This window comes from Lepidochelys kempii, chromosome 14 (assembly GCF_965140285.1).
Source record: "Lepidochelys kempii isolate rLepKem1 chromosome 14, rLepKem1.hap1, whole genome shotgun sequence".
Lineage (NCBI taxonomy): Eukaryota > Metazoa > Chordata > Testudines > Cheloniidae > Lepidochelys > Lepidochelys kempii.
Window position 1 is genome coordinate 39234947 of NC_136393.1, and position 140809 is coordinate 39375755.

At 49.8% G+C, this 140809-nt stretch overlaps 3 protein-coding genes, 3 long non-coding RNA genes and 1 other non-coding gene across 8 annotated transcripts in view; 2 read left to right on the forward strand and 5 right to left on the reverse strand.

The window, feature by feature from the left end:
• Positions 1 to 16191: 16191 nt before the first annotated feature.
• On the reverse strand, positions 16192 to 23699 carry LOC144929458 (maestro heat-like repeat-containing protein family member 7). Its single transcript, XM_078848890.1, has 11 exons — positions 23472 to 23699; positions 22945 to 23042; positions 22467 to 22589; positions 22042 to 22121; positions 21498 to 21603; positions 20880 to 20975; positions 20029 to 20133; positions 19478 to 19613; positions 19151 to 19245; positions 18023 to 18175; positions 16192 to 16702 (listed from the first exon to the last, which is right to left on the reverse strand). Exons 5-11 carry the CDS (start codon positions 21597 to 21599, stop codon positions 16607 to 16609), a joined length of 783 nt encoding a protein of 260 aa, XP_078705016.1. The 5' UTR covers positions 21600 to 21603; positions 22042 to 22121; positions 22467 to 22589; positions 22945 to 23042; positions 23472 to 23699; the 3' UTR covers positions 16192 to 16606.
• Positions 23700 to 30987: 7288 nt separating this feature from the next.
• Positions 30988 to 34776, forward strand: LOC140897998 (uncharacterized). Its single transcript, XR_013634704.1, has 3 exons — positions 30988 to 31077; positions 33387 to 33574; positions 34314 to 34776. It is a non-coding gene; the product is annotated as an uncharacterized LOC140897998 (transcript).
• A 26285-nt stretch (positions 34777 to 61061) lies between these two features.
• On the reverse strand, positions 61062 to 65672 carry LOC144929463 (uncharacterized). The gene is made up of 7 exons (XM_078848895.1): positions 65535 to 65672; positions 64669 to 64821; positions 63632 to 63778; positions 63111 to 63242; positions 62303 to 62967; positions 61520 to 61708; positions 61062 to 61415 (listed from the first exon to the last, which is right to left on the reverse strand). The coding sequence occupies exons 1-3, from the start codon at positions 65670 to 65672 to the stop codon at positions 63683 to 63685; spliced, it is 387 nt and encodes a 128-aa protein (XP_078705021.1). The 3' UTR covers positions 61062 to 61415; positions 61520 to 61708; positions 62303 to 62967; positions 63111 to 63242; positions 63632 to 63682.
• A 127-nt stretch (positions 65673 to 65799) lies between these two features.
• LOC144929459 (maestro heat-like repeat-containing protein family member 7) lies at positions 65800 to 70069 on the reverse strand. The gene is made up of 8 exons (XM_078848892.1): positions 69841 to 70069; positions 69317 to 69414; positions 68839 to 68961; positions 68414 to 68493; positions 67870 to 67975; positions 67228 to 67323; positions 66376 to 66480; positions 65800 to 65997 (listed from the first exon to the last, which is right to left on the reverse strand). Exons 3-8 carry the CDS (start codon positions 68881 to 68883, stop codon positions 65803 to 65805), a joined length of 627 nt encoding a protein of 208 aa, XP_078705018.1. The 5' UTR covers positions 68884 to 68961; positions 69317 to 69414; positions 69841 to 70069; the 3' UTR covers positions 65800 to 65802.
• A 231-nt stretch (positions 70070 to 70300) lies between these two features.
• Positions 70301 to 100849, reverse strand: LOC144929467 (uncharacterized). Of its 2 annotated transcripts, XR_013634690.1 has the most exons (4): positions 100237 to 100849; positions 86436 to 86648; positions 71051 to 71216; positions 70301 to 70349 (listed from the first exon to the last, which is right to left on the reverse strand). It is a non-coding gene; the product is annotated as an uncharacterized LOC144929467 (long non-coding RNA). The 2 variants fall into 2 exon arrangements; XR_013634691.1 differs by lacking the exons at positions 70301 to 70349; positions 71051 to 71216 and adding an exon at positions 84076 to 84580 and having other exon boundaries at positions 100237 to 100568.
• A 9722-nt stretch (positions 100850 to 110571) lies between these two features.
• Positions 110572 to 111677, reverse strand: LOC144929477 (uncharacterized). Its single transcript, XR_013634709.1, has 2 exons — positions 111630 to 111677; positions 110572 to 111114 (listed from the first exon to the last, which is right to left on the reverse strand). It is a non-coding gene; the product is annotated as an uncharacterized LOC144929477 (long non-coding RNA).
• Positions 111678 to 137411: 25734 nt separating this feature from the next.
• The window catches only part of LOC144929474 (uncharacterized), an 8060-nt gene continuing 4662 nt past the window's right edge, over positions 137412 to 140809 (forward strand). Inside the window, exon 1 of the long non-coding RNA XR_013634702.1 lies at positions 137412 to 137593. This is a non-coding gene — a long non-coding RNA (uncharacterized LOC144929474). The remainder of the gene's footprint in view (positions 137594 to 140809) is intronic.

Genomic DNA, 140809 nt, shown 5'->3' on the forward strand with positions numbered 1-140809 from the left:
GAGACCTGATCTCCTACAGGCCCCGCCCACCAGTGACAGGCACCCAGCTGGGGGGTGGGGGAGAAGACCCTCCTCACACACACAATCCTCCTAGAAGTAAGTGTGAGTAGGGATATCATAAGGGGACGGGGCTGGGGCTCGAAACAGCCCTGTCCCTGGCCCAGCCCCCTCCTGGCAGGACGGGACTTGAACCAGTGTCCTGCGCTCCTCTGCCCGACCCTTCCTTTCCCTTCCCGGGGGGGCTCTCGAACCCCCCCCGTCCTTCGGCCCGGGGCCCGCCCTCCGAATCGCCCCCTTTTGGCCCAGAATCCACCTCCCTTCGGCCAAGAACTGACCCTGCCACAGCGCTGCCCTCCCCATGCGGTCCCCAGCCACCGCCCGAGCCCCCCATTTGGAGCCCCACCCCCATGCGGTTCCTAGACACCCGCCCGAGCTCCGCCCCCATTCCAGCCCCACTCTCCCTATTTGGACCCCCGACCCCCATTCAGTCCCCAGCCCCGAGCCCTTCCCCTCCCGGCCACCGCCCCATTCGGGCCCACTGTGCCCCCTCGCCCCGGCCCGGCTGTGACTGTAACCAGCCCGCAAACCCCGCCACGCAGAGAGCGAGCCACCGCGGAGCAGCCAGCAGCACCCACCCTCCCTCCCAAGCCCTGGGTGGCTCTTTCAGGGACCCCTGGGACCGGGAGCGTCTCACCCACAGGAATAGCGCCCAGCGGCGCAGCCGTGGGGAAGGAGGTGAGGTCCCGCGCACCAGCCAGGCCGACTTGCAGCCGCATCCCGCCGTGTGAGTTCACAGCCACAGCACGACCTCAGCCACAGCTGAAACGCCAGTGCCCGATTTCCTCACAACAGCGGCCGATGCACATGCCCCCTGCCCTCAGCCCCGCCTCCATTTAACCCGGCTCCCCCTTCTCTATTGCATCAAACAAGGTGCACAAGTACTCCTTTTCTTTTTGCAAATACAGACTAACACGGCTGCTACTCTGAAACCTGTCATGGTGCAAGGCACTGAATTTAGCCGTATGGAGTGGAAATCTATCAACTTCATGAAAAAACTCATACAGATACAGACAGACATCATCTTCCTTTCCAAATGCAAACAGATGGACATCATACCAAAAGGACTGAAGGTAAAAACTCCATTACAATCTACATACCACACAGACTATGCTGACAGCCTGTGCCACACGCTCTCAAAGAAACTGCGGAACCACCTGATCAACATCCTCTACAGCAAACAGGGAAAGATTAAGAATGAGCTCTCAAAGCTGGATACTCTCATAAAAAACCAACCTTCCACACAAACTTCCTCATGGCTGGACTTTACAAAAACTAGACAAGCCATTTACAACACACACTTTGCTTCTCTACAAAAGAAAAAGGACACTAAACTCTCTAAACTACTACATGCCACAAGGGGCCACAACAGTGGTTCCCTTAATCCACCCAGCAATATTGTTAATCTATCCAACTATAGTCTTAGCCCAGCAGAAGAATCTGTCCTATCTCGGGGCCTCTCCTTCTGCCCCTCCACCCCCACGAACATGATACAATTCTGTGGTGACCTAGAATCCTATTTTCAACGTCTCCCACTCAAGGAATATTTCCAAAACACCTCTGAACAACATACTAACCCACAGAGACCTTGCTACCAACACTACAAAAAGAAGGATTCTAGGTGAACTCCTCCTGAAGGTTGAAACAACAGACTGGACTTCTACAGACGTGCATGGGCTGAAATAGTGGAAAAGCAGCATCCCTTGCCCCATAACCTCAGCCGTGCAGAACACAACGCCATCCACAGCCTCAGAAACAGCTCAGACATCATAATCAAAAAGGCTGACAAAGGAGGTGCTGTTGTCATCATGAATAGGTCGGAATATGAACAAGAGGCTGCTTGGCAGCTCTCCAACACCACTTTCTACAAGCCATTACCCTCTGATCCCACTGAGGGTTACCAAAAGAAACTACAGCATTTGCTCAAGAAGCTCCCTGAAAAAGCACAAGAACAAATCAGCACAGACACACCCCTGGAACCCCGACCTGGGGTATTCTATCTGCTACCCAAGATCCTTAAACCTGGAAATCCTGGGCGCCCCATCATCTCAAGCATTGGCACCCTGACAGCGAGATTGTCTGGCTATGTAGACTCCCTCCTCAGGCCCTATGCTACCAGCACTCCCAGCTATCTTCCAGACACCACTGACTTCCTGAGGAAACTACAATCCATCGGTGATCTTCCTGAAAACACCATCCTGGCCACTATGGATGTAGAAGCTCTCAACACCAACATTCCACACAAAGATGGACTACAAGCCATCAGGAACAGTATCCCCGATAATATCACGGCAAACCTGGTGGCTGAACTTTGTGACTTTGTCCTCACCCATAACTCTTTCACATTTGGGACAATGTATACCTTCAAATCAGCAGCACTGCTATGGGTACCCGCATGGCCCCACAGTATGCCAACATTTTTATGGCTGACTTAGAACAACGCTTCCTCAGCTCTCGTCCCCTAATGCCCCTACTCTACTTACGCTATATTGTTGACATCTTCATCATCTGGACCCATGGAAAAGAAGCTCCCTGGGGGCAGACAGCTGGGTGCGTTTCCCTTCCGTGTTGCTGACCTGCCCAGCTGAGCGGGGCTGCAGCCGCGGGACCCTCTCCCCGAGCCTGGCGGCTCCCAGCGGGGCAGCCCGTCCCCTCGCTGCTCCCTCTGCCTGCCCACCGGGGTCACTCTGAGCCCGCTCCCCGGGCGGGGGGGGGGGGGGGGGGGGGCTCTGGCTCCAGGGGACATGAGCCTGGGCGAGCTGCGAGCCGGGCTCCAGGCGCCGGCTGCCCACGGAGCGATTGGGGGCTGGGGGTCTCCTCCAGCAGGTGAGGAGGGGCTGGTGTTGTGCACGGATCGGGGAGAGGGCGAGCAGGGAGGTGCCGGGTTGGGGGGGGAGAAGAGTTGGGTGGGTGCATCGATCACACTGGGGAACGCGGGGTCTATTGGGGAGGGGGCTGTGTGCTGACCAGATGGGGGAGGAGGTTCGGGTGGGGTTATTGGGGAGTGGGCTGTGCACTGACCAGATGGGAGCGGGGGCAGGTGGGGTCTATTGGGGAGGGCGCTGTGCGCTGATCAGGTGGGGGTATTGGGGAGGGGATGGGGCGGGGTCTATTGGGGTGGGGGCTGTCTGCTGACCAGATGGGGGAGGGAGTCGCGCGGGGTCTATTGGGGAGGGGGCTGTGCGCGGACCAGATGGAAGGAGGGTTAAGGGGGGCAAAATAGGCGGGTAACCTGCAGGAGCTGAAGTTGCCTCCCGAGACAAGAGCTCTGCTGCTGGGCAGCAAATCACGAGCGCGGATCGTTTTGGGGTGGAAGGGGAAGTGATTTTTCTCTGCAGTGAGAGAAGACGTCTCCGTTGGTCCCCAGGGCAGACTTCGTTTCTTTGTCTTTTAACTGATGGGCCAAAGTGTCCTAACGCCCCCTCTGAACTGCCGTCCCAGCAGCGCCGCGTGTCTCAGCCCGCCGTGTGGGGGGAGTCTGGGGCTGACCCTCACTTGGGGTCCCAAGCAAGCACTGAGGACGAGGCGCTGAAGGACGGGATCTTACTGGAGGGCAGCTGAAGAGATTTTGTTCTAGCAAAGCGCCAGCTCTCTGCCTAAAGCACCGATCTCCTGCCTGCTCTGAAATCCACCCGCTGACTTGGAGCCTTGACAGTTTGTGTGCCTCGCGGGGGGGGCACAGGGCCATTTGGACAAGGGATTTCTGAGATCCCCTCCTCCCCCTAACAAAACCCCCAACCAGCTAAAGTTGATCTGCTTTCCATACAGCCAAGGCTGCTCAGATCACTGCAGCAGGGTTTTAAATGCATCCGATGAAGTGAGCTGTAGCTCAGGAAAGCTTATGCTCAGATAAATTTATTAGTCTCTGAGGTGCCACAAGTCCTCCTGTTCTTTTTTTAGATGGCTGAGAGTTCTCCAGCAGAGTGCAGGGCGACCCCCAGCCCTTTGGGGGAGATCAAATGACCACGTTATGAACCACTTTGATTCTAGGTTTGCCTGCTGCTCAGCCGGTGTGAGACTCAGACGCCAAGCAGATCACACTGTGCCCGTGCAGGGAGAGAGGGGAAGGAGCTTGAAAGCTAGTTATGGGTGCCTGTCACGGGTAGGCAGGGCATGTAGCAGATCAGGTCTCTGAGGCCCTGTTTGTCAACCATTCAGTTTTCTTCAAGTTGCAAGGAGAGAGGCTTGTAGACGGCCTGGAGAAGAAATCGCTTTGCATGAGGATTCTGTCGATGTTGAAGCCGAGGGGTGTTTTCTGCAAAGGGAGGAGGTGGGAAGGAACCTGCTTTACGGCTCAGGCTCTGTCTGCACTTAAAACACGATAGAATCATAGAATCATAGAATATCAGGGTTGGAAGGGACCCCGAAGGTCATCTAGTCCAACCCCCTGCTCAAAGCAGGACCAATTCCCAGTTAAATCATCCCAGCCAGGGCTTTGTCAAGCCTGACCTTAAAAACCTCTAAGGAAGGAGATTCTACCACCTCCCTAGGTAACGCATTCCAGTGTTTCACCACCCTCTTAGTGAAAAAGTTTTTCCTAATATCCAATCTAAACCTCCCCCACTGCAACTTGAGACCATTACTCCTCGTTCTGTCATCTGCTACCATTGAGAACAGTCTAGAGCCATCCTCTTTGGAACCCCCTTTCAGGTAGTTGAAAGCAGCTATCAAATCCCCCCTCATTCTTCTCTTCTGCAGGCTAAACAATCCCAGCTCCCTCAGCCTCTCCTCATAACTCATGTGTTCCAGTCCCCTAATCATTTTTGTTGCCCTTCACTGGACTCTCTCCAATTTATCCATATCCTTCTTGAAGTGTGGGGCCCAAAACTGGACACAGTACTCCAGATGAGGCCTCACCAATGTCGAATAGAGGGGAACGATCACGTCCCTCGATCTGCTGGCTATGCCCCTACTGATACATCCCAAAATGCCATTGGCCTTCTTGGCAACAAGGGCACACTGCTGACTCATATCCAGCTTCTCGTCCACTGTCACCCCTAGGTCCTTTTCTGCAGAACTGCTGCCTAGCCATTCGGTCCCTAGTCTGTAGCTGTGCATTGGGTTCTTCCGTCCTAAGTGCAGGACCCTGCACTTATCCTTATTGAACCTCATCAGATTTCTTTTGGCCCAATCCTCCAATTTGTCTAGATAGCTGCTGCAGCCCTTTAGTACAGACACTTCCCACAGCAACGGGACTCCGAGTCCAGCGCTCTAGGCCTCGCTGCCTCCATTAGTACAGAAAAGGGTGAGAAAAATGATGAGGGACGTGGAGCAGCTTCTGTGTGAGGAGAGATTAATAAGACTGGGACTTTTCACCTTGGAAAAGAGATGACTAATGGGGGATAAGATAGAGGTGTAAAAAATCATGACTGATGTGGAGAAAGTAAATCAGGAAGTGTTGTTTACTCTTTCTCATAACACAAGAACCAGGGGTCACCCAATGAAATTAATAGGCAGCAGGTTTAAAAGAAACAAAAGGAAGTATTTCTACACACAATGGAGAGTCAACCTGTGGAACTCCTTGCCAGAGGATGTTGTGAAGGCCAAGACTATAACAGGGTTCAAAAAAGAACTAGATAATTTCATGGAGGACAGGTCCCTCAACTGCTATTAGCTAGCATGGGCAGGGATGGTTTCCCTAGTCTATATTTTCAAGAAGCTGGGAATGGGTGACAGGGGATGGATCACTTGATTACCAGAGCTCCTGTGATTCTGGGTTGTTTTTTTTTTAAATCTCTCCACAATTTTGGTTGCAATTGAAACTTCTAGTTAAAGCGATCAGTGTGGGGGGAGGGCGGGGGCTGGACTCTCTGTTGCCTTGCACTTTGTTTGTGTCACCTTTACACTGATGCAAAGTGAGCATGAAATACCAAAAGAACTGCAGACACTAGTGTAAATGACACACACCAGGATCAGGGTATGGCTGGATTGGGGCCCAGAACTCTTCCCTCACCCACCCATCACGGCACAAGGAGTTTGATCCTGGGCCTCATGCCAACTGCCCATAAGGGGCAGCTTAGAAATTCTTTGGTTGCACAAAGCTGGTGTGTCTCCCTATGTCACCTGCCTCCTCCCAATCTTTAGTCTGGGGACTTGGTGTGGTAGCAAAGAGAGTGTGGTGCATAATGCTGGCTCAGAACTGCTGCCACGACAGCCAGTGTAACTTAGAGCAGCCTCAACGGTGCTCTACGTTTTATGTCAGGTGCTATTTCAGACACCAGCCAGCCAAATCTTGGGGGAACAAAAGGGTGACTTCAAGCCCCCTTTTCTCATCCCTCTCTGCTGAGCCAAGTGAAAACTTGGCACTGCTGAGAATTCAGACCCAGGCATAAGGCAATGGAGAACGCCAATCTTTCTTCTGCTGTGAAGAGTTGGTAAAACTCAAAGCCCAGATGGCACCATTATTAAGCCCATTATTTTTTTCTCTTTGCTATTTAAAAATAATGAGATGCAAAACCAATATGAGTGCAGCAGTAATGTTGTGCGGTTCGGACACACAAGTTAAGTTTCCTATGACAACACGAACTTGATCAACTTGCATGTCTGGAGCATATTTTTCCTCTTCCTGTTGTTCTTGTTGTATTTCAAAATTTACCACCCAGGGTTCTTTGTGGCATGTAATGCGGCTTGTATTAAAAACGCCACAAACGCAAACTTACAGGAATGGGCCAGAACTTGACAGCTTACAGGAGTGGCCGCTACAGGGATCTGGGCTGAGTTTAGAGGGCACAATTTTCAAAAGCACCAAAGTGACTTAAGTGGACTTGGGAATTTTACCTCTAGTCTTCCTTATGAATTAATTTTTTATTTTTATTTTTTTTTAAAGGGAGCTGTAGCCTGTTTTCCACAGGGTCAGTCTGAGTTCAAGCCAATGCCGTAGGGCATTTCAGGCTGCTGTCCTGTCTGGTCCAGCCCAGGAGACAATATCTGATGCTTCCAGGAAAAGCAAGAACCGCTGTAACATACATGGCTAGTTTTACCATGCTGTAAATGCAGGTGGGGAATTCATTACTGACCTCCGTGGCATTCAGACTATGTCCTGAAGCATGGGATTGGGCCAGAGGGACAGCTAGCTCTGGACACAGTGTCTAGGGTCTCAGAGTGGGAAGTTCCTTGGAGAATTCCACTGGGTGGGAGACTCAGCTGTGAAGGGAGGGGGCGAGCAGGAGCATCTCATAAACCCAAGATTGGAATAACTGAAGTAATGTTCCTTTTACATGGAGCCTCAGCTCTCTGGAACCTCTGCAAATGCTTTAGCCACGTGTTTAACTCCATCCGTAGGAGTAGCCTTGGATCGCAGTGGGAGGGCTCAGGTGCGTAAGTGTTTGCAGGATGGGCGCTCAGGGCAGTCCCTGATGCCAGGGCAAAGCGGATGTGAAGTGCCACTGTCTGGATTTGGGAGCCTGCCTGCACACCAAATTCACTAGGTGGTGGGTGCATGACTGCAAGGCGCTGGGCTGGGGAAAATGAGCCCCGGGTGGTTATTTTGAGTAGAAAACCAGAGCCATTTCTGGGGTCTTTCAGCTTCTAATGCCCTTTCCCTTCTGCAACTGGATTTAAGCCTATGATAAAATCCTTCTCAATGCCAAGTCAGTGTCATAAATCACTGGAGTGGGTGCAGGAATCAGTAGGCGACGTTCTCTGGCCTGGGTTATGCCAGGGCTCAGACTAAATTATTCTTCCCAAAACTTTTAAAAGCTGAGACCCCTCCTCAAGGCAAAGAAACCAATCGTGCCCCTCACCTGTCAGCAATGTGCTAGCGACCCCACCCCCCATTTTCATGGATACATCTTCAAACCCCACCCTTCCCACCACGGCTAGCCTTTCCCCAGGCTTCAGAAGACGCTGGAGGAGATGATCCTAACCGTTCCCTCTAACCTTAAGAGCTGAGGGACCCCATCCTGGAGCATCTTAAAAATCACGGTTCCCAGACTCTGTAACGGGGCTGCTTTGCCGGGCTCACCTTTCTCCCTCCGTCAGGTTGGCCGATGGGGATAATGAGCCTGGAGATCTCATTCCCGCTGTTCTGAGTGGTGCCCATGTGCACACGACCCAACTCAGCTCTTCCTGTATCCCAGGAATGTCTTCATCTTCTGGGATCCTCATGGCAGCAGTGGGATGATTTAACGAAGTCCCTTAGTCATGGGGCCTTTCTCTCTCTTTTGTTTCAGAGCCAGTGTCCTGGAATCGTCTCCTGGTGCGTGGAGTGGTGGCAGCGGTGGGGGTGCTAGTCTTACTGTACCGATGTGGGTTTTGGAAAGGTAGAGGGAAAGTGTTTGCCTACTCGCGACTCGTCTTCAGGAAGCTGCTGACTCATCCCTCCCCGCAGCCTGGAAGTCGGCAGGATTCCCAGGAATCTGAGCTCCCCGCAGTGTGTGACAGGGACGGGGACCAGGCCCAGAGAACCAGAAACAGGAATCGAAACTCAGCCCTGGAGAATGGGGAAGGAGACCTGTTTGCGAATTCGTATCCGGTCTGCTGAATTGTTCACGTCCAGACCCTCCCCACAGTTCTAAAAAAGTCGAAGCATTTCGTTTAGACACTCTGTTTGCCCAGCTCGAGGGGCAGGTGAGGATTTTGGCAGTTATATTGTGGGTCTCTAAGTCTCCTTGTTGCTCAAAGTTTTCTTACTGCAACAAATTAATTTGGGATGAGGGCAGGATGGGCAAAAGCTTCCTCAAAGTGTGTGTGGGGGGGCTGCTGGCACCCAAACTGTGGCCCAGCCCCTGTGCCACCCCTTCTCCTCGAGGTCCTGCCCCCTCAAACCGCTCCTTTCCCTGAGGCCCCCCCTCACACCGCCTTTTTCCCTGAGCTCCCACTTCATGCCGCCCCTTGCCCCCAAAACACTGCCCCCGCTCACTCCCTTCTCTCCCCCATCATCCAGTCACTCACACTTATGGCCAGTAAAAAGTGGTGGGCCCTGGTCTCCCCTGTTCCGGGACCCCTAGATGAGAGTGGGAGAGGATGAAGAACTCATTTCAAATATAACTCCCCCCCCACCTTAAAACAGCACAATTTGCCAGCAACAGCAAAACATGCACCTAACCAACCCGGGCCAGTCACACTGTGTTGTGTGTGACATTCCCGTCCTGGGGCGGTTTATGTCTTGGAGAATGTGAACCCTGCAGGCCTGGGTGTTTCTCTGCGTAATGTGACCTCAGTGCTCCTGATGAGAGCCGTTGTTTGTAAAAGTTTCAGTAGCGGACATATTTATCATTCATGTACATACAGACATTTATCATTCATGGACATACAGACAGACATAGCGAGGGTGGAGAGGTTCATGAAAGTTGAAGAAGAAACCACTCTCCCCCCCATATTCTTCAAACTTATTTGGAAATGTTTTTAATGATCAAATTTTTGTTTCATTTTGGTGGGAAAAACTCCACATTCTCTCTCAAGTGGGCAGAGAAATCCAAAATGTTTTTTTTAAAGAGGTAACTTTTTTCAAATGATCAATGTAATCCAAAGTGGCATTTTTAGTTCAAAGGTTGCATTGTCAGTGTAAAACCCTTTTGAACCAGCTCTGTTACTGTATAACAAGATGAGTTTATTTTTCATGATGCATTGTTTGGGCCAGGTTCCAAGTGGCATTTCAGTTTTTGCACAGCTCTTCTCTTCTTGCATCTGCACCTCTCATAACCTGTGGCCTTAATCTTGGGCCTGGAAACACTTACGTTCATGTTTAACTTTAATTACTGCTGTGAATAATTCCATTTCAATGGGACAACTCTGAGGTGGGGTTTACGCTACAGCCCTATATCGGTGTAACTATGTCGTTTATTTAATTTTCTTTCGTTTATATGTGAAAGTTCTTGAGAGGTTAAAGCAGGTAAAATACATGAACAGGTTCGGACAGTCCGAGTTTGTCAGTGCAAAGTGACAGCAGAGATGTGGTATCTGCTAGTTTTCCATAAGTCTCTCAGGGTTACCCAGGATAACTTTGGGGATCTCAGTCTTGCATCGGGAATGTTCCCTGAAAGTGTCCAAACAGTTTAGAGCTACAGAACCATTTCCTGGATCCATTCTTTTAGCTGTCTTCCCCGGAAAGCAGTCTGGCAAGAGTTCCTGTCAGCTCATTGTTAAGTTATCTGTCAAAACAGTAGAGTTTTCACGTGCCTAAGTAGCCCCTGGAATCAGGGTGAAATTATCCTCCCTGCCACCACCAAAATTGGAAATCGTACCCGGGAGTGCACGGTACCCTACCGTGCTTCCCCCATAGGAACTGCATGAACAGGCAACTCTGCAAGTTCTCTGCATGCCTCTGCAAGTGACCCCCATGCCTCTCCATTGCCTTGGCCACATGTATCCTGTCCCCATGCCGGCAGTGAATCCAGAAAAAGAGGTTTCAGAGGAACAGCCGTGTTAGTCTGTATTCGCAAAAAGAAAAGGAGTACTTGTGGCACCTTAGAGACAAGAGATCCACTTCCTGGACACTACAGTGCTAATAAACAATGGCCACATAAACACCACCCTATACCGTAAACCTACTGACCGCTATTCCTACCTGCATGCCTCCAGCTTTCACCCTGACCACACCACACGATCCATCGTCTACAGCCAAGCTCTGCGATACAACCGCATTTGCTCCAACCCCTCAGACAGAGACAAACACCTACAAGATCTCTGTCAAGCTTTCTTACAACTACAATACCCACCTGCAGAAGTAAAGAAACAGATTGATAGAGCCAGAAGAGTTCCCAGAAGTTACCTGCTACAGGACAGGCCTAACAAAGAAAATAACAGAACGCCACTAGCCGTCACCTTCAGCCCCCAACTAAAACCCCTCCAACGCATTATTAAGGATCTACAACCTATCCTAAAGGATGACCCAACACTCTCACAAGTCTTGGGAGACAGGCCAGTCCTTGCCTACAGACAGCCCCGCAACCTGAAGCAAATACTCACCAACAACCACATACCACACAACAGAACCACTAACCCGGGAACTTATCCTTGCAACAAAGCCCGTTGCCAATTGTGCCCACATATCTATTCAGGGGACACCATCACAGGGCCTAATAACATCAGCCACACTATCAGAGGCTCGTTCACCTGCACATCCACCAATGTGATCTATGCCATCATGTGCCAGCAATGCCCCTCTGCCATGTACATTGGTCAAACTGGACAGTCTCTACGTAAAAGAATAAATGGACACAAATCAGATGTCAAGAATTATAACATTCATAAACCAGTCGGAGAACACTTCAATCTCTCTGGTCACGCAATCACAGACATGAAGGTCGCTATCTTAAAACAAAAAAACTTCAAATCCAGACTCCAGCGAGAAACTGCTGAATTGGAATTCATTTGCAAATTGGATACTATTAATTTAGGCTTAAATAGAGACTGGGAGTGGCTAAGTCATTATGCAAGGTAGCCTGTTTCCTCTTGTTTTTTCCTACCCCCCCCCCCCCCAGATGTTCTGGTTTAACTTGGATTTAAACCTGGAGAATGGTCAGTTTAGATGAGCTATTACCAGCAGGAGAGTGAGTTTGTGTGTGTATGGGGGTGGGGGGGATGTGAGAAAACCTTGATCTATGCAGGAAATAGCCCGACTTGATTATGTAAAGAGCTGTCACTTTGGATGGGCTAGAACCAGCAGGAGAGTGAATTTGTGTGGGGGGGTGGAGGGTGAGAAAACCTGGATTTGTGCTGGAAATGGCCCACCTGTTGATCACTTTAGATAAGCTATTACCAGCAGGACAGTGGGGTGGGAGGAGGTATTGTTTCATGATTTCTGTGTGTATATAAAGTCTGCTGCAGTTTCCACGGTAAACATCTGATGAAGTGAGCTGTAGCTCACGAAAGCTCATGCTCAAATAAATTGGTTAGTCTCTAAGGTGCCACAAGTACTCCTTTTCTTTTTTCAGAAAAAGAGGGAAAGAGCTCACCACTGCGACCACCTGAGGGAGCTGTTGGGTTGAGATCAGCTTGTCAAAGCAGGCAGTAGGGACAGAATCTGAGACTTGAAGCTCCTTGAGTGACCTCTGCCCTTTCTAGACCTGCCCTTCAATCAGACACAGTGATTGTAAAGTTGAATGTGATAGTAACTAGACCCATTTGAAACCCTTCACCACACAAGACAAAGCCCGTAGGATTCATCATGAACTATTTATTTCTCCTCCCCTGGCTCCCTGCAGCCACCAGCCACCTTGGAGCTTTCTCTATCTCTCCCAGGCTGGGCTCACTTGATTGCAGGAGATCAGCGGAGGGTCCAGCTTTGCTCTTTCGCTTCCATTCTTCACGTCTTTGGGTGGCTGCATTGGCAACTGAGCAGCCTAATGGAAACACTGAGTCCTCTGTCTCGGCAGGCAGGCCCAGCCGCCAAAGCCAAAGACTCCCTGAGAACAGGGGGAGGTTCGCCTGAACTCTCAGGAGTGGAGGCTGGGCCCATAGGGTAGGGTTACCATATTTGAACTTTCAAAAAAGAGGACACTCTGAGGGTGGGGGGGGAGTGGTAGCCCTGCCACCTATCTACTCCCTCCCACTTCCTGCCCCCTGACTGCCCCCCACACAACCGCCAACCCATCCAACCCCCCCTGCTCCTTGTCCCCTGATCGCCCCCTCCCAGGACCCTGCCCTCTATCTAAGCCTTCCTTCTCCCTGTCTCCAACTGCCCCCTCCTTAGACCCCTCCACCCTAACTGCCCCCCTAGAACTCCAGCCCCTACCTGTCCCCTGAGTGCCCTTCCCCCTATCCGCACTCCCACCCCCTGACAGACCCCTGGCTCTCCCACACCCATCCAACCACTCCCTGTCCCCTGACTGCCCCCGCAGAACCCCCAACCCATCCAATCCCCCTGCTCCCTGTCCCTTGACTCCCCCGACCCCTCTTCATATGCCCACCCCCTGACAGGCTCCCTCCAGAACCCCTCATCCATCCAACCCCTCCTGCTCCCTGTCCACTGACTGTCCCTTGGGACCCCATGCCCCTTCTCCAGCCCCCCCGGCCCCCGTACCCTGCTGCTCAGAGCAGTGTGTCTGGGGTGCGGAGCCAGACACAGTGCCGTGCTCCCACACAGAGTGCGCAGCTCCCCCTCCGCCCCCAGAGTGCTGCATTGGGAGGGAAATCCCGGCCCTTTGGAGAGTTTTACCAATTCCTCCCTGAGGGCAATTTAAAACCCAAAAAGCCGGACATGTCCGGGAAACTCCGGACGCATGGTAACCCGACCACAGGGACTTCAGGATCTGCAGCTGCTGCCACCTGTATGGTGAATCCTTGGACTCGTCACCAAACAGCTCTTCCCCATTCTGCAGCCTGGCCCCATGGTCTGACCGTGCAGGAGAACAGAAACCCTTTGGGACAGCAGGAGAGTCTTCTCAATGCTGCACTCTTTGCATGGCTTCCCGCGGTCATCGTGAAACACGACTACCCTGCCCCCAGGAGTCTCTCAAGGAGCTGCCGGCACAGTCACTGGGCACCCACTCGTAATGCTCTCGGGCAGTGGCATTGCAGAGGGAGCTGAGCAGACCGTCCCTTCTGTGACTTCCTGAATTGCTGCCAGGACGGATTCTCCTCTGCGCTAGGGAGAGTCCCCGAGGACAAGCAGCTGTGGTGGGGGAGGGGGCAAGACAAGCACTCCCCCTGAGCCCTTGACTAGCAGGTAAGCAGGACTCTGGGAGCCAAGGCATCGGTGTGTCTTGCTGGGAGAGCAGAGCTGGAGAGCAGAAAAGGGCATTGGAGGAATTGTAGAAAAGTCATTGTCATGGCCGGGTCATGGGCAGCCAGACCTAGTGGTCAGAGGCAGAGTCCACACTCACAAGACAGGAGTCGAGAGTCAGCTGGGTCAGGACACTGGAAGAGCAGAAGCAAAAGACCAAATTGTGTTCAGAATCTCAAGTCAGATGAGTCACCCTGAGTCCAGATGCCAGGAAATCAAGCCTGGGGAGTGGGAGCAGGAACAGCCAACACACGGTCCAGAGCCGGGGAGGATCTCGGCTGTTCAGACAGCTTCTTGTTCCTGCTGCTGGTTTAAGGAGGTCCCGGGGGCCGATTAGCTGCTCTGGGACTCTGCCAATAGGAGCCTCAAACTGGGTCTGGACTTCGTCAGTCCTAGGTAAGCAGTTTTTCGTAGGCTTCCAGGTGGCGTGCTGGAGGGTGGCTGCTCCCAGGAACCCTGCAGACCCGGGTTAATGACCCAGGGGTCAGGACAGTGAGTGATCTCTCCCTGCTCAAACCTCCTGCACGAAACAGTCTCCAGGGTCCCGGGCGCATCCTCTGAGAAGAAAAAAACACAGTCATGAGGACAAATAGGCTATGGAACAGGAGCCCCCTCTTTCTTGCAACAGCCCCAAGTGCCCAGAAGGGTGGACGGTTCTTACCTCCAGGAGATGCCTGGGATCTTCCATCTAAGCCTCAATGGGACCCTGTTGCTTGGTCCGACAGAAGGAGATCATCTGTCCCCACTGCTCCCTGCGCTGGGCTGGCTGCAGCACACATCTGTGTAAGAGGCTGGGCCAGAGAAATGTTACAATCAGGGTCCAGGCAGCCCAGAAGGAGAACAGAGGTTCTGAAACCAGAAGACGAAGCAATCAAATCAGCGGATTCGACAGAGAAGTTTTCTACCCTACAGGGACATCAAAGAAGGTCTGTTAGGAAAGCTGAGATGTTAGTCTGGAAACTGCTAAGGCAAAGATTGTGACTTGTTAAGATTCAGTTTTAGTCACTACAAAGTGTGTTGTGTTTTGTTTCTCTCTTTGAAATTTGTCTCTTTCTCTTGCTTAGTATCACTTAAATCTCTTCTTTGTTACTATACTTCCCAAACCACCTCAGTGTTGTGTGTTCGAGTGAAGTGTGATTCTCCAGCCTACCCAACAGGCTGAGCTGTGCCCTGTCTCTCTGAAGGTAGCGAATAATTTCTGAGCGGTGCTGGGCCCAGAGTCCAAGGGCAGTTTACCAGACATCTTGTGGGAAGCCCAAAGAGACCAAAGGAGCAGGAGAGATTCTGGCCCCACTGACCCATGGGAAATTCCCACAGAAGAGCTTACCCAGGGCTCTAGACACGGCCACTTTGGGTGTGTACCAGAGTTCACTCACCGCTAGATGCTGGCCAGGCCTCGTGTCATTGCTCTCTCGCTGGGCTAGCAACCCCGCTCATACTCACTCTTGCAGTTTGTTGGCTGGGAACTCAGCCCTCCAACCAGGTGACTGTCCTTTACTCCACTCCTTCCTGGGTCGTGCTCCTTGCAAACAAAGTCCCAAAATGTCTTGAACAGAAACAAGGCCTTCCACCCTCGTGGGGAGTTCTTCCTCAGCCTGATTTCGGTTCGGCCTGCCCTTCTTGGGTTTCTATGGTCTTCTATGTCCCCTTCCTTAGGGACGGTGAGAGAAGCCAGTCCTACCCTGGACTCCAGGGTTTGGCCCAAGGCTATCTCCTGAACAGCTCGCTCTGCTTCTGGACTTTTGCTGCTGTTTTCCCTTGTTTCCTCTCAGGTGGGGCTCACTTGATCATCAATTTGGCCTAGCCCCAGGCTAGGCAGCCATAGGCCAAGCCACCCTGTTAGATACCCTCCTCCTTCAAATCCGGTCCAGCCCGGCTGACAGGTTTGCTGAGGGGATGGTGAAACCCCATTGCTGATCAGAAGGAGGTCAGAGTCTGTTCCCTACGAGCTGAAGGTCCGTTTGTCCTGCTGCGGCAAGTGGAGCTGGAGAGCGGAGATGTTAGGTGAAAGAGACTTCATGATGGAGTTGGAGACTGAGGGACAGGAGCCTCCTCCCAGAAACGCTCCCAGGAGAAGAGGTTTGAGGAGGAGTTCTCTGGGGAGCCTCCTGCTTGGAAAAAAACAAGGGTGGCACACTGATGAAGATGTCTCTGTCCCAGGGATGGGGAAAGCTCCCAGCCAGGCTATGCAGCAGGGATCCCATTTCTCCCCCAAGAAACCCATTTTGCCCAAAGAAGTCAATGACTCTTACCTCCAAGAGGGAGTGGGCTCTTCCCTCTAGGCCTCTTTGAGAACTACTACTGCTTGGCTTCCTAGGACAAGGGACCTGTCCCCACTGCTCCCTGAGGTGCTTCAGCTTCTGACTGCACCCATCTGGGAGGCTGTCACACACCCCAGGGCCTAGAAGACATGCGGGGAGGAGGCTCCTCTTCATGTCAGACTCTGAGAGCCCAGAGAAGGGCCAAAGGAAGAATAAAGGGCAGGAGATGAAGCTAGCCCTGAGCCTCTGTCCCATCCTCACCTCCTCAAAGGTGGAGCTTCCTGAGCTTCAGTTGGGCAGACAGTCTGTAGCCCTGACGCAAAGGTCCTTCTGCGCCATATGGGGCAGGAAGATCTCTGCCTGGGAGCACGGGAAATGGAATGGGGGTGAGATCAAGGAAAGAGGGGAGGGATATGGGTGTGAGGGAAAGAGCTCCTGCCCCAGATGAAGGTATCTGGGGGGCCGCGGGAAGGACACAGCTCCACAGAGAGGGGAGAGAGTTCCTGTGAGTGCCAGGGGCCTCCATTTCTGCTTCCACTAGTCCCCCATTTATAGTGAGACACAGCAGTACCTGCAGCAGGGAGCGGGACTTGCTGAACAGGGAGGGGAACCTTGAAGAGCATCAGATGAGCCACAGCCCTTGCAGCGCCTCGGGCATCTGGCGCAAGTGCCGAATCATGTGAAGCTGGCCCATGACCTTGGCTGTGACATCCTCATGCTGCAGGGGAACGAGAACATGTCAGAGACTGAGACACTCCCCAGGAATCAGGGAGGATGAAGGGCACCTGGAACCAGCACCATCATTTCCACGCAGCAGCTGCTCATGTCTGAGTGGTAGATTCACCCTCCTGACCCCCAGGATGGAGGCTTGCTGTCCTCTCTAGTGACCTTCAGTGCCAACCCCCCTCCTTGTAGGGTGAGCTCCTGCCACTTCCCCATCAGTGCCCCTGACAGCTGTTCCACCTCCAACCCACCTGGGGACACCGCTCAAGTTCGGAGAACCCTCTCTTCCACCCCTACCTCCATCCCCACCCAGGTAGGGCAGGGAGGGGGCTCTAGAAGGGTGGCGGGGGGTGGGAGGGATTCTGGCAGCAGTGAAGTGGAATGGGGAGAGCTTGAGACCTTTCCCCAAGACACCCCAGTGACAAAACCTGAAACCACAGGATGGCAGCCCTGGTGAATGGAGCAGGTCAGCAGCCGCTGACGACTGAATCCTCCCAATCTCTCGAGAGCGGGTCCAGCCCTACCAGCAGCAAGACCAGCTTCCCACGCCCATGTGCCTCAGTCAGTCACCATCACCAGTCAGTCCTTGGCCTCCCAGGATGCCAGGGATGGGAGCAACTCTCGATGGTGGCTGTGGTGACATGGACACTAGGCCATGGGGAAATGGGTGCAGCTCTGTGGGGCAGGAAAGGTTCCCAGAGGGCACTTAGGGGACTCTCCTGTCCTTCCCAGGAGTGATAGCAGAGCACCACATCCTAAGAACAGAAGTCCATGAAGGCCAGAAGTCCCCACGAGGCTCCTTGCTACCAGGCCAGCAAATGGCGAGAGGATGGGAATCATAGAATCATAGAATCATAGAATATCAGGGTTGGAAGGGACCCCAGAAGGTCATCTAGTCCAACCCCCTGCTCAAAGCAGGACCAATTCCCAGTTAAATCATCCCAGCCAGGGCTTTGTCAAGCCTGACCTTAAAAACCTCTAAGGAAGGAGATTCTACCACCTCCCTAGGTAACGCATTCCAGTGTTTCACCACCCTCTTAGTGAAAAAGTTTTTCCTAATATCCAATCTAAACCTCCCCCACTGCAACTTGAGACCATTACTCCTCGTTCTGTCATCTGCTACCATTGAGAACAGTCTAGAGCCATCCTCTTTGGAACCCCCTTTCAGGTAGTTGAAAGCAGCTATCAAATCCCCCCTCATTCTTCTCTTCTGCAGGCTAAACAATCCCAGCTCCCTAAGCCTCTCCTCATAACTCAATGAGGAATGAGGCCCTGGGTCCCACCCCAAGCTTCTGAGTCGATTGCAGCTGCTTACCGTGTCCCCCATCAGTTGCTGGGCTTCCCCCAGGAGGGAGTAGACCAGCACCAGCCCAGCCTGGCTGACACGCAGCAGGGGGTCGTGGATGGCCAGCAATGCTGTCTGTACGAAGGATCTTCTCTGCCCGACGGAGAAGAATTTTTCAAAGACCTAAAACCAAGAGGACATGAGGCTCGAGTAGATTGCCCAGAGCCAGCCTCCAAGTCCTGGCGGTACAATGGCGTCTAGTGCCCCAAAGGGCGGGGAAGAGAGCTGCTGTGGCCAAGGCAGTTCATTCCCCAGGAGGCTTTCATAGAATCATAGAATCATAGAATAGAATCATAGAATCATAGAATCATAGAATATCAGGGTTGGAAGGGACCCCAGAAGGTCATCTAGTCCAACCCCCTGCTCAAAGCAGGACCAATTCCCAGTTAAATCATCCCAGCCAGGGCTTTGTCAAGCCTGACCTTAAAAACCTCTAAGGAAGGAGATTCTACCACCTCCCTAGGTAACGCATTCCAGTGTTTCACCACCCTCTTAGTGAAAAAGTTTTTCCTAATATCCAAATTTCAGGGTCCCAGGGCTCAGGGAAGCCCCTTTATTAAAAGGTCGCAGATGCTGAGGGACCAAAGCCTCCAGTGGCTCTTTCGGGAAGGCAATTTATGGCAGGGGCCAGGATGGGCTGGAAATGGATCTCTAATGTGTGTGAGCAGGCCCACTCTGCTGTGCAGGGCACAGAGACGACAGGGGACTCTGTCTTGCTTCCAGCAGAGAGATCTCCTGCACCTCAGCGGCTAGAGGAGTGTGCGTGTGTTGTTGAGGGGAGGAGGGGGTTGGAGCTGACAGACCAAAGGTCACTTCCCCGCAGCTTAGTGATTTCTCTCCTCGCTGGGAATGGCCTCTGCAGCTCCTTGGTTTCTTCAAGGGGAATCCAACCTGCAGCCTGACAAGAACAAGGAGACTCCTGGCCCAGTCCCAGTGTGGGACCTTTGGCACCAGCGTGTCCCACTGGTTGCTGGATGAGGAACTGTGAGCTGGAAATAAGGAGCAGGCTCTTTTCCTGTCTTCAGGAGGCCTCCACTGCAGGGAACCCAGCCAGCTACACTCCCTGAGCTGTGTCATGCCCTGGCACAGTGCCCTTACCTCCCCCACTCTGACTGTATTCTTGTAGCCTAAGAGCCTTCTGTCCTGGTGCCAGTCATAGCACCAGAGATCCTCCACGTCATGTATGGTCAGACCTGGAAGAGAGAGAGAGAGAGAGAGAGCGACTTTTCTCCTCATTCTGGTTGCAGTTTCTGTGTCCTTCCAATCCCATTGGTGGCTGCACAGTGGAATGGAGAAGAACAGAGGCAGAGAGAGACTTGTCCTCCGGCTGGGGTCAGTCTGAGAGAAATGGTCTAGGGTCCCATTATCAACATATGGTCACTCTCAGTCCCCTATTGGGTTCCGTGTCCCAGCTGGGTTCCTTACCCTTCTGTTGGAGCAGCAGTTGGTAGAGCCGGTAAGTCCCCTCCCTGGCCTGCCGGCTGATGTCCTTGTCTGGATCGCTGACAAATAGAGCCAGCTGGGCCACATGGCGACCCATCTGAGGGAACTCGGCTGAGATCTAATGGAAGGGAGAGCAGAGGGGACTCCATCAGCATTTTCCTCTCAGCTCCCTGTCTGCCCTGGGCCAGAGGGCTCCTTCCCCTTAGCCCCTCTACAGGAGATGCTGGGGGAGAGGAGCTTGAGATCGAACCTTCATTTGCTCTGCTGCCAAGGGAGTAGACCAGCAGTAGAGTAGACCAGTAGACCGGGATGCCAAGCAGGGGCTGGAGCATGGTCCCCTTAAAGGCCCAGGGTCAACACTGAACCAAGACAAGAAGAACTTGACTCAAGCTAGCTCAGTCCTGCTCTGACTCTGCCTCCCCATGAAGAACCCTCCTAAGCCACAGCCCCGGCAGCAGCAGCAGATCCTGCAGCCCGCTGGAGCCAGCCCGCCTCCGCCTGGAGCCAGCAAGCTGGGCTCGGAGCTCACTTACGTCAAACTCAGGGAGAGTGACTGTGTATCTCAGCAGGGCTGTGCTGCTCCTGATGGCCCTGGCTCGCTCCTGCGACACCCTGGACACGACCCAGAGGTTGACATGCTGTGGGGAAAGGAGGCAGGTCAGACTCAGTGGCCAGCTGCTCCTGCTTTACAAATGAGCCCCCCACGCCTCCAGCCCCAGGGGCCTGAGACATTCTGCGCAGGGGGAAATAGCTGAGTCCTTGATGGCAGAGCTTTAGAAGGGGATTCTTTCCCCCAGGATGCAGCTTGTACCCTTCAGGTCACAACTTCTCCGCATCTCTCTAGATTGGGACAATCTAGGGGCTGGTCCCATCCTCCCAGAATTCCTGATTCCTGAACAGTTCACCAGAAAGAAGACTGAACCCTCGGCCCTTCCCTGCTATGCAAATCCTTGGGGGGAAGTAGGGAGTGACTGAGAGCACAATCCCCCCAGGAATTTCAGAGCAGATCAGAGGGAAGGGCTGATTCCCTGGGGCCCTCCTGTTTCTCTAGGAAGGAGCATGTGCCTCTTCTCTGAGAAGTAGCTCCCTAATCTCATGGGCTCTGTGTGTTGGAGGGGAGGGGGAAGGGTGGATTTTCAGACTCTCTCTCCCCAAGACAGCCAGGAGCCCTGTGCTTAGTGCTCAGCAGAACCAGGCAGAGCTCTGGCTTGGAGTCCCAGCTCCTTCCTCTGTTCCTCAAGAAGGAAGGACCTGACACTACATTGCACTGACCCACCAACCAAGGACGGCCCACTGGGGACCAGCTAGGAGGACAGAGTAGAAAATGGATCTTCCAGTCTCTCCTTACCAGTCCCCCAAAGAGTTACGGTGAAATGGGGCTCACCTCCAAGATGAAGTGGAGCCTGTTTGTGTCTGGGGACTCTGCCAGCAGGTTCCCCAGCATGGCATCCAGGACCTCTGGGATGACTTTCTGCAGAGTCTGCAAAGCATGGGTCAGACTTAGGGAACCTGGGCCTACACCTGCCACAGGATGGGAAGAGGGGTCTCTGGGAAGCACTGGGGAGACTCCCAAACACATCTCCTGGCCTCTCTCCTTCACATCCCACTGCAGGCAATTTGCAAGAATTGATGACCCCTGGAGCTTTAATCCATGAGCTTAGCAGGTCTCTGCAGAGGGCCTTGTAGGCAGAAGAGTATGAAACAGCCAAGTTGCTATGGATGGAACCTGGGCTTCTGGGCCAAACACGGCTTAGGAAAGAAAGAAAGAAAGAAAGAAAGAAAGAAAGAAAGAAAGAAAGAAAGAAAGAAAGAAAGAAAGAAAGAAAGAAAGAAAAAAAAATCCCCCAGGGAGGGGTAATCTCTTCCCTGCTGGAGGGAAGGATCCAAGCCTGCAGCTTGTTCCATCTCCACTACCCCACCCCTAAATCTGGAGCTCCAGCGAATCAAGGGAGTAGAGACCAAGGACTACTCTGGAAGAGGAGGAGGATGGAGGAGAAAGTACCTGGATGCCGGTGGTGTCCTTCTCCGTGCCCAGGGTGAAGACGGAGTGAAGGGCAGCTCGCAAGAGGTGGGTCTCTAGGGCTGGCTCCAGGGCAGGTTTCATGGTGCTGGCAAGAGAGAGGAGCTGCTATTAGACTGTGCAGTACTGGGTGGGACTGTCGCCAAGACAGACACCAAGCCACAGGGATAGAGGCACAGTCTGGCGAGAATGGAAACTGAGGCACTTCGCTTGGGAATGACAAGGCCAAGGCATCCCAGACAGACAGTGGCAGGACAGGAATAGCTGCTGTTCCCTGGAGCCTGCTGCCCCTCCTGTATCGGAGCCCGGGAATGAGCCCCTCCCCAAGGCCCCTGTCATGTTATGGGAGTGAAAAGAAGAGCCCTGCCAGGAGAGAGTGACCCTCCCCACCCCACCATCTCTGCCAGAGGCGCCACTCTTGGGAGGTGACTTGGGAGGGACAGTGACGGTGACTCCCAGCCTTGGGCCTGAGCAGCACTGGGGTGAGGGGAGCCGGCAGGGTGGGGGGGTGGGGCTGTCTCAGTACCAGAGGTAGCCCACTGCAGCCAGGGAGTGGGCGAGGACGGCGCTGGGTGACGAGTCATCGGGAAGCTCCTCGATGAGCTCCTGTGAGACGTGAAAGAGACAAAGGAGCGTGTGAGATTCAGGCCCGACTGACGCCTCCCAGTGAGGAGATGACACAGCCAGTGCCCCACATGGCCAGCAGGATCCCCCACCACCTCCCGTTCCTCCAATTCCTTCCTGCCCATCCGACTTGTCCCCCTTCTCGGATTCCTGCCCAGCTCACTCCAAATCCCCTTCTCTCCTCCTCCCTGTCAAAACTGCCCCCATTCAGCCCCATCCCGACGACTGAGCTGGGACCATGAGATTCCTTGTCCCCCACTCTCAGCTGCCCCCCAGCCCCACAATTCTCCCCCTCCCTCCAGCTGCCGTATGGCGTGTCTCACTCACCACGATCCTCTTCACCACAGCCGCCTTGCAGCAGCGCGGCTCCAGCGTGTCCTCCCCTCTCTCCCGTGCAGCCAGACATGCGGGGTAGATGGCCTGAAGGAACAGGAGCTGCTGCCCCTCATCCTGTACCCACCGGGAGTGGGGTATAGCGAGAGACAACCTGTTAATGAGGGACCTTCCTGCCCCACCCACACCAGCTCCAGGGCTCAGGCCTCAATGGGGGATTGTGGGGACCCGCCTATTGTCCAAATCCCCCACCACTCCTACACAAGCAGGATCAGGAACTGGGACAGTGCCTGTGGGGGGAGATGACTTTGGCTGTTGTGGGACACCCCCATCTTGGGGGTCCCACATCATGGATGTAAAAGGGTCCCATTGGGGGTGGTGGATCAGGAGGCACAAGACCCTCGGCAGGGGGTGGGGATGCTGGGAAGGGGCAGGGAAATCTTGGTTCCAGCCCAGTGGGGAACATTTGTACCTTATCTCTGCACTGGAGCTGCTCTCGGATGACCTTGAGAGCAGCTTCATCTTGGGCCACGTCCACCCCTTCCTCCTGCTCCGAATCCAGGGGGGTCCCTGCACCAGGGAGGGAAGGACAGGGGCGTGGTGGGCAGAGCAGGATTCAAGTCCCCCCTTCCCACCTCAGGCACCCAGGGCAGATGGGGCCCCAAACCTCCCTCTCAGGGATGCCTTCAGCCCCCAATAGCTGCAGAAGCCCAGAGAAGAAACCCCCCTCCACTGGCCAGGACTCCAGGGGAGGTGCCGATTCCCCCGGCCCTGGAGCAGCAAGGACCAAAGTGGCAGCAGCTCCTCATGCCCCCACCCCCAGGTCCCCGTGCGGAAGGGGCAGCTGTGTGATGGCTGCTGCTGTCCGTGGGGTTCGCGGGGCTCAGGCCAGACACCTGGGCTGGGACCCCCCCCCCCCCGTATCCCTGGGAGAGCATCTGGGCCCAGGGTGTTCACATCCCGTCCTCAGCCCTCCCGGAGCCCAGCCCGGCTCCTCACCTGGAACAAAGCAGTGGCCTCCATCGGCCTGGCTGCTGCCAGATGCCCAGGTGCTGCCGCTGTCCCAGGCTGAGCTGCCCGTGCTGGGACAGGGACCTTCCCCCTCCTGGCCTGCAGGGGCTGGAAGGTCCTCAGAGACCGGGCAGGGCGATGCCTCCTGATGGGAACGAGGTCTGGGCTCCTGGGGCCGCTGCTGCCCACACAACAAGCCCCAGAGCCACCCTGCCCGGCGCCCCTCCTGGGATGGGTCCTGTCTGCGAAACCGCAGCCTGGGCCAGCTCCATTGGGGCCTAGTCGGGGCCTCTCCCAGCTCGGCGCCTGCGCCGGGAGCCGGGGTCCTTTTCCAGAAGGCCGGGCACTTCCGCCGTCTGGCCTGGACGGGACCTGCTTCCCCGCCAGCAGGGATGCAGGGGTTGCTCTGCCCCTTGGGAAGATGGCAGCTGCTTCCCTCAGGCTCTGGGGCCACCTGCAGAGCCTTCCTCCGCAACATCCGCAGGAGCCTGGCCATCCTGGAACCGAGCGGGGAGCAGGGGTGAGACTGGGCTCAAGGCAGCCTTTCACTCCTGGGCCTTTTCCGTCCCTCCTCCTCCCTCCTCCAGCCACAGTCGCCCCCTCTGCCCCCACAGGAGTGCAGGGAATGCCATCTACACACACGGGCAGGAGTTCATTGCATGATCCGCTCCCAACGTTCCCCCTCGTAATCCCTGCTGCAATAGCCAGGAAGTCTCATCCTTTTCCAGCAATGAGGTCAGTCCCAAAGACCATCGGTTACTCTGGAGAAGCAGTCCCCTCCTGTCGTCCCAGGCCACTCTCCCACCCAGGCTAGAGAAGGAACAGAAGCCAGGAGTCCGGACTTCTCCTGGGAAATCATTCCTCACATCAAAGTCACAAAGGCCCTTGGCACAGGAAGCACAGAGCCCTCCTCGTTCCCCATTGATTTCCAGGCTCAGCAGCTCACAGGGTCTGGTTCACCTCAGAGACTCTCAGCCTGGGGAAGGGTTGGGAGGGAAGGGCTGGGAGGGGAAGGGCTGGGAAGCCCCATTGCTGGAACCTTTCCAAACACACTGGAGACGGCTCTGGAGAAGCCCCTGCCTGGCCTAAGAGTGAGGGGCTCTTGGGGGCTGTTTGCAAATGAAATCCCCCTTTGGAGATAGTCTCTCCCCCAGACAGAGAGGGGAACACACCGAGGAACCCGAATGCCACTCACGTGCTCTCAGTGATGGTACAATGGATGGCGGATGTTCAGGGTCAGCAGACGTCCCTCACCCTCCTCCTCACTCTCCAAGCCCAAGGCAGGCTGGAGAGGGTGGTGACCTCAGGAGTTACCCTGCCCAGCCAGCAGGCAGGGTGATGACACGAGGGCGATCGACTGGCTGTGAAAACAAGAGTCTGTCTGATTGCCAAGGGACGGAGAAACTCAGCCAGCAGCAGGGGGTGCAGAACACGGCCCTAGGGCGGAGGTGACAGCGCCTCCGGGATCCTGACATCCCAGCACTTTACTCACCTTCCTGGAGCCTCCCAAACCCACTGGGCTGTAGCCATGGGACCCCAACCCTACTGACGGCAAACGGGCCTCAGCTGCGACCACAGGGTCACACCGAGTGTCAGAGCCATGGATGGACCCCTTCACTGACCACTACCGCACACTCCCTCCCACAGCTGGCAATTGCAACCAGGCCCTAATGTCTGGTCCCCCTGCCTTTGAGAGAGAGTGTCACTCCTGCTTCCATTGCTGCCTCTTGATCTGTGGGACTTTGGGCAAGTTGCTCCCCCTCTCTATGGCTCTCTGGGACTCACATTCCTGAATGGGCTTTATAAAAGACAATGGTTAAAGTTTGGCCCCAACTAGTTCTTGTTTCTCGAGACTATCCATTTTAGCAAAGTTTAGAGTTCTTGACATTCAACACCTGGAAACATCCCTTTCTCCTTCGCAGATGGCCTTAACATCCCTTATCTCACCCAGGCTTCCTGCTGCCTGGAGTTAGAGAATTGACCCTGTTCCCATTGGACCTACCCAAGGTGTCACACAGCGAAGCGGTGACGGAGCCAGAAAGAGAAGACAACTGTCCTGATTCCTGTTCTAACTAACAGACAACAACCCCCCAGAGGCAGGGATAAGGCCCAGGAAATAAGGTGTGAACATTTTCATGGAAACCTTTTTCTGTCAGAAAATCCATTCAAACAAAACCACTTTGTTTCTTGAAATCATAACAAGTAGGGTGAAAATTCTTTGCAAAAATATCTGTTTGCAAAACAAGAGCATCTCCTGTCCGTCACAGTGCATTCAACTGTCTCGTCATACACAAAGGGGAGACACTATGCTCGAGAAAATTGGATGAGATGCTTCAGTCTGAGCTAAGTAGTTGCTGCTTTTCACAATTTCAAAACAATAAAATACAAATCAAATTGAATATTAGGTTATAATCTGATATGGCTCAGTGTGATAGGACACCCCCTAGTCTGCACTGCTCTGAGTGACACTGTTCAGTGGATCCCCAGCATCCACCCATGGTGAGGTAGGTGGGAGAGGATTGTTATTCATTCTTGACAGAAGGAGAAACGAAGGCTGAGAAAGGAGCAGGGACTTGTCTTAGCTGATGCAGCCAGTCAGTAGCAGAATTACTCTCAAATGAGCTACAGACCAACAATTGTTCATAGTAATTATTCAGCAATTATTTCAGAAGAACTGGAATGTTCGAGAGGATCATGAACTGCTCCGAGACAATGAATGGAGAGCAGCATCCACATTGGTCAAACGTATAACTGATTGTGACTTATTTGCTTGGTCATAAAAGAGAACAACAAAGACCAGAGTTTCCTCCCTGTCAATAGCCCCCTCCTCAGCCAATCAAGGTTGAGACTTTGAGGGGTGGGAGGCTAAGGGTTCTCATTAAATAGCCCAAAGAATGGCCCCGGTCACCACCGAGGGGATCACTCTCGGAGCACTAGTCCAGTCTCACCTCTCTGTGAGGGCCTCCCACAACCCCCCCGGACCCCGCTCCACACACAGAGCTCCTGGTGGTGGGAGGAGAGCAGAGGAAAAGGACAAAGGAAGCAAGAAGAGAAAGGTAGGAGGGACAGAGGAAAAGGGAAAACAAAAAGGAGAAACCCCAATGTCCCCAGTAATTCTAAGGGACAAAATCCTAGGTCGGAAATAAAATACTGCCCCCACAATCTAATGTTTTCCTTTCCTAAAAATCAGCCAGCACCTGATGGATCAGACTGAACAGGTTCCAAACCTCTCCGAGGCTCTTACCTTCTATACAGGGACGTCTGTTTTCGAGCAAATCCACTAAAAGAAAAGGAGAAAACTCCAAAGAGGGTCCTCCTTGCGCTCACGTACGTGCAAGTGAATGCTCTCTCAGTCCTCCAGGAGAGACCTCGAGAAGGAGACGTGCTGAAGCAAAGCCACAGGGATCTCCGAGCTTGCCCCTGTCCTGCACCCCTGTCCTGCCTGGCTGATGTCAAGTTCTCTCTGTGAGGTCATCGCCTCCCCACCACCTTTGTCCAATAGGCTGAGGTCCTGCCAAAGGCTCTTGTGATGTCACTGCCACACCCACCACTCCCCTGCAGTGCTGATGTCCTGCCCCTGTCCAGCTACATTGGATGTTTCAGCCGCTTCCCCTGGATCACCCCACTCAATGTCACTTCCTTGTGGGGTGACACCGACTACATAGTAGAACACAGAAGTTCTTCCCCAGGCCGCAATTAGGTTTTCACAAGTTAGTTGACTTTATGGCCAGAAGGAACCATTCGAGCATTTAATCTGATCCCCTGCGTATCCTAAGGCCTCCTGTATGTCAGAAGAGCTGGGCTTTTCTTTTACTCAAACATTTTCCAGAAAGGCATCTAGTCTTTATTCGAAGAGATCAAGAGATGGAGAAGCCATCATTTCTCTTGGTACTTTGTGCCAATGACAAACCACCTGTTAGGATATAGATATTCAGGCCTGTCTGTAAAGGCCTATACTCTAAGAATTTAGGTGTATTCTTATCACTTGGCTAGTGATAGAGGTATAAAAGAAAGAATCAAAATCACTGTCTGCTGGTGTAAGGGCCTTCTCTTACTGTGACAGTCTGAGGCCCTGTTCTTAGGCTAAGGCCTTTGGCTAAGCAGCAGAGGCAGCCATAAGCTGGGAAGCAAACGGTCACATCCTCACATTCCAAACTAGTCACATTGAAATAAGGTGCTATTGGGCTGTTAGGCACTATCAGGACAGGACTGTATTCCTATCACCTCCAGAGAAAGGGAAGTGCCTAGAAAATGTGAAAGGAAACTTAGTTTGATAGCATCCTGTCTGGCAAGAACTCACTTATCAATAGCTGGGATGTGAAATCCTCACTTCTGTATTGTTTTGTCATTATAGTTCCCACTTTGCTGTTGTTTGTCTGTATAATCTCTGTCTGGTTCTGTGATTGTTCCTGTCTGCTGTATAATTAATTTTGCTAGGTGTAAACTAATTGAGGTGGTGGGATATAATTGGTTACATAATCATGTTACAATATGTTAGGATTGGTTAGTTAAATTTCAGGAAAATGATTGGTTAAGGTATAGCTAAGCAGAACTCAAGTTTTACTATATAATCTGTAGTCAATGGGGGGTGGGGGGGTGGGTGGGGGTGGGCATGTGGGTGTGTGAGATGGGAACAGGGAATGGGGGTAAGAAAATTGGAATCATGTTTTGCTAAAGGGGGAAATGGGAACAGGGAATGGGAGTAAGGAAGTTGGAATCATGCTTGGCTAAGGGCAGGAATCGGAACAGGGACATAGGTGTAAGGCTCTGTGGTGTCAGAGCTGGGAAGGAGGATACTAAGGAAGGAAACTGGAATCATGCTTGCTGGAAGTTCACCCCAATAAACATCGAATTGTTTGCACCTTTGGACTTCGGGTATTGTTGCTCTCTGTTCATGTGAGAAGGACCAGGGAAGTAAGTGGGTGAAGGAATAAGCCCCCTAACACCACCCTCTTACAAATCTGGGTCTTATTGTCATTATCCTTTTTCTGATTTCTGCTTCCATCCATGGGGTTTTGTCATGCCTTTCTCTGAGACATAAAAGAGCCCTTTTATACTCAACATTTTCTCTCCATGAAGTCAAGCAACTCACTTCTCATTCTTCTCTTGTATATACTAAGCAGATTGAGCTTTTTCAATGTCTCATAATAGGGCATCATCCCCATCACTCAGTTATGAATCTTTTCTGCACCCTCTCCAATTGTTTTAACATAATATTCAAAATGTGGACACAAGAACTGGATTCAACATTCCAACATCAGTCTCACCAATGCTCTTTCACTTCCCTTTCCATCCTCACTACTCTATCCAGCCAAGAATGGCTTTAACCTTTTTTAACACAGTTTCACATTGACAGCTCATGTTGAACAGCTTGTCCACTATGACCCCAAAATCCTTTTCAGGGTCACTGCTTTCCAGCGGATTGTCCCCAATTCTGTAGGGTGCCGCCTGACTCCTTTGTTACTGGAGGTATGGGGTTGCATTTGGCTTTATTAAAACCTAATTCTTTAGTAAGTATTTTAGAAGAACTAGCCCATTAGAGAGAGAATCGTGAATTACTCCAAGACAATGAATGGAGAAAAGCGGCAAGAGCAATCAAATACATGTTTGGTTATGCCCTATTTCCTTGGTCTTAAAAGAGGGTCACAAGGACCTGAGCCTCCTCCCTCACAATAGCCCCAAACTCCCCCAATCAGCATTGAGACTCTGAGAAGCAGAAAGCTGAGAGTTCTCACCAGATGTCCCGGGTCACCACCGGAGGGAGTCACTCTTAGAGCACTATTCCAGCCACATGTCTTTGGGAGGGCCTCCCGCAATGAGAGTTGGAGTGCAACCCCCGCTCGCCCCCTCCGTCCCCAACTCCACACGCACAGACAGGTCCTGGTGGTGAAAGGAAAGCAGGGGAAAAGGACAAAGATGCAAGAGAAGACGAGAAAGGAGGGAGAGACAGGAAAAGGGAAAACAAAAAGGAGAAACCCCAATGTCCCCAGTAATTCTAAGGGACAAAGTCTTAGGTCGGAAATAAAATGCTTCCCCCGCAATCTAGTGTTTTCCATTCCTAAAAATCAGCCGACACCTGATGGATCAGACTGAACAGGTTCCAAACCTCTCCGAGGCTCTTACCTTCTATACAGGGACGTCTGTTTTCGAGCAAAACCACTAAAAGAAAAGGAGAAAACTCCGAAGAGGGTCCTCCTTGCGCTCACGAATGTGAAAGTGAATGCTCTCTCAGTCCTCTAGGAGAGACCTCGAGAAGGAGACGTGCTGAAGCAAAGCCACAGGGATCTCCGAGGTGGCCCCTGTCCTGCACCCCTGTCCTGCCTGGCTGATGTCAAGATCTCTCTGTGAGGTCATCGCCTCCCTACCACCTTTGTCCAATAGGCTGAGGTCCTGCCAAAGGCCCTTGTGATGTCACTGCCACACCCACCCCTCCCCTGCAGTGCTGATGTCCTGCCCCTGTCCAGCCACATTGGATGTTTGAGCTGCTTCCCCTGGATCACCCCTCTCAATGAGCGTTCATTGTGGGCTCAAGCCGAACACAGTAAAACATCAGAGGCTTCTCCCCATGCTACGCTCATTTTTCATCAATTAGCAGACTTTATGGACAGAAGAGACCATTAGAGCGTGTCATCTGACCCCCTGCATATCACATGCTTTCTGTAGAGCATAGGAGCTAATTTTTGACTACACACATTCCAGAAAGGCATCTAGTCTTCATTAGAAGACATCAAGAGGTGGGGAATTCCCACCACTTCCCTTTCTAGTTTCTTCCTTTGGTGATTCGTCCTCACTGTTGAATATGTGTGCCCTCTTTCTAATACGAATTGGTCTCTTTTGAGTTTCCAGCCACTGGGTCTTGTTATGCTTTTCTCTGATAGATTAATGAGCCCTTTAATACCCAATATTTTCTCTCCATGAAGTCACTTCAACACTTCTATGATGTCACCACCCAATCTTTTTTATAATCTAAACAGGCTGAGCTCTTTCAATAGCTCACTAGCATCTGCCAGGAAGGGAGTCCCCACAGAGGGACACCATAATCTCCCAGGGAGGGAAAAGGCTCTCACTGCCATTTCTTAACCTCATGGGGTGTTCTCCTGCTCTGCCAACCCCACCCCTTTTTCAGTATCTCCAGGTGCCTGAGGGAGCAGGAACCAGAGGCCATCCTGCAGCTGGGACAGAGATGGAGGTTGATGACCTACCTGCCCGTGGTGACCATGGTGCAGGACAGCCCTCAGGACATGCGAATGAAGCTCCAGATCTGGGAGCAGCTTCCCTTTGCTGGCATGAGACCTTGCAGGTTGCGGTGGGTGAGACAGGCACTAACTTTTGGAAACCCTCAGTGGGATCAGAGGGTAATGGTTTGTAGAAAGTGGTGTTGGAGAGCTTTACAAAAACTAGACAAGAACGGTGCATGTTGCAGGGCAGCTCCAGCCCCGGTGCTGTCAGTGAGAAGTGTCCTCCCAGCCCTGCCTGACGGGTCTTTCTGTTTCAGACCCTCCTTGGAACTGCAAGAAAAGTCCAACCTGTAGAGTTGTGGTTGCAGTGATAGTTGTATGGTCTGCGTTGATTGCTGCCATCATTGCTCTGGCAGGTGAGTTCCCAGCTTCCGCCCCGCTCCCTTCCCCTCCATCTACGATCTCCGCGCATCCCATTCCCCCGTGACCTGCCACACTCACTCTCTCCTCCCGGCCTGTCCGGCTTCTGCCCCTGGGGCAGAGGATTCCTGGGGGATCTTCCTCCCAGACCCCTGCACCTGGGCACTCTCTGTGTCAGGACGATCTGACTGACATTAGCCCCCCCAGCCCATCTCTGAGCACTTTGGACCCAAGTCACCTTTGCCACGCACCATGAAGCAGTCCCTGACCAGGGTGTCCAGTGGGACAGGATGCAGTGCAACCCTGAGCCCTTTGCCTTCCCTGTGTTACTCTGAGGTTACAAGCTTGGCCTTCCTGGATCTTCAGGTCACGCCTGTGGCCGGGCGGCAGGTGCTGCCATGTTACTGAAATGAGCCGTAGAACTCAGTCTAGACCCCTCCACCAGCGCAGTGTGGAAACCCCCCAATTGCTGAGCTTGGCCAGGAAGGGTCCCTTAGCACCATTCACACCCCCGGGCTGCACAGACAGCGTGTGCTTGTGCAGAGGGCGTCTGTTTGCGGTGAACATGAACCCTGCTGTATCCCCCCGTCGTCTGGCGCAGGGCGTGCTGGAGACTGTCGGGGATGGGATTTCTCTACTGCCCTGGGATCTGATCACTGGGCCCCAGGAGGGTTTAGCAGCTGGCAGAGGGGATTGAATCCAGGTCTGTCTGCATTAGGAATCCTCTGTGCCGATGTCATGACATCCGTGCAGTTGAATTGGTGCAAACCGCTAAAGCAGACGCACTGCACTGGTGCACAAAGGAGCTTGCCTTGGTGCAGTTCGCTGCAGGAAGTTACCAGAGCGAGCCGCACTGCTCCAGCGCATCTCCAGGAGGTGCTTGCCCGGATGTCACTGCAACACTGTGATTATACTGGTGCAGATTGCTCTGATATAGATGGGCCCTGAATCCCAGCTCCCTGCTGTAATGGCAGGCTGTTGAAATGGGCAGCATTGGCTCTCACTGTGTAAGGTGGGAATCTGTGAGCTTAGGGTTGGTTACACACCTGCAGGTGCAGGGAGCTCTGCAGAACATGTGGCATCTGAGCTGGAGATGGATGGTGGAGACAGCCTGTGCCATCAACTGTTAGTCACTGACTTCTCTGCTCAGTTCAGTAGGGCAGGGGTGTGGGCTACCGTGCACTGGACAGTGAAATCTACAGGGTCAGACATGCCTTGTGAGTGAGGTGAACACATGCTCGCTTTCTGATCACCGCTGCCACGTTTCCTAACTCTTCCCGACTTAGAGTGTCTGTTCCTCGCTGAGCGCCAGCCACATGGGAAGGCTTGAAAACCAGCTACCGAGTTACTGTGGTGCAAACAAAAGTGACGTGCTCGAAAACATCTGGAGGGGTTTGAGTCCAACTCCTCTCAACTAGACAGGCCTTTCAAATCCTCTTTGGTGTCACTTATGGGTGACCCCACTGCTGCTCTTTCATGGCTCTGAAAGGGTTACACTGCCATGAGGGCTTCCAGAAAGTGCCTTTCTTGCTGCTGTGTTTGGGGAGAGAAAAGTCTGCAGGTAGGAGGTGAATTAAGTTCCATCATTCCTGGCCCACAGTGCAACAGGTCACTTCCCGTGGCTGTGGTTTCTGGCGCCCCCTTGTGGCTTTCATGTCCCTGAGTGAAAGTTCCCACATTCTTCTCAGTTGTTCACCTGCTGTTTGTTGCTAGGTTGAACGTCCAGCTGTTGATCTTGTGCCTGGGGTGAAATGCTCTGAGCTGTGTCAGTCCCTCGCAGGCTGGGAGTGTCCCTGGAATCCTTCTTGCCAGGCAAATTTACAGTGACAAACGTCTCCGTCCCCCTGCATCTGATTGCAGTGGACCAGCCCCAGCTGGGGGTCCCAATGGGCTTGGCAAGACGGTCAATTGACTGCCTGTTTGGCCGCAGTCAAATGCTCCAGCGAGAGACCTGGGGGTAGGAGGCAGCCTGCCTTTCGGATTGCGTCTTGGAGCCTCACTGGTGTTTTCCAGAACTTGGTTTCATTGTTTTGCCTTTTTTTTCTGAGCTAAAATAACTCAGTGAAGTACATTTTTTAAAAAATTAGGTAGATCCATATCTATCGAAAGCTAAACCTACTGGAGACAATGACGTCTTGCTCTTTTTTCTTCCTGGCGGGAGGTAACCAATTCTGATAAATTGGTATTTTAAAATATCTGACCACTCTTTGACAGATTTGACTGGTCAGTTGACCAATTTTTGTACCAGTCAAATGCCCAATTCTCGTTGCAATTCTTACCCTCCATGTGACTGTCTCATTCTCAGCGCTGACCTCTCAGCTTTCATCAGCTGATCTGTGCCCCCCTGCGAGCCCCTCGTGCCCGGACGGCTGGATGGGATACCGAGGGAAATGCTACTATTTCTCAGAGACGGAAGGGAGCTGGACCGACAGCCGAAGCCGCTGCTCTGCCCCGGGTGCCTCCCTGGCTGGGATCGACAGTGAGCAGGAAACGGTGAGAGACTCTCGAGTTGCCAGACACTAATCTGGGCACAGGGATGGCTGCTGCAGCAGGACCTGGGCTCTGCCCCGTGGGGTGAGGAGCAGCTGTGAGCCCTCCCGTGCTGGGAGGCCGGAGTGAATGAACTTCCAGCCGCTGAACGCCAGCCCTGGCTGGGCCCAGGGCCCTACTGTCTGTGTGTGATCACAGGGATTGCCCATTCTCCGCTGCCCCCCTCCCCAAATAGGGAGACAGCTTCTGTCTAGGGCAGGGCTGGCTCAAGCATCTCCTGGCCTGCTGGCTGCTGGAGTGGGACTGAGAACCCAGCCAGTGCTCCTGTTGTGGGGATGGGAAAGGAGCAGCCAGCTGAGGAGGCGGGGGAGGAGGGGATCCTTTCACATTGACCCCTCCCACTTCAGCTTGCCTCCCTCCCTCCTCCTGCCTTGCTGGGGTGAGCGGTGGCTGCTCTGTGAGAAGAGACGTCTCTGCAGAGAGCTCAGACCCAACAGCTGCCCCCAGCTCAGGGGGACTTGGGGTGTGGGTGACTGGGAGCACTGGGGTGGGGCTGCTGTGTGCGGTGGGAGGGTTAAGACTGCCCGGGGGATCTTGTGCTTTGCAAGAGGGAGGGGAAAATCCCCCCTGAAAATAAACTGAGCACCCTTCAATATGTGACTGGGATTCTCTGCAGCACAGAGCCCTGGAGGGGCGGTGGGGGGGAGCATGGGAGGTGGGGATGATACCTGCTGTCCCTCAGCTTTCTTTAAGGCGTTCCTGCTGCGCCATAAGGGTGTCTATGACCACTGGATCGGCCTCTGGAGGGAGCAGGGTCAGCCCTGGAAATGGGCCAATGGCACCAAATTCAACCACCTGTGAGTCTCTCTCACCCCTCTGGACTAATTCCCTGGGCTTGGGGATTCTGGTGTCTGAGCGGTTTGAGCTCAGGTAGATCCACCATTCAGTGCTAGTGAAACCACCAGACACGACCCTGGTCCGTTCGCGTCCTGCGTGTATCGGAGACCGATGGGAGCCGGCGTGTCCCTGAACTCTCGGCTCCTCCCCGCAGCACGGTGCTGGGCCGGAGACAGAGCCCGCCATAGCCAGAGATGCCCTCGCAGCGCGCTGGGATTTCAGCTGGGACACTCGCTGTTCTCCCCCAGCCCTCTTCAGCAAGGTCCCTGGGGTGTCTGACCCCCCCTGGGGAAAGGAGGCAGCAGGGAGCTCAGGTTAACAGTGGCTGCTAGAGAGGGCAGCATGCCGAGCACTGCATGGCAGGTGCAGGTCCCGCTGGGGATTGCAGCCGGCAGGTTTGAGTGACTTGGCTGGTGAGGCCTCTGAATCCACAACAAGGCACCGATGTTAAAGGAGCCTGCGGTTCACAGGTGCTGGACGCCTGGGGCTCCCACGGGAACGGGGTACAGTAGTGATGGCTGCCCAACACCCCGCGATGGGTTTCAGTGGGCTCCAAGTGTGATCACAAAACCAGCGCTGCTTGAACCCTGGGACTTCAGCAGTAGAAGCATGAGCCTCTGCCATAGCAGCGAAAGAATCCACTTCTTTAACTGAAACTCCCCCCCGGTTGATAAAGCTCTTTTGCAGGCCAGCCATTAGAGGGGGATGGAGACCCCCCCCCCACTTCTCTGGTCTGGGTTACTTCAGTACTTTGAAAAATCAGGCTCTTTTGGCGCTGGGTCAGGGCTCCCCAATGGACAGTCCCCATTCTGCTGTATTGGACCCAACCTTTGGATCCCACCTGCTTCCAGCCTCACTGGGTCTGAAGAGCTACCAGACACTGTCCTGAGTTCGAGCCTCTGTGGCATTCTCCTGGGGTACAGACTCCCTGTCTGGTATGCTCCTTAGGATGTGGGACCCTGCAGATCAGCTGCTGTAGGATCCAAAACCAGTGCTGAACCCTCCCAAATCTCCCGAGAGGCATGTTGTCCCTAGAGCTCCACCCTCCACACCAGATGAACTCTGGGAGACTTACGTGAGGGTTACAAACAAGGAACACATGCTTTCACAAAGGAACTTCTTCAACACTCTCTTTTTCCCCCATGCCCAATGGAAAGCTCAAGAGTTATAGATCAACGGAGAAGGAAACCCCTGAATGCAATTTCTTCTTTCAGTGTCATCTTGGTTCTGCTCCATGTGTTTCAAGGAGGCGAGATCCTTCCTGTCCCCCGCTTTTCCTGCTCAGTCGTCTGGTTCTGGTGATGGTCTGCCCCTCTTGTTAGAGGGCCGGTCCCTTTTGACAATCAGTCTAACAAATTCTCTCTGTCCTGCTGGGGACTGTCCATTCTTCAGCACCCCTGTGGGCTGCTCAGCATAGAGGGTCAGGAACAGTCAGCGGTTCTGCAAAGCCCCCGCTGTCCTGAGCTCTGCTCCTGAGGGGCTGGGAGAGTAGCTGCTCCGCACTCAGGCCTGCACTGTGGAGAACGGCTCCCCTGGCTGGGACTGGTGTGAAATGCCCAGCCTCTGCCTGACTGCAGCTCCCTGGCTTCTATGTGGCAGGTTTCACTTAAGAGGAGGAGGTGACTGTGCGTATCTGAACGACGAGAAAGGGGTCAGCAGCTCACGGTGCTACATGGGAAGACGGTGGATCTGTAGCAAACCTGAGATGTATGTGATGGTGTCATAAATATAAAGGGAAGGGTACACACCTTTAAAATCCCTCCTGGCCAGAGGAAAAATCCTTTCACGTGTAAAGGGTTAAGAAGCTAGGATAACCTCGCTGGCACCTGACCAAAATGACCAATGAGGAGACAAGATACTTTCAAAAGCTGGAAAGAGGGAGAACATCAAAGGGGTCTGTGTCTGTCTGGGTGAGGCTTTTGCCAGGGACAGAACAGGAATGGAGTCTTAGAACTTAGTAAGTAATCTAGCTAGATATGCGTTAGCTTATGATTTCTTTAAATGGCTGATAAAATATGTTGAGCTGAATAGAATGAATATTCCTGTCCGTGTGTCTTTTTGTAACCTAAGGTTTTGCCTAGAGGGATTCTCTATGTTTTGAATCTAATTACCCTGTAAGGTATTCACCGCCCTGATCTTACAGAGGTGATCCTTTTCTTTTTACTGTTTCTTCTATTAAAATGTTTCTTTTCAAGAACTGAATCCTTTTGTCATTGTTCTAAGATCCAAGGGCTTGGGTCTGTGGTCACCTATGCAAATTGGTGAGGATTTTTACCAAACGTTCCCCAGGAAGTGGGGTGCAAGGTTTTGGGGAGGATTTTGGGGGGAAAGACGTTTCCAAACAACACTTTCCCAGAAAGCCGGTTAAACGTTTGGTGGTGGCAGTGGAAGTCCAAGGGTCAAATAGTTTGTACCTTGGGGAAGTTTTAACCTAAGCTGGTAAAGTAAGCTTAGGAGGTTTTCATGCAGGTCCCCACATTTGTACCTTAGAGTTCAAAGTGGGGAAGAAACCTTGACAGATGGGAAAAGAGACCGCACTCGAAAGGGGCTCAAAATGAGACTCCTAGAAGTGACACTTATACAACTCACACCTACTTGAACAAGCCAAGATCTCAAAATCAGGCAGTGGGGCCCTCAAGCAATAAGTGTGTCTCGTTTAAACTCCGTATGTGCCATCTGCTTTTGAACCTTTTAAACTCAGGGTTACGTTGTCAAGCTTTTCTCTGCAGCTGAGAGGGAGTGATCTCATGAGAAGGAGTCTTACCTCATTTCCCCAGCATGTGGCTAAGGGAAGGCCTTGTTCATTTAGACTCCAGAACAGCATTTCTCAAATGCAGCCAGCAGCTGATTGTTTTGCAGCCACAAGAGCCTCCAAAGTGCCCCAACAATCGCTCAGATGTTAAGTATTAAAGGTGTCTTCTAAATGCCATAAATCCTCATGCGTGCTCCCTTTTAAATAGTACCATGCCGGCAGAGCTGAGCTACATAGGTGTGGTTTTCTTTCAAGTCACAAAGTGTATTCTTTGGCTAAGAACATAAGAACGGCCATACTGGGTCAGAGCAAAGGTCCATCCAGCCCAGTATCCTGTCTGCCAACAGCGGCCAACGCCAGGTGCCCCAGAGGGAGTGAACCTAACAGGCAATGATCAAGTGATCTGTCTCCCGCCATCCATCTCCACCCTCTGACAAACAGAGGCTAGGGACACCATTCCTTACCCATCCTAGCTAATAGCCATTCATGGACTTAACTTCCATGAATTTATCCAGTTCTCTTTTAAACCCTGTTATAGTCCTAGCCTTCACAACCTCCTCAGGCAAGGAGTTCCACAGGTTGACTGTGCGCTGTGTGAGGAAGAACTTCCTTTTATTTGTTTTAAACCTGGTGCCCATTAATTTCATTTGGTGGCCCCTAATTCTTGTGTTATGGGAACAAGTAAATAGCTTTTCCTTAGTCACTTTCTCTGCACTACTCATGATTTTATAGACCTCTAACCACTGTGTTTACATCTCATGTTATTGTAGCTCTGTAAGTGGCTATGGGCCATCTCACTGCGTGGTGTTTGGGTAGGTTGCGATTGTTCATGGGGGTGGGGAGGGAGGTGAAAAAGTTAAAATGTGACTGGGTATCAGAAAGTATTTCAGGTAATCTAGTGCCAGAAAATGACCTTGAATGTGACAGCAGGTGGCTCCTCTGGGACCTTCTGCTAAGAAAAGCAAAACATAGAAAGAAAAAGAAACACTTCAGCACCAGGGGGAAAGGCAGTTTCCTGTGTTTCCGAAGCCATCTGACTCCATTTCTGAACAAGTTGAAGTGTGAGAGAGAAATTCATCAAATTGAAATGTATGTCGTGCAACGTCCCTTCAGCACTTGTGCAAGGGAAGTTGAACCAAATTACTACGGTGAGCTTCAGAGGCGCAAGCTGTTAAATGATGCAAAAACCAAGCTGAAAAGACAACAGCAACGGCTCAGATTTTGTTGTTACTGTTATCATTATTATTACTGGGCTATGTTGACTATGGTTTTTTTTGTGTGAAAGAAACTTTGGACATATTGGCAGATACATTCTTTCGTTATTAGTCATTATCCTTTCTATTATGTAAAGCATTTTTAAATTTAGTTCAGAATTGTTGTACAGCCGTCCACCTTTGACCAAAAAAGCAAAAGAACAACAAAAAAGACAAGACTGTGCAAAGCACTGGTTTGTTCTGTGTTTAGGTCCAGTAAAGATAAGACACAACTGTACCTTATATTTATTATTGAGTCTGCAAAAAATCCCTATGTAAATATGCACATGTAATTTATTTGTTTGTTTTTCCTACAGTTAGTTAAGTATTGTCAGAGCCTCATTCTGAGGCTGCCAAAAATTTGTGAGAACCCCGGCTCTAGAAAGTGTTAGAAAACAAAATCCTATGTTACCCATTACTTTCCAGTATTTGCAAAAAGAAAAGGAGGACTTGTGGCACCTTAGAGACTAACCAATTTATTTGAGCATAAGCTTTCGTGAGCTCCAGCTCACTTCATCGGATGCATTCAGTGGAAAATACAATGGGGAGATTTATATACACACAGAACATGAAACAATGGGTGTTACCAGTATTTATTCACCCTCGCTTGCATCTCTGTTCTTTGATAATAAACTCATTCCTGTTTTCTGTATATCTAATTGCTGTGTTCTCAATAGAGTGGTTGGCCTGAATTGAATCTTACAAGCTGCTGTGGACCGCGCCTGTGGGATTAGAGTCACAGTTCTGCATGTGCTCCGGGGAATGGGCTGAGCACTCCCGAGGGACGCTCAGAGGTTTTGGGAGTGTCGATCGCTAACCTGTACACAGAGAGCGAGGCCTGCAGGGGGCTGGAAGGTCAGGCTTGCGCTGCCAGGGGTGGTGGTTTGAGAGAGCTGACCCATGGCAGGCCTGGACAAGGCTCCCCCAAAAGTGCCTCGTATGCCTGCTATGGATCACTCAAACGGGCAGACGTCCCCGGCTCATTCCACCCCTGCACCCCCCAGGTACAACCCACACAAGGCATTCGACCAGGGTGAGGAGAACACCTGCAATGCCCTGTCACCTGACGTGCTGAATTTGCCTCTGAGCCCATTTTCCCTTCCAGCTTGGGACTCCAGAACCCTGCCTTGTTGAGCCAGACATGCTTGCCAGCTGCAAACACAGACCCAGGTCTGGGCCACACCCCCAACGCTGCAGACTTTAACCCAAAACTGCTCAATAGGTCACCTGTCTCCAGCAACTAGCTCCCAATGGGATCCAAACCCCAAATAAATCCGTTTTACTCTGTATAAAGTTTATACAGGGTAAACTCAAATTGTCCACCCTCTATAACACTGATAGGGAGAGATGCCCAGCTGTTTGCTCCCCCAGGTATTAATCACTTACTCTGGGTTAATTAATAAACAAAAGTGATTTCATTAAATATAAAAAGTAGGATTTAAATGGTTTCAAGTAATAACAGACAGAACAAATAAGTTACCAGGAAAAATAAAACAAAACACGTAAGTCGAAGCCTAATACATTAAGAAACGGAATACTGATAAATCTCACCCTGAGAGATGTTCCAATAAGCTTCTTTCCCAGACTGGACTCCCTCCAGTCTGGGCCCAATCCTTTCCCCTGGTACAGCCTTGTTCCAGCTCAGGTGGTAACTCGGGGATTTCTTATGACTGGCAGCCTCCTTTGTTCTGTTCCACTCCCTTTGATATCTTTGGCACAAGGCGGGAATCCTCTCACGGTCTCTCTGGGTTTCCACTCCTCCTTCTAAATGGAAAAGCACCAGGTTAAAGACGGATTCAAGTATCATGTGACATGTTCACATGTCCTGTGAGCCCCCCTCCATTCTTTCAGGACTGGCCCGCACGTATGCGGTGAAGGCTTGCAGGTGAACAGAGCCATCTACAGTCAGTTGTCCTAGCTAATGGGAGCCATCAAGATTCTAAGCCACCATTAATGGCCCACACTTTGCATAACTACAGTAGGACCTCAGAGTGATATCTCATATTCCTAATTTCAGATACAAGAATGACACATTCATCCAGATAGGATGAACACACTCAGTAGATTTGTAAGGTCTCATTACAAAACTTATAGAGACCTTTTGCATAAAGCATATTCCAGTTACATCGTATTCACACTTAAACATTTTTATAAGGCTTATGAAGTGCAATGTCACAGGGTCAATACCCTCAGAGGATACCTGCAGATAGAGGCTTCCCTGGCTGGTGGAAAGGCCTCAACTGCCCTGCTTCCCATGGCCAGAAGGCATTGTAGTACAGCTATTCTCAGCTTACCCGGGCCTATGTGGAGCAGAATGTACATTAGAGCAGCCCCAAGGCTGCTCTGACTTAGACCTGGTCAGCACAAAGCCTGACGATCATTTGTCTACTCTGCGATCAGCACTGGCTGCCAGTGAGTTGGCCACCCAGGAAGCGTAGCCCTTGGCCCTTCCCCTTGTGCCTGAGGTCCCGCCACTCCCCTTCTGCCCCCCTCCCTCCCCTTCTACCTACCTCTCCCCCGCAGGAGCCCAAAGCACCCTCACCACAGCCCACAGCCCCAGCACTGGATGGCAGAGGTCGGGGGGCGAGACCCCAGCCCCGGGGCACTGCAACCTCCGTGCCCACAGCCCCATGACACCTGCTGCCCATGCTGATCACGCTGTCTGGATTGAAGAGATTTGATGCACGTTACCCTACTGTTCCCGTATCGTGTCCGAATCCCAGAGCTGTTGGCACCACTGGAAACGGAACATTTATTCATTCCTAAATCTGCTCAAAGTGTGTAAGTGCAAAGAAGAAAGGAATAATAAAATATATATAAGAGAACCCCTGAGATGCCTAGCTCTGTAAACAGTGAGAGGTGAGGAAGCCCCTCTCGTGTGGGTGCATCGTATGGTGCCATATGCACACCCAGCACTTCTCAAATCCGAGATGTTCTAATCCACATCCATCTCCTCGCCCTCCCATTCTCCCATCTCCTCCACCTCCATCTCCTCCATGTCGCTGCTGTCAGGGTCGTGTTGGGGCTCCGTCGGAGCCCTGGCTTTTGGGCTATCTGCTGCTCCATAGAAATCCCTGGCAGCATCTCCCATTGGCAGCTGCAATGTGATATTCACAGCAAAGTACAAAGCATGGTTGAAATCTACAAGCACAGAGCCCTGCGGCTGGGTTAGAGGCCAAGTGCACAGAGGTTTGTGCTGCTCATGCAGGTGGAGGGATGAAGGCAAAAACATCAAACTAGGAACCGAATTGGACAACCGTTTCACTGTAGACAAAGATCTCATGCCCCTCATCCCGACCAGCAGCTCCCTGCGAGCCCAGTTTTGTCAATATTCCTTTGCCACCCCAGAGCCCCCTGCGGTTCTGGCCTTAGGTCACCCCAGACAGCTCTCTTGATTCTCTTCACTCCTTCTGTGGCAGATACAGGATACACAGCGGGGCGGTGTGCGGGTTTCCTTGGCACTCACTTCGAGTGAGCTCCATAACTCAAGGCTTCACCGTTCATTAGTAACACGCCAATTGCAACCCCACACCAGCCAAACCCATTCGCAGCTCCAGCAGGGCTTCCTTTCTGTTCCTTACCCACCTTACACACACTCCGCCGAACCCAGAATACACTGGCGAGGAACATCTCTTCCTGACCCCTGCATGTGACCAGCTGAAGCAAGAGACTTGGGACCATAAGACATATACCAGACAAGACCCTCAGGGTTGCCCAGTCCACCCCCATCCCACAAGCAACCCTCTCATACAGTCACACTCAAATGTGTCCAATGCTCTCTTACAACTAATAAAGTTTGCCCCTATTGGGAGGCTGTTCCAGAACCTCCCTCCTCAAATGGTTAGAAACTTTCTAATCTCCCAGCCTGAACTTGTTCTTGGCCAGTTGATTCGCCTTTGTTCTTGGGCCTACATTGTCCTTTAGCTAGAACAGCTCTCCACCCTCCCTGGTCTTTACCCCGATGTATTTATGGAGAGCCATCAGATCCCCTCTCAGCCTTTGTTTTGCTAGACTAAACCAGCCCAGCTCTCCCAGCCTTCTCTCGTGAGACTGGCCCTCCATTCCCTGATCATCCTGAGAACTCTTCTCTGTACCTGTTTCACTCTGAATTCATCTTTCTCGAATGATCAGAATCATACACAGGATTCTAGAGGAGGGCTCTCCAGGGCCATGTACTTTCGTACTTCTCTGTCTCGACTGGAAGTGCCTCAGCTGATGTATCCTAGCATCACATTTGCCTTTTTCATGGCCACATCACATGGGTGGCTCAGTCACCGTATAATCGACCAACACATCAAGGTCTCGCCCCTCCTCTGTCGCCTCCAACTGATGAGCCCCAGCATCAAGAAGAAATTCTTCTTATTAGACCCTAAGTGCAGGATTTTGCACCTGGTACCTTTAAATGTCATCCTTCTTCTGGTACTCCAGTCTTCAAGGTCATCCAGATCTTCCTGTATAATATTCTACCCCCTCTGGACAGACCATGTTTCCCAGCTTTTTAATCATCAGTAAGTTTTGTTATCACTCTCCTACTTTTTGGGTTAACACCATTAATAAAGAGATTAATGAAGATGGATCCCAAAACAGATCCTTGAAGAACTCCATTAGGAACCTCCCTCCGATCCCATAGTTGAGTTTCCAGACTTCTCCCCTTTAATTGGTTCCTTACCCGCCTTACAATTCTTGTACTGATCCCCGTCTTCTCTAATTTAGCTAAGAATTTCCCACGTGATACCGTATCAAATGCTTTACTGAAGTCCAAGTATATTAGATCTGCTGCATTTCCCTTCTCTAAACAACCAGTTCTCAGCTCAAAGAAAGAGCTCAGGTTAGTCTGGCCCCATCTACCTTTGGTTACATCCCCTTTTCCATTTACCTCTGTTGGAGACCCCAGGGCATGGCCACTAGTTAAGTTGAGGAGATGGAAGGCCATAAGGGTCGAAGAGGTCTCCCTGCTAAAGGCCTAAGGGCTTCTTCTCAACCCCCCTGAATAGAATTCAGGCCTGGCTGGTTTGAGTAAGCTCTTTTGCTCTTAAAACAATGTTGCAGATGCAGACAATGCCCCATAGTGTAAGGTTTGCTGACGCCAAGTTAAAGATAATAGGAGAGAGAGCTACAAGGCCAGACAGGATGTGCTGGTTCTTTAAGTTGCTAGGAATGCTTGTTAGAGGTTGCAGGAAATAAACATTGTCCTAACCCATATAAGAAAGGCAGAGTATTTGTGCAAAGTTTTGATTGGCTGATGTGTAGTGCAGTAGCATTGAGGAATATAAATGTGTGTAATGACCTGCTCTGATGTGCAGGATTTGAGATTCTATTCTCCCTGTACCTTGTTTGCAGCTGCAAATAAACTTTTCTGCTTCCCCACCCCGTTGTGATTATTGAGTGACGCACACCGGGTAACGAACCCCCCCCGCTGTAGTTCGCCTCTGGCACTGGGTGCCGGCAACAGCTTTTGGAGTCCCAACGTGGGGTGACGAGGATGCAATTTAGCCTTGCCCAGATCCCTTCTGGAAGTCGAGGATTGCAGCGACAACCGACGCCCAGCACACACCGGTGAGTTCATTGGGGGCCTCAGAGGAGAAGGAGTTTGATCAACCCCGGAGGGAACGACGGTGCAAGACACTCACATAGTGGAGAAGCAGCTGTGGGAGACGGTGAGGAACCTGTTCCTTGGATATAGGGGAGGAGCAGCTGCGGGCGATGTTGGGGAACCGGTCCCTTGGATAAGGTAGGAACCTTTTGAAATCCGGATTATATGCTCTGTTGGAACCTGGGGACGCCCACAGTTACCCTGTAGGTATCGGACAGGAACAGAGCACGGGAGGTACGGTACGATGCACGCCCCTAGAGTGTATTTTAGTAAATTGGAAGATATTTGGATCAGATCCAATGACTAAGGGTAAATTAAAGCGATTTTGTACAGTTGACTGGCCTCAGTACCAATTAGAGGACCAAGAACAGTGGCCTCCCGGAGGATCACTAAATCATAATACAATCCTCCAGTTACTCCTGTTCTGTCAGCGAACGGGGAAGTAGAATAAGCATTCATATGCTTACTTGTTTATAACCTTATAGTCTCATACTGATATTTTACAATGCTGTAATTTAACCCCGATTGGCCCTGTAGCAATTAATGTCAGTCCCCGGATCCCCACCCCAAATGTAATGGCAGATCCGGTGTCTCCTTCAGCCCCTACACCCACACAGAGCGAGGCTCAAAGTAAGATTCTTAGTGAAGCTCATAGTGGGGTTCAGGCTCCATCTGCTGGATTATACCCGTTACTTACCAAGACTAAAATCGCCCCTAATGCAATAGAAAGGACAAGCTCTTACCATGCAGGTCTATACTCATGCATCTTTTAATCCTATGGACCTGGCCGCTTTCAAAGCACAGGCTGGAGAATTTTCTATCAACCCAAGCAAGTTGGTATCGGTCTTTGAGGGATGTCTTAGCAGCTACAAGCCAGGCTGGGATGGTTGTAATGTCCTTCAGCAAACATTATTGACTGAGGTTAAACAAGAACAGGTCATAGCTAAAGCAAGGAAAAAAGCGAAAAGGCGATATGACCAAGACCGTAACAATGTCCCGATCCCAGATAATCAAGTTCCTATAAAAAATCCTAGGTGGGACCCAAATGACAATCAGGCTATGACCCACCACACCTTCTATAAGGAGCTGCTACTGTATAGACTCCGTCATGCAGCTGTCAGACAGAATAATTAAACTAAACCATAGAAGGTAGTGCAGGATCCAAAGGAAAGCCCTGGAGCTTTTTTGCAGCACATTCGAAACACGATCCAACAGTATACCAATGCAGATCCTAATAATCCACAAACTGAGGCAATTATTAAAGGAGTATTTACAAGCAGGGCAGCCCCCGACATTAAGAGAAAGCTACAGAAAAAGGAGGATTTGATAAGTATGACCATGGCACAGATTTTAGAAGCAGCAAATCAAGTGCATAGTTTAAAAGAAGTAAAAAAAAAAAAGCAAGTAAAATTAATGGTAGCGGCAGTGCAGGCAGGCACGAAGAAAAGTAAACAAAAAAAAGGGGGCCGTGGCCACGGACGTCCAGGCCCGCGAAAAAGACGACTGGGGCGCAATCAGTGTGCCCTGTGTCGGCAAGAGGGACACTAAAAAAATAAGTGCCCAACAAAAAGAAAAGGGGAAGTACCTCTATGATGGCGATAAAAAAACAAAAATAAGGGTGTCAGGGGAAACAGATCATCCTACCCCCGGAACCCCGAGTAAAAATGCGGGTGGGAAATGAAGAAATAGATTTTTTAGTCTCCTGAATTTTGTGGGACTCCAAGGATATCGGGTAGCACGAAGTAAGGCTCAGATTGCTCTCCCGCAGGTACAGTACCTCGGGTTCTACATACAGCAGGGGGAACGCCAGCTTTCAAATAAAAAAATAAAAGCCATATGCCAAGTTCCTATCCCGAGTAATCGCAAGCGGCTCAGAGCATTTCTGGGGATGGCAGGCTTCTGTAGAATATAAATCCCAGAGTTTGAACTATAGGCTAGACCCCTGTACGACTGTGTAAAAGGAGCAGACCATGACCCCTTTCATTGGACCCCAGAGGCTGACAGGGCATTTAAAATCCTAAAAAACAAGCTAATGGAAGCCCCGGCTCTAGGTCTGCCAGATCTCTCCAAGCCATTTCAGTTGTATGTACATGAACGAAAGGAGGTGGCCCTGGAAGTACTCACACAGCTGCTAGGAGCATGAAAACGTCCGGTGGCATATTTTTCGAAATAACTGGACCAAGTAGCCAAGGGCTGGCCAGCGTGCCTGCGGGCAGTGGCAGCCACCGCCCTGACCCTGGCACAAGCAGAGAAACTGACACTAGGGGGAACAATACAGGTTTTTACACCACACATGGTACGCGCTTTACTGGATGTTAAGGGCGGCCTCTGGCTCACACAAGCGCGTATGGCAAGATACCAAGCAAAGCTCTTAGAGAACCCTGAGGTCACGCTGCAGCCTTGTCCATCCCTTAACCCTGCCACCCTCTTACCAAAAACTGAGAAACAGAAACATGACTGTTTAAAAATCATAGATGCCCAATATTCTAGCCGCCCGGACTTGAAGGATGTGCCCCTCCCAAATGCAGATTATGAGTGGTACACTGATAGTAGCAGCATGGTAATAAATGAGCAAAAAACGGCGGGTTATGCTATTGTAACCCTCAGTGACACCGTGGAAGCTGAAAGTTTGCCCGCTGGGACCTCTGCCCAGTTGGCTGAGCTAGTGGCCCTGACCCGTGCACTCGAACTGTCCAAAAAAAACCAGGTCAATATTTTCACTGATTCCAAATATGCTTTTGGGGTGCTGCATGCTCCTGCTGGCCTGTGGAAGCAGAGGGGAATGCTGACAGCCCAAGGCTCCCCAGTCAAGTACGGGCCCCAAATCCTCCGGCTTCTAGAGGCAGTGCAACTCCCTTTGGAAGTGGCAGTGGGACACTATAAGGCCCATCAGAGGGAGGATCAAGATGTGACCAGGGGTAATGCCAGGGCAGATAAAGAGGCAAAGCATGCTGCCACCCTGCTGTTCCCTCAGACTAAAAACACCTATATGCATGCCCTTATCCCATCAGTGGGGAAGCTCCCGACCCCTCAGTATTCTGGGGAGGAGAAACAGCTAGCTGACAAACTTGGTCTCCAGGAAAAGGAGGGATGGCTTCATTCCCCAGAAGGGAAAGTCCTCTTACCAAAGGGCCTAATTCTGCCAGTATTACAAAAATTACATCAAACCACTCATGCTGGCAGGGAGGCACTTATCCAAGTAATAAAAAAGTACTTCATAACCTCCAGACTCGGAGCCCTAGCTGCCCAAGTACAAACAAAATGCCTAGTCTGTCAAAAGAATAACCCCCCAATCAGGACACCCAGTACCACCAGCGGCCCTGGAACCCACTCCAGGCCCCGGACGGGTGTGGCAAATAGACTTTGCTAAGTTTCCCCGGACCCAAAAGTTCAAGTATCTCCTTGTCATAGTAAATGGATTCAGCAGATGGTCAGAAACCTTTCCATGTCTCAATTGCACTGCCAGGACAGTGGCTCTCAAGTTTGTTAAAAAGATTATTCCTCCCTTTGGACTTCCCCAGTGAATAAAATCTGACAATAAAACACACTTCACGTCAAAAATCGTCCAAAGCATCTCAGACACCGTACAGATTCCCTGAAAACTCCATACACCCTGGAGACCTCAAGCCAGTGGGGTAGTGAAGTGGATCAATCAGACCCTTAAGCAACATCTCTCGAAAGTATGCCAGGAGGCCTCCCTACTGTGGCCTGATGCCCTGCCCCTAGTTCTGCTCCGCAGCCGTGCTCTCCCAAAGGGTAAATTAAAGCTCAGTCCCTTTAAAATTATGTTTAAAAAAACACGGCCTATAAATAGTACACCGCTTATGTAAAAAAAAAAAGTAAAAATTAAAAAACAAGTTTCTCTCTCAGTATATGTGTTCCCTGTCTGCTGTTCTTTGTCTCTTCACAGGTATGCTAAGGATTCCCAGCCTCTACCCTTGGACTCACCCATCCACTCCCTGCAGCCTGGTGATTCAGTGCTTGTACGTACCTGGAAAGACGAGCCCCTCCAGAAAAAGTGGAAGGGTCCTGTTGGTCTCCCACATGGCAGCAAATGCCGAGGGACACAAGAATTAGATTCATTATACCCAGCTGAAAGACGTGTCAAACCCCCCCCCACCTCCCGCCCCCCGGCTGAAAGGTAGACCGTGCATTCAGCCCCCTCCAGTGAAGATCTTAGACTAAAATTACTATTTAAACAGCAGCCCACCAAAAAAGCAAAAAAATAAATAAAAAAGTATATTTTATTCCCCCTCTTAGCCATGTGCCTAACCGGAACTGCTGTTTCAAGCATTGTACCCGTAGATACCTGGCTGGCACTGGCCCAGAGTGCAGTGAACGCAACGTCGTTCTCAGAGAACCTTATTCTCAGAGACTAAGGCAGCAGCTCTGGCCTTTTCTTTCGTTAGTATCCCTGGGCTTGTGGTGCATAATTACCACGCAGTAGAGCACCTTGCCTGCACAGTGGCAAAGGCCATTAATTTAACCTCAGCCGTCCTGGCCCAACTCTCACATGAGTTGGGGGAAGTACGTCAGGGTATGCTACAGAACAGGCTGGCTGTAGACTATTTACTTCTACGCCATGGTCACCTATGCCAGGAGTTTGCAAGCATGTGTTGCTTTAATATAACAGATGCAGAGCCGTCCGTAAAAGCTGATTTCCAACGCCTAAAGCAGCTAGCAAAGAGCATTCATCAGCAAACCAGAGAAAATTAGCTAAGCTCTCTATTTTCTAGTTGAAGCCTTTCCCCGTAGCTAAATAAGTTATTTAGCCTATTATTTAAGTTTTTTTTCCTGTATGAATCATGTTATATTTACTATGTTATATATAGTCCTGGTAAAAATGCTTATTTTGCATAGTTTTAAAAATCTTAATTTTATGCATAGCCCGCTAGTAAGTAAATAAAAATAAAAAAACTCAAGCAATAAAAATAAATAGTCTCAAAAAAAAAAATGTTAAAAACCCCAGGACATGGCCACTAGTTAAAGTAAAAAAATAAAAGGCCATAAAGGTCAAAAAAGTCTCCCTGCTAAAGCCCTAAGAGCTTCTTCTCAATCCCCCTTAATAAAATTCAGGCCTGGCTGGTTTGAGTAAGCTCTTTTGCTCTTAAAACAATGTAGCAGCCGCATATAATGCCTCATAGTGTAAAGTTTGCTAACGCCAAGTTAAAAATAATAAAAAAAACAGCTACAAGGCCAAACAAGATGTGCTGGTCGTTTAAGTTGCTAAAAATGCTTGTTAAAAGTTGCAAAAAATAAACATTGTTGTAAACCATATAAAAAAAGCAAAATATTTGTGCAAAGTTTTAATTACCTAATGTGTAGTGCAGTCGCATTAAGGAATATAAAAGTGTGTGTAATGACCTGCTCTAATGTGCAAAATTTAAAATTCTATTCCCCCTGTACCTTGTTTGCAGCTGCAAATAAACTTTTCTGCTTCTCCACCCCATTGTGATTATTAAGTGACGCATACCGGGTAACAAACCCCCCCTGCTGTTGTTCGCCTCTGGCACTGGGTGCCGGCAACACCTCCATGAATGTAATTCTCCTCCCCTCACAGTGTCTTCTACAGCGCCTTGCCTACTGCTGAGCTCACTGACAGAAAAGCAAGAGGGAGCGAAAAGCTGGGATGTGGCCACTAGATGGGGACAAAGAGCTGCATCCGCTGGCCAAGAGCAGCTGGGGGAAGCCTGGGAGCAACAGGTATCAGAATAAGCAGGTCAATCTCAGACCGTGGCCTAGTTTCCAGACATCTCTGGGCCGATTCTTGGAGGACAGAGCTCCTGGCAAAGCCACCCCCCAGAGTCAGGCCCTCAATGGTTCTCCCAGAGCAGTGGGCCGTGGGTGCAGCAATGGTGCAGAGATCGGTGTGAAATAGGAAACCCTGCAAGATGCTGGCTCTCCCTGCGGTCCCTGACCCCTCCAGGGGCTCCAGTGCAGCTCCCCTATACGCAGGCAGAGCTCAGAGCAGAGTCCGCAGCAGCCCCACCCCAGTGAGAGCTCCCAGTGAAGGCAGAGGCCTGGCAGAGAGAGGAGAGGGGCACAGGCAGGTCAGCGGAGAGCTGGAAGGTGGCTTCCACCCCAGGAGGATTAACAGAGAAAGAAGAGCGGAGCTGGGAGAGCACAAAACAGAGACACCCCCCAGCAAATCCCCCCCGCCCTCAGACACCGAGATCCCGGCCTGGGAGAGCCCTAGCAGAGGGGTTCATTCCCCGATACTTACTCATGACAGTTGCAGCAAGGGGTCGTTGTGGGGTGGGAGGAGGTGCCACCCCGCTCTGGCTGGCTGGCTTTGGAGAGATACAAGGGTGAAGAGCGCGGTGAGGAGTTGGTGCCCTGGGAAAGAGGTGGAACAAGAGTAGGGGCTAAGGGCCGAACAGGGGTGGAGCATCTACGGGGAAAAATAAGTCAGTGCCCGTGGAGGGGAAGGCCGGGGGCTCTGTTCCACGAGGGCTGAGCATGTCAGAGCAAAACTCCTGAGCAGCGTCATTGTGGCCTCCCCCTGAGTGTCCCTGATTCCCCAGGGTATACTGCATTTCCCCGGCTCCTTCCCTTGCTAGGTGTAATTTCAGAAAATCACTCTCCTGTCCCTAACTCCCACAGCCGCTGTGTATGAGCCACTGCCAGGCCTCTCTAGATGGGCTAACATCTGGATCCTGCCCAAGCTGGTTCTATCCCACGTGGCCAATTGCAAGTGACCAAAAAAAAAAAAATCACAAGTCAGAGCCCCCCTGAAAAACGATTGTTTTTAAAGTCTCGTTGGTTTTAAGCCAACAAGTTTGGGTTCTGTTCTCCAGCTCCTGGTGTTGGAGCCTTTTTTGGGGGGGGGTCACCTTTTCAAGCTTTTCTCCCCATCCAGGAGAGCAAGATCATGAAAAACTTCTGCCAAGAATGGCCAACCCCGCCAAAACCTTCCACCAGCACCGGAAAACAGTTAGTCCCAAATTGGGGAAGAAACAAAACAAAAAACCCCACATCATCCAAACCATTTTTGGTTTTTGAATTTTCCAACAAAAAATTGATTTTTTCCTGTTAAAATGACACTTTCCACAAAAAATGGTCTTTAATCGAACACCCAATTTTCCCTAGCACAAAATGTTGATGGAAACATTTCAGTGTATTAGTTAAAGTTGCTGTGAAATCCCCACCTCCCCATACCTCCCTACCAGCACCAGCCCCAGCACCTATGGGGCGTGCAGCTGTGCAGCCTGCCTGGCTGTAGGGCCCCTTCCCTGCCTCCCAAACAGCAGCTGGAGCCAGGGAGCCATCGGGGATCCCCACAGGGACTGGCTGCACTTGCTGCTGCTCAGCTCAGCCCCACAGGGTCAGCATCAGCCTCTCCCCACCCCTTTCCTGGGCAGAGAAGCGGCAGTACCTGGAGCTCCGCTGCCCTGAAGATGCCCCACGGGCTGCGGTGCCTTGGCGCAGGGAGAAGCTGCTGGATGCGGCTGGGCTGGGGGTGAGCGCTGGGCTCGGGAACCTCTGGGACAGCCGGGCGGTCGGTTTGCGGGGCTGGTCCTGCTCCTGTGAACACAGCGCGCTTCTCTCCAAGGGGAGCTTGAACAGGGCCTCCAGCCCCAGCAGGAGGAAGCGTCTGCAACAGCCCCGGGGACCCAGCACAGAGACACCCCCGACCCCAGTGAGCTCCCCTGGGGCAGCAGCAGCCTGGCCTGAGGGGAGAGAGGGAGAGAGACACAGCAGGGGAGAGTAATGGGATAGTTCTGGTTTTGCACCGTGCAGGGAGGGAGAGCTCAGCTGAGCACCCAGGGCAGGCAGGGTGTTAGGGCAAGGGGCTGACAAAGGAGGAACTAGAGAGTGCCTGAATCCTGTACAATCCTCTAGTAAAGCTCAAATCTTGACCGCCTCAGGAAGCAAAGCATGGCTCGGAAAACTTTCCTCCCATTGCAAAGCCATTCCGGAGTTGTTAAATGAATCTCTAACCGGCTCTGTTGATCGTCTGGTGGAACTGCCCATGCCCCGTTTACACCACCAGCTTACTGCGCTTTCGTAGAGTCAGGTGACGGGGGGCTGGCCTTAGCTTTTGGTGAAGTTGCCGCCGATCTCGCCCGTTCCTTTTGCGCCTCTGCCATGCCGTGGGTCGGGGTGTTTCTGGGGCTCTTCCTTCCAGCCCGCCCCTCTGGGTTTTTGGATGGCACCTCAGGGAAGAGATTCCATCTCCCGTCTGGCCCGTTCAGTGGGGCTGGAGTCCTAAGCAGAAAAGGGGAGGGGGAGGTGTGTTGTCTGGGGGTTAGAGAAGGTAGAGCTGGGGCGGGCGGGGGGGGGCATGGCGGGGGGGCAGCTGCAGGGCCCATGTGTTCCCAACACCTCCGCATGCCCCTTTCTTCAGGCCCTGTCCCGCCCAGGGGCGCTGGAACCATTTGTACAGTGAGGGGGCAGAGAGCCACTGAGCCAAACTGTAAACCCTGGATAAGATGGAAACCGCTTCAAGCCGGGGGGGGAGGGGGCGGCGGCCCCGCTAGGTCCAGCACTGGTGGTCCTGCCCATGTCGATTTTACAGAAAATATTTGGGGCTTTTTTGTCCAGTTTTTTTATTTTTATTTATTTATTTGCAAATCCCCAGCTGCTGGCTGAGCAGGCGAGACTGAGAGGCGCAGAGAATAGGGACGGAGGGAAGAGCGCGTGGAAAGAACACACAGAGGACGGGGGAGGGATTATTTTGTAAACTTTCTTTGAATGCAGTTTAGCAGCTGGAGGCAGAGAGGATTGGCCAGCGCCTTGCATCCAGCCAGCCCCACTTGATCACAAGCAGAGAATCCCCTGGCAAGCCCCAGGTTAGGGAACTGGGGCTGCGGGGTGGGGCAGGGTTGAAGCGTGTGTCTTCTCGAGCAGGGGGAGTCGACCTTGGGTTTTAAGGTCTTGGGGCTGGGGGGAGCATGTCCTCACTGCAGAGTTAACTGGAGTTATGGACCCTGGGGGTTATAATCTGCTTGCAGAGATGTGCTGTGTAAATGCATGAGATGAAATCAGATCTGGTGCCGGCGTGAGAGGTGTGCATGGCGTGATGGGGGGTGTGTGTGTGAGTATGAGAAGCAGCCCTTGTTAATTACACGCTGCCCACTCATGGCAGGGAAACCCCAGCACTCACCTCTAGATCTTTCTGTGATCTACCTACAGGAAGGAGCAGGTGGATGTGACACCCCTTCATTCCCTGTCTTAGGATCTTCCCAGGCCTTCCTCACCTCTGACTCCGCTCTCCCGGTTGATTGTTAGGGCTGAGCTCTGGCTCTTTGTCCGGACAAGCCCCAGCAGAAAATGCACAAGCCCCATGCCTGTAGAACGAATTGTAAGAAGCTTGGGGTCACATTCTTTTAGATCAAAACCCCCTTTGTTCTGCCACAGCAAATATCTCAAACTTTTTGGTAGCAAGTTGTTCGTTTAAAATCTTTTTGTTTAAGAAGAGTCCTACCTCTCTTCGAGCCAGCATTGTTGATGTTCCTGGAGATGTTTTGCTCAGTCATGGAATGTCGGGGGTTTAAAAAACGCCATGGTTTGCTACGAAAAAGCTCTAAAAGTCTTGAGCAGGTTTTGCAAAATAATGCTCAGAGTTCGGCTCCTAAATCCAGGTATAAATGGGCAGCGCCCTGCAAATCTGCAGAGATCCGCTTCGTAGCCGTGGATCGTGTGCAGAAACAAATGTTGTACTCGCACAGGGCTCTATAAACGTGGCCTGATGCACAAGAGTGTGAGACCCTCTCGCTCTCACTGCAGCTGCTGAAGGCCTGGCACTTCAGTGTCCTTACAGGACCAAGAATGGACGGAAGGACATGAGAATAATTGCATTGCACGCTTCCCGTTGTGCTGCCCTGCAGCAGAATTGCATGAAGTGCAATGGGTGGGGAGTGAAGGGTTGTCAAGGGGAGAGGTACCTTCAGGAACAAGACCACCTGAAGGGGGAACCGGCACCTATAACTGAGCTCCTCCTGGTTAGCAGAGCTCTGTGGTTCGTTTTCCGCTGTAGTGCTAAGATTCTTTCCTAGTGTTACATGGGGAAGATCTCAGCTGAGCATTTCCTGGTTTTCTAACAGCTGAGTTTGGGGCAGTGACACCCCGGAAGGGCCTGGGGAGCAGAACTGCCTGTTGGTCAGCAAAAACAGGGTGGATTTGATTTTAAATCAAATTGATTTAAATCACTAGTCAGGACGACTCGATTTAATCATGGATTTCTACATAAAAGTGTATTCTTGTTGGTTGTTATAACCTTAATACATGTTCTTCACAACTCAGAGATAGATGTAGGTTTCATTTTTAGAAGGTACACACTATACATTTTTAAAGGGTGATTTATTCTGAAAACTTTTCAGATGAGTTTTACAGCTATCTCAGAAAATGAATGATTGTTTGGTTATTTCATTTACCCAAGGTTATTGAAGCAGATAGTTCCCCTCCCAATGACTTCATAAATATCTCCAATTCAACAGGTTAATCGTTAATATTTGGAGGATTTTCTTGCCAGGCTGTATATCACCTCTCCATATTTATTTACTTATTTATTTGAAAACATTTTTGCTGTTAACAAGCATGTTACCTCTGGAGACACAAATCCACAGTTTGAGAACTGCAAAACTAAGCATCTCTGATGGTATCTTCTAGACTGAGCACTGAATCCCATTGGGTAGATAGAAAGATTAACCTACACAATCTATACAGAAGCCTGTGGAACCCCATAAGATTGGGTCCTTCATCCATGAAGTATTGGAACTCATTTACAAAACTTTTCTTAAACATTACATGAATATATTGTCTCATACTATAGAATTAGAATTTATCATCCCTATTCCATGATGAGAGATCTTGGAGCTAGAATGTATCTTAATTAAAACTATCTTTAAATAGCTTTTTGAGGGGCAAAAACCATTTTATCAAAAAAATCCAATTTTTTTTATTTTTTTTTAAATCATTGATTTTTATCCACCCTGGTTGCAAGTGAATAGCAAAGGTGGTCCCAGCAGGGAGCCAGAGTGTCCAAATTCTTAGTTGGTGGGAGAGCCTGTCTGTGAGCATCTGTAAAGCATCTCACTTCAACAGTGACTGGTTGAATGATTTATTGTAAGGGACGCCCTTTCTCAGACCCTTTCCCTTTATTGTCTCCCAACCCCTCACGTCAGTCCCTGACCCAGGATTGCCAAGCCAAACTCAAATACAACTTGTTTGAAATCTCACAGCTCGCCAAGATTACCTAATTGTCCAGGTGGCTGAGCCCGTTTTCCACAGGGTCAGTCTGAGTTCAAGTCAATGCCGCAGGGCATTTCAGGCTGCTGTCCTGTCTGATCCAGCCCAGGGGACAATATCTGATGCTTCAAGGAAAAGCAAGAACCCGCTGTAACATACATGGCTAGTTTTACCATGCTGTAAATGCAGGTGGGGAATTAATTACTGACCTCGGTGGCGTTCAGACTATGTCCTGAAGCATGGGATTGGGCCAGAGGGACAGCTAGCGCTGGACACAGTGTGTAGGGTCTCAGAGTGGGAAGTTCCTTGGAGAATTCCACTGGGTGGGAGACTCAGCTGTGAAGGGAGGGGGCGGGCAGGAGCATCTCATAAACCCAAGATTGGAATAACTGAAGTATAGTTCCTTTTACATGGAGCCTCAGCTCTCTGGAAACTCTGCAAACACTTTAACCACATGTTCAACTCCATCTGTAGGAGTAGCCTTGGATCGCAGTGGGAGGGCTCAGGTGCGTAAGTGTTTGCAGGATGGGCGCTCAGGGCAGTCCCTGACACCAGGGCAAAGCGGATGTGACGTGCCACTGTCTGGATTTGGGAGCCTGCCTGCACACCAAATTCACTAGGTGGTGGGTGCATGACTGCAAGGTGCTGGGCTGGGGAAAATCAGCCCCGGGTGGTTATTTTGAGAAGAAAACCAGAGCCACTTCTGGGGTCTTTCAGCTTCTAATGCCCTTTCTCTTCTGCAGCTGGATGTAAGCCTATGATAAAATCCTTCTCAATGCCAAGTCAGTGCCATAAATCACTGGACTGGGTGCAGGAATCAGTAGGCGACGTTCTCTGGCCTGGGTTATGCCAGGGCTCAGACTAAATTATTCTTCCCAAAACTTTTAAAAGCTGAGCCCCCTCCTCAAGGCAAAGAAACCAATCGTGCCCCTCACCCATCAGCAATGTGTTAGTGACCCCAGCCCCCATTTTCCTGTATACATCTTCAAACCCCACCCTTCCCACCATGGCTAGCCCTTCCCCATGCTTCAGGAGACGCTGGAGGAGATGATCCTAACCGTCCCCTCTAACCTTAAGAACCTGAGGGACCCCATCTTGGAGCATCTTAAAAATCCCAGTTCCCAGAGTCTGGAACAGGGGCTGCTTTGCCGGGCTCACCTTTCTCCCTCCGTCAGGTTGGCCGATGGGGATAATGAGCCTGGAGATCTCATTCCCGCTGCTCTGAGTGCTGCCCATGTGCACTCGACCCAACTCAGCTCTTACTGTACCCCAGGAACGTCTTCATCTTCTGGGATCCTCATGGCAGCAGTGGGATGATTTAACGGAGTCCCTTAGTCATGGGGCCTTTCTCTCTCTTTTGTTTCAGAGCCAGCGTCCTGGAATCGTCTCATGGTGCGTGGAGTGGTGGGGGTGGTGGGGGTGCTGGTCTCACTATACCTATGTGGGTTTTGGAAAGGTAGAGGGAAAGTGTTTGCCTATTCGCAACTTGTCCTCAGGAAGCTGCTGACTCATCCCTCCCAGTAGCCTGGAAGTCCGCAGGATTCCCAGGAATCTGAGCTCCCCGCAGTGTGTGACAGGGACGGGGACCAGGCTCAGGGAACCAGGAACAGGAATCGAGACCCAGCCCTGGAGAATGGGGAAGGAGACCTGTTTGCGATTTCGTATCCAGTCTGCTGAATTGTTCACGTCCAGACCCTCCCCCTAGTTCTTAAAAAGTCAAAGCATTTCATTTAGACACTTTCCAAACAAACCATTTTGATTTTTCAGTTTGAAACTATTTTTTATTTAAAAATGTCCTTCACTTTTATTTTAAAAATTCAAAAAGTTATAACCCTTGAAATGTTCCTGGGTCTTTTTCTTTTTTTTTAAAGCTTTTTGGTTCATCAATAATTTGGAAAAATGTTAGTTTTGTTCAACCTGAAACCGTTTTTTTTCCATCTCTTTTTTGGAATTGCCAGTGACCAAAAAATTCTGTTGCCCAGCTCGAGGGGCGGGTGAGGATTTTGGCGGTTATATGGTGGGTCTCTAAGTCCCCTTGTTGCTCAAAGTTTTCTTACTGCAACAAATTAATTTGGGATGAGGGCAGGATGGGCAAAAGCTTCCTAAAAGTGGTGGTGGGGGGGGCTGCTGGCACAAAAACTGTGGCCCACCCCCTGTGCCACCCTTTCTCCTCGAGGTCCTGCCCCCTCAAACTGCCCTTTTCCTTGAGCCCCCCCCCCCCACCGCCTTTCTCCCTGAGCTCCCACTTCATGCTGCCCCTTGCCCCCAAAACACTGCCCTCCCCACTCCCTTCTCTCCCCCATCATCCAGTCGCTCACACTTATGGCCAGTAAAAAGTGGTGGGCCCTGGTCTCCCCTGTTCTGGCACCCCTGGATGAGAGTGGGAGAGGATGAAGAACTCCTTTCAAATATAACTCCCCGCCACCCTCAGAAAAGCACAATTTGCCAGCAACAGCAAAACATGCACCTAACCAACACGGGCCAGTCGAGCTGTGTTGTGTGTGACATTCCCGTCTTGGGGCGGTTTATGTCCTGGAGAATGTGAACCCTGCAGGCCTGGGTGTTTCTCTGTGTAATGTGACCTCAGTGCTCCTGATGAGAGCCATTGTTTGTAAATGTTTCAGTAGCAGACATATTTATCATTCATGTACAGACAGACATTTATTCACAATTAGAACTGGTCAAAAATAGGGAGGGTGGAGAGGGTCATGAAAATTGAAGAAGAAACCACTCCCCCCCCATATTCTTCCAAACTTATTTGGAAATGTTTTTAATGATCAAATTTTTGTTTCGTTTTGGTGGGAAAAACTCCATGTTCTCTCTCAAGTGGGCAGAGAAATCCAAAATGTTTTTTTTAAAGAGGTAACTTTTTTCAAATGATCAATGTAATCCAAAGTGGCATTTTTAGTTCAAAGGTTGCATTGTCAGTGTAAAACCCTTTTGAACCAGCTCTGTTACTGTATAACAAGATGAGTTTATTTTTCATGATGCATTGTTTGGGCCAGGTTCCAAGTGGCATTTCAGTTTTTGCACAGCTCTTCTCTTCTTGCATCTGCACCTCTCATAAGCTGTGGCCTTAATCTTGGGCCTGGAAACACTTATGTGCATGTTTAACTTTAATTACTGCTGTGAATAATTCCATTTCAATGGGACAACTCTGAGATCGGCTTTACACTACGGCCCTATATCGGTGTACCTAAGTCATTTATTTAATTTTCTTTCTTTTATATGTGAAAGTTCTTGAGAGGTTAAAGCAGGTAAAATACATGAACAGGTTCGGACAGTCCGAGTTTGTCCGTGCAAAGTGACAGCAGAGATGTGGGATCTGCTAGTTTTCCATAAGTCTCTCAGGGTTACCCAGGATAACTTTGGGGATCTCTGTCTTGCATCGGGAATGTTCCCTGAAAGTGTCCAAACAGCTCAGAGCTACAGAACCATTCCCTGGATCCATTCTTCTAGCTGTCTTCCCCAGAAAGCAGTCTGGCAAGTGTTCCTGTCAGCTCATTGCTAAGTTATCTGTCAAAACACTAGAGTTTTCAGGTGCCTAAGTAGCCCCTGGAATCATGGTGAAATTATCCTCCCCGCCACCACCAAAATTGGAAATGGTGCCCCGGAGTGCACGGTACCCTACCGTGCTTCCCCCATAGGAACTGCATGAACAGGCAACTCTGCAAGTTCTCTGCATGCCTCTGCAAGTGACCCCCATGCCTCTCCATTTCCTTGGCCACATGGATCCTGTCCCCATGCCCGCGGTGAATCCAGAAAAAGAGGGAAAAGCTCACCACTGCGACCACCTGAGGGCGGTGTTGGGTTGAGATCAGCTGGTCAAAGCAGGCAATAGGGACAGAATCTGAGACTTGAAGCTCCTCGAGCGACCTCTGAACTTTCTAGACCTGCCCTTCAATCAGACACAGCGATTGTAAAGTTGAATGTGATAGTAACTAGACCCATTTTAAACCCTTCACCACACAAGACAAAGCCCGTAGGATTCATCATGAACTATTTATTTCTCCTCCCCTGGCTCCATGCAGCCACCAGCCACCTTGAAGCTTTCTCTCGTCTCTCCCAGGCTGGGCTCACTTGATTGCAGGAGATCAGCGGAGGGTCCAGCTTTGCTCTTTCGCTTCCATTCTTCACGTCTTTGGGTGGCTGCATTGGCAACTGAGCAGCCTAATGGAAACACTGAGTCCTCTGTCTCGGCAGGCAGGCCCAGCCGCCAAAGCCAAAGCCTCCCTGAGAACAGGGGGAGGTTCGCCTGAACTCTCAGGAGTGGAGGCTGGGCCCATAGGGTAGGGATACCATATTTGAACTTTCAAAAAAGAGGACACTCCGAGGGGGGGGGAGAATGGTAGCCCTGCCACCTATCTACTCCCTCCCACTTCCTGCCCCCTGACTGCCCCCCACACAACCGCCAACCCATCCAACCCCCCTGCTCCTTGTCCCCTGATCGCCCCCTCCCAGGACCCTGCCCTCTATCTAAGCCTTCCTACTCCCTGTCTCCAACTGCCCCCTCCTTAGACCCCTCCACCCTAACTGCCCCCCTAGAACTCCAGCCCCTACCTTTCCCCTGTCTACCCTGCCCCCTATCCGCACCCCCACCCCCTGACAGACCCCCGGCTCTCCCACACCCATCCAACCACTCCCTGTCCCCTGACTGCCCCCGCAGAACCCCCAACCCATCTAATCCCCCCTGCTCCCTGCCCCTGACTCCCCCCCGAACCTCTGCCCCGTCCAACCCCTCCCGCTCCCTGTCCCTTGACTCCCCCGACACCCTTTTCATATGCCCACCCCCTGACAGGCTCCCCCCAGAACCCCTCATCCATCCAACCCCTCTTGCTCCCTGTCTCCTGACTGTCCCTTGGGACCCCATGCCCCTTCTCCAGCCCCCCCGGCCCCCGTACCCTGCTGCTCAGAGCAGTGTGTCTGGGGTGTGGAGCCAGACACAGTGCCGTGCTCCCCCACAGAGTGCGCAGCTCCCCCTCCGCCCCCAGAGTGCTGCATTGGGAGGGAAATCCCGGCCCTTTGGAGAGTTTTACCAATTCCTCCCTGAGGGCAATTTAAAACCCAAAAAGCCGGACATGTCCGGGAAACTCCGGACGCATGGTAACCCGACCACAGGGACTTCAGGATCTGCAGCTGCTGCCACCTGTATGGTGAATCCTCGGACTCGTCACCAAACAGCTCTTCCCCATTCTGCAACCTGGCCCCATGGTCTGACCGTGCAGGAGAACAGAAACCCTTTGGGACAGCAGGAGAGTCTCCTCAATGCCGCACTCTTCGCATGGCTTCCCGCGGTCATCGTGAAACACGACTATCCTGCCCCCAGGAGTCTCTCAAGGAGCTGCTGGCACAGTCACTGGGCACCCACTCGTAATGGTCTCGGGCAGTGGCATTGCAGAGAGAGCTGAGCAGACCATCCCTCTGTGACTTCCTGAATTGCTGCCAGGACGGATTCTCCTCTGCGCTAGGGAGAGTCCCCGAGGACAAGCAGCTGTGGTGGGGGAGGGGGCAAGACAAACACTCCCCATGAGCCCTTGACTAGCAGATAAGCAGGACTCTGGGAGCCAAGGCATCGGTGTGTCTTGCTGGGAGAGCAGAGCTGGAGAGCAGAAAAGGGCATTGGAGGAATTGTAGAAAAGTCATTGTCATGGCCGGGTCATGGGCAGCCAGACCTAGTGGTAAGAGGCAGAGTCCACACTCACAAGACAGGAGTCGAGAGTCAGCTGGGTCAGGACACTGGAACAGCAAAAGCAAAAGAACAAATTGTGTTCAGAACCTCAAGTCAGGTGAGTCACCCTGAGTCCAGATGCCAGGAAATCAAGCCTGGGGAGTGGGAGCAGGAACAGCCAACACACGGTCCAGAGCCGGGGAGGTTCTCGGCTGTTCAGAAAGCTTCTTGTTCCTGCTGCTGGTTTAAGGAGGTCCCGGGGGCCGATTAGCTGCTCTGGGACTCTGCCAATAGGAGCTTCAAACTGGGTCTGGACTTCGTCAGTCCTAGGTAAGCTGTTTTTCGTAGGCTTCCAGGTGGCGTGCTGGAGGGTGGCTGCTCCCAGGAACCCTGCAGACCCGGGTTAATGACCCATGGGTCAGGACAGTGAGTGATCTCTCCCTGCTCAAACCTCCTGCACGAAACAGTCTCCAGGGTCCCGGGCGCATCCTCTGAGAAGAAAAAAACACAGTCATGAGGACAAATAGGCTATGGAACAGGAGCCCCCTCTTTCTTGCAACAGCCCCAAGTGCCCAGAAGAGTGGACGGTTCTTACCTCCAGGAGATGCCTGGGATCTTCCATCTAAGCCTCAATGGGACCCCTGTTGCTTGGTCTGACAGGAGGAGATCATCTGTCCCCACTGCTCCCTGCGCTGGGCTGGCTGCAGCACACATCTGTGTAAGAGGCTGGGCCAGAGAGATGTTACAATAAGGGTCCAGGCACCCCAGAAGGAAAACAGAGGGTCTGAAACCAGAAGACGAAGCAATCAAATCAGCGGATTCGACAGAGAAGTTTTCTACCCTACAGGGACATCAAAGAAGGTCTGTAAGGAAAGCTGAGATGTTAGTCTGGAAACTGCTAAGGCAAAGAGTGTGACTTGTTAAGATTCAGTTTTAGTCACTACAAAGTGTGTTGTGTTTTGTTTCTCTCTTTGAAATTTGTCTCTTTCTCTTGCTTAGTATCACTTAAATCTCTTCTTTGTTACTATACTTCCCAAACCACCTCAGTGTTGTGTGTTCGAGTGAAGTGTGATTCTCCAGCCTACCCAACAGGCTGAGCTGTGCCCTGTCTCTCTGAAGGTAGCGAATAATTTCTGAGCGGTGCTGGGCCCAGAGTCCAAGGGCAGTTCACCAGACATCTTGTGGGAAGCCCAAAGAAACCAAAGGAGCAGGAGAGATTCCGGCCCCACTGACCCATGGGAAATTCCCACAGAAGAGCCTACCCAGGGCTCTAAACACGGCCACTTTGGGTGTGTACCAGAGTTCACTCACTGCTAGATGCTGGCCAGGCCTTGTGTCATTGCTTTCTCGCTGGGCTAGCAACCGCGCTCATACTCACTCTTGCAGTTTGTTGGCTGGGAACTCAGCCCTCCAACCAGGTGACTGTCCTTTACTCCACTCCTTCCTGGGTCGTGCTCTTTGCAAACAAAGTCCCAAAATGTCTTGAACAGAAACAAGGCCTTCCACCCTCGTGGGGAGTTCTTCCTCAGCCTGATTTCGGTTCGGCCTGCCCTTCTTGGGTTTCTATGGTCTTCTATGTCCCCTTCCTTAGGGACAGTGAGAGAAGCCAGTCCTACCCTGGACTCCAGGGTTTGGCCCAAGGCCATCTCCTGAACAGCTCGCTCTGCTTCTGGACTTTTGCTGCTGTTTTCCCTTGTTTCCCCTCAGGTGGGGCTCACTTGGTCATCAATTTGGCCTAGCCCCAGGCTAGGCAGCCATAGGCCAAGCCACCCTGTTAGATACCCTCCTCCTTCAAATCCGGTCCAGCCCGGCTGACAGGTTTGCTGAGGGGATGGTGAAACCCCATTGCTGATCAGAAGGAGGTCAGAGTCTGTTCCCTACGAGCTGAAGGTCCGTTTGTCCTGCTGCGGCAAGTGGAGCTGGAGAGCGGAGATGTTAGGTGAAAGAGACTGCATGATGGAGTTGGAGACTGAGGGACGGGAGCCTCCTCCCAGAAACGCTCCCAGGAGAAGAGGTTTGAGGAGGAGTTCTCTGGGGAGCCTCCTGCTTGGAACAAAAAAGGGTGGCACACTGATGAAGATGTCTCTGTCCCAGGGATGGGGGAAGCTCCCACCCAGGCTATGCAGCAGGGATCCCATTTCTCCCCCAAGAAACCCATTTTGCCCAAAGAAGTCAATGGCTCTTACCTCCAAGAGGGAGTGGGCTCTTCCCTCTAGGCCTCTTTGAGAACTACTACTGCTTGCACCCATCTGGGAGGCTGTCACACACCCCAGGACCTAGAAGACACGGGGGGAGGAGGCTCCTCTTCATGTCAGACTCTGAGAGCCCAGAGAAGGGCCAAAGGAAGAATAAAGGGCAGGAGATGAAGCTAGCCCGGAGCCTCTGTCCCATCCTCACCTCCTCAAAGGTGGAGCTTCCTGAGCTTCAGTTGGGCAGACAGTCTGTAGCCCTGACGCAAAGGTCCTTCTGCGCCATATGGGGCAGGAAGATCTCTGCCTGGGAGCATGGGAAATGGGATGGGGGTGAGATCAAGGAAAGAGGGGAGGGATATGGGTGTGAGGGAAAGAGCTCCTGCCCCAGATGAAGATATCTGGGGGGCCGTGGGAAGGACACAGCTCCACAGAGATGGGAGAGAGTTCCTGTGAGTGCCAGGGGCCTCCATTTCTGCTTCCACTAGTCCCCCATTTATAGTGAGACACAGCAGTACCTGCAGCAGGGAGCAGGACTTGCTGAACAGGGAGGGGAACCTTGAAGAGCATCAGATGAGCCACAGCCCTTGCAGCGCCTCGGGCATCTGGTGCAAGTGCCGAATCATGTGAAGCTGGCCCATGACCTTGGCTGTGACATCCTCATGCTGCAGGGGAACGAGAACATGTCAGAGACTGAGACACTCCCCAGGAATCAGGGAGGATGAAGGGCACCTGGAACCAGCACCATCATTTCCACGCAGCAGCTGCTCATGTCTGAGTGGTAGATTCACCCTCCTGACCCCCAGGATGGAGGCTTGCTGTCCTCTCTAGTGACCTTCAGTGCCAACCCCCCTCCTTGTAGGGTGAGCTCCTGCCACTTCCCCATCAGTGCCCCTGACAGCTGTTCCACCTCCAACCCACCTGGGGACACCGCTCAAGTTCGGAGAACCCTCTCTTCCACCCCTACCTCCATCCCCACCCAGGTAGGGCAGGGAGGGGGCTCTAGAAGGGTGGCGGTGGGTGGGAGGGATTCTGGCAGCAGTGAAGTGGAATGGGGAGAGCTTGAGACCTTTCCCCAAGACACCCCAGTGACAAAACCTGAAACCACAGGATGGCAGCCCTGGTGAATGGGGCAGGTCAGCAGCCCTGACGACTGAATCCTCCCAATCTCTCGAGAGCGGGTCAGGCCCTACCAGCAGCAAGACCAGCTTTCCACGCCCATGTGCCTCAGTCAGTCACCATCACCAGTCAGTCCTTGGCCTCCCAGGATGCCAGGGATGGGAGCAACTCTCGATGGTGGCTGGGGTGACATGGACACTAGGCCATGGGGAAATGGGTGCAGCTCTGTGGGGCAGGAAAGGTTCCCAGAGGGCACTTAGGGGACTCTCCTGTCCTTCCCAGGAGTGATAGCAGAGCACCACATCCTAAGAACAGAAGTCCATGAAGGCCAGAAGTCCCCACTGGGCTCCTTGCTACCAGGCCAGCAAATGGCGAGAGGATGGGAATGAGGCCCTGGGTCCCACCCCAAGCTTCTGAGTCGATTGCAGCTGCTTACCGTGTCCCCCATCAGTTGCTGGGCTTCCCCCAGGAGGGAGTAGACCAGCACCAGCCCAGCCTGGCTGACACGCAGCAGGGGGTCGTGGATGGCCAGCAATGCTGTCTGTACGAAGGATCTTCTCTGCCCGACGGAGAAGAATTTTTCAAAGACCTAAAACCAAGAGGACATGAAGCTCGAGTAGATTGCCCAGAGCCAGCCTCCAAGTCCTGGCGGTACAATGGCGTCTAGTGCCCCAAAGGGCGGGGAAGAGAGCTGCTGTGGCCAAGGCAGTTCATTCCCCAGGAGGCTTTCAGGGTCCCAGGGCTCACGGAAGCCCCTTTATTAAAAGGTCGCAGATGCTGAGGGACCAAAGCCTCCAGTGGCTCTTTCGGGAAGGCAATTTATGGCAGGGGCCAGGATGGGCTGGAAATGGATCTCTAATGTGGGTGAGCAGGCCCACTCTGCTGTGCAGGGCACAGAGACGACAGGGGACTCTGTCTTGCTTCCAGCAGAGAGATCTCCTGCACCTCAGCGGCTAGAGGAGTGTGCGTGTGTTGTTGAGGGGAGGAGGGGGTTGGAGCTGACAGACCAAAGGTCTCTTCCCCGCAGCTTAATGATTTCTCTCCTCGCTGGGAATGGCCTCTGCAGCTCCTTGGTTTCTTCAAGGGGAATCCAACCTGCAGCCTGACAAGAACAAGGAGACTCCTGGCCCAGTCCCAGTGTGGGACCTTTGGCACCAGCGTGTCCCACTGGTTGCTGGATGAGGAACTGTGAGCTGGAAATAAGGAGCAGGCTCTTTTCCTGTCTTCAGGAGGCCTCCACTGCAGGGAACCCAGCCAGCTACACTCCCTGAGCTGTGTCATGCCCTGGCACAGTGCCCTTACCTCCCCCACTCTGGCTGTATTCTTGTAGCCTAAGAGCCTTCTGTCCTGGTGCCAGTCATAGCACCAGAGATCCTCCACGTCATGTATGGTCAGACCTGGAAGAGAGAGAGAGAGAAAGAGAGCGACTTTTCTCCTCATTCTGGTTGCAGTTTCTGTGTCCTTCCAATCCCTTTGGTGGCTCCACAGTAGAGTGGAGAAGAACAGAGGCAGAGAGAGACTTGTCCTCCGGCTGGGGTCAGTCTGAGAGAAATGGTCTAGGGTCCCATTATCAACATATGGTCACTCTCAGTCCCCTATTGGGTTCCGTGTCCCAGCTGGGTTCCTTACCCTTCTGTTGGAGCAGCAGTTGGTAGAGCCGGTAAGTCCCCTCCCTGGCCTGCCGGCTGATGTCCTTGTCTGGATCGCTGACAAATAGAGCCAGCTGGGCCACATGGCGACCCATCTGAAGGAACTCGGCTGAGATCTAATGGAAGGGAGAGCAGAGGGGACTCCATCAGCATTTTCCTCTCAGCTCCCTGTCTGCCCTGGGCCAGAGGGCTCCTTCCCCTTAGCCCCTCTACGGGAGATGCTGGGGAGAGGAGCTTGAGATCGAGCCTTCATTTGCTCTGCTGCCAAGGGAGCCCGGGATGCCAAGCAGGGGCTGGAGCATGGTCCCCTTAAAGGAACACTGAACCAGGACAAGAAGAACTTGACTCAAGCTAGCTCAGTCCTGCTCTGACTCTGCCTCCCCATGAAGAACCCTCCTAAGCCACAGCCCCGGCAGCAGCAGCAGATCCTGCAGCCCGCTGGAGCCAGCCCAACTCCGCCTGGAGCCAGCAAGCTGGGCTCGGAGCTCACTTACGTCAAACTCAGGGAGAGTGACTGTGTATCTCAGCAGGGCTGTGCTGCTCCTGATGGCCCTGGCTCGCTCCTGCGACACCCTGGACACGACCCAGAGGTTGACATGCTGTGGGGAAAGGAGGCAGGTCAGACTCAGTGGCCAGCTGCTCCTGCTTTACAAATGAGCCCCCCACGCCTCCAGCCCCAGGGGCCTGAGACATTCTGCGCAGGGGGGAATAGCTGAGTCCTTGATGGCAGAGCTTTAGAAGGGGATTCTTTCCCCCAGGATGCAGCTTGTACCCTTCAGGTCACAACTTCTCCGCATCTCTCTAGATTGGGACAATCTAGGGGCTGGTCCCATCCTCCCAGAATCCCTGATTCCTGAACAGTTCACCAGAAAGAAGACTGAACCCTCGGCCCTTCCTTGCTATGCAAATCCTTGGGGGGAAGTAGGGAGTGACTGAGAGCACAATCCCCCCAGGAATTTCAGAGCAGATCAGAGGGAAGGGCTGATTCCCTGGGGCCCTCCTGTTTCTCTAGGAAGGAGCATGTGCCTCTTCTCTGAGAAGTAGCTCCCTAATCTCATGGGCTCTGTGTGTTGGAGGGGAGGGGGAAGGGTGGATTTTCAGACTCTCTCTCCCCAAGACAGCCAGGAGCCCTGTGCTTAGTGCTCAGCAGAACCAGGCAGAGCTCTGGCTTGGAGTCCCAGCTCCTTCCTCTGTTCCTCAAGAAGGAAGGACCTGACACTACATTGCACTGACCCACCAACCAAGGACGGCCCACTGGGGACCCAGCTAGGAGGACAGAGTAGAAAATGGATCTTCCAGTTTCTCCTTACCAGTCCCCCAAAGAGTTACGGTGAAATGGGGCTCACCTCCAAGATGAAGTGGAGCCTGTCTGTGTCTGGGGACTCTGCCAGCAGGTTCCCCAGCATGGCATCCAGGACCTCTGGGATGACTTTCTGCAGAGTCTGCAAAGCATGGGTCAGAGTTAGGGAACCTGGGCCTACACCTGCCACAGGATGGGAAGAGGGGTCTCTGGGAAGCACTGGGGAGACTCCCAAACACATCTCCTGGCCTCTCTCCTTCACATCCCACTGCAGGCAATTTGCAAGAATTGATGACCCCTGGAGCTTTAATCCATGAGCTTAGCAGGTCTCTGCAGAGGGCCTTGTAGGCAGAAGAGTATGAAACAGCCAAGTTGCTATGGATGGAACCTGGGCTTCTGGGCCAAACACGGCTTAGGAAAGAAAGAAAGAAAGAAAGAAAGAAAGAAAGAAAGAAAGAAAGAAAGAAAGAAAGAAAGAAAGAAAGAAAGAAAGAAAGAAAGAAAGAAAGAAAGAAAGAAAGAAAAATCCCCCAGGGAGGGGTAATCTCTTCCCTGCTGGAGGGAAGGATCCAAGCCTGCAGCTTGTTCCATCTCCACTACCCCACCCCTAAAGATGGAGCTCCAGCGAATATAGGGAGTAGGGACCAAGGACTACTCTGGAAGAGGAGGAGGATGGAGGAGAAAGTACCTGGATGCCGGTGGTGTCCTTCTCTGTGCCTAGGGTGAAGACGGAGTGAAGGGCAGCTCGCAAGAGGTGGGTCTCTAGGGCTGGCTCCAGGGCAGGTTTCATGGTGCTGGCAAGAGAGAGGAGCTGCTATTAGACTGTGCAGTACTGGGTGGGACTGTCGCCAAGACAGACACCAAGCCACAGGGATAGAGGCACAGGCTGGCGAGAATGGAAACTGAGGCACTTCGCTAGGGAATGACAAGGCCAAGGTGTCCCAGACAGACAGTGGCAGGACAGGAATAGCTGCTGTTCCCTGGAGCCTGCTGCCCCTCCTGTATCGGAGCCCGGGAGTGAGCCCCTCCCCAAGGCCCCTGTCATGTTATGGGAGTGAAAAGAAGAGCCCTGCCAGGAGAGAGTGACCCTCCCCACCCCTCCATCTCTGCCAGAGGCGCCACTCTTGGGAGGTGACTTGGGAGGGACAGTGACGGTGACTCCCAGCCTTGGGCCTGAGCAGCACTGGGGTGAGGGGAGCCGGCAGGGTGGGGGGGTGGGGCTGTCTCAGTACCAGAGGTAGCCCACTGCAGCCAGGGAGTGGGCGAGGACGGCGCTGGGTGACGAGTCATCGGGAAGCTCCTCGATGAGCTCCTGTGAGACGTGAAAGAGACAAAGGAGCGTGTGAGATTCAGGCCCGACTGATGCCTCCCAGTGAGGAGATGACACAGCCAGTGCCCCACATGGCCAGCAGGATCCCCCACCACCTTCCGCTCCTCCAATTCCTTCCTGCCCATCCGACTTGTCCCCCTTCTCGGATTCCTGCCCAGCTCACTCCAAATCCCCTTCTCTCCTCCTCCCTGTCAAAACTGCCCCCATTCAGCCCCATCCCGACGACTGAGCTGGGACCATGAGATTCCTTGTCCCCCACTCTCAGCTGCCCCCCAGCCCCACAATTCTCCCCCTCCCTCCAGCTGCCGTATGGCGTGTCTCACTCACCACGATCCTCTTCACCACAGCCGCCTTGCAGCAGCGCGGCTCCATCGTGTCCTCCCCTCTCTCCCGTGCAGCCAGACATGCGGGGTAGGTGGCCTGAAGGAACAGGAGCTGCTGCCCCTCATCCTGTACCCACCGGGAGTGGGGTATAGCGAGAGACAACCTGTTAATGAGGGACCTTCCTGCCCCACCCACACCAGCTCCAGGGCTCAGGCCTCAATGGGGGATTGTGGGGACCCGCCTATTGTCCAAATCCCCCCCCACTCCTACACAAGCAGGATCAGGAACTGGGACAGTGCCTGTGGGGGGAGATGACTTTGGCTGTTGTGGGACACCCCCATCTTGGGGGTCCCACATCATGGATGTAAAAGGGTCCCATTGGGGGTGGTGGATCAGGAGGCACAAGACCCTCGGCAGGGGGTGGGGATCCTGGGAAGGGACAGGACAATCTTGGTTCCAGCCCAGTGGGGAACATTTGTACCTTATCTCTGCACTGGAGCTGCTCTCGGATGACCTTGAGAGCAGCTTCATCTTTGGCCACGTCCACCCCTTCCTCCTGCTCCGAATCCAGGGGGGTCCCTGCACCAGGGAGGGAAGGACAGGGGCGTGGTGGGCAGAGCAGGATTCAAGACCCCCCTTCCCACCTCAGGCACCCAGGGCAGATGGGGCCCCAAACCTCCCTCTCAGGGATGCCTTCAGCCCCCAACAGCTGCAGAAGCCCAGAGAAGAACCCCCCCTCCACTGGCCAGGACTCCAGGGGAGGTGCCGATTCCCCCGGCCCTGGAGCAGCAAGGACCAAAGTGGCAGCAGCTCTTCATGCCCCCACCCCCAGGTCCCCGTGCGGAAGGGGCAGCTGTGTGACGGCTGCTGCTGTCCGTGGGGTTCGCGGGGCTCAGGCCAGACACCTGGGCTGGGACCCCCCCCCCGTATCCCTGGGAGAGCATCTGGGCCCAGGGTGTTCACATCCCGTCCTCAGCCCTCCCGGAGCCCAGCCTGGCTCCTCACCTGGAACAAAGCAGTGGCCTCCATTGGCCTGGCTGCTGCCAGAGGCCCAGGTGCTGCCGCTGTCCCATGCTGAGCTGCCGGTGCTGGGACAGGGACCTTCCCCCTCCTGGCCTGCAGGGGCTGGAAGGTCCTCAGAGACCGGGCAGGGCGATGCCTCCTGATGGGAACGAGGGCTGGGCTCCTGGGGCCGCTGCTGCCCACACAACAAGCCCCAGAGCCACCCTGCCCGGCGCCCCTCCTGGGCTGGGTCCTGTCTGCGAAACCGCAGCCTGGGCCAGCTCCATTGGGGCCTGGTCGGGGCCTCTCCCAGCTCGGCGCCTGCGCCGGGAGCCGGGGTCCTTTTCCAGAAGGCCGGGCACTTCCGCCGTCTGGCCTGGACGGGAGCTGCTTCCCCGCCAGCAGGGATGCAGGGGTTGCTCTGCCCCTTGGGAAGACGGCAGCTGCTTCCCTCAGGCTCTGGGGCCACCTGCAGAGCCTTCCTCCGCAACATCCGCAGGAGCCTGGCCATCCTGGAACCGAGCGGGGAGCAGGGGTGAGACTGGGCTCAAGGCAGCCTTTCACTCCTGGGCCTTTTCCGTCCCTCCTCCTCCCTCCTCCAACCACAGCCGCCCCCTCTGCCCGCACAGGAGTGCAGGGAGTGCCATCTACACACACGGGCAGGAGTTCATTGCATGATCCGCTCCCAACGTTCCCCCTCCTAATCCCTGCTGCTGCAATAGCCAGGAAGTCTCATCCTTTTCCAGCAATGAGGTCAGTCCCAAAGACCATCGGTTACTCTGGAGAAGCAGTCCCCTCCTGTCGTCCCAGGCCACTCTCCCACCCAGGCTAGAGAAGGAACAGAAGCCAGGAGTCCGGACTTCTCCTGGGAAATCATTCCTCACATCAAAGTCACAAAGGCCCTCGGCACAGGAAGCACAGAGCCCTCCTCATTCCCCATTGATTTCCAGGCTCAGCAGCTCACAGGGTCTGGCTCACCTCAGAGACTCTCAGCCTGGGGAAGGGTTGGGAGGGAAGGGCTGGGAGGGGAAGGGCTGGGAAGCCCCATTGCTGGAACCTTTCCAAACACACTGGAGACGGCTCTGGAGAAGCCCCTGCCTGGCCTAAGAGTGAGGGGCTCTTGGGGGCTGTTTGCAAATGAAATCCCCCTTTGGAGATAGTCTCTCCCCCAGACAGAGAGGGGAAGACACCGAGGAACCCGAATGCCACTCACGTGCTCTCAGTGATGGTACAATGGATGGCGGATGTTCAGGGTCAGCAGACGTCCCTCACCCTCCTCCTCACTCTCCAAGCCCAAGGCAGGCTGGAGAGGGTGGTGACCTCAGGAGTTACCCTGCCCAGCCAGCAGGCAGGGTGATGACACGAGGGCGATCGACTGGCTGTGAAAACAAGAGTCTGTCTGATTGCCAAGGGACGGAGAAACTCAGCCAGCAGCAGGGGGTGCAGAACACGGCCCTAGGGCGGAGGTGACAGCGCCTCCGGGATCCTGACATCCCAGCACTTTACTCACCTTCCTGGAGCCTCCCAAACCCACTGGGCTGTAGCCATGGGACCCCAACCCTACTGACGGCAAACGGGCCTCAGCTGCGACCACAGGGTCACACCGAGTGTCAGAGCCATGGATGGACCCCTTCACTGACCACTGCCGCACACTCCCTCCCACAGCTGGCAATTGCAACCAGGCCCTAATGTCTGGTCCCCCTGCCTTTGAGAGAGAGTGTCACTCCTGCTTCCATTGCTGCCTCTTGATCTGTGGGACTTTGGGCAAGTTGCTCCCCCTCTCTATGGCTCTCTGGGACTCACATTCCTGAATGGGCTTTATAAAAGACAATGGTTAAAGTTTGGCCCCAACTAGTTCTTGTTTCTCGAGCCTATCCATTTTAGCAAAGTTTAGAGTTCTTGACATTCAACACCTGGAAACATCCCTTTCTCCTTCGCAGATGGCCTTAACATCCCTTATCTCACCCAGGCTTCCTGCTGCCTGGAGTTAGAGAATTGACCCTGTTCCCATTGGACCTACCCAAGGTGTCACACAGCGAAGCGGTGACGGAGCCAGAAAGAGAAGACAACTGTCCTGATTCCTGTTCTAACTAACAGACAACAACCCCCCAGAGGCAGGGATAAGGCCCAGGAAATAAGGGGTGAACATTTTCATGGAAACCTTTTTCTGTCAGAAAATCCATTCAAACGAAACCACTTTGTTTCTTGAAATCATAACAAGTAGGATGAAAATTCTTTGCAAAAATATCTGTTTGCAAAACAAGAGCATCTCCTGTCCGTCACAGTGCATTCAACTGTCTCGTCATACACAAAGGGGAGACACTATGCTCTAGAAAATTGGATGAGATGCTTCACTCTGAGCTAAGTAGTTGCTGCTTTTCACAATTTCAAAACAATAAAATACAAATCAAATTGAATATCAGGTTATAATCTGATATGGCTCAGTGTGATAGGACACCCCCTAGTCTGCACTGCTCCGAGTGACACTGTTCAGTGGATCCCCAGCATCCACCCATGGTGAGGTAGGTGGGAGTGGATTGTTATTCATTCTTGACAGAAGGAGAAACGAAGGCTGAGAAAGGAGCAGGGACTTGTCTTAGCTGATGCAGCCAGTCAGTAGCAGAATTGCTCTCAAATGAGCTACAGACCAACAATTGTTCATAGTAATTATTCAGCAATTATTTCAGAAGAACTGGAATGTTCGAGAGGATCATGAACTGCTCCGAGACAATGAATGGAGAGCAGCATCCACATTGGTCAAACGTATAACTGATTGTGACTTATTTGCTTGGTCATAAAAGAGAACAACAAAGACCAGAGTTTCCTCCCTGTCAATAGCCCCCTCCTCAGCCAATCAAGGTTGAGACTTTGAGGGGTGGGAGGCTAAGGGTTCTCATTAAATAGCCCAAAGAATGGCCCCGGTCACCACCGAGGGGATCACTCTCGGAGCACTAGTCCAGTCTCCCCTCTCTGTGAGGGCCTCCCACAACCCCCCCGGACCCCGCTCCACACACAGAGCTCCTGGTGGTGGGAGGAGAGCAGAGGAAAAGGACAAAGAAAGCAAGAAGAGAAAGGTAGGAGGGACAGAGGAAAAGGGAAAACAAAAAGGAGAAACCCCAATGTCCCCAGTAATTCTAAGGGACAAAATCCTAGGTCGGAAATAAAATACTGCCCCCACAATCTAATGTTTTCCTTTCCTAAAAATCAGCCAGCACCTGATGGATCAGACTGAACAGGTTCCAAACCTCTCCGAGGCTCTTACCTTCTATACAGGAACGTCTGTTTTCGAGCAAATCCACTAAAAGAAAAGGAGAAAACTCCAAAGAGGGTCCTCCTTGCGCTCACGTACGTGCAAGTGAATGCTCTCTCAGTCCTCCAGGAGAGACCTCGAGAAGGAGACGTGCTGAAGCAAAGCCACAGGGATCTCCGAGCTTGCCCCTGTCCTGCACCCCTGTCCTGCCTGGCTGATGTCAAGTTCTCTCTGTGAGGTCATCGCCTCCCTACCACCTTTGTCCAATAGGCTGAGGTCCTGCCAAAGGCTCTTGTGATGTCACTGCCACACCCACCACTCCCCTGCAGTGCTGATGTCCTGCCCCTGTCCAGCTACATTGGATGTTTCAGCCGCTTCCCCTGGATCACCCCACTCAATGTCACTTCCTTGTGAGGTGACACCGACTACATAGTAGAACACAGAAGTTCTTCCCCAGGCCGCAATTAGGTTTTCACAAGTTAGTTGACTTTATGGCCAGAAGGAACCATTCGAGCATTTAATCTGATCCCCTGCGTATCCTAAGGCCTCCTGTATGTCAGAAGAGCTGGGCTTTTCTTTTACTCAAACATTTTCCAGAAAGGCATCTAGTCTTTATTCGAAGAGATCAAGAGATGGAGAAGCCATCATTTCTCTTGGTACTTTGTGCCAATGACAAACCACCTGTTAGGATATAGATATTCAGGCCTGTCTGTAAAGGCCTATACTCTAAGAATTTAGGTGTATTCTTATCACTTGGCTAGTGATAGAGGTATAAAAGAAAGAATCAAAATCACTGTCTGCTGGTGTAAGGGCCTTCTCTTACTGTCACAGTCTGAGGCCCTGTTCTTAGGCTAAGGCCTTTGGCTAAGCAGCAGAGGCAGCCATAAACTGGGAAGCGAACGGTCACATCCTCACATTCCAAACTAGTCACATTGAAATAAGGTGCTTTTGGGCTGTTAGGCAGTATCAGGACAGGATTGTATTCCTATCACCTCCAGAGAAAGGGAAGTGCCTAGAAAATGTGAAAGGAAACTTAGTTTGATAGCATCCTGTCTGGCAAGAACTCACTTATCAATAGCTGGGATGTGAAATCCTCACTTCTGTATTGTTTTGTCATTATAGTTCCCACTTTGCTGTTGTTTGTCTGTATAATCTCTGTCTGGTTCTGTGATTGTTCCTGTCTGCTGTATAATTAATTTTGCTAGGTGTAAACTAATTGAGGTGGTGGGATATAATTGGTTACATAATCATGTTACAATATGTTAGGATTGGTTAGTTAAATTTCAGGAAAATGATTGGTTAAGGTATAGCTAAGCAGAACTCAAGTTTTACTATATAATCTGTAGTCAATGGGGGGTGGAGGTGTGGGTGGGGGTGGGCATGTGGGTGTGTGAGATGGGAACAGGGAATGAGGGTAAGAAAATTGGAATCATGTTTTGCTAAAGGGGGAGATGGGAACAGGGAATGGGGGTAAGAAAATTGGAATCATGTTTTGCTAAAGGGGGAAATGGGAACAGGGAATGGGAGTAAGGAAGTTGGAATCATGCTTGGCTAAGGGCAGGAATCGGAACAGGGACATAGGTGTAAGACTCTGTGGTGTCAGAGCTGGGAAGGAGGATACTAAGGAAGGAAACTGGAATCATGCTTGCTGGAAGTTCACCCCAATAAACATCGAATTGTTTGCACCTTTGGACTTCGGGTATTGTTGCTCTCTGTTCATGTGAGAAGGACCAGGGAAGTAAGTGGGTGAAGGAATAAGCCCCCTAACACCACCCTCTTACAAATCTGGGTCTTATTGTCATTATCCTTTTTCTGATTTCTGCTTCCATCCATGGGGTTTTGTCATGCCTTTCTCTGAGACATAAAAGAGCCCTTTTATACTCAACATTTTCTCTCCATGAAGTCAAGCAACTCACTTCTCATTCTTCTCTTGTATATACTAAGCAGATTGAGCTTTTTCAATGTCTCATAATAGGGCATCATCCCCATCACTCAGTTATGAATCTTTTCTGCACCCTCTCCAATTGTTTTAACATAATATTCAAAATGTGGAAACAAGAACTGGATTCAACATTCCAACATCAGTCTCACCAATGCTCTTTCACTTCCCTTTCCATCCTCACTACTCTATCCAGCCAAGAATGGCTTTAACCTTTTTTAACACAGTTTCACATTGACAGCTCATGTTGAACAGCTTGTCCACTATGACCCCAAAATCCTTTTCAGGGTCACTGCTTTCCAGCGGATTGTCCCCAATTCTGTAGGGTGCCGCCTGACTCCTTTGTTACTGGAGGTATGGGGTTGCATTTGGCTTTATTAAAACCTAATTCTTTAGTAAGTATTTTAGAAGAACTAGCCCATTAGAGAGAGAATCGTGAATTACTCCAAGACAATGAATGGAGAAAAGCGGCAAGAGCAATCAAATACATGTTTGGTTATGCCCTATTTCCTTGGTCTTAAAAGAGGGTCACAAGGACCTGAGCCTCCTCCCTCACAATAGCCCCAAACTCCCCCAATCAGCATTGAGACTCTGAGAAGCAGAAAGCTGAGAGTTCTCACCAGATGTCCCGGGTCACCACCGGAGGGAGTCACTCTTCGAGCACTATTCCAGCCACATGTCTTTGGGAGGGCCTCCCGCAATGAGAGTTGGAGTGCAACCCCCCCTCCCTCCCTCCGTCCCCAACTCCACACGCACAGACAGGTCCTGGTGGTGAAAGGAAAGCAGGGGAAAAGGACAAAGATGCAAGAGAAGACGAGAAAGGAGGGAGAGACAGGAAAAGGGAAAACAAAAAGGAGAAACCCCAATGTCCCCAGTAATTCTAAGGGACAAAGTCTTAGGTCGGAAATAAAATGCTTCCCCCGCAATCTAGTGTTTTCCATTCCTAAAAATCAGCCGACACCTGATGGATCAGACTGAACAGGTTCCAAACCTCTCCGAGGCTCTTACCTTCTATACAGGGACGTCTGTTTTCGAGCAAAACCACTAAAAGAAAAGGAGAAAACTCCGAAGAGGGTCCTCCTTGCGCTCACGAATGTGAAAGTGAATGCTCTCTCAGTCCTCTAGGAGAGACCTCGAGAAGGAGACGTGCTGAAGCAAAGCCACAGGGATCTCCGAGGTGGCCCCTGTCCTGCACCCCTGTCCTGCCTGGCTGATGTCAAGATCTCTCTGTGAGGTCATCGCCTCCCTACCACCTTTGTCCAATAGGCTGAGGTCCTGCCAAAGGCCCTTGTGATGTCACTGCCACACCCACCCCTCCCCTGCAGTGCTGATGTCCTGCCCCTGTCCAGCCACATTGGATGTTTGAGCTGCTTCCCCTGGATCACCCCTCTCAATGAGCGTTCATTGTGGGCTCAAGCCGAACACAGTAAAACATCAGAGGCTTCTCCCCATGCTACGCTCATTTTTCATCAATTAGCAGACTTTATGGACAGAAGAGACCATTAGAGCGTGTCATCTGACCCCCTGCATATCACATGCTTTCTGTAGAGCATAGGAGCTAATTTTTGACTACACACGTTCCAGAAAGGCATCTAGTCTTCATTAGGAATTCCCACCTCTTCCCTTTCTAGTTTCTTCCTTTGGTGATTCGTCCTCACTGTTGAATATGTGTGCCTTCTTTCTAATACGAATTGGTCTCTTTTGAGTTTCCAGCCACTGGGTCTTGTTATGCTTTTCTCTGATAGATTAATGAGCCCTTTAATACCCAATATTTTCTCTCCATGAAGTCACTTCAACACTTCAATGATGTCACCACCCAATCTTTTTTATAATCTAAACAGGCTGAGCTCTTTCAATAGCTCACTAGCATCTGCCAGGAAGGGAGTCCCCACAGAGGGACACCATAATCTCCCAGGGAGGGAAAAGGCTCTCACTGCCATTTCTTAACCTCATGGGGTGTTCTCCTGCTCTGCCAACCCCACCCCTTTTTCAGTATCTCCAGGTGCCTGAGGGAGCAGGAACCAGAGGCCATCCTGCAGCTGGGACAGAGATGGAGGTTGATGACCTACCTGCCCGTGGTGACCATGGTGCAGGACAGCCCTCAGGACATGCGAATGCAGCTCCAGATCTGGGAGCAGCTTCCCTTTGCTGGCACGAGACCTTGCAGGTTGCGGTGGGTGAGACAGGCATTAACTTTTGGAAACCCTCAGTGGGATCAGAGGGTAATGGTTTGTAGAAAGTGGTGTTGGAGAGCTTTACAAAAACTAGACAAGAACGGTGCATGTTGCAGGGCAGCTCCAGCCCCGGTGCTGTCAGTGAGACGTGTCCTCCCAGCCCTGCCTGACGGGTCTTTCTGTTTCAGACCCTCCTTGGAACTGCAAGAAAAGTCCAACCTGTAGAGTTGTGGTTGCAGTGATAGTTGTATGGTCTGCGTTGATTGCTGCCATCATTGCTCTGGCAGGTGAGTTCCCAGCTTCCGCCCCGCTCCCTTCCCCTCCATCTATGATCTCCGCGCATCCCATTCCCCCGTGACCTGCCACACTCACTCTCTCCTCCCGGCCTGTCCGGCTTCTGCCCCTGGGGCAGAGGATTCCTGGGGGATCTTCCTCCCAGACCCCTGCACCTGGGCACTCTCTGTGTCAGGACGATCTGACTGACATTAGCCCCCCCAGCCCATCTCTGAGCTCTTTGGACCCAAGTCACCTTTGCCAGGCGCCATGAAGCAGTCCCTGACCAGGGTGTCCAGTGGGACAGGATGCAGTGCAACCCTGAGCCCTTTGCCTTCCCTGTGTTGCTCTGAGGTTACCAGCTTGGCCTTCCTGGATCTTCAGGTCACGCCTGTGGCCGGACGGCAGGTGCTGCCGTGTTATTGAAATGAGCCATAGAATTAAGTCAAGACCCCTCCACCAGCGCAGTGTGGAAACCCCCCAATCGCTGAGCTTGGCCATGAAGGGTCCCTTAGCACCATTCACTCCCCCGGGCTGCCCAGACAGCGTGTGCTCATGCAGAGGGTGTCTGTTTGCGGTGAACATGAACCCTGTTGTATCCCCCCGTTGTCAGGGGCAGGGCGTGCTGGGGAATGTCGGGGGTGGGATTTCTCTATTGTCCTGGTATCCGATCACTGGGCCCCAGGAGGGTTTAGCAGCTGGCAGAGGGGATTGAATCCAGCTCCGTCTGCATTAGGAATCCTCTGTGCCGATGTCATGACGTCCGTGTAGTTGAATTGGTGCAAACCGCTAAAGCAGACGCACTGCACTGGTGCACAAAGGAGCTTGCCTTGGTGCAGTTCGCTGCAGGAAGTTACCAGAGCGAGCCGCACTGCTCCAGCGCATCTCCAGGAGGTGTTTGCCCTGATGTCACTGTGTCACTGTGATTATACTGGTGCAGATTGCTCGGATACAGATGCGCCCTGAATCCCAGCTCCCTGCTGTAATGGCAGGCTGTTGCAATGGGCAGCATTGGTTCTCGCTGTGTAAGGTGGGAATCTGTGAGCTTAGGGTTGGTTACACACCTGCAGGTGCAGGGAGCTCTGCAGAACATGTGGCATCTGAGCTGGAGATGGATGGTGGAGACAGCCTGTGCCATCAACTGTTCGTCACTGACTTCTCTGCTCAGTTCAGTAGGGCAGGGGTGTGGGCTACCGTGCACTGGACAGTGAAATCTACAGGGTCAGACATGCCTTGTGAGTGAGGTGAACACATGCTCGCTTTCTGATCACCGCTGCCATGTTTCCTAACTCTTCCCAACTTAGAGTGTCTGTTCCTCGCTGAGCGCCAGCCACATGGGAAGGCTTGAAAACCAGCTACCGAGTTACTGTGGTGCAAACAAAAGTGACGTGCTCGAAAACATCTGGAGGGGTTTGAGTCCAACTCCTCTCAACTAGACAGGCCTTTCAAATCCTCTTTGGTGTCACTTATGGGTGACCCCACTGCTGCTCTTTCATGGCTCTGAAAGGGTTACACTGCCATGAGGGCTTCCAGAAAGTGCCTTTCTTGCTGCTGTGTTTGGGGAGAGAAAAGTCTGCAGGTAGGAGGTGAATTAAGTTCCATCATTCCTGGCCCACAGTGCAACAGGTCACTTCCCGTGGCTGTGGTTTCTGGCGCCCCCTTGTGGCTTTCATGTCCCTGAGTGAAAGTTCCCACATTCTTCTCAGTTGTTCACCTGCTGTTTGTTGCTAGGTTGAACGTCCAGCTGTTGATCTTGTGCCTGGGGTGAAATGCTCTGAGCTGTGTCAGTCCCTCGCAGGCTGGGAGTGTCCCTGGAATCCTTCTTGCCAGGCAAATTTACAGTGACAAACGTCTCCGTCCCCCTGCATCTGATTGCAGTGGACCAGCCCCAGCTGGGGGTCCCAATGGGCTTGGCAAGCCGGTCAATTGACTGCCTGTTTGGCCGCAGTCAAATGCTCCAGCGAGAGCCCTGGGGGTAGGAGGCAGCCTGCCTTTCGGATTGCGTCTTGGAGCCTCACTGGTGCTTTCCAGAACTTGGTTTCATTGTTTTGCCTTTTTTTTCTGAGCTAAAATAACTCAGTGAAGTACATTTTTTAAAAAATTAGGTAGATCCATATCTATCGAAAGCTAAACCTACTGGAGACAATGACGTCTTGCTCTTTTTTCTTCCTGGCGGGAGGTAACCAATTCTGATAAATTGGTATTTTAAAATATCTGACCACTCTTTGACAGATTTGACTGGTCAGTTGACCAATTTTCGTACCAGTCAAATGCCCAATTCTCGTTGCAATTCTTACCCTCCATGTGACTGTCTCATTCTCAGCGCTGACCTCTCAGCTTTCATCAGCTGATCTGTGCCCCCCTGCGAGCCCCTCGTGCCCGGACGGCTGGATGGGATACCGAGGGAAATGCTACTATTTCTCAGAGACGGAAGGGAGCTGGACCGACAGCCGAAGCTGCTGCTCTGCCCCGGGTGCCTCCCTGGCTGGGATCGACAGTGAGCAGGAAACAGTGAGAGACTCTCGAGTTGCCAGACACTAATCTGGGCACAGGGATGGCTGCTGCAGCAGGACCTGGGCTCTGCCCCGTGGGGTGAGGAGCAGCTGTGAGCCCTCCCGTGCTGGGAGGCCGGAGTGAATGAACTTCCAGCCGCTGAACGCCAGCCCTGGCTGGGCCCAGGGCCCTACTGTCTGTGTGTGATCACAGGGATTGCCCATTCTCCGCTGCCCCCCTCCCCAAATAGGGAGACAGCTTCTGTCTAGGGCAGGGCTGGCTCAAGCATCTCCTGGCCTGCTGGCTGCTGGAGTGGGACTGAGAACCCAGTCAGTGCTCCTGTTGCGGGGATGGGAAAGGAGCAGCCAGCTGAGGAGGCGGGGGAGGAGGGGATCCTTTCACATTGACCCCTCCCACTTCAGCTTGCCTCCCTCCCTCCTCCTGCCTTGCTGGGGTGAGCGGTGGCTGCTCTGTGAGAAGAGACGTCTCTGCAGAGAGCTCAGACCCAACAGCTGCCCCCAGCTCAGGGGGACTTGGGGTGTGGGTGACTGGGAGCACTGGGGTGGGGCTGCTGTGTGCGGTGGGAGGGTTAAGACTGCCCGGGGGATCTTGTGCTTTGCAAGAGGGAGGGGAAAATCCCCCCTGAAAATAAACTGAGCACCCTTCAATATGTGACTGGGATTCTCTGCAGCACAGAGCCCTGGAGGGGCGGTGGGGGGGAGCATGGGAGGTGGGGATGATACCTGCTGTCCCTCAGCTTTCTTTAAGGCGTTCCTGCTGCGCCATAAGGGTGTCTATGACCACTGGATCGGCCTCTGGAGGGAGCAGGGTCAGCCCTGGAAATGGGCCAATGGCACCAAATTCAACCACCTGTGAGTCTCTCTCACCCCTCTGGACTAATTCCCTGGGCTTGGGGATTCTGGTGTCTGAGCGGTTTGAGCTCAGGTAGATCCACCATTCAGTGCTAGTGAAACCACCAGACACGACCCTGGTCCGTTCGCGTCCTGCGTGTATCGGAGACCGATGGGAGCCGGCGTGTCCCTGAACTCTCGGCTCCTCCCCGCAGCACGGTGCTGGGCCGGAGACAGAGCCCGCCATAGCCAGAGATGCCCTCGCAGCGCGCTGGGATTTCAGCTGGGACACTCGCTGTTCTCCCCCAGCCCTCTTCAGCAAGGTCCCTGGGGTGTCTGACCCCCCCTGGGGAAAGGAGGCAGCAGGGAGCTCAGGTTAACAGTGGCTGCTAGAGAGGGCAGCATGCCGAGCACTGCATGGCAGGTGCAGGTCCCGCTGGGGATTGCAGCCGGCAGGTTTGAGTGACTTGGCTGGTGAGGCCTCTGAATCCGCAACAAGGCACCGATGTTAAAGGAGCCTGCGGTTCACAGGTGCTGGACGCCTGGGGCTCCCACGGGAACGGGGTACAGTAGTGATGGCTGCCCAACACCCCGCGATGGGTTTCAGTGGGCTCCAAGTGTGATCACAAAACCAGCGCTGCTTGAACCCTGGGACTTCAGCAGTAGAAGCATGAGCCTCTGCCATAGGAGCGAAAGAATCCACTTCTTTAACTGAAACTCCCCCCCGGTTGATAAAGCTCTTTTGCAGGCCAGCCATTAGAGGGGGATGGAGACCCCCCCCACTTCTCTGGTCTGGGTTACTTCAGTACTTTGAAAAATCAGGCTCTTTTGGCGCTGGGTCAGGGCTCCCCAATGGACAGTCCCCATTCTGCTGTATTGGACCCAACCTTTGGATCCCACCTGCTTCCAGCCTCACTGGGTCTGAAGAGCTACCAGACACTGTCCTGAGTTCGCGCCTCTGTGGCATTCTCCTGGGGTACAGACTCCCTGTCTGGTATGCTCCTTAGGATGTGGGACCCTGCAGATCAGCTGCTGTAGGATCCAAAACCAGTGCTGAACCCTCCCAAATCTCCCGAGAGGCATGTTGTCCCTAGAGCTCCACCCTCCACACCAGATGAACTCTGGGAGACTTACGTGAGGGTTACAAACAAGGAACACATGCTTTCACAAAGGAACTTCTTCAACACTCTCTTTTTCCCCCATGCCCAATGGAAAGCTCAAGAGTTATAGATCAACCGAGAAGGAAACCCCTGAATGCAATTTCTTCTTTCAGTGTCATCTTGGTTCTGCTCCATGTGTTTCAAGGAGGCGAGATCCTTCCTGTCCCCCGCTTTTCCTGCTCAGTCGTCTGGTTCTGGTGATGGTCTGCCCCTCTTGTTAGAGGGCCGGTCCCTTTTGACAATCAGTCTAACAAATTCTCTCTGTCCTGCTGGGGACTGTCCATTCTTCAGCACCCCTGTGGGCTGCTCAGCATAGAGGGTCAGGAACAGTCAGCGGTTCTGCAAAGCCCCTGCTGTCCTGAGCTCTGCTCCTGAGGGGCTGGGAGAGTAGCTGCTCCGCACTCAGGCCTGCACTGTGGAGAACGGCTCCCCTGGCTGGGACTGGTGTGAAATGCCCAGCCTCTGCCTGACTGCAGCTCCCTGGCTTCTGTGTGGCAGGTTTCACTTAAGAGGAGGAGGTGACTGCGCGTATCTGAACGACGAGAAAGGGGTCAGCAGCTCACGGTGCTACATGGGAAGACGGTGGATCTGTAGCAAACCTGAGGTGTATGTGATGGTGTCATAAATATAAAGGGAAGGGTACACACCTTTAAAATCCCTCCTGGCCAGAGGAAAAATCCTTTCACCTGTAAAGGGTTAAGAAGCTAGGATAACCTCGCTGGCACCTGACCAAAATGACCAATGAGGAGACAAGATACTTTCAAAAGCTGGAAAGAGGGAGAACATCAAAGGGGTCTGTGTCTGTCTGGGTGAGGCTTTTGCCAGGGACAGAACAGGAATGGAGTCTTAGAACTTAGTAAGTAATCTAGCTAGATATGCGTTAGCTTATGATTTCTTTAAATGGCTGATAAAATATGTTGAGCTGAATAGAATGAATATTCCTGTCCGTGTGTCTTTTTGTAACCTAAGGTTTTGCCTAGAGGGATTCTCTATGTTTTGAATCTAATTACCCTGTAAGGTATTTACCGTCCTGATCTTACAGAGGTGATCCTTTTCTTTTTACTGTTTCTTCTATTAAAATGTTTCTTTTCAAGAACTGAATCCTTTTGTCATTGTTCTAAGATCCAAGGGCTTGGGTCTGTGGTCACCTATGCAAATTGGTGAGGATTTTTACCAAACGTTCCCCAGGAAGTGGGGTGCAAGGTTTTGGGGAGGATTTTGGGGGGAAAGACGTTTCCAAACAACACTTTCCCAGAAAGCCGGTTAAACGTTTGGTGGTGGCAGTGGAAGTCCAAGGGTCAAATAGTTTGTACCTTGGGGAAGTTTTAACCTAAGCTGGTAAAGTAAGCTTAGGAGGTTTTCATGCAGGTCCCCACATTTGTACCTTAGAGTTCAAAGTGGGGAAGAAACCTTGACAGATGGGAAAAGAGACCGCACTCGAAAGGGGCTCAAAATGAGACTCCTAGAAGTGACACTTATACAACTCACACCTACTTGAACAAGCCAAGATCTCAAAATCAGGCAGTGGGGCCCTCAAGCAATAAGTGTGTCTCGTTTAAACTCCGTATGTGCCATCTGCTTTTGAACCTTTTAAACTCAGGGTTACGTTGTCAAGCTTTTCTCTGCAGCTGAGAGGGAGTGATCTCATGAGAAGGAGTCTTACCTCATTTCCCCAGCATGTGGCTAAGGGAAGGCCTTGTTCATTTAGACTCCAGAACAGCATTTCTCAAATGCAGCCAGCAGCTGATTGTTTTGCAGCCACAAGAGCCTCCAAAGTGCCCCAACAATCGCTCAGATGTTAAGTATTAAAGGTGTCTTCTAAATGCCATAAATCCTCATGCGTGCTCCCTTTTAAATAGTACCGTGCCGGCAGAGCTGAGCTACATAGGTGTGGTTTTCTTTCAAGTCACAAAGTGTATTCTTTGGCTAAGAACATAAGAACGGCCATACTGGGTCAGAGCAAAGGTCCATCCAGCCCAGTATCCTGTCTGCCAACAGCGGCCAACGCCAGGTGCCCCAGAGGGAGTGAACCTAACAGGCAATGATCAAGTGATCTGTCTCCCGCCATCCATCTCCACCCTCTGACAAACAGAGGCTAGGGACACCATTCCTTACCCATCCTAGCTAATAGCCATTCATGGACTTAACTTCCATGAATTTATCCAGTTCTCTTTTAAACCCTGTTATAGTCCTAGCCTTCACAACCTCCTCAGGCAAGGAGTTCCACAGGTTGACTGTGCGCTGTGTGAGGAAGAACTTCCTTTTATTTGTTTTAAACCTGGTGCCCATTAATTTCATTTGGTGGCCCCTAATTCTTGTGTTATGGGAACAAGTAAATAGCTTTTCCTTAGTCACTTTCTCTGCACTACTCATGATTTTATAGACCTCTAACCACTGTGTTTACATCTCATGTTATTGTAGCTCTGTAAGTGGCTATGGGCCATCTCACTGCGTGGTGTTTGGGTAGGTTGCGATTGTTCATGGGGGTGGGGAGGGAGAGGTGAAAGTGTTATAAATGTGACTGGGTATCAGAAAGTATTTCAGGTAATCTAGTGCCAGAAAATGACCTTGAATGTGACAGCAGGTGGCTCCTCTGGGACCTTCTGCTAAGAAAAGCAAAACATAGAAAGAAAAAGAAACACTTCAGCACCAGGGGGAAAGGCAGTTTCCTGTGTTTCCGAAGCCATCTGACTCCATTTCTGAACAAGTTGAAGTGTGAGAGAGAAATTCATCAAATTGAAATGTATGTCGTGCAACGTCCCTTCAGCACTTGTGCAAGGGAAGTTGAACCAAATTACTACGGTGAGCTTCAGAGGCGCAAGCTGTTAAATGATGCAAAAACCAAGCTGAAAAGACAACAGCAACGGCTCAGATTTTGTTGTTACTGTTATCATTATTATTACTGGGCTATGTTGACTATGGTTTTTTTTGTGTGAAAGAAACTTTGGACATATTGGCAGATACATTCTTTCGTTATTAGTCATTATCCTTTCTATTATGTAAAGCATTTTTAAATTTAGTTCAGAATTGTTGTACAGCCGTCCACCTTTGACCAAAAAAGCAAAAGAACAACAAAAAAGACAAGACTGTGCAAAGCACTGGTTTGTTCTGTGTTTAGGTCCAGTAAAGATAAGACACAACTGTACCTTATATTTATTATTGAGTCTGCAAAAAATCCCTATGTAAATATGCACATGTAATTTATTTGTTTGTTTTTCCTACAGTTAGTTAAGTATTGTCAGAGCCTCATTCTGAGGCTGCCAAAAATTTGTGAGAACCCCGGCTCTAGAAAGTGTTAGAAAACAAAATCCTATGTTACCCATTACTTTCCAGTATTTGCAAAAAGAAAAGGAGGACTTGTGGCACCTTAGAGACTAACCAATTTATTTGAGCATAAGCTTTCGTGAGCTCCAGCTCACTTCATCGGATGCATTCAGTGGAAAATACAATGGGGAGATTTATATACACACAGAACATGAAACAATGGGTGTTACCAGTATTTATTCACCCTCGCTTGCATCTCTGTTCTTTGATAATAAACTCATTCCTGTTTTCTTTATATCTAATTGCTGTGTTCTCAATAGAGTGGTTGGCCTGAATTGAATCTTACAAGCTGCTGTGGACCGCGCCTGTGGGATTAGAGTCACAGTTCTGCATGTGCTCCGGGGAATGGGCTGAGCACTCCCGAGGGACGCTCAGAGGTTTTGGGAGTGTCGATCGCTAACCTGTACACAGAGAGCGAGGCCTGCAGGGGGCTGGAAGGTCAGGCTTGCGCTGCCAGGGGTGGTGGTTTGAGAGAGCTGACCCATGGCAGGCCTGGACAAGGCTCCCCCAAAAGTGCCTCGTATGCCTGCTATGGATCACTCAAACGGGCAGACGTCCCCGGCTCATTCCACCCCTGCACCCCCCAGGTACAACCCACACAAGGCATTCGACCAGGGTGAGGAGAACACCTGCAATGCCCTGTCACCTGACGTGCTGAATTTGCCTCTGAGCCCATTTTCCCTTCCAGCTTGGGACTCCAGAACCCTGCCTTGTTGAGCCAGACATGCTTGCCAGCTGCAAACACAGACCCAGGTCTGGGCCACACCCCCAACGCTGCAGACTTTAACCCAAAACTGCTCAATAGGTCACCTGTCTCCAGCAACTAGCTCCCAATGGGATCCAAACCCCAAATAAATCCGTTTTACTCTGTATAAAGTTTATACAGGGTAAACTCAAATTGTCCACCCTCTATAACACTGATAGGGAGAGATGCCCAGCTGTTTGCTCCCCCAGGTATTAATCACTTACTCTGGGTTAATTAATAAACAAAAGTGATTTCATTAAATATAAAAAGTAGGATTTAAATGGTTTCAAGTAATAACAGACAGAACAAATAAGTTACCAGGAAAAATAAAACAAAACACGTAAGTCGAAGCCTAATACATTAAGAAACGGAATACTGATAAATCTCACCCTGAGAGATGTTCCAATAAGCTTCTTTCCCAGACTGGACTCCCTCCAGTCTGGGCCCAATCCTTTCCCCTGGTACAGCCTTGTTCCAGCTCAGGTGGTAACTCGGGGATTTCTTATGACTGGCAGCCTCCTTTGTTCTGTTCCACTCCCTTTGATATCTTTGGCACAAGGCGGGAATCCTCTCACGGTCTCTCTGGGTTTCCACTCCTCCTTCTAAATGGAAAAGCACCAGGTTAAAGACGGATTCAAGTATCATGTGACATGTTCACATGTCCTGTGAGCCCCCCTCCATTCTTTCAGGACTGGCCCGCACGTATGCGGTGAAGGCTTGCAGGTGAACAGAGCCATCTACAGTCAGTTGTCCTAGCTAATGGGAGCCATCAAGATTCTAAGCCACCATTAATGGCCCACACTTTGCATAACTACAGTAGGACCTCAGAGTGATATCTCATATTCCTAATTTCAGATACAAGAATGACACATTCATCCAGATAGGATGAACACACTCAGTAGATTTGTAAGGTCTCATTACAAAACTTATAGAGACCTTTTGCATAAAGCATATTCCAGTTACATCGTATTCACACTTAAACATTTTTATAAGGCTTATGAAGTGCAATGTCACAGGGTCAATACCCTCAGAGGATACCTGCAGATAGAGGCTTCCCTGGCTGGTGGAAAGGCCTCAACTGCCCTGCTTCCCATGGCCAGAAGGCATTGTAGTACAGCTATTCTCAGCTTACCCGGGCCTATGTGGAGCAGAATGTACATTAGAGCAGCCCCAAGGCTGCTCTGACTTAGACCTGGTCAGCACAAAGCCTGACGATCATTTGTCTACTCTGCGATCAGCACTGGCTGCCAGTGAGTTGGCCACCCAGGAAGCGTAGCCCTTGGCCCTTCCCCTTGTGCCTGAGGTCCCGCCACTCCCCTTCTGCCCCCCTCCCTCCCCTTCTACCTACCTCTCCCCCGCAGGAGCCCAAAGCACCCTCACCACAGCCCACAGCCCCAGCACTGGATGGCAGAGGTCGGGGGGCGAGACCCCAGCCCCGGGGCACTGCAACCTCCGTGCCCACAGCCCCATGACACCTGCTGCCCATGCTGATCACGCTGTCTGGATTGAAGAGATTTGATGCACGTTACCCTACTGTTCCCGTATCGTGTCCGAATCCCAGAGCTGTTGGCACCACTGGAAACGGAACATTCATTCATTCCTAAATCTGCTCAAAGTGTGTAAGTGCAAAGAAGAAAGGAATAATAAAATATATATAAGAGAACCCCTGAGATGCCTAGCTCTGTAAACAGTGAGAGGTGAGGAAGCCCCTCTCGTGTGGGTGCATCGTATGGTGCCATATGCACACCCAGCACTTCTCAAATCCGAGATGTTCTAATCCACATCCATCTCCTCGCCCTCCCATTCTCCCATCTCCTCCACCTCCATCTCCTCCATGTCGCTGCTGTCAGGGTCGTGTTGGGGCTCCGTCGGAGCCCTGGCTTTTGGGCTTTTGTGAGGATTTTGTTTTCTATGTAACCATTACTTTCCAGTATTTATTCACTCTCGCTTGCATCTCTGTTCTTTGATAATAAACTCATTCCTGTTTTCTGTATATCTAAGTGCTGTGTTCTCAATAGAGTGGTTGGCCTGAATTGAATCTTACAAGCTCCTGTGGACCGCGCCTCTGGGGTTAGAGTCACAGTTCTGCATGTGCTCCGTGGAACGGGCTGAACACTCCAGAGGGACGCTCAGAGGCTTTGGGGGTGTCTATCGCTAACCTGTACACAGAGAGCGAGGCCTGCAGGGGGCTGGAAGGTCGGGCTTGCGCTGCCAGGAGTGGCCATTAGCCTCTTAAGTCCCCTTGTGAATCCAGCCCTACCGTTCATTGGGACAAGTCCTCAGCTCCCTGAAGCTGTCCCGTTACCCAGGTCGCACGGTGCAGGTTTCCTCTCACCCATCAGACTTCGTTTTTAAAGGAAAGCTGAGATGCAGGAGATCAAGGTGGCGCTTCCAATGAACAAGTACCAGGTCACCCACCCCATGGGATTCAGCCTCGTATGGTCCTTGCTCCAGACCCCCAACTCTGTGGGTCTCAAGCAGGGGTACACGTATCCCTGGGGTACACAGAGCTCTTCCGAGGAGTAGGTCAACTCATCTAGATATTGGCCTAGTTTTACAACGGGCTACATAAAAAGCACTAGCGAAGTCAGTGCAAACTAAAATTTCAGACAGACACTGACTTGTTTACACTGTTCTATATGCAATACACTGACATGTAAGTACAATACTTATTTCCAATGGATTTATTTTATAATTGAATGGTAAAAATGAGAGTCAGCCATTTTTCAGCAATAGTGGCTGTGGCAACATTTGTATTTTCATGTCGGATTTTCAAAGCAAGTCATTTTTAAGCCACGTAAAACTTGGGGTACGCAAGAGAAATCAGACTCCTGAAAGGGGTGCAGTGGTCTGGAAAGGTTGAGAGCCACTGCCCTAACTCATCTCACAGCCTGGGACGTCTTCTCGACTGACGCTCCGCAGGAAAGCTAGAGATGAAAGACAACACCAGAGCCCAGCTTCCCAGTACAGGGAGGGGGAGGAAAGACTCACCCCTGGGCCTTTCCTTGTTACAGGGACCCACAGTGACACGGACTCTCTCTCACTCTGCAGCTTCTCAGGCTCTGCAGATGGGAACAGCTACGGGTGGATAAAAGGCAGCCAGGTTCTGTCTGAGACGTGTGCCGCGGAGCTCAAATGGATCTACCAGAAAGAAGCGGCCATGATATAAACAGCGCAACTGAGGATCCACATTTGTGTATCTGTAATGTGAATTACCCCCCTGTGAAGACTCCTGGGTAGGGCCCTACCAAATTCACCCATCCAGTTTGGTAAATTTCACGATCATGAGATTTTTAAAAGTCTTTTAAATTTCACAGTTTTAGCTCTTTCAATCTGAAATGTCACCCTGTTGTAACTGTGTGGATCCCATCCCAGAAGAGAGTCATGGGGGGTCTCAAGGCTATTGGGGGAGGGGTGTCACGGTATTGCGACCCTGACTTCGGCACTGCTCCTGGCAGTGGTGCTACCTTCAGAGCTGGGCTCCCGGTCGGCGGCCACAGAGCTTTCTGCTGCTGGGGGAGGTTCCTGGAGGTGGCTCTGATCTGGCCCTGGGAGCAGCCCATGCAGGGGGCGAGGTCCTGTTCCTCCCCAGCCCAGCCCGAACTTGCAGCTAGTTCCTGGCACACGATAGGAGCCCCTGCCCGGGACGCTCCCAGCCCTGCCCCTCCCCCGTTCCAGGGTCCAGCCCTGCCACTAGGATAGTTCACTAGGATGCTGGCAGGGGGGTAAGCCTTGGGCAACAGGGTCAAAAGTGGCAGAGAAATAAGCCACTGGGCGTTTCTTTTCTCCGTGCATCTGAGTGAGAACTCCAAGTGCACACCTAGATTGTACGTGGCAGAAAAGGGTAAAAGGCTTAGAATAGTCAGGCAGCCCTAAGGCAGGGGCAGAAGCCAAACCCTGTTTGAGGGAAACAAAGACTATCCTAGCTCTGTATCTAGTTAATGTTCACCTGAATTTCCCCCAAATCGAGCATTTGATTCTTGACAATGTTTCATACAGAGAAACTCCAGGCAGGGAGTGAGAGTCCTATGATGAGCACATTTCCAATGCCCACCCTGGTAGCTTACTAGCTCTCTCCATTGCTTTCTATGCCATTGTGTAATGTCCTACAAGGCTTCCTCAGGGCTTCAAGGTTTCCTTCTTGAAACTTGATCAGGTAACAGGCCCCTGATCTGATTACCCAAAACCCCCAACCAGAACCTACCTACCTGTCTACTTACTTATTTTTTAATGAATTAACCCTGAAATTCTTACCATGCTGTATCTTTGGTCTGGGTTTGTTGCTAGAAGGAGCTTCTCAGTAATATGAAGATGGAATAAAAACATACCAGATTGATGACAAAGTTCAAACATGTTGGCCTTGTCTTGACACAGAATGTAATATGGGGTGATTATTTCTTCCCTGCATGGGGGGCAATGTTTAAATGTCCATGGCAATGCCATAAAATTATGAAAAAAGGTACCAAGTGGTAATATTGCACAAAATTACCCCCTCCACACAAAAAATTAATAGTAAATTATAAAAATACTGTAAAGGCACATCTGTCTCCAACATGTGTCTTAACCACAAAATACAGGTTGTGTGTCAATGCTCATAAAAATTAAAAAAACTTACACATATAAAAAAATTGGGATCCCTTTAGTTTCCAGGAAACGCAAACCCATAAAAAAAGGTTAACACTTTCATAAACATGCACAAAATGTAGGTATCAACAAAATCACATTATTTAAAAAAAATGCCCAACATGTAAAAATTGAGCTCCCTATGGAAGACTCCAGCAGAAACCATCCCTCTACTAATAATCAAGCCATAAAAGACCCATTCAATCCCTAACACTCTTAAGAAAGTATAACTATATTTGTAACTTGTGCAGAGGTCTGTATAAAGTTTCTGTATGCTTGGGTAATTATAACTTTAATAAAACTTATAAAATAAAATAAACCTTGCATTGGTAAATGTATGTGTGGTCACTACCTTTGGTCTTTGTGTTCCTAAAAACTCTAAATCTAAAGCAAGTAGCAAAGGTAACTTTCACTGTGTTAAGCTTAAAACTGTAGCTGCCAGAGCCGAACCCACGGTGGTGTAATACCACATTGCAAAATTCACTTTAAATAAAATTAAAGGCTACCCCCTGATAGCTGCAGCCCTCAATACCAGCTCCAGCACCACCTTCAGCACCATCCCCACTGCCTGCAGACCGACTTCCATGCTACCACGTCCAGCAGCCACTGGAAAACTCTGGGGTTGGGTGGGCTCTGAGCAATGCATGGAGTGAAATGGGCAGATGTACCATGTGCATTCCACCCCCATAAAACAGCATTCAATAAGATCAACATTTTGACTAGGGGGAAGGAGAACTGGAGGTGCCCTTCTGACTTCCAGTTCCACTATTAGTGAGCCCATGGAGCTTGGACTTTAGCTATTGGTCCCCTTTTGCACAGGAAGAAAAGGAGGACTTGTGCATGGGGATAGTGAAAATGGGGATAGTAAAATGGGGATAGTGAAATTTATGTCCATTGTAAAATACTTGAGGTCCAATGATGAAAAGACAGAAGCTGACAGGCATGAGATTGTTTTTCAACATGAGTGACTGGATCAGTTTCAGAGGAAGAAGAAGGATTGCAAGTGCTTTGGAGAATAGGATTAAAATTCAAAATGATTTGGACAAACTGGAGAAAGGTCTGAAGTAAATCAGATGAAATTCAATAAGGACAAATGCAAAATACTACACTTAGGAAGGAACAATCATTGCACGCATACAAAATGGGAAATGACTGCCTAGGAAGGAGTATTGTGGAAAGGGATTGGGGGTCATAGTGGATTGCAAGCTAAATATGAGTCAACACTGTAACGCTGTTGCAAAAAAACCAAACATCATTCTGGGATGTATTAGCAGGAATGTTGTAAGCAAGACATGCAAAAAAAAAAAGGAGGACTTGTGGCACCTCAGAAACTAACAAATTTATTTGAGCATAAGCTTTCGTGAGCTATAGCTTACTTCATTGGATGCATTCAGTGGAAAATATAGTGAGGAGATATATACAGAGAACATGAAACAATGGGTGTTACCATACGCTCTGTAACGAGAGTGATCAGGTAAGGTGAGCTATTACCAACAGGAGAGTGTGGGGGGGGGACTTTTGTAGTGATAATCAAGGTGAGCCATTTTCAGCAGTTTACAAGAACATCTGAGGAACGGGGGGGAGGGGGGAACATGGGGAAATAGTTTTACTTTGTGTAATGACCCATCCACTCCCAGTCTTTATTCAAGCCTAAGTTAATTGTATCCAGTTTGCAAATTAATTCCAATTCAGCAGTCTCTTCTTGGAGTCTGTTTTTGAAGTTTTTTTGTTGAAGAATTGCCACTTTTAGGTTTGTAATCAAGTGACCAAAGAGATTGAAGTGTTCTCCGACTGGTTTTTGAATGTTGTAATTCTTGACGTCTGATTTGTGTCCATTTATTCTTTTACATAGAGACTGTCCAGTTTGGCCAATGTACATGGCAGAGGGGAATTGCTATCACATTGGTAGATGTGCAGACATGAGAAGTAATTCTTCCGCTCTACTCTGTGCTGATTAGGCCTCAGCTGGAGTATTGTGTCCAGTTTTGAGCGCCACATTTCCGGAAAGATGTGGACAAATTGGAGAAAGTCCGGAGAAGAGCAACAAAAATGATTAAAGGGCTAGAAAATGTGACCTATGAGGGAGGATTGAAAAAAATTGGGTTTGTTTAGTCTGGAGAAGAGAAGACTGAGGGGGGGCATGATAACAGCCTTCAAGATATAAGGTTGTTATGAGGAGGAGGGAGAAAAATTGTTCTCCTTAACCTCTGAGGATAAGACAAGAAGCAATGGGCTTAAATTGCAGCAAGGGCGGTTTAGGTTGGACATTAGGAAAAACTTCCTAACTGTCAGAGTGGTTGTCAAGGTTCCTCCCCCACTCTGAACTCTAGGGTACAGATGTGGAGACCTGCATGAAAGACCCCTAAGCTTATTCTTACCAGCTTAGGTTAAAAACTTCCCCAAGGTACAAGGTTTGCCTTGTCCTTGAACAATATGCTGCCACCACCAAGCGTTTTAAACAAAGAACAGGGAAAGAGACCTCTTGGAGTCATCTTCCCCCAGAATATCCCCCTCCCCCCCAAGCTCTACACCCTGTTTCCTGGGAAAGGCTTGATAAGAATCCTCACCAACTGGTACAGGTGAACACAGACCCAAACCCTTGGATCTTAAGAACAATGAAAAATCAATCAGGTTCTTAAAAGAAGAATTTTGATTAAAGAAAAGGTAAAAGAATCACCTGTGTAAAATCAGGATGGTAAATACCTTACAGGGCAATCAGATTCAAAACATAGAGAATCCCTCTAGGCAAAACCTTAAGTTACAAAAAGATACAAAAACAGGAATACACATTCCCGCCATCACAGCTTATTTTACAGGCCATTAAACAAAAGAAAATCTAACGCATTTTCTAGCTAGATTACTTACTAACTTTACAGGAATTGTAAGGCTTGCATTCCTGGTCTGTTCCCAGCAAAAGCATCACACAGACAGACCAATCCCTTTATCCCCCCCTCCAGATTTGAAAGTATCTTGTCCCCTCATTGGTCATTTTGGGTCAGGTGCCAGCGAGGGTACCTTAGCTTCTCAACCCTTTACAGGTGAAAGGGTTTTGCCTCTGGCCAGGAGGGATTTTATAGCACTGTACACAGACAGGTGGTTACCCTTCCCTTTATATTTATGACAGTGGTTAAGCACTGGAATAAATTGCCTAGGGAGGTGGTGGAATCTCCATCATTGGGGATTTTTAAGAACAGGTTGGACAAACATCTGTCAGGGATGGTCTAGATAATACTTAGTCTTGCCTTGAGTGCAGGGGACTGGACTAGATGACCTCTCAAGGTCCCTTCCAGTTCTAGGATTTCTATGATTCTATGATTCTAATTTCTGCTAGCTGGACTGGGGAAACTGGAAAGGGAGACTGTGAAGAAATGAGGTGAAAATGCCACCAAATTTTCCAAAGAAATTTCCCATCTTAACAAGATGATCAGTGAGATGGAAGGGAAGTGCCAGCAGCCAACAGCCAGCAAGTGAATTCCTGCAGGGGAAGAAGCTTATCTAAGAAATGCAGGTGGAGAAGCTTATCTAAGAAATGCAAACAGACCTGGAGAAAGGAGGGGCTGTGGGCAGCTGGGTTAAAAAGCTGAGCACAGAAAGCGTGCATTCAGAGGCAGCCTGAACCTTTTCGAGCAGGCCTGAAAAATGACACATTTTCACCCCTATGACATATACTCAATTCCTGTCCACCATTATCTCCTGACTCTGCACAGGACTGGCCTAGTGAGCAGGGCTAGGGTCAGTGAGATGATCTTAGAAAGACTTTACTGACTTAGTGTGTGTGTGTGCGTGTGCATCTGTGCATGCATCCTCTTTTACGCGGCTCCTGCTGCAGAGAAAATGATAGTCCAGTAGTTCAGGTGTTGGTTAACCTGAGAGACCCAGGCTTAATTCCTGCTCTGTGTGAACTCAGACAAGTCATTTCTTCTGCCTGTGCCTGACTTTTCCTCTTCTAAAGTAGGAATAAAAACCCTTCCCCACCTTCCAGAGGTGTTGTGAGACTGAACGTATCAAAGCTTGGGAGGTGCTCAGATAGTGCAGGGATGAGAGCCGGAGAAGCACCTGCAGTAGCTAGAAGTGGAGGCATTCCTTCCCACATCAAAGCACTAACAAATCACATTGGGTTGTCTCCAACTTTCCTGATTTCACCCTGACTCTTTCAATAGCTGGCATTTCTCTTAATGCCCCAGCTCTTGCAATCCTATGGTGAGAGGAGAATCTCAGCTCTCATTCTAACAACAGTCAGTTTCTTGCTCTTGTGGTGAAGTAGAAAAACTTGAGAACACGACTAGAAGAAAATCTCAGTGCTCAGAAAACCAAAAAGTCCAAAATGTATTTTTTTAGAAAATAAATCTCATGTTTCCTTTAGTTAATCTCATGATTTTTGAACACTTGGTGCTTGCAAAATTGCATTGGCATTGATCAGTTTATGTTTTCCGGTCTTTCTTTCTTTCTTTCTTTCTTTCTTTCTTTCTTTCCAAATAGTGCAAATATATCAAAATACCAGATTTATCATAACACACAAAGTAAATAAAGAGGGTTAGACTAAAGGGAGGGGAGGAGAAGCAACTTACCTACGTTAAGGGTCTACATTAATATAGACCTCTAAAAAGTGAGCCCAAATGTCTTTGAATTTTTCAGGCCTTCCCCCTGTACAGAATGCTGGTCATTCATTAGGTGTGAGCTCAGCCATATCACTGAGCTGGGCATAAATGTTTGGTGTGGACTGAGTTGTCCATTTTTGCAGGACTAATTTTCCAGTAACCAAAGCTGCACACTGGAACCACACCCCCTTCTTACCAAATATTCCTGATACATGGAGGTTATGTCCAAGAATAAAACATAAGAGGGAGGGCTCCAACTTAGCATCCAATATCAATTTGGTCCTTTTACCCACCTCATCCCAGAATTTCCCAAAGCATATGAGCTATTGTAGCACCAAGACAGTTAAATTTCTAATAGTGATCAACATTTAGGAAGCCCTCTACCATTAGCCTATGTGGGGACCAGTTTATTTGAAAGGTGGTCTGCAGTTGCTTTCTTTAACAGTAGATACAATTGTATTCCATTGCGTCGGAGATATCTGTGTATCCAAATCTCTATTCCAAGCAGCTCTTGAGTTATCAGTCTTTGACTGAGCTTTTTAGGCCAGAAAACCGTAAAAGGATAAAACCGCTGGCTGAATAAATCCAGGAAGTTTCCTACAAAATAATAAACGTTCTGGAGGTTCTGGAGCTCCCAATACATCCAGTCCAAATACATTGGTAAACCAATGTTTTAACTGTTATTTAAATGTTCCAGAACAGGGCAAGGCAAATTGTTACTGTAGGTCTACAAATGGTTTAAACTGATTACTGTCAATTAGCCAAGACACAGTCATAATTCCTCTCTCCATCCAATCCCTCCACATCAAAGTTTTGCCATTGATTTAAAATACAGGATTACACCATAGAACCGCTTCTACATGGAAGGAAGAATGGAAGCAGAACTTTCTAACTACATTTGACCAGGCTTGTTCTGCAGCAACTCTTGTAGGAGCTCATGAGCCAATAAATCTATAATAATTTGAACCTACAATCATAGGCGCAGACTTTCACTGTTCCCGGTGGGTGGTTGACCCCACCCCCGCCCCTGGCCCTGCCTCTGCACAGCCCTCACCCCACCCCCATCCCATCCCTTTCCCAAAATCCCCGTTCCATTCCACCCCCTTCCCAGAAGACCCAGCCCCTGCCCCCCCTCTTCTCTGCCTCCTCCCCTGAGCCCACCGTGTCCCCGCTCCTCCCTGCTCCCTCCTGGAAAGTCCTAAGTGCCGCCAAACAGCACTGGGAGGTAGGCAGAGGAGTGGAGACATGGCTTGTTTGTGGGGGGGAAGGAGTTGAGGTGGGATGGGGTGAGGGGAGCTTGGCTGCCAGTGGGTGCAGAGTGCTCACTAATTTTTCCCTGTGGGTGCTCCAGCCCCGGAGCACCGGTGGAGTCGGTGCCTATGCCTACAATGCATGAAAAGGGGAGAGAGAGTACTAATTCTCGTTCAATGTAAATTCACGGTGGGGTTAGTACAGTTATATGTAACAGCCCCAAAGATGACTTAACAAAAAGGAGGTAGAATAATTAAGGCTAAGATGTGTAATAAACTTGTTGGATCATATTAAAGAAGTTTTGTATTAAAATCACAAATGAGTTTGATTCCCCATAGTTCAAATTCCAGGGTATTACTAATTAAGAGGTCTCTTGGTTTTTGGTACTGTTTCTCTCCCTCTATGTGTGAAACTTGCAAGCTGCTAACTGTGTTAGTACATTCTAAGACAGAGTCTGTTCTCAAAGCAATTCACAGAGAGAGAGACTCAAAACAATACTCTAACAACAGAAACAGCACCCAGAGACTCCCCGCCCTTTTGTTGTATTAACAATTGTCATTAAAATAGAGATAGAGGATGTATGTGGATGGATGCTTGGTGTGGATAATAACTGAATGATCAGGGAGGTGCCAGCCTAAGAATCCAGTGTCCATCGGCTGAAGAAGGTGTCAAGTGGAAATAACCAGAGGACCCCCCGGAGGGCAGACTGGAATCCACCCAACAGCCTCAAGAATGGGAGAACCAAAGAACAAGATAACATCTTGGAGCCGTCAGGAATGTGCTATCTGCTGATTGATTCAGCAACAGCATGATGAAGCAATTCCCATAGACTGGCATAGGAAGAAATTCCTATAAAAATAGACTCTAAAAAGTGAGAACTTTGGGGTCTGATTCTGCAAACTAACTTCCAGGAGCATCAGATGAGCATCTGACAAGGCCCTGCTCCCTCCTCATGTCCAGGCCACCTGGCCAGTGGCTTGGCATGAGCAACTCTAAGGCTGGTAACTATGATAACAACCTTGCAGAACCTGTGTGTGTGTGTTTGTATGAATGAATGTGTGAATAAATATGAGACTGAATGGAATGTTATAGCTATAACTAACTGCTTACTATGATTCTTTCTGTATTCACAATAAATGTGGTATTTTGCCTTTTTCCCTTTAATAAGATCCTGCTGGTTTTTATTTTATGGGTATAACAAACTAAAATTCATGGAAGCCGTGACCTGTCTGTGACTTTTGCTGCCGCAGCTTCATGGTTTCTCCTGCCACCATGGTGGCTGGGAGCTGCGGGGGTTCCCCCTGCCCCTCCCCGTGTGCAAGGCTGTCATGCATGTGCATCGCTGGAATCTTGCCAGGGCCCTGCTGGTTGCCTTGGCCCCAGGGCCTGAAGCAGAAAAGGTCACAGAGGATTCCTTGACTTCTGTGACCTCCATGACATAAACATAGCATTAAGGACAATTAGTCAAGTAGGGGAAATGAAATCCCCACAGAGATAGGGGGACGGGGGAGCTGTAATTTGTTCAGAGCCAAGCTAGGTTTCCTGAAAGAAATATTCTAAAAATATTATTGAATTTCTTAAAATAAATGAGGAATGGAAACAGGGAGACAGCTCAGGACTTATGACATTCTGGGAACAACGGTCATTTCCAAAGCAGCCTTAGTGTCAATGAGCATCAGACTTTTAAAACACTGATTCCAGTTTAAGTAAGTTTTTAGCATGTAAAAAGAAAAGGAGGACTTGTGGGACCTTAGAGACTAACAAATTTATTAGAGCATAAGCTTTCGTGAGCTATAGCTCATTTCATCGGATGTAGCTCACGAAAGCTTATGCTCTAATAAATTTGTTAGTCTCTAAGGTGCCACAAGTCCTCCTTTTCTTTTTACGGATACAAACACGGCTGCTACTCCAAAACCTGTTTTTAGCATGTGAATTTCACTTCACTCCTTAGACATATAGCCCCAGCTCCTGCAAGCTCATCATCACAGGCAGATGCTAATGCCCATATGAAGCCCCCGTGACTCTCCACACCAGCACAGGGGGCTGACTGCAGGATCAGAATCCTAATGGTATTGTTTTCACAAAAGCCTCCAGGGCTGTAATGTTACCAGCTTTCCTGCTTTTTCAATTCTCAATCAGTTTCTCAACTTTCAATGAACTAGTCATTGAACTAAACTAGTTGAATAAACTCTAAAGAAGAAAATATTCTCTCTTCACCTGCATAAGAGAACACTGCTCTCTAAAGCCGGTTTAGCATTTCAACAAACTCTGGTTTCAGGTTCCTAGCCTGTGACTTCCACCAGTTCAGTGGTTTGCCTTTCTTTAAAACTTCTCCGGGACATGTGTACTGCTTGAATATTATTTTATGTATATCTAATTTAAATGCTTTTAGTAGATTAGAGATCGAGTTTAGGCCATAATATATGTTGTCATAATTTTCAATTTAATTTTCATTTGATACATTTTGATCCCTCAGGGAGCACTCAGGCCATAGTCTTAAACTTTTCTCTGGAACCACGAGGGCTAGAAATGTAATTCTACTTTAAATGAAATCTGAAATTTGCACAATCTCAAAACTAGAGATGCCAGGCTTCAGAAAAATCACCAAATATTGTGAGACAAAATAAAATCCCCAAACTCACACGAATATTATGTGAGCTGACAATACTGTAGCTGGACAAAAAAAGTTCAACAAAAATGATTTTTCACATGATTTTTAGGAAAATATTCAAAATGATTTTTCTGATCATTTCAATGAAATTATGCTAAATGAAAAAAATATTTCACATTGATTCAAAATGAGACATTGTAATTAAATGGAATAAAAGATTTTATTAACCAGTTCTCCTATCCTTTCTAAAAAGAAACACAGAGGGGGAAATGATAGTTGAAGAAAAAGAAAAACTAAAAACAAAATTTTGTTTTAATAATATTTGATTAAAAATTGAAAAATCCATAAAATATTTCAAATAAAATAGAAATAATTTTAAAATACATTTTCACAATAATAATTCCATTTTTCCCAACTAGCTTTACTTCTATGGATTTCTTTATGAAATCTCACCTCCAATGGATTTTCACACAAAAGGAGCTTATCTGTCACACAATATATAAATTTGCCTCTTTTTTATTATATTATGAAATCCCCTATTCAGCAACACTCTCAAACACAGGATCAAACTTAGACACATGCTTAATTCCCATGATTTAATCAGGAGAAAAGGATGCAATTTTCTATTTTGATTGATTCTGGAAATAATTTTCCTTTTTTCCCTTGAAAGTATCAGAAGCAAAAGGATTCAGCCCCACAGTCAGCTCTAGAAAACTGAAATGACAACAGGCAGAAAAATAGACTGATAACCACTGGATTTGGCGCAGTAACTTTCTTCCTGTATTCTAAATACTGGAAGTTATTTTTTTACAAATCTTTTCCCTGACATCACTGAGAACAGAATGAGGCCCAGGGTTCTTCAATAAAACAAAATAGCAAAATAAACAAATTATTAATTCAACCTGCTGTACAAATCTCATGGTACACTGCTACGAAAATGAGCAATGCATTTGAATGTTAATCAATTTGAATGTACATGTATTGTAGTGTTAATAAAGAGTGAAACAAATTATCAGAGGATTATTTAATCTTCAAATTGTCCAAGCAACAAGCAGTGTATATTAGGAGTTGGTTACAAAGAGTCATTCTGAAGCAAAATTAACCTACCTGATTGTAAAACTTCTCAGAAGGAGCAATCTTCAGGACGTGGTCAGACGTCACTGGTTTTGTTGAGATAATTGCGTTTTGAGTCAGTAGTCCAGTTTATCAAATTTTACAGCTAATTCTGGTAATAAAATAGCTACAGAGTTTTCTCATTGCTTTTCCTTACACTTGTTTAAATAAATGTGTTTGTGTTCCAGACCAATAAATGTGCTTTCCTCCTCTCGCAGCATTTGCAGAGTTTGAAAGAGAAAGTAAAACGGTAACTGGAAAGTTGCAGTAATTTCACATCCTGTCACAAGGGGCGATTAGATAGATTAAAGAAACAACTCCACAGTCCTGCTGAGCTGGAAGCAAATGCACAGGCAGAGTCAAGCATCCAGGTGGCCCAAGTTACCTGAATCCATTAATGATTTCAAAGAGACTCTTCCTGCTTTTTTGTGAACTACAATAAATGGAATGGGGGGAAAAAACCCACCTTTGTTATCATAGAGTTAAGGTTTCCCAAAGAAGCTCATACCCTTCCAGAACATCAAGTGCATCAAAAGTCGTTTGCAATGTTGTTGTAGCCATGTTGGTCACAGGATATTAGACAGACAAAGTGGATGAGGTAATCTCTCTATTGGACCAAGTTCTATTGGTAATAAAGACAAGTTTTTGAGCCATAAAGACCTGAAGAAGAGCTCTGTGTAGCTTGAAAATGTGTCTCTTTCACCAACAGAAGTTGGTCCAATAAAAGATATTACCTTACCCACCAGGTGTCTCTAAGTTCATCAAAACTCAGACTTCTGAAAACCAGGACATACAGAGTTAATGCAGAGTTGACTCTGCTCCACTGGAGCTGGCAATACTTACGATGAATTTTCTGCATACACTCCAACGGCCTTCACTGTGTTAGGTACACCTGTGTTGAGTGGTGGATGAATTAGGTGGAGCACCTTGGGAGATCTCTGAGTCTGATATGAGGAGAGTGGGGGGGTTAGTTTGAGAAGTGTCTCAGAGCTCTGATTGTGATATGAAATCTGAGTCTGCACACACCCACCCACACTCCATATACGCTATCAAAGGAAAGAGGGGCATCTTTAAAAATCTAGCCATTAGAGCCCAGTTCTGCTTCCTCGTATCTCACATATTCTCATTGGCTTTGTTGGGAGTTCTGGTGGTGCAAAAAGTGGAATTGCTGGACCTCAAATTATCAGCATTACAGTAACTCGTCACCTAACACTGTAATTATGTTCCTGAAAAATGTGAATTTATGCAAAATGATATTAAGCAAATCCAATTTCCCCATAAGAATTAATGTAAATAGGGGGAGTTAGGTTTCAGGGAAATTTTTTTCACCAGACAAAAGACATTATATACATATACAGTATAAATTTTAAACAATTTTAAATGAACAGTTTAATATTGTACACAGCAATAAATGATTGTGAAGCTTGGTTGAGGTGGTGGAATAGGAGGGTGGAATATTTCCCAGGGAATGCCTTGCTGCTAAATGATGAACTAGCACTCAGCTGAGCCCTCAAGGGTTAATAGGCTGTTGTTAATGTAGCCTTACACTCTACAAGGCAGCATGGACTGAGGCAGAAGGGAGGAAACACAATAGATGCAGGGCAGTAGCTGCAAACACTTCCCTGCAAAAACTGAACATGATGATGAGCCCACGCTATCCAGCTGGAGTGCACCACTCCCTCCTCCTGACAGCACATGCACAGCTGCACAGGTGCTGACTTTCCAAAGTGCTGGGGGGTGCATGCATGAGTGAGAGAGACGTGCATTGCCCCTTTAAGTATGCTGAGCCCAGTTCAGGTATGTTGCCCTTTTAAGCAGGTCCCCCAGTTCAGACAGGAAGCAACAGCTTCCAGGAAGCTCCCTCCTTTCTGTCCCTGAGCCCAGTCTCCCTCCTCTGCTTTGTGGAGAGGGGGTATGGAGCGAGGGGGGGCAGGAGCAGGGGGACATCCTGATATCAGCACCCCTCTCCCCCACTTCCCCATCAAGCAGGAAACTCCTGAGAGCAGCTCCAAGGCAGAAGGCAGGGCAGGAGCAGCAGGGCAGTGTGGGGAGGGCCACCTGAAATGCTGCTGGGCAGCTGCTGAGCCACATACCTTACAGAGAATTTAGGGGAGCTGATGGGGGGGGGGCTGTGAGCCCCCCTTGGTTCTAATCCCCACAAGGAGGGGCTGCTCTTCTGGAGAATCCTGCAAGCAGTGGACAAAGCAGGCAGCTGCCAAACGACTTATAAGGGAGCATTTTGCAACTTTAAACGAGCTTGTTCCCTAATAGATCAGCAACGAAACAATGTTAACAGAACAACATTAAGTGAAGAGTTACCGTATTGTTTTAGTGATATGACTTGTGCATTCAGTGATTGATCCTAGACTCACTGAAGTCAATAGCTAACTGATGTTAGTGCAGTATCAGGGCTTTAATCTTCTTCTTGTTAAAAAACTTCACTCAAAAAAGTACATAAATAAATAATCAAACACCCTTATCAGGAGACAAATTTGTACACAACTTTTATTTGTTGGAGGAAAAAGCATAACACTTACCAATTTCTGTATCATGTTTCCCTAAAAAAGAAACAAAAATAAATATAAATTATTATTAGAAACATAAGGTTTCGTTTTGTGAAAGGTGAACACTGATTATATAATTCATGAGTCTTTGATGGATTTCACTTTCACAACACCAAGAGAAAAAGGTTTTCCTTCCTCCATCTCTTACCTGTTGTTTCTCACTATTGTCAGAACTGAGGTTAAGGCTGAGAGCCCATGTTTATTCAGACCCCTATTTTCTACTGTGTATATTTTTTTCATACTAATTGTTGGGGTGAAATTTATCAAGCTTAGTGTCATCCCAATTTCTTTTTAGCAATAAATGAAATTCCTAAAGTCCATCAGGACTGAGGGGAGAATAACTGCACAGGTTGGGGGGAAGTGGACTGAAAGAGTGAGGAGTGGACAGTGGTTTGATCTCACACACACCCTTTCCCAAGTGCTCCAGTCAGCTTGAGGCAGTACTGGGGAGACGTTCTCTCTGCCTGGTAAAGGGCTTATGCAGATCACTGCCCCCTGAAGCAAAGGGGAACATTTGTAACATTTCTTTCCCTGTGCTGCTGGGGACGGGGGCTTGGCCCAGGGTAGAATTTCATTCTTCACCTTTTTCATTTATTAGAAGACAATTTCATGCTAAATACATTACATTTGCCACTGACTTTTACCTTTTATTTTAAGTAGACAAAGAAGCAAGGCCAATAGAAACAAACAAAACCACCAGGATCACACTCAAAGCCATCATCCAGGGATTCACCCCAGGGAAAAGGAACCTTCTTCAATGCTTACCCAGACAGTAGGCCATAGCGATCGTTCGCCATTTGGTCCGTTCCTGCACAACGGGAAAGGCTTGACAGCCTGAGAGTCCAACATCGGAACAGCCTTGATGAACCCATGGAATAGGGGGTCTACCTCTGGGCCGCCTTCACCCCTTGTTGGTGGAATTTTATCTTGGAAAAAGGAACCTGAGAAATAAAACTCCCAGGACTTGCATTAGTTTGGAAGCAGGGACAAAACTAATTTTTTTCTATTGTATGTGTGCAATAAGAGTGGAAGCATGGCCTCATCTACACTACATAAAAGTCCAGATACTGATTTTAAAAATGGCTCTAGGCAACACAGCTTTAGCATTGATTTATCTGTGAATGAACAGGACTAGTTTGATTCATTGGCATTCAGAGGTTCATAGAGCTCAGGGGCAAATTCTCTGCTCATAAGACCACATTGACTTCAGTGGAGTTATGTCTGCAAATATTTTGGCCTGCAGTGTTCAGCGACATTCAGGAATTGCCAAATTAATTAGAATATTTTTGCAACTCACTAGTTCCCCACAATATTTGGATGAATCATTATCACAATTAATCCAAACATTAAGTGAAGCAAATTAATCAGTCTTCACTTGCTGTTCTTGTGTTTTCAATGTTTAGGTCGCCGAGGCAGGGTGGGCATTTCAGACATGCCTACAGCATTCTCCATATGTGGCTTGTGCTCTGGTTTTGTGAAACTTGTGTAAGTCAGCTTAATAGTGACCTATATTCATTAGCATAAATCCATCAAGAACTGACTTAAACTAAATATATAGGCAACTCTGAAACTGAAATAAGAGTGTTCAGACAAGAGGTATTATCAGTAACTAAATAGATAGTCAGTGCAACTTTTGTGAGTAGACAAAAGCAAAGTGAGCGATGAGCCCAAGTTCCATGGAATGTCAACAGAAAGAGCACCACACAATTTGCATGACATTTCATACGGTGAAAAGATAGCAAACAAACCACAGCATCAGAATTACTACATTCTAGAAATCATTGAGAGGAAGATAGGTATGCAGGAATAAGCTGTTTCTATGCAGTGCTTAATCTGTAATGAAAGAGCTGCCGGGGCTCAAGCAATTGGAGAAATAGAGCTTCAGAATAGGTTTGTAGAGTTGGAAAATGAAGAAGGGGCTCAGCAGGTAGTCACTGAAGGTGACAGGGCAAGGAAGAAGAGAAGAGCGGTTAGTCCTATAGGAAAAGGGGAAGAGTTAATGGAGATTACACCAAATATGAGCCCCAGGAGGATACAGGATGGGTTAAAAAGGATTACAAGGGAGAATGGGAATGGAAAAAACTTGCAGCCAGAGGGAACAGGGGATAGACTGGAGAATAGCACCGTCACTAGGAAAAGGCAGGTCTATGTGATTGGGGACTCTTTACTGAGAAGAATAGATAGGCCTGTAACCAGAGCTGATCCAGAAAATAGGAGGGTGTGCTGTCTTCCAGGTGCTAAGATACGGGATGTAGACCTGAGGTTAAAAAGGATTCTAAAGGGAGCGGGAAAGAATCCCCTAATTATCCTTCATGTGGGAACAAATGATACGGCTAGATTCTCGCTGGAAAGTATTAAGGGAGACTATGCTAGGCTGGGGAGGACGCTTAAGGAAATTGAGGCTCGGGTGATCTTTAGTGGGATTCTGCCTGTTCCTAGAGAAGGGCAACAAAGGTGTGACAAGATTATGACTATCAATAGATGGCTTAGGCAGTGGTGCTATAAGGAGGGCTTTGGGATGTATGGCCATTGGGAGGCATTCATGGATAGAGGACAGTTCTCTCGGGATGGACTTCATCTGAGTAGGGAAGGAAATAGACTTCTAGGATGGAGGCTGGCACAACTGATTAAGAGAGCTTTAAGCTAGGAATTTGGGGGAGATGGTTGGGAGATGTCCAGGTAATCTCCACGCCAGAATTTAGCATAGAGTGGAAAGAAAATGAAGTAAGAGTGGATACAGCTGTAGGTAGGAGGAAGGGCAGTGTAGATACAAGTCTAATAGGTTATACTGGTAGTAAAATAACCGTGCCTAATAGGGTACAGAATGAGAGTGAGGCCAAACAGCAAAAATTAAGATGTTTGTACACTAATGCAAGGAGCCTAGGTAACAAAATGGAGGAACTAGAGTTACTGGTGCAGGAAGTGAAACTAGATATTATAGGTATAACAGAGACCTGGTGGAATAGTAGTCATGACTGGGCTACAGGTATTGAAGGGTATGTGCTGTTTAGGAAAGACCGAAATAAAGGTAAAGGTGGTGGAGTAGCACTGTATATCAATGATGAGATAGAATGTAAAGAAATAAGAAGCGATGAAATGGATATGACTGAGTCTGTCTGGGCAACAATTAAATTGGGGAAGAAAACTATTAGAGCCTCCCCTGGGATAGTGCTTGGGGTGTGCTATAGACCGCCGGGATCTAATTTGGATATGGATAGAGCCCTTTTTAATGTTTTTAATAAAGTAAATACTGATGGAAACTGTGTGATCATGGGAGACTTTAACTTCCCAGATATAGACTGGAGGACGAGTGCTAGTAATAATAATAGGGCTCAGATTTTCCTAGATGTGATAGCTGATGGATTCCTTCAGCAAGTAGTTGCTGAACCGACTAGAGGGAATGCCATTTTAGATTTGGTCTTGGTGAGTAATGAGGACCTCATAGAGGAAATGGTTGTAGGGGATAATCTTGGCTCAAGTGATCATGAGCTAATTCAGTTCAAATTAAATGGAAGGATTAACAAAAATAAATCTGCAACTAGGGTTTTTGATTTCAAAAGGGCTGACTTTCAAAAATTAAGGAAATTAGTTAGGGAAGTGGATTGGACTGAAGAATTTATGGGTTTAAAGGTAGAGGAGGCCTGGGATTATTTTAAATTAAAGCTGCAGAAACTATCGGAAGCCTGCATCCCAAGAAAGGGGAAAAAATTCATAGGCAGGAGTTGTAGACCAAGCTGGATGAGCAAGCATCTTAAAGAGGTAATTAAGAAAAAGCAGAAAGCATATAGGGAGTGGAAGAAGGGAGGGATCAGTAAGGAAAGCTACCTTATTGAGGTCAGAATATGTAGGGATAAAGTGAGACAGGCTAAAAGTCAAGTAGAGTTGGACCTTGCAAAGGGAATTAAAACCAATAGTAAAAGGTTCTATAGTCATATAAATAGGAAGAAAACAAAGAAAGAAGAAGTGGGACCGCTAAAAACTGAGGATGGAGTGGAGGTCAAGGATAATCTAGGCATGGCCCAATATCTAAACAAATATTTTGCCTCAGTCTTTAATAAGACTAAAGAGGATCTTAGGGATAATGGTAGCATGATAAATGGGAATGAGGATATGGAGGTAGACATCACCATATCTGAGGTAGAAGCGAAACTCAAACAGCTTAATGGGACTAAATCGGGGGGCCCAGATAATCTTCATCCAAGAATATTAAAAGAATTGGCACAAGAAATTGCAAGCCCATTAGCAAGAATTTTTAATGAATCTGTAAACTCAGGGGTTGTACCGTATGATTGGAGAATTGCTAACATAGTTCCTATTTTTAAGAAAGGGAAAAAAAGTGATCCAAGTAATTATAGGCCTGTTAGTTTGACATCTGTAGTATGCAAGGTCTTGGAAAAAATTTTGAAGGAGAAGGTAGTTAAGGACATTGAAGTCAATGGTAAATGGGACAAAATACAACATGGTTTCACAAAAGGTAGATCGTGCCAAACCAACCTGATCTCCTTCTTTGAGAGAGTAACAGATTTTTTAGATAAAGGAAACGCAGTGGATCTAATTTACTTAGATTTTAGTAAGGCGTTTGATACTGTGCCACATGGGGAATTATTAGTTAAATTGGATAAGATGGGCATCAATAGGAAAATTGAAAGGTGGATAGGGAATTGGTTAAAGGGGAGACTACAACGGGTCCTACTGAAAGGTGAACTGTCAAGTTGGAGGGAGGTTACCAGTGGAGTTCCTCAAGGATCAGTTTTGGGACCAATCTTATTTAATCTTTTTATTACTGACCTGGGCACAAAAAGTGGGAGTGTGCTAATAAAGTTTGCAGATGATACAAAGCTGGGAGGTATTGCTAATTTAGAGAAGGACAGGGATACCCTACAGGAGGATCTGGATGACCTTGTAAACTGGAGTAATAGGAATAGGATGAAATTTAATAGTGAGAAGTGTAAGGTGATGCATTTAGGGATTAATAACAAGAATTTTAGTTATAAGCTAGGGACGCATCAACTAGAAGTAACGGAGGAGGAAAAGGACCTTGGAGTATTGGTTGATCATAGGATGACTATGAGCTGCCAATGTGATATGGCTGTGAAAAAAGCTAATGTCGTCTTGGGATGCATCAGGAGAGGTATTTCCAGTAGGGATAAGGAGGTTTTAGTACCGTTATATAAGGCACTGGTGAGACCTCACCTGGAATACTGTGTGCAGTTCTGGTCTCCCATGTTTAAGAAGGATGAATTCAAACTGGAACAGGTACAGAGAAGGGCTACTAGGATGATCCGAGGAATGGAAAATTTGTCTTATGAAAGGAGACTCAGGGAGCTTGGCTTGTTTAGCCTAACTAAAAGAAGGTTGAGGGGAGATATGATTGCTCTCTATAAATATATCAGAGGGATAAATACCAGAGAGGGAGAGGAATTATTTAAACTCAGTACCAATGTGGACACAAGAACAAATGGATATAAACTGGCCACTAGGAAATTTAGATTAGAAATTAGACGAAGGTTTCTAACCATCAGAGGAGTGAAGTTTTGGAATAGCCTTCCGAGGGAAGTAGTGGGGGCAAAAGATCTATCTTGCTTTAAGATTAAACTCGATAAGTTTATGGAGGAGATGGTATGATGGGATAACATGGTTTTGGTAATTAAATATTCATGGTAAATAGGCCCAATGGCCTGTGATGGGGTTTTTAGATGAGGTAAGATCCAAGTTACCCGGGAAAGAATTTTCTGTAGTATCTGGCTGATGAATCTTGCCCATATGCTCAGGGTTTAGCTGATCGCCATATTTGGGGTCGGGAAGGAATTTTCCTCCAGGGCAGATTGGAAGGCCCTGGAGGTTTTTCGCCTTCCTCTGTAGCATGGGGCACGGGTCACTTGCTGGAGGATTCTCTGCTCCTTGAGGTCTTCAAACTACAATTTGAGGACTTCAATAGCACAGAGATAGGTGTGAGGTCTTTTTTAGGAGTGGTGGGTGAAATTCTGTGGCCTGCATTGTGCAGGAGGTCAGACTAGATGATCATAATGGTCCCTTCTGACCTAAATATCTATGAATCTATGAATTTTTTTACTTTCATAACTGATGCAGCGAGGCCAGAGGACTATGAACCGTCAAGCCTAGAGGTGCCGGGGCTCAGCCCTGCCAAGCCCTGGCACACATTAAGCACTGGTTTTATGGTTCTGTGATTTGGGTGAATATTTATTCTCAAAATTATGGGAGAGGATTTTTGTTTGTTTGCTTTTTGGGTGGGGGAGTAAGAGTTTCAGGACATTCAGAGTTAGATTAAATTTACATGAAACTCAAAACTCTGGTACACTGAATATTCAAAATTCAGGTAATCAGACTGCCTGAACTGTGACCCTGTTAAGATACCACTCTGCCATTTTCTTTGCTTGTATGCAGATTGTAAAATGTGCACCACGGATTCTTCAGTTCTTTGTTTCCTGTATTTTGTTTTGTTTCTGGTGGTGGTAATTTCAGTGTGGGGTTTGACTGGTAATTGACCTGCTACGTAAATTGTTGATTCCTTTTCTTGATTGAGAAAGGTATTACTGATCCAACAGTTTGAATGTTCTCTCATAATAACAGAATTTTCTGTTTCAAACAGGCCGTTATGCCCCAGGGATTTTGCTTCATAGATTGATGGTAAATGTTGCCCACTGAGATCGCTCCCTAGCACCTTGGGCTCTGGGTACCACCCAGATGACTGACAAACCACCCGGATCCCTCCACCCTGGTGATGCTCAATAGAGATGAGAGGGTTGAAGCCCAAACCTGTGTATATATACATACTATACATGTGGATATCCATGGGCATTTCATCAACATCAAACTGGGATGGTCAAGGAAGGTGCATGATGCATGCATCTTTAGGAACACTGGCCTGTACAGAAATCTGCAAGCAGGGACTTTCTTTCCAGAGCAGAAGATTCCAGTGGGGGATGGTGAAATGCCAATAGCAATCCTGGGAGACCCAGTGTACCCTTTATTCCAAAGGCTCATGAAACCTTAGATGGGAAATCTGCACAGCAGCAAAGAGTGCTTCAACAATAGGTTGAGCAGGTGCAGAATGACTGTACAATGTGCCTTTGGCAGATTAAAAGCATGCTGGTGCTGCCTTTATGGAATGCTAGACCTAAATGAGGAAACTATTCCCATGGTGATAGCAGCTGGGGGCATGCTCTATAATAGCTGTGAGGCTAAGGGTGAAATGGGGGAGTGGGAGAGGTTTAGGTTGGATATTAGGAAAAACTTTTTCACTAGGAGGGTGGTGAAACACTGGAATGCGTTACCTAGGGAGGTGGTAGGATCTCCTTCCTTAGAGGTTTTTAAGGCCAGGCTTGACAAAGCCCTGGCTGGGATGATTTAACTGGGAATTGGTCCTGCTTCGAGCAGGGGGTTGGACTAGATGACCTTCTGGGGTCCCTTCCAACCCTGATATTCTAGGATTCTAGGATTCGATGATAAATGTTTCCCACCGTGTGGAGCACGGAAGCGGATCACCTGGTGGCTTATTTTAAGCAGCCAGATACCAGGACTACTAGAGGAACATAACGGGAGGCTGTTGGAGTCAGGGAGGCTTTGAGACAACATTTTGACAATGAACCCCAGTCATGTGTATTTCTACACAGCACTCTGCCACGCTTTGTTAACTTGCTGCTTTGCATTAAAATTTTGATGATTCCTGACCAGGATTTGCAGTCAGCAAGTGTATAACTGTCAGCAGCGACCACCATGTGTCGGCGACAAATAAAGATTGGTATCTTTCAGAGTTTGTTTTTATTAAATAACAATTAACAACACACACAAAAGGATTGGTGGGAAGGGAGAAAAAAGCGTATGGCAGTACGCTCTCATAACTGTGTGTAAATCCAGCTATCGTTTGGGAAAGTGTCCAAAGGGATGGATGGAACGGCACACAGAGATGTTCTGGGATGTTGCAAGGAATGCGGGGGAGGAGTTTGGGGAAGGCATGGAAAGCAGTTCTGTAATGGCTGGTGAGGGAGCACTCATGTGTTCTGCCTGGAGCATGATTAGGGACCTCAACATTGCTGTTTGCTCCTCCATCATTTTTATCATCCACTCCTGGCCCTTTACAATGTGTTCCTTGCTCTCCTTTCTGGCCTCCCTGTGAGTTTGAATTATTTTTCCTTTAAAGTCTTTGTCCACTCCCTGTATCCTCTTTTTTCAGCCTCAGAGGATTGGAGCACTTCTCAGAACATGTCCTCCTTGCTGCACCTTGGTCACTTCCTTATTTGGTGGAGGTGCTCCCCCAGTGTGTAGGAAGATCCCCTGAAGGCCAAATCTATAGAAACACAAGAAACAATTCACAGAAGCATGATTTTTAGTTCACGCACAGCACTGAACTAGGTGTTTTTTTAAAGGGATCACTGCAGGTGTCTAGGGACAATATTGCTAATTCAGCCACCATTTTCCACAGGTGGGGGTCATAGAAGCCAATATCTCACTCCTGAGGGTAAGCAAGGATGCAAGGGTGCATCTCCTACAGGCATGGGATTCCAGACCCACTCGGCTGGGCCTGATGCTCACGGGGAGGGAGCTTGAGAGGGAGGTGAGGACCTTGTATTCCCCATCCTTCAGACACATTGTCCAGTATCCATTCCCAGGTGTGAGTCTGACTGGCCCCTTCCTGCTCACAGATTCTCTACAAACTCCCAGAGTCCAGCCTGTCTTGTCTCCCACCTCCACCTCCCAGTAACACCTCCCGTCCATAAATCCCTCAGCACCCAGGACAATGGGAAAAGTATCAAATCTCTTAGGATTATCGGGAAGATCCTGTGGGGTATGTCCATCTCTCACATGTTTAAGATCCTCAGACCAGGATGAGCCAGGGATTTGATGTGTCTGGATCCAGAGTCATGTTCACTGGGGAGAGAGTCACAGAATCAGTGCCAGGGTCGGGGGCTGGTCACTAGGATGAAAGGGAAATTAACCTTCATTCCCATTAATCACTGTGTCATGGGGCCCCCATGCAATGCCAGGAGGAAGGATATGCCCCAGGGGTGGGAGGGGAACCAGAGAGTTGTGGGGAGGAGCAAGTGTGAGGGGGTTGGGATCAAAGGCTGGGAGATGGTTGGGCAAGGGAAAGGATTTCCACCCACAGGAAGGAGGGACAAGCACCAAAGGGACAGAGAGGATTGAGGGATGGTGCGGGTGTCAGGGGGGCTATAGGGGACAAGGGGAGATGTAGTCACTGCGGGGCAAAGAGCAGGAGAGGGAAGGTGCCTGAGGAAGAGGAGGTGAGGTAACGGGGAGGCACCAGAGGGACAGAGGATGTTGAGGGGAGGGGCCTTCATGGGGAAGAAAGTGGTTGAAGGAAGAGCCAGGTATCAAGACGGCAGAGGGAAGGGGCTTGCATCAGTGAGGCAGAGGGGGTGAGTAGAGAGCCAGATGTTGGGGGTGAGGGAAGATGCAGGTATCAGAGGGTGTGGTGGGGCAAGCGGAAGAACAGGCATCAAAAGGTGGAAAAGGCAGGTATCAGTAGTAAGAGGGGGGAAGAGGGAAGGGACAGGCCACATGGGAATAGAGGCAGAGAAGAGAGGAGTGGGACAGTCACCTGGGGAGAAAATGGGGGCAAGGGAAGCCCTGGGCACCAGAGGATAAAGGAGTGGTGAGGAAAGAGGTGGGCACCCAGGGTTAGAGGGGGGCAAAGGAGAAGGGTGGGCACCAAGTGGGCAGATAGGGAGAAAGAGAGGGGCAGGCCCAGTGGGGCCTGAGGGGGGACAAGGGAAGGGGTGGGAACCACTGAGGCAGAGGGCAGCGAGAGGATGTAGCTGATCTGCAACTGCTAGCAGCCAATATCTCTGATGATGGGACACTAGATGGGGAGGACTTTGAGTTACTACAGAGAATTCTTTCCCAGGTATCTGGCTGGTGGGTCTTGCCCACATACTCAAGGTCTAACTGATCCCCATACTTGGGGTCAGGAAGGAATTTTCCCCTGGGTCAGACTGGCAGAGATCTGAGGGATTTTCACCTTCCTCTGCAACATGGGCATAGGTCACTTGCAGGTTTAAACTAGTGTAAATGGTGGATTCTCTGTAAACTTGAAATCTTTAAATCATGATTTGAGGACTTTAGTAACTCTTCCAGAGGTTAGAGGTCTATTTCTGGAGTGGGTGGGTGAGGCTCTGTGGTCTGCAATGTGCAGGAAGTCTGACTAGATGATCATGATGGTCTCTTCTGACCTTTGAGTTTATGAGTAAAGTAGATCCCAGCAAGGGACTTTTGTTTCAGATTTTTCAGATTACATGGAGTTATTTAAGTAGTGCCGAAGAGGGTAAACTGAGGCAAGGTACTTGCAGGGCCACCCTGAGGCAGCTGAGTGGAGTACTTAAATGTGCTTCCCCTGACTATATGGTATCAGAAGTGGAATCTGAGATCCCATTCCACCAAGAACGGATGACCAAGCAGCATGGCACAAGCACTTCCATGATGGTGGGACATTCACTCTCTCAAGGTAGTGTCAGGAGGGCAGCATCAACTATGGGAGTTCCAGCTCCCATATTTCGAAGAAACTAAGCAACCACAGTGGTGCCTCAAAGAAGGTCAGTGATTTGAAAGAGTCAGCCACCACAGACAACCACAAGAGAAGAAAGCACAGGACTGGTCCAATATTAGGTACCGACCGTGGGCAAGATGGGCAAATAAGATGGGGTTGGCCCCCAGAAACCAGGATGCTGAGACTGGCCTGGTTTCCCAGAAGAGTCAGAGAAGAGGGGAGTTCCAGGTTATTAAATACGTCCTGCCATGGGGAAGTCATGCCATCCTGCCATGGGGAAGTCAGGCCTAGCTACTGTCATGTCAAAACTGACGACTGTAGGAATCCCTTTTTGCTCCAGGAAGAGTGACCCCTTCATGGGTTTGTTTCAAATGTAGGGAAAGGGACATGTAAAATACTGCTTTCCTACAAGAACTCTGGATTTTGGAAAGAAGGGGTGTTGCTATGGGGCAGTAAGAATTTCTAATACTGGGCAAAATGAATAGCTAAGAAAGTAGGTCCTGGGGTATAAGCTTCAGGGGAAGAGGCCAGCCAAGGGTTTCAGACTTCGCTCCGCTTACCAGGGGTATCTTAAGTTCACTCCCAGATTCAAAGTTTGGGAGTTTGGGGAGACTGAGTAGCTCCCTCCAGAAGTCTGAAAGGACTCCAGTAGAAAAAGGTGCAACAAGAAGCTCTAGAGAACAGCAGGCTCTCTGGGCCAGGGCAGCTGGGGAGAAGGCTAAATGTGATTCAAAAGTTTTGGTGGTCTCGAGAGATGGGTGTTATAAGAACTCTGAGAGGGATATTTAACAGGTATGTAATTAGCAGGCCCACGTGTGGACTTTCTCATAGAAACTGGCCAAGCAATGGGAGCAAACCCAGTAACCAGTGGACAGGCAGAAGGAGCTACTCACAGGGCAGGAGAGAAGCCATCTGGTTGTGAGTAAGAAGAGTAAATGAGTCAAGGCTCTGAAGAAGGAACATGGCATTCAGCAGAAGAAATTCTGCTCTAGCTTCCAGAAGCCCAGCAGTTGAAGATAAAGCTCCAACACCCGTGTGAGCCAAGTACCGGGGAGATTATTCAAATGTAGGAGAAACTCACAGCTGCTGAATGTACCAAGTGCCAGGCACCACACCACAGGGATGAAGTGGCAAATGCAATTGTCAATACCCCTTGTCAAGGATCCCTGGTCCTAAACAAGAAGAAACACCTGGAGCCCTGAATAGTTCAGCCAAGAGAGGAGCAAAGCAACAGGGAGACGGCAAACAAGAGTCTCAAGACAGCCAAACTGCAGGCTGCCAAGGTAGAAAATGAGCCATGCAAGGGGAAAGCTACTCAGGAGCCAAAACTGAAAGAGCTTGAACAAGCCCTAGGCCTTGTGAATGAGATGCTCCAGAAAGGGCTACAGAACAGGAGTAGTGTGGCTGGAAAACTAGAAGAGTGTTTGCTGGGATATATGAGCCTGCTACGCTGGTTAGATGGTAGTAACCAGGAGACCTTGAAACTGAGGATATGTCTGCATTTGAGATAGGAGGTGTGATTCCCAGCTTCTGTAGACATACCCTCCCTAGCTCTGCTCAATTTAGTGTGCTAGCTGGGGAAGTACAGGCACATTGGGCCACCCATTTGAATACATACCAAAGAGGTCCAGGTGAGTTTGTACTTAGGTGGCTAGGTCAATCTGCCACCTGTACTACCCTGGCCACATGGCTATCTTTAGGTGCTAGCCTGGGTACATCTACGTGAGCTGGGAATCACCTCCCAGCTCAAATGTAGATGTATCCTGAGACAAAAGAAGGAACAGCTCCTAGAACAAGTTAAAGAACTAGAAAGGCTAAAGCCAATGGCTCAGGAGATGGCAAAGATGCATGAAGAGGGCTCTGGTATGTGCGATAACACAGAAAGTCCAACAATAAATTACCAGGAGGCTGCATGTACACAGGGGAGAGGAGTGATGCTGTGGGTGTCCTAGAGGACTTTTTGGGGGAACAAGTTGATCACCCACAGAAGGACTGGATGTCGATGGGCACAAAGACAGAGGTGGGGGCTACAAGGGAAGTTGCACTAGTGGCCATGTCCTCTATAGCTACCCAGCAAAGCCATCCACTAATGAACTGAAGACAGCTAGAAGAAAAGGTTGCTGCAGCTGAAGGGAGTAGGGCAGAAGGCCTTGCACAACTAAACACCCTCCAGGCCCAAAGGCTGAGGTCTGGCAGGCGCGAGAGGAGATGCAAAGCTCAAGGGACTGGATCTCAGCCCAAGCCATCCAGCAGGAGCAGGAGCTGGCCTGTCTTAGCACTGAGAAAGTGACCAGGGAACAGCAATCTTTGTTGTTGCAAAAAAAGATGACAAAGCTCCAGAACCAGTTTAAGATTGAGGGTGGAATGAAGCCCAACTCTGAGACACATCCGATGTTGGAGATCCCAGAGGCTGAGGTGATGGCCTTGTGGCAAGAGCTGAAATTATGCCAGAGAGAGAAAGCATGGCTTCTCCAGAAAACTGATCAGTTGGGCAGTGAGGTATACCAGCCGGCTGGAGAAAAGAACAGCGCTGAGGTGGGTTTAGAGGTACAGGACCATTGAGTGGAAGATGGGCTGTCTGAGGAGGGGATTCCACATGCTGAAAGGAAAAGCCACCATGTTAATTACTTTAAAACACACGTTCAAGAGGAATCTGAAATAATAAGGGACAAGACAGGGGACCTCTCCCCCAGAGGCCTGAAATAGCAACACAAAGCCTGAACCAGAGCAGGTCTAAAAAGAAGTCCATCCTAAAGGAAAGGCTGTCCACCCCAGGGGAGGAGCAGAAAGGTACTTTTCCAGCTGATAACATTGCACATGGTCATGTGGGCTGACGAGGATCTGAAATGGACTCCCCTAGCTCCTTTATTGAAGGCTTCAGGAAAAAAAGATTCAGTGTTTAATAATTAGAAACATTAACAAGAAGATAGTCTGAGTAAAAGATTACCTTGACTCCAAAGGGTGCATGTGAGTCTACTGGGGGATGCTGCTGTCCCAGAGACCATGAGGCAGCCTTATGCTGATTGGGCCAGTAGGCTTGACTGACAAAGAGTACAGTAATTAATTGTAGTGTAGACATGCCCTTACAAGGAGTACAAGTTGTTGTGAGCTACTCCATGCTGAAGACTATGGGGGATTTTACCCATCACATGAGCTACATAGAATGTTGGGGACACAACTCCTGGTCTCTTCATACTTTGGAATAAGGGCCTTGCAGATTTCCTTGTGGCAGCAGGGCAGGAAGTATCCCCTGTAGAATATAACCGACATTACCCATGGTCAAGTCTACCTTTGGGTACAGGGGGGATATGTCACGGGGACTAGCCCTTTAAGGGGAATCAGTGCCCAGGCTACCTGTGACATGCTCACAAAAAGGAAAACCAGCCATCCCAGACCCAAATGGAAGTAACTAAATCCTTAGATGGGTTACCAGAGCTCAGCTGAAGGGACCCCAGAAAGAGGAAGTTGCTGAGGAGAGGGGCTCCCAGGAGAGCTCACTAGAGCAGAGAGCCTAGAGAGAGGAGCTCCCAGAGATGACTATTACAGCAGCAGCAGCTGTAGCAGGACAGAACCCTGCAGGTGAGGGTTGTAGGGAAATATGTGCAGTCTGAACTGAAGCCAGCTCCAGGAAGAAGGGCTGCAGGTTCCTGACTCAAGGAGTGTGAGGAGTTTGAGGGAGAGCCAGGGGCTGGAGCAGAGTGAATGAGATTTTATTTTTGATGGTTTACTTGGACTCAAAATAGGGGACTTTTACTGAGATCTTTCAGACAGTGCGCAGTGCCATTGACCAATCAGGGGATGGTGGGGTGGAAGGAAAGGGTTAATCCCAGTGTGGTGGCACATTGCTGCCCAGCCCTGGCTGGTCTCTGCCCTCCGAGTGCAGCACAGGGCGTGTGTCTCTGAGCAGATCCCTGCCCACTCGGCCAGGCCATTTGTCCCAGGCAAGTTAGATGTCTTCAAGTCACCAGAGCCTGATGAAATGCATCCTAGAATACTCAAGGAGCTGACTGAGGAGATATCTGAGCCATAAGTGATTATCTTTGAAAAGTCATGAGAGATGGGAGAGATTCCAGAAGACTGGAAAAGGGCAAATAGAGTGCCAACCTATAAAAAGGAAATAAGGACAAACCATGGAATTAAAAATTAGACAGCTTAACTTCTGTACCCGGAAAGATAATGGAGCAAATAATTAAGCAATCAATTTGCAAACATCTAGAAGATAATAAGGTGATAAGTAACAGTCAGCATGGATTTGTCAAGAACAAATCATGTCAAACTAACCTGATAGCTTTCTTTGACAGGATAACAAGCCTTGTGGATGGGGGGAAGCGGTAGAACGTGGTATATCTTGACTTTAGTAATAAAGCTCTTGATACTGTCTCACCTGAGCTGCTCATAAATAAAGTGGGGAAATGCAACCTAGATGGAGCTATTTTAAGGTGGGTGCAAAACTGGTTGGAAAACCGTTCCCAGAGAGTAGTTATCAGTGGTTCACAGTCAAGCTGGAGGGGCATATCAAGTGGAGTCCTGCAGGAATCAGTTCTCGGTCCAGTTCTGTTCAATATCTTTATCAATGATTTATACAATGACATTGAGAGTACACTTATAAGGTTTGCAGATGATAGCAAGCAAGTGCTTTGGAGGATAGGATAAAAATTCAAAATGATCTGGACAAACTGGAGCAATGCTCTGAACTAAATAGGATGAAATTCAATAAGGGCAAATGCAGAGTACTCCATTTAGGAAGAAACAATCAGTTGCACACATACAAAATGGGAAATGACTGCCCAGGAAGGAGTACTGTGGAAAGGGATCTGGAGGTCATAGTAGACCATAAGCTAAATATGAGTCAACAGTGTAAAACTGTTGCCAAAAAAAAACAATCATTCTGGGATGTATAGCAGGAGTATTGTAAGCAAGACATGAGAAGTAATTCTTCCTCTCTACTCAGTACTGATTAGGCCTCAACTGGGTTATTGTGTCCAGTTCTGGGTGCGACATTTCAGGAAAGTTTTGGACAAATTGGAGAGAGTCCAGAGAAGAGCAGCAAAAATGATTAAACATCTAGAAAACATGACCTATGAGGGAAGACTGAAAAAACTGGGTTTGTTTAGTCTGGAAAAGAGAAGACTGAGAGGGGACATGATAACAGTTTTCATGTACGTAAAAGGTTGTTACAAGGAAGAGGGAGAAAATTGTTTTTCTCAACCTCTGACGATAGGATAAGAAGCAATGGGCTTAAATTGCAGCAAGGGAGGTTTAGATTGGACATTAGGAAAAACTTTCTAACTGTCAGAGTGGTTAAGCACTGGAATAGATTGCCTAGGGATGTTGTGGAATCTCCATCACTGGAGATTTTTAAGAACAGGTTAGACAAACACCTGTCAGGGATGGTCTAGATAATACTTGGTCCTGTCATGAGTGCAGGGGACTGGACTAGATGACCTCTCGAGGTCCCTTCCAGTCCTATGATTCTATGATTCTCTAATGGAGCTGCGCCATGCCCCATCCCTGATATTCCCCTTTTCAGCAATTAACCATGTTCAGCCACCAGATTATTGCTTGGACTTTCAATGGCTTAATAATAAAGCACAGAGGAGCCACATCTCACCATGTATTTCCTGTGAGATTCTTTTAATCCTGTGGGAGGATGTGTGTTGGACCAGAGCAGAGCACATCATCAATTCTCAGGGACCACAGCCAACTGGAGTACATTAGAGCAGCCCCTAGGACAGCTTGATAATCAGGGAGCCAACACCAGTTCCCTCACTGTCCTCATCCCCCTCCCTGAGCAGATCTTGGCACCGCAGAGAATCTGGGCCTCCAGTTCAAAGAACTCTTCCTGTATAAGTGTCTCCATAATCTGGATGATGCTGGCCTGACTCCAAGGGGTGCTGAGTGCCTGCAACTCCTGCCGGCTTCAGTGGGTCAGACCCATGTGCCTGATTCTACAGCTGTGGTATGTGGAAGCCACACAGGACTCAGCAGGCCCAATCCTCCTCCAAGGAAACCAACATCTGCGGAGAGCTCACAGGGCTGGGCCCTATTTGTATAAAACAATTCTTGTTCTTGTTACACTGTCTCTCTGGTCAGTAAGTGAAGTTTGTTTTTACAAGTATTTTCAAGGGTTAATATGAAAAATAAAACTGATAATATGCATATTTCAATGCCACAGATTTTCTATTTATTATTTCTGGGTAATATCTGTATATTTGTTTCTTATCACTCCTTCCTCTGGATTTTCCCTTGTCTTGTAAATTAACTGTTACAGTAACATGCTTCAGTTTTTTACACTAACATTTCTTTTGCACACACAGCTCTGAGTGTTCACTTTCCAAGTTTGAGCTTAATCAAAACTAGTAAAAATGCACGTACCTTTCACTGCCTCATATTCCGCTGGAAGGTAAAAGACACCTTCAGTTAATGTTGAGTCACCAAAATTAATGGGCAATAGTCGAACTAAGAGTGACGTCTCCGGCACTGATGATACGAATGTTCTGAAAGATCTGTCAATAGGACGCTAAGCAGAGAAGAGCGCAGAGCAGAGCTTCTTATGGGGACAGGGACCCAAGCTGTCCTGTCCCAGCTGTTACATGTACTATCTTATACACCTCAGATACTGCACACATAAACCTGGACCAGAGAGCAGGGCTTGCTGGCTCCAAGTCACCGTTCCACGTCCCTCCCACACTGATCCCTGCAACCTCCTCCCCACCTGCCACTCTTCATCCCCCATCCTCTGCACAGACACACATGCCTTTAAGCCCCACCCCAGGCCATATCTCCACATCCCATGCTGGTCTGCTGCTCCCACTGCACATTATTATTTACATTCCAGTAGCATCTAGAGGTCGCACTCAGGGCTGGGCCCCACTGCGCTAGGTCCTGTACACACACGCTCAGGGCTGGGGCCCACCATACTAGGTCCTGTACACATACACTCAGGGCTGGGCCCCCACTGCACTTGGTTCTGTACACACACACACACTCCAGACTATAAAAAGACACAGTCCCTGCTCCAAAGAGTTTACAATCTAGGGTCCTGACCATGCAAAAGCCCAGGTATAATTTTACTCACAAACCTGCTTCTCTTCCCCACACCTCTCCAACTACTGCCCCATCTTCCCTTCCGGGTTGTTTCTGCTACCACATCCCCCACCGTCTTATTGTCCCTTCACTAAGACCCTCTGCCCCACCCAGCACCACACCAGCACAAGCTAATAGTCTTTGCCATTAGTCCCTTCACCATTCAGCCCTTCCCTGTCTGTCAAATCCACCAGCTTTACTGAGCTGTCAACACTGTCTTCCCATTGCATAGAAAACATTTTTTGCCCTCTTGGGCAAAATGGTAAGGGCTGCTCCTGGCAGGCTGGGTCACCCACCTGTCTGCTTCTCCCTCAAGCACCTCAGTGTTTTCTCCCCTTCCGTGCATGGAGAAAATGCCCCATCAATATTTGTAAAGCTGCTCCCTTATTCTCTCTTAAATCCCTCCTCCAAACACATATATGCTGTGGCCCCAGTAATCTCTCTTGTCTGGAACTGGCTGGGCAAGTGATGAGCTGGACTTTGGTTTCTTTTTATCATTACCTCGCTGCTTGCCCTCCCAACCCCTCACGTCCCTTGTGTTTTTCATCCCTCTGTTATAGCCTGTCTGTCATGCAAAGGGTGAGCTCCCTGGGGCAGGTATCTCTTTGTTATATGGAGTTTGTATGGACTGAAGGGAGACAGTGGGTGTGTCTGGGAGGCCATAGAAGAGGCTGAGCTGGGAACATCACAGAGGTCATTAGAGATTTTGGTGAGAGTGGTTTCAGGGGAGTGAATGGGGAAGAAGTCCTAGGTCTAGGACAGGAGCGGCAGAAGAATCCTAAAAGTGCGGGGCCCACCATCACCCCAACCATGGACCCTCCCCCTCACAGCTCTCATTCCCCCAAGGCCCCTCCCTCACAGCACCCATTCTCCCATGGCCCCGCCTTCGCACCGCCCCTTCTTCCTGAGCCCCTGCGCTGCCTCTTCCTCCCAAGACCCCGCTCCCCGCTTGCTCCTTTGTGCCCCCTCACCCCATTACTTGTTCTTATGGCAGGTAAAAAGTGGAGCTCCATGGCCCCTTGGTGCCCCCTATTCCAGCACCCCTGTCTAGGATGGAACAGGAGGAGAGAAACTCCAGACTGTGATTGTAGACAGAGCGTTCATTGAGCTTAGCGGGAGAAGGGAGAAGGGACAGTAGGTAGAGAGGCAATTAGGATCAGGGATGGAAAGTTTTAGGATGGGAGAGACTAAGTGTCACAAGGTGGCTGGTCTTTTAAGGAGAGTTGGGGCCCAGTTCCACCCTGAGATTAATCAGCTGATGCTGAGGCCAGGGATCAAGTGATGGCTTGAAGATCTTCTGGTCCTAATAAAAGCCTGGCCAGCAAGTTCTTCAGCTAAGGGAGAGCTTCAGGGAGCAGGAAGACTCCAGGAGGAGACCCTGAGGCAGGGAAAAGAGCCAGTTCCTGTATGATTCTCAGGCAGACAGCTGGTGGGGTGCAATCTTGCAGGGAGGGGCTAGGCCCATGCAGAAGATCCCGGCTCAGGGGAAATGATGTCTGTTGTGCTGGGGAGCGGGGTGAGGTGGTTATAGAGTGATTCTCAATTAATATTTGATTAAAGTTGAACACCTTAAACAAAACAGACAGAGTGAGCCTCATACCAGAATATCCCATAGCCCAGTAGTTAGAGCACTGTCCTGAGAGTTGGGAGACCCCTGTTCAAATCCTTTCTCCTCATCAGCAGAGAGAGGGGACATCAACCAGAGTCTCCCACATTTTGGGTGGGTACCCTAACCCCTAGGCTAAAGGTTATAAGAGAGTTTTGCCTCCTCCCAGTCTCCCACCTCTGTTCTTTGTGTCATTGGGTGACCTCTGAGCATGTCTACAGGATCAGTCTTCATAGGTGAGACAGGTGCTCCTTCCTCCAGTTTGTGGCTCACTTTGGGGCTCAGGTGGGAGATAGGTGCCTAAACGTCTAGAGCAAGGCAGCCATGTATATGCCCAGAGGCAGAAACTTAGACACTGAGAGAATTTTTACAGCAGAGATTTCTGTCCCGAGTGAGTTTAGGCACCCACACAGTTATGCATCAGCCAAGAGGGGTCTTGTGGATCACGGTGCCTAAAACTAGGATTGAGATGCCTGTCTCTGGGTTTAGGTGCCTAAGTCTCTTTGCAGTTCTGTGCCATAATGCACAATGCAATTCCCCTTAATATGGAGTTAAAACTGAGAGGACATGTACTTGTAACTTAAGGGTAAAAGTCATTACAAGAATCTTGTAATTATCCCCAAACCAAATGTTATATACCCAGACAATACAGAATTATGGTTATATTTAAAAGAAATCCAAACATTCCATGGTCTCGAAATGCAGCTAAGGCACCTAAACAACCTTAACTCTGCCCTGTAGTAACATCATGAGGGGGGAAATTGGAAAAAAACCCTTAAAACATTGTGTTCCTATAAAATCAGTTTCATTTAATGTAGAACCACAGACACTGTTCTGCACTGATCAGACCTGTATGGTTAATGCATAGAGTCGCTGCAGAGTGGAGCTGAGGTTGTGGGTGTACATGCTCACTGCAGGTGAAATCCTGCCCTCTCCCTCATTACATGTGTATGGAAGAGCCACAACACAGGGGGATCCTGAGTGAGGGATCCTGTTAAATATTGGACAAGTCTCTCAGGGTTCATCTACATTGCAAAAAAAACCCCAAAACAAAACACAACAGTGGGGCCCAGAGACTAGGCCAACTGACTCAGGCTTGGGGAGCCCATGCTACAGGGCTAAAAATAGCAGTACAGACATTCCTGCTTGGGCTAGCACCTGTGTTCCGAAACCCAGTGAGGGGGAGGGCCTCAGAGCCTGGGTTCCAGCCCAAGCCGGAATGTCTACAATATTAATATTTAGCCATGCAGTGCAAGCCCCAGGCTCTGAGATTTGCTGCCGTGGGTGGGTTTTTTGCAGTATAGACGTACCCAGTCTCCAGCAATGACACCGGCCCAGGATGGCAAGTGTTATTCAGGGCCCTGGATTCAGAGAACCATTTCTATAATTCCCATGGGCTTTATTATTCGCCTTCAGAGCCCATTTGTGTGAGCATGAGCAGCCCCTGAGCTCACAGCTTGGGCCCTGGTGCCAATATGGAGACGTTCCCCATCACTCATTAAAACAGGCTGTAACTCCATCAGCTAAAACTGAGCTAAAGGTGGTAAACTGTGACTACTCTGCATCAAATGTGTCTTTCAATCGAGTTAAGTTGGCTTCACTGAGCTAACTCGACTATCATGACATGAAATCTTCAACCCATCCCATTGGTCCCAGACACTGACATTTCTGCCTCTCCATCGCAGATTGCAGAGTCTCTAGAGCGGCGGAGAACCAGCTGAGCAGCGGGGACAGCAGAGCAGCACACAGCAGGAGTTTGCCTGGGAGTTCGCCTGGAGGGAGCCCAGTGAGGCTTACGTCGTGCAAACTGCTCTGAGGAAGCTCATAGTAGGAAGGTGATATGGAAGGGGGGGGTTCAGCTGTTGTGACCTGCACTGGATGTGCCATGTTTGTCTTTCTTCCACAGGACAGAAGCGACTTTGTCTGTACAAAGTGCAAGCTGGTCTCCATATTGGAAGAGAAGATTGAAGGTCTGGAGCAACAGATAACAACCCTGCGTTGCATACGGGAAACTGAGGATTTCCTGGACGAAACTCAGGATAGGCTTCTAGGGGCACAAAGCTCTACAGATATAGAGCAGGTTGCACAGAGGAGCCAAGAGACCAGTGAAGAAGCTTGGCAACATGTGACCTCCAGAAGAGGTAAGCGGAATGTCCGGGTTCCAGTAACACAGACACAGGTAACTAACCGCTTTCATGTTCTCTCCACAGGTATCGTTGCGGAGAGTGGACCAGATGATATGTCTGGGGCGAGAAAGCAGAAGGAGACTCCGCTGGTTGGAAGGCATGAGATGCGCTGTCCTGAGGTTGGGGGTTCCACGACCACCACCCCCAAGAGGAGAAGGCGGGTGGTGGTGGTCGGGGACTCTCTCCTCCGGGGGACTGAGTCATCTATCTGCCGCCCTGACCGGGAAAACCGAGAAGTCTGCTGCTTGCCAGGGGCTAAGATTCGTGATGTGACGGAGAGACTGCCGAGACTCATCAAGCCCTTGGATCGCTACCCCTTCCTGCTTCTCCACGTGGGCACCAATGATACTGCCAAGAATGACCTTGAGCGGATCACTGCGGACTATGTGGCTCTAGGAAGAAGAATAAAGGAGTTGGAGGCACAAGTGGTGTTCTCGTCCATCCTCCCCGTGGAAGGAAAAGGCCTAGGTAGGGAGCGTCGAATCGTGGAAGTCAACGAATGGCTACGCAGATGGTGTCGGAGAGAAGGCTTTGGTTTCTTTGACCATGGGATGGTGTTCCATGAAGGAGGAGTGCTGGGTAGAGACGGGCTCCATCTTACGAAGAGAGGGAAGAGCATCTTTGCCAGCAGGCTGGCTAACCTAGTGAGGAGGGCTTTAAACTAGGTTCACCGGGGGAAGGAGACCAAAGCCCTGAGGTAAGTGGGAAAGCGGGATACCGGGAGGAAGCACAGGCAGGAATGTCTGTGAGGGGAGGGCTCCTGCCTCATACTGGCAATGAGGGGCGATCAACAGGTTATCTCAAGTGCTTATATACAAATGCACAAAGCCTTGGAAACAAGCAGGGAGAACTGGAGGTCCTGGTGATGTCAAGGAACTATGACGTGATCGGAATAACAGAGACTTGGTGGGATAACTCATATGACTGGAGTACTGTCATGGATGGTTATAAACTGTTCAGGAAGGACAGGCAGGGCAGAAAAGGTGGGGGAGTAGCACTGTATGTAAGGGAGCAGTATGACTGCTCAGAGCTCCGGTACGAAACTGCAGAAAAACCTGAGTGTCTCTGGATTAAGTTTAGAAGTGTGTGCAACAAGAGTGATGTAGTGGTGGGAGTCTGCTATAGACCACCGGACCAGGGGGATGAGGTGGATGAGGCTTTCTTCCGGCAGCTCACGGAAGCTACTAGATCGCATGCCCTGATTCTCATGGGTGACTTTAATTTTCCTGATATCTGCTGGGAGAGCAATACAGCGGTGCATAGACAATCCAGGAAGTTTTTGGAAAGCGTAGGGGACAATTTCCTGGCGCAAGTGCTAGAGGAGCCAACTAGGGGGGGTGCTTTTCTTGACCTGCTGCTCACAAACCGGGTAGAATTAGTGGGGGAAGCAAAAGTGGATGGGAATCTGGGAGGCAGTGACCATGAGTTGGTTGAGTTCAGGATCCTGACGCAGGGAACAAAGGTAAGCAGCAGGATACGGACCCTGGACTTCAGGAAAGCAGACTTCGACTCCCTCAGGGAACGGATGGCCAGGATCCCCTGGGGGACTAACTTGAAGGGGAAAGGAGTCCAGGAGAGCTGGCTGTATTTCAAGGAATCCCTGTTGAGGTTACAGGGACAAACCATCCCGATGAGTCGAAAGAATAGTAAATATGGCAGGCGACCAACTTGGCTTAATGGTGAAATCCTAGCGGATCTTAAACATAAAAAAGAAGCTTACAAGAAGTGGAAGGTTGGACATATGACCAGGGAAGAGTATAAAAATATTGCTCGGGCATGTAGGAATGTTATCAGGAGGGCCAAATCGCACCTGGAGCTGCAGCTAGCCAGAGATGTCAAGAGTAACAAGAAGGGTTTCTTCAGGTATGTTGGCAACAAGAAGAAAGCCAAGGAATGTGTGGGCCCCTTACTGAATGAGGGAGGCAACCTAGTGACAGAGGATGTGGAAAAAGCTAATGTACTCAATGCTTTTTTTGCCTCTGTTTTCACTAACAAGGTCAGCTCCCAGACTGCTGCGCTGGGCATCACAAAATGCGGAAGAGATGGCCAGCCCTCTGTGGAGATAGAGGCGGTTAGGGACTATTTAGAAAAGCTGGACGTGCACAAGTCCCTGGGGCCGGACGAGTTGCATCCGAGAGTGCTGAAGGAATTGGCGGCTGTGATTGCAGAGCCACTGGCCATTATCTTTGAAAACTCGTGGCGAACCGGGGAAGTCCCGGATGACTGGAAAAAGGCTAATGTAGTGCCAATCTTTAAAAAAGGGAAGAAGGAAGATCCTGGGAACTACAGGCCAGTCAGCCTCACCTCAGTCCCTGGAAAAATCATGGAGCAGGTCCTCAAAGAATCAATCCTGAAGCACTTGCATGAGAGGAAAGTGATCAGGAACAGCCAGCATGGATTCACCAAGGGGAGGTCATGCCTGACTAATCTAATCGCCTTTTATGATGAGATTACTGGTTCTGTGGATGAAGGGAAAGCAGTGGATGTATTGTTTCTTGACTTTAGCAAAGCTTTTGACACGGTCTCCCATAGTATTCTTGTCAGCAAGTTAAGGAAGTATGGGCTGGATGAATGCACTATAAGGTGGGTAGAAAGCTGGCTAAATTGTCGGGCTCAACGGGTAGTGATCAATGGCTCCATGTCTAGTTGGCAGCCGGTATCAAGTGGAGTGCCCCAAGGGTCGGTCCTGGGGCCGGTTTTATTCAATATCTTCATAAATGATCTGGAAGATGGTGTGGATTGCACTCTCAGCAAATTTGCGGATGATACTAAACTGGGAGGAGTGGTAGATACGCTGGAGGGGAGGGATAGGATACAGAAGGACCTAGACCAATTGGAAGATTGGGCCAAAAGGAATCTGATGAGGTTCAATAAGGATAAGTGCAGGGTCCTGCACTTAGGACGGAAGAACCCAATGCACAGCTACAGACTAGGGACAGAATGGCTAGGCAGCAGTTCTGCAGAAAAGGACCTAGGGGTGACAGTGGACGAGAAGCTGGATATGAGTCAGCAGTGTGCCCTTGTTGCCAAGAAGGCCAATGGCATTTTGGGATGTATAAGTAGGGGCATAGCGAGCAGATTGAGGGACGTGATCGTTCCCCTCGACATTGGTGAGGCCTCATCTGGAGTACTGTGTCCAGTTTTGGGCCCCACACTTCAAGAAGGATGTGGATAAATTGGAGAGAGTCCAGCGAAGGGCAACAAAAATGATTAGGGGACTGGAACACATGAGTTATGAGGAGAGGCTGAGGGAGCTGGGATTGTTTAGCCTGCAGAAGAGAAGAATGAGGGGGGATTTGATAGCTGCTTTCAACTACCTGAAAGGGGGTTCCAAAGAGGATGGCTCTAGACTGTTCTCAATGGTAGCAGATGACAGAACGAGGAGTAATGGTCTCAAGTTGCAGTGGGGGAGGTTTAGATTGGATATTAGGAAAAACTTTTTCACTAAGAGGGTGGTGAAACACTGGAATGCGTTACCTAGGGAGGTGGTAGAATCTCCTTCCTTAGAGGTTTTTAAGGTCAGGCTTGACAAAGCTCTGGCTGGGATGATTTAACTGGGAATTGGTCCTGCTTTGAGCAGGGGGTTGGACTAGATGACCTTCTGGGGTCCCTTCCAACCCTGATATTCTATGATTCTATGATTCTATGAGGAGGGGCCGTTTGTGGAGGGTCACTTTCCTGGGGGCTCCGGCTCAGGAAGTCATTCAGGGATCCAGGGATCTGCCTGTGCCTGAAACACCAGGAGCAGGGACAGCAAACCCTACACCACCCATGACAAATAGAGAGTGACAAACACACGTCAGGGGCAGGGACAGGAAAACACAGAGGCCTCATGCAAATCAGGAGTTACTCACTGGAGTCACTGGGCCTGATTCCCCGCATTGCAGAGGTGGCAGTGCAGATTCTCTCTCTCCTTCCCAGGAGCCAGTGATGGGGGATGCAGCCCCATGCACTCTAAGAGTAGGGCCGGGGTTAATGCCAGCCCAAGGAGAGACAGATGCTCTCACGCGGCACTGGGTTCAGTGGAACCCTGTTTGGGGTCAGGCTAGGGATAAGTGATACCCATAAGAGCTATGAATTTTTGTGGAAGTTGTTTTTCCTGGGACTGGCTCATTGTGAGTAAAGCTCAGGGGATTCAGACTGATCATAGAATCATAGAATATCAGGGTTGGAAGGGACCTCAGGAGGTCATCTAGTCCAACCCCCTGCTCAAAGCAGGACCAATCCCCAATTAAATCATCCCAGCCAGGGCTTTGTCAAGCCTGACCTTAAAAACTTCTAAGGAAGGAGATTCTACCACCTCCCTAGGTAACGCATTCCAGTATTTCACCACCCTCCTAGTGAAAAAGTTTTTCCTAATATCCAACCTAAACCTCCCCCACTGCAACTTGAGACCATTACTCCTTGTCCTGTCCTCTTCTACCACTGAGAATAGTCTAGAACCATCCTCTCTGGAACCACCTCTCAGGTAGTTGAAAGCAGCTATCAAATCCCCCCCTCATTCTTCTCTTCTGCAGACTAAACAATCCCAGTTCTCTCAGCCTCTCCTCATAAGCCATGTGTTCCAGACCCCTAATCATTTTTGTTGCCCTTCGCTGGACTCTCTCCAATTTATCCATATCCTTCTTGTAGTGTGGGGCCCAAAACTGGACACAGTACTCCAGATGAGGCCTCACCAATGTCGAATAGAGGGGGATGATCACATCCCTCGATCTGCTTGCTATGCCCCTACTTATACATCCCAAAATGCCATTAGCCTTCTTGGCAACAAGGGCACACTGCCGACTCATATCCAGCTTCTCGTCCACTGTCACCCTAGGTCCTTTTCCGCAGAACTGCTGCCGAGCCATTCGGTCCCTAGTCTGTAGCTGTGCATTGGGTTCTTCTGTCCTAAGTGCAGGACCCTGCACTTATCCTTATTGAACCTCATCAGATTTCTTTTGGCCCAATCCTCCAATTTGTCTAGGTCCCTCTGTATCCTATCCCTGCCCTCCAGCGTACCTACCACTCCTCCCAGTTTAGTATCATCCGCAAATTTGCTGAGACCAGTCTGAGTCTTCAGATGTGGGGCAGGAGTTCACAACCCCCTTTTCTGTCCCAGCACCTGAGATGTGCTGAGTGGCCCCAGTTCCCACTGAAACCAATGTGAACTGCAGGTTCATGTCCCGGGGAGATGGAAGCTCCCTAAAAGTGGGGGGACCCTCAGTACCCAAATGTGGCCCCACCCCACACTGCCCATTTCCCCCAAGGCCCTGCCCCTGCCTCATCTCTTCTCCGCGAGCCCCCATCCTCATGCTGCCCATTCCCCCCAAGGCCCTGTGCTTGTATGCCCCTTCTCCTGAGGCCCTGCCCCCAAGCTGCCCCTTCCCCCAAGACCCCGCCCCTGCTTGCTCCTCTCCCCCCTGTCCGGCTCCCCTGTCTCAGCCTCTCTCAAAAATCATGCAATGAACCATCCCTGTTAGGAGGTGCTGGGGGCCTCTGCTCCAAAATCTGTGCTTGGATCCATGCCCAGTGAAAGCCAGTATGGAAGGAAGCTGCCACTGGCTCCCAGAGGAGGGCAGGGACTGGGGTCAGTGGTGTGGCTTCAGTTTAAGAATCCCTCCCTTGGTGCTGACAATCTTGCTGATTCCATCCAATATCTAATCTTCTGTTTCTGGTTTCCTCCACTGGGTAACAGCACTCTACAGATAAGGTTGAGACAAGCTTATATTTAACAGCTGGTCTTTTAAGTGCTATATAATTTAAATCAGGGGTAGGCAACCTATGGCACAAGTGCCAAAGGCCAGGTCCTGGCCACACATCCGGGGGGGCTCTGCATTTTAATTTAATTGAAGCTTCTTAAACATTTTAAAAACCTTATTTACTTTACATATAACAATAGTTTAGTTATATATTATAGACTTATAGAAAAAGACCTTCTAAAAACTGTATTACTTTAGACCTTTTAAAATGTATTACTGGTACGCGAAACCTTAAATTAGAGTGAATAAATGAAGATTTTCACACCACTTCTGAAAGGTTGCCGACCCCTGATCTAAATGCTGCTGTGGGTTGTCTTGAAAACTGCTGTGCCTTTTGCAGGTCTGGGCTAGAGTTCATTGTTCAAATTTAAAATGATCTGAGTAAGGGCTTTCCAGGAGGCAGGGCCCCACCCCCTCAAAAAAGTGACAGTAACATTTTCTGGTTTAAATATTTTTGCACAAACTTGGGGCTCAGCCTATTGCTCTGATTCTACCCAAACTGATACCAGCTGCTGAGGACTGATCTCAGCTAATGCCTGGCACCACTGCCCCTTTGGGGAAGCAATACTGTAAAAGTTAATAATTGTTAAAGTTAGCTCCAGCTAGTAACTGTCTCAAGCCTGGGTGCTGCAGAGACATGTGCTGCAGGGCTGCTGCTCTGTGTCACAGGAGAGTGTGTAGAAGCACAGCTGGTGTTGGTCACTGGGTAGCTCAAGGCAACATGCTGCAGGAATCAGAGAAGAGCAATTACCCAGAGACTTTAACTTGGAGTCCTTTCCTTAGCAAAGTACTGAGGCTGCCTGTCTGCTGTGCCTCAGGAAGTGGGCTTCTGTTGGAAACTGTCTGAAGGGCAGAGCTTTTTCTTTAAGAGCCGATATTTCGAAGTTCTCTAAAATCCACATGCATCCTTTAAATACTGCTCTGTCATATTAGGGCCAGGGGTAGAGTTAGTGGTGCAAGTTGTGATCATTTGGTGAGGGCATTGCTCAGATATAGCTCTTCCCCCAGCAATAAAGAGCTTATTGTCACAAAGTCCCCAGAAAAATCATGGAGCAGGTCCTCAAGGAATCAATCCTGAAGCACTTACATGAGAGGAAAGTGATCAGGAACAGTCAGCATGGATTCACCAAGGGAAGGTCATGCCTGACTAATCTAATCACCTTCTATGATGAGATTACTGGTTCTGTGGATGAAGGGAAAGCAGTGGATGTATTGTTGCTTGACTTTAGCAAAGCTTTTGACACGGTCTCCCACAGTATTCTTGTCAGCAAGTTAAAGAAGTATGGGCTGGATGAATGCACTATAAGGTGGGTAGGAAGTTGGCTAGATTGTCGGGCTCAACGGGTAGTGATCAATGGCTCCATGTCTAGTTGGCAGCCGGTGTCAAGTGGAGTGCCCCAGGGGTCAGTCCTGGGGCCGGTTTTGTTCAATATCTTCATAAATGATCTGGAGGATGGGGTGGATTGCACTCTCAGCAAATTTGCAGATGATACTAAACTAGGAGGAGTGGTAGATACAGTGGCAGGTAGGGATAGGATACAGAGGGACCTAGACAAATTGGAGGATTGGGCCAAAAGAAATCTGATGAGGTTCAACAAGGATAAGTGCAGGGTCCTGCACTTAGGACGGAAGAATCCAATGCACAGCTACAGACTAGGGACCGAATGGCTAGGCAGCAGTTCTGCGGAAAAGGACCTAGGGGTGACAGTGGACGAGAAGCTGGATATGAGTCGGCAGTGTGCCCTTGTTGCCAAGAAGGCCAATGGCATTTTGGGATGTATAAGTAGGGGCATAGCCAGCAGATCGAGGGACGTGATCGTTCCCCTCTATTCGACATTGGTGAGTCCTCATCTGGAGTACTTTGTCCAGTTTTGGGCCCCACACTACAAGAAGGATGTGGAAAAATTGGAGACAGTCCAGCAAATGGCAACAAAAATGATTAGGGGTCTGGAACACATGAGGAGAGCAACCTCATCCTATCCTTGTTGAACCTCATCAGATTTCTTTTGGCCCAATCCTCCAATTTGTCTAGGTCCCTCTGTATCCTATCCCTACCTGCCACTGTATCTACCACTCCTCCTAGTTTAGTATCATCTGCGAATTTGCTGAGAGTGCATTCCACCCCATCCTCCAGATCATTTATGAAGATATTGAACAAAACCGGCCCCAGGACCGACCCCTGGGGCACTCCACTTGACACCGGCTGCCAACTAGACATGGAGCCATTGATCACTACCTGTTGAGCCCGACAATCTAGCCAACTTCCTACCCACCTTATAGTGCATTCATCCAGCCCATACTTCTTTAACTTGCTGATGAGACTTATGAGGAGAGGCTGAGGAAACTGTGATTGTTTAGTCTGCAGAAGAGAAGAATGAGGGGGGATTTGATAGCTGCTTTCAACTACCTGAGAGGTGGTTCCAGAGAGGATGGTTCTAGACTATTCTCAGTGGTAGAAGAGGACAGGACAAGGAGTAATGGTCTCAAGTTGCAGTGGGGGAGGTTTAGGTTGGATATTAGGAAAAACTTTTTCACTAGGAGGGTGGTGAAACACTGGAATGCGTTACCTAGAGAGGTGGTAGAATCTCCTTCCTTAGAAGTTTTTAAGGTCAGGCTTGACAAAACCCTGGCTGGGATGATTTAATTGGGGATTGGTCCTGCTTTGAGCAGGGGGTTGGACTAGATGACCTCCTGAGGTCCCTTCCAACCCTGATATTCTATGATTCTATGATAAGTACTCTAAAATCCATATAAGGATCAATAACCTGGAGAAGGTCAATAAACTTTTCTCATCTGTTCTCTACATCTCACCCCGTTTCACTTTCCCACCTACTCTGTGACACTCCCCCCCACCCTTCCCTCACCTCATTCTGTGCATGTGAAGAGCTGATCCAAGCAGTGAGGGGACCAGACATCAACAAGACACAGACAGCCATGGCCTCAGCACCTTCCATAGAGAAAGTGTTAGAAGAAGCCACTTGCTCCATCTGCCTGGAGTACCTGACAAAGCCGGTGACCACAGACTGTGGGCACAACTTCTGCCGAGACTGCATCATCCAGTACAGTGAGCATGGGGAGCTTCAATCAGGCACGAAGATCCCCTGTCCCCAGTGCCGAGCGCCGTTCCAGGAATGGAAACTCCAGCCCAACAGGCAGCTCGCCAATATTGTAAAGAACATCAAACTATTGGGGTTAAAGTCAGGAAATGTGCAAAAGGAGAATCTTTGTGAGAGACATGAGGAGAAGCTCCTACTCTTCTGTGAGGAGGACAGAGAAGCTATCTGTGTGGTTTGCAGGCAGTCCCAGACTCATCACACTCATGCTGTGATCTCCATACAGGAGGCTGCCCAGGATTACAAGGTGAGAATCACTGCTGCTCTTGGCGAAGGAATCCCTTAAAGACCCCATTGTGTTTCTCTCCAGAACCAGCTGCTGGGGGCTGAGTGGGGACTCACATGGCTTAAGAGAGGTGGAGCCAGGCACTGCCAGGCTGGACAGTGAGGGGTCCGGCTGCCTCCCCCAACCCCCAGACAGGTAGTGAAGAGTGGAGCCAGCCATGTCCATCTCTCTGCCAGGCTGTGTCTCCAGTGCCAGGTGACCACAGCCACCTTAGAGAACCTGAGTGGGGAAAACCAGGGCTTGTGCCCTTCCCTCTTCAGTGTGTGGGTGAGGCCTGATGGGTTGGCTCAAACAGTGGGTTTAGGGCTTGTTGGCACCTTTGCAACATCAGGAAGGTGGCACCATGGATTCTGCATTACATGGATGTCTCCCAGGGAGGCTCACGCATGTCCCAGTTCAGCTTTCCCCAGCCTAGGCAGGATGTGTATGTGGCTTGTGGAGATCCATGAAGTTGTTTGATTAGAGGCTAAATGGAGCAGAAGTGGAGCCTGTGGGGAACAGACAAAGGAAGGGGAGCCAGTCAGTGTGGGAAATAGGTAACTTTGGCCCTGAGATTAGTGACTTCCCCCAAACACGGATCACCTGAGAGCTGAGGCAATGGGAGAAGGGACACAGAGAAATGTTATGTTTGAACTAGCAGAGAAGGCAATAGACAGACATAGGGAGCTGACAAATAGCTTCTGCTTTGGTGGCTTTATTGTTCAGCTGCAAATCTGAAACTAACATGAAAGCGAAGCTTTGCACTGGAAAGGGTGGGGTGCTCAAACATTGAAAGGAACGGTACATCACATTCGTCCACCCTGCTGTAAAAAACTTTCCAGACACATATACACTATCAATTACATGGCTAACATGAAACACTGTATAACCTAAGTAACAATTGCAGGTGGACTACTGCATACTTTTAAATCTCAAGGGATCATGCTTCCGTTGAATAGCAACACTCTAACTAAACAATTTATAAGTTCAAGTACACGGCTCGTTATTGTATTCTCTTGTGACGGTGGTGTGGCCGTGTCCTGAACTACTGGAACAGTCAGTGGTCAGGAATCAGCTGGATCTGGTATGCAATCACCTGGATCTGGTACCAAAGTTTCTCTTAACAAGTCATTAAGACTAGGAGTTGTAATGGAAGGAGATTCAATCGAGCAACAGAAAGTCCTATTGGGACATCCCCGGACTTCGGTACTTGTTGAGGCTGCAACTGGTCCATATGTGATCTCCATAAAATACCATTGGCTAGTTTTACCAAAAACAATACAAGTCCTGTGCATTTTACACATTTTACACATTACACATTTTACACATTTTACACATTCCTCTGTGCTAACCCCAGGTGCTTTTGTTTTGCTTGTAACCTTAAAACTGGACCTCAAGAGAGCTATCTTGGTGCTTAATCCTTGTAATTGATTGTTTTTTTTTTAAATCTAGCAAAAAGCCTAAGTTCCAAATGTATTTTCTTTCTTTCTTTTTGTTTTTAATAAAATTTACCTTTTTTAAGAACAGGATTGGATTTTTGTGTCCTAAAAGGTTTGTGCATGTGTTGTTTAATTAGCTGGTGGCAACAGCTAATTTCCTTTGTTTTCTTTCTCAGCTCTTCCCCAGGGGGCGGGGGCTAAAAGGGGTTGAGGGTACCCTACAGGAAGGAATTCCCAAGTGCGCCTTCCTGGGTTCTCAAAGGGGTTTTTTGCACTTGGGTGGTGGCAGCATCGACCCATCCAAGGTCAGAGAAAAGCAGTGAACTTGAGAGCGTAATACAAGCCTGGAGCGGCCAGTATTAATTTTTATAATCCTTGTCGGCCTCCACCTTCTGCACTTGAACTGCTAGAGTGGGAATTTTAAACCCTCCCAGGAAAAGAGTCTCTGAAGCAAATGCTAGAAAAGAGTAGGATCAAAAGAGCCACTTTGGGGAATTCCCCTGACACTGTCCTTGAGGGCAGCGCATCCCTCCCGCAGTGACTCAGCAGAGACAGGAACTGGCTTCTGCTCTCTGGTCCTCACGTTGTTCCCAGGACAGTCAATCTTCCCAGGGTGGGGCAGCAAATGGATCTAGGTAGGGTTGGGACCTGGGAATCTCTTTTTCCACTTATTGTTCCTGCTGCCCCTTTCAGTCTCCTTCCCTTTTCTCCCAGTGCTTTATCTGTAATGAAAGAGGTGCTGGGGCTCAAGAATTTTTTTACTTTCATAACTGACATGGCAAGCCCAGAGGTGCTGGGGCTCAGCTCTGGCAAGCCCTGGCACACATTAAGCACTGCTTTCTCCCCTCTTGTACAAACTCACCAGCGGGTCCCTTAAAGGGGGCTTTTGTGCAGTCACTTTCCTGCTAGTCCCCAGCACTTTCCCCCAGGTCTGTCCCATCATCTGGAGTCTCAGCTCAGGAGTTGGAGTCAGCAGAGCCCAGGGCTGCCTCAGGGGTCTCATTCTAGCCACCAGAGAAAGTCCCCAGCTGGGCTGGGCAGGGAGGAAGCTATAATGAAGGTCTTTCCCCAGCACAGACCACACTGGGGGAGCAGCAGCTGCTCAGGTTCCCAGATCACAGTGCAGGGAGCTGCATCTGCCCCAGGGAAACCAACTCCAGAGCTCTAATACCATGAGCAGAGAGAGACAAGGTGGGTGAGGTAAGAGCTTTTATTGGACCAACTTCTGCTGGTGAAAGAGATACGTGTATGAGCTACACAGAGATCTTCTTCAGGCCAGAGAGAGGCAGACACCAGCCTCTTCTCCCTAAGTAATACTGAGATCCTGCTGGTGGCAGCAGCTAATGACTGTGCCCCACTGGGCTCCCTGGGCAGCCGCAGGGACAGCCAGGCAGATACTGATCCCATTTGCCCATCTGGACCCACCCCCTGCTATTCTGGGGGTGACTCTGAGCCCTGAATCCTGCACAGAAATCCAAGAGGGACCCTGGTCCATCCTGTCACCCCAAACAGTCCCAGTCAGAAGCCAGAGCCCAGAAATCATGATTTTGGCCTAAGAAAATAATGCAATAGTGTGTCTGTTGGGGGGTGAGTTCTGTGGGGATATTCACCTTGTAGCTTTGGAGCCCTTAGGGGTTAGTCCTTTGCCGCCCCCTCACCCCCAACACTTTGACCGTTTCCAGTAAAAACAAAATCTCCCGTGGCTGCTGGGTGGGGAAGACCCCTCCCCCTCTTACTGCCCCTGGCCTGTACCATGGACTGGGAGAGCTGCCATTGTGTCTCTCACCATCCCTCTACTTAATCACTAGCCTCTCTCCCCCTCCCCCAGCCAGTCTCTTCTGTCACTCTCTCTCCAGCCCCCTAGTGTCACCCCCCACTTTCTCCCCCTCTTCCCTTCTCACTGTCCCCCATTCCCATTTTCTTTCTCTCCCAGCCCTGTTCCCACCCACCCCATGATTCTCCCCCTGCATCTTGATTCCCAGGAATTGCCTCATCCTCCCTCCAGCGCACCCACAGCCCCCCAGTCCCAACCCATGCCCCACATCCCTGTTCCCTCCCTCCTGCCCCCTCACACATCCCATTTCATGCCTCAATCCCCTCTGGCCCACACTCCCCCTGCCCCTTTTCAGCCCCCTTCCAGCTCCCACTCCCCAGGTGTGGTTGACCCAGCTGTCCCCACAGCGCAGTCTGGAAAAGGCTGCCAAGTCTCACAAGATAAAAAATCTGCACTGCCCTTTCCCAGCAAGCCCAAAGCAAGCCAATCCCATTTCGGAGGCACCGCCCAGTCCCACTCACCAAGCCCCAAACAAGCCACACACTTCAATGGCAAAACAAGCAACAGGCTTCTTTAAGAAAAGCAACCCTCTACTGAGAGAAATGAATGGGCAAGTACAAAGAAGCCATTATAGGCTTCCTAATAGAAGCCTCCCCACCCCACCCAAAGCCCCCAAACAAGCAGTTACATAACAAAGAAGCCAAAGGGAGCCCTTTGGCTCCCAGCAAATGAGATCAGCATCGACCTGACTGTCCCTGGGGGCTGCAGTGATCGCTGGGGTCACCCAGTCCAGCAGCAGGAAGTGAATCGCTCTCGCTGCAGTGACTCTGGGGCGCTGTGGGGGGGCCATGCTCCTTGCAAGATCCCCGAGCCCCGGCGGCTGCTGCTGGGGACCCCGGGGCCCTGGCTGCAGCTGGGAGAGGGGAATTTCCAGCAGTAAGATTCCCGCTGCTCCCAGGAGCCTCTCCCGGTGCAGAGACCCCAGACTGGCCAGGACCCCCCATCCCGGGCTCCAGCCCCTGCTCCTGGGGAGGGCACCGCTTGGAGGGAAGGTAAGAGAGACCTGCCCATCCCCACAGGGAGAGGTGCCCCCCCGGTGCCATCCTGGCTGCAGGGGGAGGGTTTGGCCCCAGGCTGCTCCCAGCGGAGCTGGCTGCGATTCCCTGCCCTGGGCCCAGGGAAGCTGCCGCCAACTCCCTTTGGCTCCGATGCTGATCTCATTTGCCCATCTGGTCTCACACTGGAACCGGAGAACTAGTTCAAACCGGGATTTCGTACTGGAACTGGAGCTGAACCTGAAGCATAATTTTGTTTTACTGATTGAACCTGCACTGAACTGAAAGAAAAAAGTGTGTGTGTGTGTCCAGTTAAAATTAAGATTTCGCATTTTTTAAGCTCATCATTTAAAAAAAATTACGGTCATCTTATTTTCATTTTGAGAGATGAAAACAAAATACACAATGGGCTGGTGATTTTCCCACAATGGGAGCAATCAACTGTTTCAGAGTAACAGCCGTGTTAGTCTGTATTCGCAAAAAGAAAATGAGTACTTGTGGCACCTTAGAGACTAACCAATTTCTTTGAGCATGAGCTTTCGTGAGCTACAGCTCACTTCATCGGATGCATACCGTGGAAACTGCAGCAGACTTTATATACACACAGAGAATATGAAACAACACCTCCTCCCACCCCACTGTCCTGCTGGTAATAGCTTATCTAAAGTGATCATCAATTTGGGCCATTTCCAGCACAAATCCAGGTTCTCTCACCCCCTCACCCCCCCTCCCAAAAACCACACACACAAACTCACTATCCTGCTGGTAATAGCTCATCCAAAGTGACCACTCTCCCTACAATGTGCATGATAATCAAGGTGGGCCATTTCCAGCACAAATTCAGGTTTTCTCACCCCCCCACCCCCATACACACACAAACTCACTCTCCTGCTGGTAATAGCTAATCCAAAGTGACCACTCTCCCTACAATGTGCATAGTAATCAAGGTGGGCCATGTCTAGCACAAATCCAGGCTGTCTCACCCCCCCCCCATTTTTTTTTCCCCAGGGGCACACACACACACACAAACTCACTCTCCTGCTGGCAATAGCTCATCCAAACTGAACCTGAACAGTAACAGATCTGCGGGCGGGCAGGGGGAAAGACAAGAAGGGGTGGCAAGCATGGAGTTGGGCAAAATTTTGTTTCACCAAAATGTGGGTGCAGATAGGCTTGAGTCAGAAGTCAGAAATAATTATGTCTTAGCATCAATGTCAGACATATTTGAATTTGAAAGATGAATTGGAACTTCTTATGAAGCTTGTGAAATCTCCAAAAGGGAAGCAACATCTGGACCAAGGAAAGCCCCAAAAGGCTGGGGCTAATTCTTTATTCGTTTGCAGATGAGCCACTTATCACTTCCCCCCTGCTTGTTTGACCATTTCTAGGGGAAAAGATTCCCCCCTGCCCCTCTCCTACCCCATGGGCTGGGGGAGCTGCTATTTTATCTCTCACCATCCCCCTCCCTTCTCCTACCCTCTGGCTCTCCCTTCTCCAGCCAGTCTCAGCTTGCTCTCATATTCTCCCTCGAGCCTCCCCACAGCCCCTCTCCACACATCCCACCCTTTCCTTCTCTTTATCCCGCCACTGAGAGTTTCCCTCTATTCCAGCTCTGTTCCCCTGAGCCCCAGAATTCTCCCCCGCCCCCTGATTTCTGAGTATTCCCTCAGCATCTCTTCAGCAGCCCCACATCTCCATGGCCCCATCCTGCCTGTGCTTCCCTGTTCACCACCCTCCTGCCCCCTCACACATCGCTGTTAACCCCTCAGTGCCCTCTGGCTCTCAGAGCCCCCTGCCCCTCTTCACCCCCCTTCCGGCCAGCCCCACTCCCCTTCCCCTAGGATCCACCCCCTTCCCCTGCCGAAGCCCCCCTCTCCATGTCTGCCAGCCCCCCCAACCCAGAGCACAGGGAGGGCAGGCGGCATGTGCTCCCCCACCCCGCAGCACAGGGTGGGCAGGTGGTGCGTGCCCCCCCAGGTCCCCAGCACAGGGTGGGTGGCATGCAACCACCACCACCACCACCCCCGGCCACCCCACACACAGGACAGGCCACCTCAGCACCTCCATTCCCCTCCCTCCCCCAAGCAGCAGGCGGCATGGCCTCAGTGCCTGACGCCCCCCAGCACTGGGCAGCCACAGCTACGCCAAGTCCTGGCCGCCCTAGCCCCATCCCCAGCATGCTGCTTCCCTGAAGAGGAGTAGCCTGCCTGGGCTGGGGCCAAGAAGGAAGGGCAAGCAGGGCTTTGAGGAGGAGCATGGGCAGGGCCACACAAGGCTATTTGGGTAGGCACAGCCTTCCCCAGCCTATGCAATGCAACACCCATGCGGGTGTTGTCAAGGTTCCTTCCCCACTCTGAACTCTAGGGTACAGTTGTGGGGACCTGCATGAAAGGCCCCCTAAGCTTATTCTTACCAGCTTAGGTTAAAAACTTCCCCAAGGTACAAACTTTGCCTTGTCCTTGAACACTATGCTGCCACCACCAAGCATGTTAAACAAAGAACAGAGAAAGAGCCCACTTGCAGATGTCTTCCCCCCCAGATATCCTCCCAGGCCCTAGACCCCCTTTCCTGGGGAAGGCTTGATAAAAGTCCTCACCAATTTGTACAGGTGAACACAGACCCAAACCCTTGGATCTTAAGAACAATGAAAAAGCAATCGGGTTCTTAAAAGAAGAATTTTTTAATTAAAGAAAAGGTAAAAGAATCACCTCTGTAAAATCAGAATGGTAAATACCTTACAGGTAATCAGATTCAAAACATAGAGAATCCCTCTGGGCAAAACCTTAAGTTACAAAAAGACACAAAAACAGGAATATACATTCCATTCAGCACAGCCTATTTTACCGGCCATTGAACAAAAGGAAATCTAATCCATTTCTAGCTAGATTACTTACTAACTTTTTACAGGAGTTCTGAGCTGCATTCCTGATCTGTTCCCCCCAAAAGCATCACACAGACAGACAGACAGACCCTTTGTCCCCCCCCCCCCAGCTTTGAAAGTATCTTGTCTCCTCATTGGTCATGTGCTAGCAAGGTTATCTTAGCTTCTTAACCCTTTACAGGTGAAAGGGATTTGTCTCTGGCCAGGAGGGATTTTATAGTTCTGTATACAGAAGGATGGGTACCCTTGCCTTTATATTTATGACAGGTGTGATCTGACCTCATTGGTTTTATTGAGATCGTTACCATTTAAAACACTATTTCAGTTTATCA

Coding starts and splice junctions, on each gene's coding strand:
- LOC144929458 (XM_078848890.1), bottom strand. CDS start 21,599: ATGAAACCTGCCCTGGAGCCAGCCCTAGAGACCCACCTCTTGCGAGCT. Junction 20,134..20,879: donor GGCTCCACTTCATCTTGGAG/GTGAGCCCCATT, acceptor CTTTCCCCACAG/CATGTCAACCTCTGGGTCGT. Junction 19,246..19,477: donor ACTGCTGCTCCAACAGAAGG/GTAAGGAACCCA, acceptor TCTCTCTTCCAG/GTCTGACCATACATGACGTG.
- LOC144929463 (XM_078848895.1), bottom strand. CDS start 65,672: ATGAGGAGAAAAGTCGCTCTCTTTCTCTCTCTCTCTCTTCCAGGTCTG. Junction 64,822..65,534: donor ATACAGCCAGAGTGGGGGAG/GTAAGGGCACTG, acceptor TCTTGGTTTTAG/GTCTTTGAAAAATTCTTCTC. Junction 63,779..64,668: donor AGCAACTGATGGGGGACACG/GTAAGCAGCTGC, acceptor GTTCCCCTGCAG/CATGAGGATGTCACAGCCAA.
- LOC144929459 (XM_078848892.1), bottom strand. CDS start 68,883: ATGGAGCCGCGCTGCTGCAAGGCGGCTGTGGTGAAGAGGATCGTG. Junction 67,976..68,413: donor GCTGCAGTGGGCTACCTCTG/GTACTGAGACAG, acceptor CTCTCTTGCCAG/CACCATGAAACCTGCCCTGG. Junction 65,998..66,375: donor TCACTCTCCCTGAGTTTGAC/GTAAGTGAGCTC, acceptor CCCTTCCATTAG/ATCTCAGCCGAGTTCCTTCA.